At 36.2% G+C, this 133,528-nt stretch overlaps 7 protein-coding genes and 2 pseudogenes across 15 annotated transcripts in view; 7 read left to right on the top strand and 2 right to left on the bottom strand.

The window, feature by feature from the left end:
- Positions 1 to 23,435: 23,435 nt before the first annotated feature.
- LOC108327687 (uncharacterized) lies at positions 23,436 to 24,983 on the bottom strand. The gene is made up of 3 exons (XM_052873487.1): positions 24,370 to 24,983; positions 24,089 to 24,212; positions 23,436 to 23,748 (listed from the first exon to the last, which is right to left on the bottom strand). Exons 1-3 carry the CDS (start codon positions 24,488 to 24,490, stop codon positions 23,580 to 23,582), a joined length of 414 nt encoding a protein of 137 aa, XP_052729447.1. The 5' UTR covers positions 24,491 to 24,983; the 3' UTR covers positions 23,436 to 23,579.
- A 6,759-nt stretch (positions 24,984 to 31,742) lies between these two features.
- Positions 31,743 to 41,116, top strand: LOC108327240 (uncharacterized). 3 transcript variants are annotated; one of them, XR_008247195.1, is made up of 5 exons: positions 31,743 to 32,235; positions 32,638 to 33,422; positions 33,929 to 34,083; positions 37,051 to 37,222; positions 40,750 to 41,116. XR_008247195.1 is itself a non-coding variant. In XM_052873485.1 (5 exons), the coding sequence occupies exons 2-5, from the start codon at positions 33,140 to 33,142 to the stop codon at positions 40,785 to 40,787; spliced, it is 540 nt and encodes a 179-aa protein (XP_052729445.1). In that variant the 5' UTR covers positions 31,743 to 32,235; positions 32,638 to 33,139; the 3' UTR covers positions 40,788 to 41,116. The 3 variants fall into 3 exon arrangements, 2 of the variants coding, with proteins under 2 accessions (XP_052729445.1, XP_052729446.1); XM_052873485.1 differs by having other exon boundaries at positions 37,159 to 37,222; XM_052873486.1 differs by lacking the exon at positions 31,743 to 32,235 and adding an exon at positions 32,266 to 32,443 and having other exon boundaries at positions 37,159 to 37,222.
- Positions 41,117 to 42,343: 1,227 nt separating this feature from the next.
- Positions 42,344 to 44,264, top strand: LOC108327239 (FT-interacting protein 3-like; annotated as a pseudogene).
- Positions 44,265 to 53,004: 8,740 nt separating this feature from the next.
- LOC128195244 (uncharacterized) lies at positions 53,005 to 60,167 on the top strand (annotated as a pseudogene).
- Positions 60,168 to 75,249: 15,082 nt separating this feature from the next.
- Positions 75,250 to 91,649, top strand: LOC108327689 (uncharacterized). 2 transcript variants are annotated; one of them, XM_052873483.1, is made up of 15 exons: positions 75,250 to 75,469; positions 75,578 to 75,679; positions 76,952 to 77,001; positions 77,974 to 78,072; positions 79,526 to 82,580; positions 82,732 to 82,965; positions 83,077 to 83,793; positions 83,937 to 84,746; positions 85,337 to 86,050; positions 86,138 to 86,965; positions 87,272 to 88,012; positions 88,117 to 88,947; positions 89,615 to 90,364; positions 90,468 to 90,539; positions 90,636 to 91,649. In XM_052873483.1, the coding sequence occupies exons 5-15, from the start codon at positions 79,593 to 79,595 to the stop codon at positions 91,410 to 91,412; spliced, it is 9,462 nt and encodes a 3,153-aa protein (XP_052729443.1). In that variant the 5' UTR covers positions 75,250 to 75,469; positions 75,578 to 75,679; positions 76,952 to 77,001; positions 77,974 to 78,072; positions 79,526 to 79,592; the 3' UTR covers positions 91,413 to 91,649. The 2 variants fall into 2 exon arrangements, with proteins under 2 accessions (XP_052729443.1, XP_052729444.1); XM_052873484.1 differs by lacking the exon at positions 77,974 to 78,072 and having other exon boundaries at positions 75,251 to 75,469.
- A 4,489-nt stretch (positions 91,650 to 96,138) lies between these two features.
- On the top strand, positions 96,139 to 103,439 carry LOC108329315 (rubber cis-polyprenyltransferase HRT2). 2 transcript variants are annotated; one of them, XM_017563481.2, is made up of 5 exons: positions 96,139 to 96,537; positions 98,133 to 98,261; positions 98,754 to 98,829; positions 101,502 to 102,663; positions 103,146 to 103,439. In XM_017563481.2, the coding sequence occupies exon 4, from the start codon at positions 101,543 to 101,545 to the stop codon at positions 102,620 to 102,622; it is 1,080 nt and encodes a 359-aa protein (XP_017418970.1). In that variant the 5' UTR covers positions 96,139 to 96,537; positions 98,133 to 98,261; positions 98,754 to 98,829; positions 101,502 to 101,542; the 3' UTR covers positions 102,623 to 102,663; positions 103,146 to 103,439. The 2 variants fall into 2 exon arrangements, with proteins under 2 accessions (XP_017418970.1, XP_052728874.1); XM_052872914.1 differs by having other exon boundaries at positions 98,133 to 98,304.
- A 10,742-nt stretch (positions 103,440 to 114,181) lies between these two features.
- LOC108329617 (F-box protein At4g00755) lies at positions 114,182 to 118,498 on the top strand. 4 transcript variants are annotated; one of them, XR_001832247.2, is made up of 7 exons: positions 114,182 to 114,337; positions 114,877 to 115,074; positions 115,211 to 115,630; positions 115,717 to 115,856; positions 117,727 to 117,845; positions 118,007 to 118,305; positions 118,430 to 118,498. XR_001832247.2 is itself a non-coding variant. In XM_017563919.2 (6 exons), exons 2-6 carry the CDS (start codon positions 114,948 to 114,950, stop codon positions 118,239 to 118,241), a joined length of 1,041 nt encoding a protein of 346 aa, XP_017419408.1. In that variant the 5' UTR covers positions 114,182 to 114,337; positions 114,877 to 114,947; the 3' UTR covers positions 118,242 to 118,498. The 4 variants fall into 4 exon arrangements, 3 of the variants coding, with proteins under 3 accessions (XP_017419408.1, XP_017419410.1, XP_017419409.1); XM_017563919.2 differs by having other exon boundaries at positions 118,007 to 118,498; XM_017563921.2 differs by having other exon boundaries at positions 114,185 to 114,337; positions 114,890 to 115,074; positions 118,007 to 118,498.
- Positions 118,499 to 122,127: 3,629 nt separating this feature from the next.
- On the top strand, positions 122,128 to 129,200 carry LOC128195243 (uncharacterized). Its single transcript, XM_052872480.1, has 4 exons — positions 122,128 to 124,863; positions 125,032 to 125,316; positions 126,139 to 126,694; positions 129,112 to 129,200. The coding sequence occupies exons 1-4, from the start codon at positions 122,128 to 122,130 to the stop codon at positions 129,198 to 129,200; spliced, it is 3,666 nt and encodes a 1,221-aa protein (XP_052728440.1).
- A 762-nt stretch (positions 129,201 to 129,962) lies between these two features.
- LOC108329404 (peroxisomal membrane protein 11C) overlaps positions 129,963 to 133,528 on the bottom strand; it is a 5,007-nt gene continuing 1,441 nt past the window's right edge. For both annotated transcript variants that reach the window (XM_017563584.2, XM_017563585.2), the window contains exons 2-8: positions 131,867 to 132,073; positions 131,413 to 131,487; positions 131,158 to 131,232; positions 130,971 to 131,051; positions 130,799 to 130,873; positions 130,518 to 130,691; positions 129,963 to 130,205 (exon numbers count right to left, since the gene is read on the bottom strand). In XM_017563584.2, coding sequence (XP_017419073.1) covers positions 130,170 to 130,205; positions 130,518 to 130,691; positions 130,799 to 130,873; positions 130,971 to 131,051; positions 131,158 to 131,232; positions 131,413 to 131,487; positions 131,867 to 132,058 — 708 coding nt within the window. In that variant the 5' untranslated portion in view covers positions 132,059 to 132,073 and the 3' untranslated portion in view covers positions 129,963 to 130,169. The remainder of the gene's footprint in view (positions 130,206 to 130,517; positions 130,692 to 130,798; positions 130,874 to 130,970; positions 131,052 to 131,157; positions 131,233 to 131,412; positions 131,488 to 131,866; positions 132,074 to 133,528) is intronic.

Below are 133,528 nucleotides of genomic sequence, written 5' to 3'. Positions count from 1 at the left end.
GAATATGATCACAAACAAATTGAAGGTCGATTTCAAAATGCTTGAACTTGGAATACATCAATGGATTTGAAGTTATGAGAACAATAACTAAATTATCATAATAAACCTTTGGTATTCCTCCGTTGATGTGAAGTTCAGCAAGAAGAGACTATATTCAGAGTATCTCAGTAAAAACAATAGTCGCACTTCTGCATTCAGCCTTGGTGCTGCCACAGAGACTACCTTTTGTTTTTGGGAGTGCCAGATGAGGTTAGTTCCAAGATAAATGCAGAAACATATTGTGGATTTTATATCTTCTATGTTAGTGGCCCAATATACTTCGCTGAAACCGATGATGGATCAGAGGATGGCTATTAGAGCAAACCATGTTTCTTTGTGTCAAAGAGATATCTCATAATACGCTTGACAACAATCCAATGATGTTGCTGAGGGGAATGCGTGAACTAACATACTTTATCAACATAGAAATATATTTCTGGTCTTGTGATTGTTAAGTGTTGTAAAGTACCTACAATGGAGCGATAAAGAGTGACATCTTCAACAGTAGGATCCATCAAGAGTAAGATGAAGAGAGGAGATCATAGGACTTGGCTGAGCTTTTGAACTTAACATATTCGCTTTTTGTAGATTATCATCGACATATTTGGTTTGGGATTGTAGACAACAACTCTCCATTGTAAAAAAACTTGATTCACCTATGTTGTTGTCGTCTTATTCATACAATCAACAATACAATCTATAAACCTACAATTTTCTAACAGTTGTACTCAAAACAGACAAAAACAACTATAAACAGCTAACTCATTAACTACCCAGACTCCAACGGCTAGTACATTAGGTACCCATAACCACTAATTACCCACAACGGCTAATACATTAAAATTTATAACAAACCAACAAAATTCTCCCATAAACTTAAATGTCTCTTTTGTTTTTCATCTCCGTTCTTCTATTCTTTATTCAAGTTTCCCATGTGTAGTAACTCTTCTCAGACCATGCTTGCTTCTTTCATTAATAGTCGATTTCTTCTCTTTCTTCATGATTGACTACACTCTTACTTTGTCTGTGGCTGACTTATATTTAGCTTTCACTATGGCCAACTTGTTCTTTGTTCTATCAGTAGCTGACTTGTTCTTTGCATTCTCGATGGCAGACTTGTTCTTCTCTTTGGCTAACTTGTTACTCGCCGGGTTCTTGTCAACAGACAGAGTTCTTTTTGAGAGATTGAACCACTCCCATGTATTATTGCACTCAATTGCACCAATCTCTTCATTCATTTCATTTCTCCACTTCTTATCTTGCACCTCAAGTGCAACTCTCATATCCTTCTCAGCTTGCAATTGTTCTTACAATCTTAAAACTTCTTGTTCAAGTTCCAATTATCTCTTATGCAAATCCTGCTTTCTTCTTTCTAAGCTTGCTTGTAACTCTACATTGCCTTTAACCTCATTTCCAGTTCTTTGTTGCAAATCAACTTTTGCAAGTGTTAACCTTCGAGCAACAAGCTTGTCTCCACACATGTCCAAGCTATCCAAGTTGTACAAATGCACCCATGAGGTTTCCAAACACCTCATTGAGATATACGAGCTCTCCACTTGATCATCGACTTATTTGAGCTACTTAGGCTCCCCACCGAGCTTTTCAAGATGTTCACTTATTCCATCGAGATATCTAGCTTTCTTACCGAGCTATCCAAATTTCTCATCGAGCTATTTGAGTTATTCACTTGCTCCACCATCTTGCTTGGGCTATTACATATTTTTTGACCTCTCTATCTTACTCGATTGCCTTGTCGAGTTCTCCACTCGCTCAATTCCCAAGCTACGTCTCACCATCAACAATGACGTTTCTTCTTTAACCTTTTTGTGAGGTTGATCGTGTCTTCTTTTCCATTAAATGGACAATTTTAAATTTTTAGCAAAATATTCGACCTTACCGTAATTGAAACACTTATATCAGTAACGCTCCTTTGCATAATGACCACACATGTCATACTTTGAGTTTCTCAATCGACCTCCTCTCCATGGACCACCTCCTCTTTCGCACCAATTTTTTCCAGATTGTTCTTTCTCTTCTTCTTGTCCTCGACTTCTATTACCAAGACCACTTCCTCCACCTCTTCAATCTCGTCCTCTCCCATGAGTGTTCTGAGTCTCTCCCTTCATTTGGAGTAGTTAATCAAGTGGCTTCGCCCTCTTCTTCTTCTTCTTCCACATAAGTCTAAAGGGACCCAACAAGCTTTTCAACCATGAACAATGATAAGTCTTTAGATTCCTCAATTGCACAAACCACATTTTCGAAATCGTTAGTTAACGACCTCAAAATCTTCTCCACAACTTAGCTAATGGGTACCATCTCTCCGTTTCTACCAAGTTGGTTCGCCACGATTTCAACCTGAGTTATGTACTTGGCTTCTCCTTCGGCCTCCTTCATCTTCATGGTCTTCAATTCACCCTTGAGTTTTTGAAGTTAGACTTTCTTCACTCAGTCATTCCCTTTATACGCCTTCTTTAGTATATCTCACTCTTCTTTTGAAGATTTGGCACTTGCAATCTTCTCAAAGTTGGACTCGTCAACAACTCAGTACAATATGTACAAGGTTGCCTTGTCCTTCACACATACTACTTTCAATGCATTCAATTGGGCATTCAACCAATTTGTGGTGTTTGTTGGCTCTTTGTGACTATTTTCCACCACCTCCCAATTGTCTTGGGACCAAGAAGGGCCTTCATTTGGAGACTCCAATTGTCATAGTTGACCGTCTTTATCAACTTGGGTAGGGACACACTTTTTGTAAGATTGACCATCTCACTCTCTATTTTTCAAACACTCAAACATTGAAGCACTCAAGCTCTTTACCTCTCCTTTTTCTTTCCACTAGCTAATTGGCACATCATCCACTTTGTAGACAACAACTCTTTACTATGAAAAAAACTTGATTCCCTTATGTTTTATTGTTATTCATACAATCAATAATACAATTTATAGACTTACAAATTTTTGATAATTGTACTTTGAACAAACAAAAATGGCTATAAACAACTAACTCATTAACTACCCAGACTCCAATAGTTATATGTTTCCACATCAATGTTTGGCCCACGAGCTAGCCTTAATAGAGTTTCAGAAATATTTGGAGTCACATAAACCTTTTTCTTAAATTATGCTAAGAAAGTTTTGTTATGTTTATTAAGTGACCATTTTTCACTCATTCGTGGGTGCACAAACTTGATTTCATCAATGTGTTGCAAAATGTAAGGAATCACATCGATGATGTTGTTTAAGACGTACAAATGAGCTTGATCAACTTTTTTTCTACTAACACTTTCAATCTTCACTCCTCGAACACCCTTACCTTCACATTTAGCTTCATGTCTACTCTCAAGAACTCCTACTGGTTCACAACTTGGCATATAACTTTAGAAGAATTCAATGATTTCTTTTGTAATGTACCACTCTATAATTGAAGCTTTCGATCAATAGTGATTCTTGACATATCCCTTTAAAATCTTCATGTATCTCTCAACTATGTACATCTACCTCAAGAATCTGGCCCACATAATTGAATTTCCCTCATTAGATAAACTATCAAATGAACCATGATATTGAAAAATAAGGATAACAAATACATTTTCAATTGATACAATAGTCTAATGGCCTCATTTTCCAAATCATCTCACCCTTGAGTGTTAAAAACTTTCTTGCAAATTGCATTAAAAAACATGCTAAAATGTGTTAGAATACCTTTAACAGAAATAGGTAAGATGACACGAACAACCACTGGTAAAAGTTGTTGCATGAACACATGACAATCATGGGACTTTAAGCCAACTAACTTTAAATCTTGTATAGAAGAAACAAGGCTATTAATATTTGAAGAGTAACCTTATGGAACCTTCACACTACTTAAATACTTATAAAAAATTTGTTTTTCTCTTTTAGAAAGAGTGTGATAGACTAGGGGCAAGTAAAGGCATCTTCCAATTGATTGTGGATGTAACTCATATTAAAGGCTCATGTCAGCCAAATCTTGTCGTACTTTTACTCCATCTTTTGTCTTTCCTTTTATGTGTAGTAAAGTCCCGATGACACTATCACATACATATTTTTCAACGTGCATCATGTCTATACAATGTCGTACATCAAGTTTACACCAATAGAAAAGATTAAAGAATATTGATCATTTCTTCCAAATATTTTTCTCAAGTGTCTTCTTTTTATGTTTTTCGAACATAGTGTCAATGTTTATCACCTGGTTGTATACTTGCTCACAATTGTGGGGTCTCAACACCACTTCATCCTTAGAACGTCCATTAAATGCTTTTTGCATTCTACAATAAGACTGATTTTGAGGAAGGAATTTTCAATGTTTTATATACACATTTTTCTGACCATGCTTCAATTGAATATAACTCAGGTTTTCTTCAAAAATGAGACATGCAAAATGACCTGTAGCCACTCAGGTTTCCATATGCTAGGAAATCATTTATGGTGCAAAATAACATTGCATGCAAACAAAATGTTTCTTGAGAATATGAATCAAAGACCTTGATGCCTTCTTCCTACAACATTTTCAAATCATCTATTCATATCTTTAGGTATACATCAATGTCATTTCCAGGTTGTCTAGGATCCGATATCATCACAGACAACATCATATATTTTCTCTTCATGCACAATAAAGGAGATAGATTGCAAATCATCAACAAAATTGGCCATGAACTATGGTTGCTACTTAAGTTCCCATAAAGATTCATACCATCTGTAGCAAGTCCAAGTATTAAGTTTCTTGGCTCTACACCAAATTTTGGAAATGTTTACCAATCTTCTTCCATTATGGGGAATCAGCTGGGTGTCGAAGAAGATTATCACACTTTTTTCATCGATGTGCCATTTCAGGTTCTTCGCATCTTTTTAATGGAAAACAATCGTTTCAACCTAGGTATTATAGGATAGTCTTCCAAAGACATGAAATGAAAGTGATCACTCAAGGCCACAATCAAGTTTTCATTTGGAGAGCAACACAAAATGATCTCAACCGAAAGTTTATCAAATTTATGCATAAACTTTAATGTACACATTTATGAGAAATAACTTTTTCTAACTATTCGATCGAAAAATTCAAGATTTAAAACAAGTGATTAAAAGTTAAATCATTCGTACTAAATCTCAAATGTGAACTAAAGTTCACTCAATGTTTAACTATCATTATAATAAATCTTAATACAATTAAAATTATTTAAACATACAAATCTAATAATAAATATAAATTTCATTCTACAAATATTTTAAAAATTTAATCAAAAATAAAATATCAAAACATACACTAAAAATTTGTCTAATATAAAAACAATAATGATAAAGACAAAATATAACCAATACCACATATAAGGAACAAGAGACAAAGTGCAATTAGAATTAAATACAATTTAATCAAATCAAATTCCTACAAAAATTTGGCTAACTATATGCAAAATGTGGTATCCAAAAATTTGGAAAAGGAAAACACCAAAATCACATCAGTGCGATGATATCGAAAACCAAAATCTAAAAACTAACAGTGAATATTTGAGGGTGGTGTCACAATCGAAGTGAAGGAGTTGACGCCAGTGAGGAAGAAAAGAGAACTTGTCAAGAGAACTCGTCACTGTTCAAAAATAATGTTCATGTAGAAAAACAATCTATCAAAATGAAAGAAAATCATACCCAAAGCATCCAAGCAACATTCATTTGCGTTAAATGAAGCAAAAATTACTTTTGGTGGTGGTCGCACTTGTCGCTAGAATAGTTTAAAGGGCTGAGAAGAGAGAGCGCTAAGAAAGAGTGGAAGGGAAATGTTCTCTTGTGTTGTTTTTTAATTCATAAAATATCGTCGAATACTCTAGGGGACCGACGTCATATCACATTAGACGTCGGACAAGTAGGGGGACCAACGTCTAATGGGTGTAAAATATTACTTTTGCACTGCATTTTTTCATGATTTAAACAGAATTAGGCGCCATTCCTTGGGACCATCTGACGTCCAATGTGATATGACATCAGCCAATTGACTCTTCGACATCATAAGCACTAGTGTAGTCAAGAAAAACGACAGCGGTTATTTTCACACATAGCCAATGGTTCCAAAACTTAGGCATATACAAGCGAGGCAAAAAGTCTACCCCTTTTTGCCTCGTTTGTAGACCAAGGCAAAAAAGATAAACTTTTTTGTCTCGGTTCTAAGATGACCGAAGTAGTAGGATTTTCCTTTTTTCTTTATTTTTTTTAAAAGGACTTTTCGCCTCGGTTTTCCTTGAACCGAGGCAGTATCTTGGACTTTTCCAGATTTGTATCCTCGTATCTTTTTCTGCAAAAAATGAAATAATTTTAATTTTCTTTTAAATTAAGTGATATTTTTCACTCAATTTTATCTCTCTTCTGTTTTCCTCGTTTCCCTCACTTTCTGTGATTTTCTTGTCTTATTGTCTTATAATCCAACAAGATTATGTCTCCCAAATTATAGTTATCAAGGAATAAAAATAAAAATAAATGACAACTTTTACAACTTAATCATTTTATTGAATAAAATAATATATAACATATTAAAGAAATTAAATAATTTAAAGGTTCATGAACATGTGATATAATTATAATAATGGTTTTCTAATATAATAAATAGTAATTTGTTTATAAAAATAATGTGAAGCACAAACACACCAATTAATTTAATTCTATGAAAAATATAAACTAACCATTATATTAAAACTTGGCTTAATACTCCTTATGGTCCCTATTTTTGTCAAGTACGTTCGATTTGGTCCCATTTTTTTTTTTCTGTTCAATGTTGTCCTAAAGAATGTAATTTTTGTTAAATTTAGTCCTTTTTGCAAACGGCGTTTAAATTGTTAACGACCATTGTTACAGCTGTGCAATGTTCTTCTGAGATGGCATTTAACTTCTACCACGTCACCATTCATTTTCAGGCAGTTTTTCCTGATGTGGTGACACATCCATCGATGAACCGTGTAGTTGGTCTTGGGAAACACTTTCCTTCAAAACAAAACCCTTTCCATGCCATCGCTGGGTTGTGCTGTAATGTTTCAGATTTTCTCTGCTTCTACTCATCCTTATTTTGCTACTCTTTTGCTTAAGTTTTCCCTCTTTGCCAACTTTTGGTTCAGGTGTTTCAAACTCAACAAAAGACAAGCCCAAACTATCTTGCTTACTAGTAAACACAAATCCCTCCTTCTCCTTAACTAGGTTTAACTTCTCAAATTTCTCTAACAAATTCGCTCCCATTTCACATTTTCCAAATGTAGTCACAATCTCCAAACTAGGTTTAGCATCAACTTTACTCTTGTGAATATTACTACCAACAGAGTCATTCACATTCAGATTCTTCAACTGACATAAAACTTCATGAGTTGAGTTCTCAGTAGCAGCATTATTACATCTTCCTTTTCTTAATGTTCAATTTCTTCCTCAGGTCATTCCGTAGGTTCGATTCGCTAAAACATGTTCCACCTTCATTTACAATCTTCAACTTGTTCATCTGTTCAGAGACCGAGTTTTTGTCAACATGCGAAGAAGTATTAGTAGCGAACACAAACTCACCATGGCATGCGGCGTCTAAACCTTCGCGGATTTTGAGATTCTGAAATCGATTGACGATTGGCGACATTGGCGGCAGCACCGTTGCGAAATGGATTGAAAGCGGGGGCGTTGTTGGGCTTCCAAACCTTGACGAATCTGGGCTAGGACAGGCCCGAAACGGAAGAGGTGCTACTGAACGTGAAACATGAGGTTGAGGTCGTCGCGTTCGCTTTTGGATTCGAAAACCTATTATCGTTGTCGCAACCAGAATCGCGACGGGACGATGATCCGAAAAATAAAAACTGTTTTTGAAAAAAAAAGATTTTGGAGTCGCCACCATAGTTTATTCTGGAAAACTACGGAAAAACCATAAAATGATAAGACCTGGTCTGCGAAAATGAGATTCTAAGTTCGGGAGTCGGTTACGTGTAGGGAAGGTATTAGCACCCTACAACGCCTGCCCTAAGGCAGTACCTTTAACTAAATATGCGAATATGATGTGGTTTTCAAAATGTTTAACTATCCCCTAAAATAAGATTCTAAAGAAACAACATGTATTTTTTAGTTTTTTGAGCCCGACAAGGATTGACCTTACTCCTACGTATTCTCATTAAGAATGAGAAATCAGGGTTCCGTAGTTCTTTTAGAAAATTGCTTGAAAATTTATTTGAAAATTGTTTGAGAATTTTGTTTGGAAATGATTTTGATTTTTTTTGGAAAATGAACCTGACAAGGACTGGCCTTGCTCCTACGTATCTCCACTTTTGATGGAGAATCAAGGATCACGTAGTTCTGGCTAGCCATATTGTATGTTGTTTGAAAATGTGGATGTTTTTGGGTTTTGAAAGATTTTGTATTTTTTTGGTATTTTTATAAAATAAACAAAAAATGTTTTCAGCACAAAGACGATGCGTGCGATCACACATGTGCTTAACCTTTAAAATATTTTTGGTACTTTTATAAAATATTTAGATTTTTGCATGATGAGCACTAGGCTGATGCGTACGATCGCACGAGTACTCACACGGCTTTTTTTTCTTATTGTTTGCGTAATGAGCACTAGGCTGATGCGTACGATCGCACGAGCACTCACACGGCTTTTTTTGTTTATTTTAGATTTTGGGTAATGAGTACTAGGTTGATGCGTACGATCGCACGAGTACTCATACCGATATTTATATTATTACATGTTTTTAAAGTTTTATATTTTTTTATTAAGAAGGATAGATGGGTTGAAATGTGAAAAGCATAAAGAAAAATTGTAATAGAAAACACGATGAATTTATAAACTAAAAAAATGATCAAAATGCATATATAAATAGAATGAAGAGAAAATGTATACCTTGTTGAAGATTTGTGTGATGAAATAAAACTCTACTTGTAATAAGTTGTGAGAAAGATAGATGGAAGATGAAGAAGATAACTTTATGGTAGAAATGGGGTATGAGATTTATTATGTATAGAGAGATAGTAAAATGTGAGGGAGAAATGAAGTAGAGTTTCGGGATGGAATGAAGAGATTTTGAGAGAGAAGATATGGATATTATGTAAATTGTGTGTGTGAAGTGAAGAGAATGTAGGTATTTATAGAGTTAAGGATGAAGAAAGTTGATGAACAAAAATAATATAATAAGTTGGTGGAAAATTTAGATGAAATAAAAATTAATCACAAAAATGCAATAAAATAAATAAGTAAAGAAATAAAACGTTTGGGGAAACAAGAAGTTGAATCTGGCAGAGCCGGTTAGACAACTTCTAATCCTTCCAAAATGCAATAAAATAAATAAGTAAAGAAATAAAACGTTTGGGGAAACAAGAAGTTGAATCTGGCGGAGCCGGTTAGACAACTTCTAATCCTTCCAAAATGCAATAAAATAAATAAGTAAAGAAATAAAACGTTTGGGGAAACAAGAAGTTGAATCTGGCAGAGCCGGTTAGACAACTTCTAATCCTTCCAAAATGCAATAAAATAAATAAGTAAAGAAATAAAACGTTTGGGGAAACAAGAAGTTGAATCTGGCAGAGCCGGTTAGACAACTTCTAATCCTTCCAAAATGCAATAAAATAAATAAGTAAAGAAATAAAACGTTTGGGGAAACAAGAAGTTGAATCTGGCAGAGCCGGTTAGACAACTTCTAATCCTTCCAAAATGCAATAAAATAAATAAATAAAGAAATAAAGCGTTTGGGGAAACAAGAAGTTGAATCTGGCAGAGCCGGTTAGACAACTTCTAATCCTTCCAAAATGCAATAAAATAAATAACTAATAACATACAAATGGCATAACATAATCAATATCACGTTTTACAACTATCACACTTGGATATCAACACAAAAGCATACTCTCATTTAAATTCAAAATCATACAGAAACAAAATACTCCATAATCAAGATTTAAGATCAGACAAAAGCAAAATATAGCATATTCAAGGCTCAAGATAATACAAAAGGAGATACTCAAGGTTAGCTTCCCTTACCTCTATTACAGACTTAATCTCCTCGCTCTCTGAAAACTTCCAGAATATCCCCTTTGAAATTAGAAATTCTTCCAACTCTCTTCTCTCCAAAATTTTCTCAATTCTTTTGTGTAAATTTTCAGCCTCCCCCCTTGGCTATTTATAGTAAAAAAAAATTTACAATTCATTTGTACTATTCATTTTTACTATTCATTTTTTTATTCATTTTACTATTACAAAATTAATTTTTTATTTGCAAATTGGTGAATTCTGATCTCAAAGCTACGTGGAACACTTATCCTTTCCAAAAATAATTTTTTTTTTTTACTTTTCACTTTTTACTATTCACAATTCACTATTCACTATTTACTATTCACTATTCACTTTGTTTTTATTTATTTATTTATTTATTATTAATTTTATTTACCCGGACGAAATTGGGTATTGACAGCTGCCCCTCTTTACTTAGATTTTACTAGATAATATGACAAACAACGTTTGTATATTATCAGAGTAAAAGATAAGTAAAGATAGAAATACTAATTTCGTCTGGGTTTCAAAGAGAAAGGGGGAGAATAACAATCGATTCAAGTACATAAGATGAATAGAATCACGATGCAACAAAAATTGAACTTAAGGGCAAGGCAAAAATTAAACTTAAGGGCCAGCGTGAAAACTGGGCTTGGGGGCCAGCGTGGAAGCTGGGCTTGAGGCCAGTGTGAAAACTGGGCTTGGGGCCAGCGTGGAAACTGGGCTTGGGGGCCAGCGTGAAAACTGGGCTTGGGGCCAGTGTGAAAACTGGGCTTGGGGCCAGCGTGGAAACTGGGCTTGGGGGCCAGCGTGAAAACTGGGCTTGGAGGCCAGCGTAAAAACTGGGCTTGGGGCCAGTGTGAAAACTGGGCTTGGGGGCCAGCGTGGAAACTGGGCTTTGGGGGCCAGTGTGAAAACTGGGCTTGGGGCCAGTGTGAAAACTGGGCTTGGGGGCCAGCGTGGAAACTGGGCTTTGGGGGCCAGTGTGAAAACTGGGCTTGGGGCCAGTGTGAAAACGGGGCTTGGGGGCCAGTGTGAAAACTGGGCTTGGGGGCCAGTGTGAAAACTGGGCTTTGGGAGCCAATGTAAAAATTGGGTTTTGTGGGCCAGTATGGAAACTAGGCTTTCAAATTTTGAAATTCTTGAAACTTGTAATTTGAGAAATGTTGGCCAGTGTGGAAACTGGGCTTAGGGGCCAGTATGGAAACTGGGCTTGGGGCCAATGTGAAAATTGGGCTTTGTGGGCCAGTATGGAAACTGGGCTTTGGGGGCCAGTATGGAAACTGGGCTTTTGAAATTCTTGAAACTTGTAATTTGTGAAATGTTGGCCAGTGTGGAAACTGGGCTTAGGGGCCAGTATGGAAACTGGGCTTGGGGCCAATGTGAAAATTGGGCTTTGTGGGCCAGTATGGAAACTGGGCTTTGGGGGCCAGTATGGAAACTGGGCTTTCAAATTTTGAAATTCTTGAAACTTGTAATTTGTGAAATGTTTTGTAACTTTGACACAAATTTGAAAGCTCGATCGACATGAAACAATATGGCTTGATAGAGAAAATCTGAATGTTGTTCTTTTTGTGTTTTCTTTGTTTTTTTTTTTTGTTTTTTTTTTTGTTTTTTTTTTTGAAGAAGGAAATTGATAACCATTCATGTGAATGAAGAGGATTTCGATGAGAAATACTTTCTTTTTGATAGATACATGAAAACGTTTGCTTTGTTTTGTTATTTTTTTGTTATTTTTTTTATGAAATGAGGAACAAGGTTTTAGAACTTTTGCTCAAGGTTGAAAATATGATTAAACAAGGTGTTGCATCTTTGTACAAGGATTAGGATTTTGAAACCTCGATATGCAAGAGAAACATAACTAATGTAAATTTTGAAATTGGAGGAGAAAACTTTGATGCACGTTGATTTTTTTTATCTTTTTGAAAAAAGAAGATTTGGTGAAAATATGTAATTTTGAAATTGGAGGAGAAAACTTTGAGGCATTTTGATTTTTTTTTCTTTTTGAAGGAAGAAGATTTGATAAACATTCATGAAAATATGTACATGATGTTGACTTTTGATCCGTGATAGAAGATTATAAAACTATGACGCTTTTTTTTTAGTGAGTCAATTTGTTTTCTTTGAAATCATTAATTTTATGAAGATTTAGACTTTCATTTTCTTTTTTACAATGGATGTCCAATTCTAAAGTCAAATGTTCAAAATGAAGCTTCTGTGCTAGAAATTTCTTGACGAAATATTAGTGCGTACATGCTTGATATCAAGGGTTGGGACAAATATGTGGAAGGATTTGGAAGGGTTTTGGCAGGTATAGGGATCACAATGTGGGACTGTCATTTCTCAAACTAGTTATAAATGCCAATGTGAGATCAGAGATACTCTTCAAGTTGCCCCAGTTTGAGGTCTGGGAGAAACATTTGTATGGACAAATGGATCCATGAAATACCAGGGTGTCAAATCCATATATCTCACAAAATTGCCCCTAGTTTTGGATACTAATCAGTGAAGGTCAAGGCAGATTGACATCATGCAAGGCCCAAAAGGTTGCCCCCCGTTTCTGGTTCGCAAATGTTAAGATGAATAGAAATCATGGAAGGCCAAAATGGCTGCCCCTGTTTTGAGGGTGACTTTATAAATTCTGGGACCAATTAGAGTCATGCAAAATTGAGATAACTGCCCCGTTTCCATAGGATGGATAAATCAAGCTCATGAGAGGCCCACAAAGGTTGCCCAGCTGGGTGAATGGATTGATGAACGTCAGGATGAATGAGGCCCAACAGGGCTGCCCCTCGTCTGAGGATGGGTTTGGAAGGTTTTTGGCAAAAAGGATGCCCTTAAATGACCTTTCTTTTTAGCCAGTTAGCAAGAAAATCCCCTCTTCCTAAGACATTTCATTTTTATTCTTTCTTTTTCTCTATTTTTTTTACAACTTCATTGCAAGTCATTTTAGTTTATCACACAATTAAGCTTTATGAAAATTGAAGAAACCATTGTTCAATCAGTGTGGGCTTTTATTCGGCTTGTAATGAGGCTATGGGTTCAAGGGTTTCCAAAGAAAGGATAAGGCCCAAATAAATGTTTTCGGGTTTATTTTTTTTTGAAACAAGGGTTACCATTCTGGTCTTGAATTTGCTATTTGTCAACCTTCTCAGTGCTTTAGTCTTTCTCAAATCATCACTTAGTGTTTTTCTATTTCTATTTGCTCTCCATGATGAACTTTCTTTCTTTGATCACTAAGTGTCTTTGTTTACATCCTGAGTTGACTTTTATTGTAATGGTAACCCTTGTTTGGGTAAATTTGAAAAAGAAGATTTTATTGGCTCAAATGGGGTATCAATGGATATATTTTTTCTTCTTTTTGGTTAAGAAAAATGGCCACACATCATCTTAAACTCTGATCATTTTATCTTCAAAAGATTAATTTTGTGGCAAATAAGTTGCTTTTTTTCTTTTTATTATTTTTTTTTTTTCAGGGATCACCTAACTGACAAAAATTTTGGTCAGGCCCAATTGCCCCAAAATATAATTTTGTTCATCTTGGGCAATGATCGGGGTCAATCCTTTTGTACAATGAAGGCCGGAGGATGGATGTTTTCAAACAAAAGCTCAACTAAGGCTAACAGGTAGATGTTTACAAACAAAGGTTCAATTAAGGCTGAGTATGTGGGATATTACTAAGGAATGAGTATTCTCAAGCAATGCACACACTGAGGTTCAAATGGCAAATGTGACCCAATTATCTGACCCAACAAAGAATGACATCCATTTTCTTTTTATACTTAGAATAACATAAACTTGATGACTTACCTCGAAAACAATTGACTCAATTATCTTTTTGAATTTTTCAAATTTGTGTTCTCTTTTTTTTTTATGAATACAGAAATGTAATGATGAAACTAACTGAAATAAATCTTTTTGAATTTTCAAAATTGTTCATCATTCTTTTATGAAGAAATCATGCGAATCATTCAAACATATTTTTTTTTTGTATTTTTTCACTTGGGCTATCCTTTTTTTTTGAATGGAAATATGCATCATGAAACGAAACTGATGCACTTATTGAAAGAAATATTTTTGTATTTTTCACACTTATATTCCTCTTTATTTAATGAATGAAAGATATGCTAATGCGGGAAAATTATGCAATTCACTGAAAAGAATCTTTTTGTATTTTCAAACTTATGCTGCATTTTATTTTATGAATGAAAAATGTGTTAATGAGGAAAAATTATGAAGTTTATTGAAGGAAATATTTTTGTATATTTTTTTTATAGAGAACGAGAAATGGACTTAATGAGCTTAGAATTGGACCTTTCTTTTTGACACGGGAAAAATCCAAATCGGATTGGGCCTAAAGAGAATTGACATAGAAGGAAGTTGGACTTACCAGGCATATTGACCCTGAGCCGTGAAAGCTTGACATAAAGAAGATGACAAAGAAAACATTTTTTTCATTTTTCATATTTTATGGAACAAGATAAAGAAATTCGATTTTTTTTATTTTTTTTATCAGAGGATTTCACACGATTGAACTAAAGAAAATTTTGCAACACTACTAGACTCAATGGGCCCAACACTATTCTTTTTACAACCATGACAAAATCTTCATCCAAGGGTTTGAATTCCTCTATTTTTATTTTTTGCACAAATACTTGTTCACACAAATGGAAAGGGAAATTATGAATTGAAAACACAAAATCTATATAAACATGTATTTTTTTTCAGAAATTCAGATGCACTGGTTCAAGAGAAACCACATATGACAACGAGGCCTAATGGGCTCAAAAACTGTTCATCTTTCATTCTCAGTTTTTGACAAAAAAAATCAGAGAAAATCACACAGGATAATTTGGATAATTGTATTGGAAAGATACTGTTGAAAATTTGTATTTTGAGATTTTTTGAGATTTTTGGATTGATTTTTATTTTTAAATGAAATATGACATATATGAAAATTATGCAAGGGAAATATTCTTTATATATTCTTTTTTGAGAAAACAAGCTAAGGGAAAATTAATATTCAAAATGGGCCCAAATGGGTTTGAAAACTACTATTCACGCTCTTGCACTAAAAAATCTAACTTGAATTCTTTTTCTTTTTTTTTGTTTTTTTTTTTGACAAATCTCAGAAGGATACATTATTCAACAGCAAAAATGTGAAAACAAAATATTTTTGACATATTTTCAAAAGAAGTAGACTCGAGAGAAAAAACAGAGGCCATTGGGCCTAATGGGCTCGAGCAGTGTTCCATTTTTTCAATATTTGTATTCTTAGATTTTTTTCAAAATGTAGAAGAATAAGGAATAAAAATCAAACAAAATGGTGTGATGTGAAATTACAAACATGCCAAAATAATTCTTCACTCAAATTTATATTTCAGAAGAATTGAGTCCAAAGAGGGCTAACATGACAATGAGGCCCAATGAACCTGAAAAATATCCTTTATCGTGCAAATGAAAAACAATTTTGAACACTTCAAATTTTACATCACTCCATTTATTATTTTTGAAAATTTTCTATTTATCACATTTTTTATATTTTGTTTTATTATTTTTTTTGGTGAAATTGGATCATCTATGGTGTCCTGAATTGGGCTGGATCGACCTAACAAAACCCTACCCGTTTTCAGATTTTCAAAATTTTTTTATTTTTTTTATTTTTTTATTTTTTTTATTTTTTTATTTTTGAATTCAGAAAGACCGGGACTGTGGATGTCCCCGGTAGCAATGACCGGAATTGTGGACACAGTGGCAGAATCCTTGGCTATAAATAGGCTACCCTTCAGCGTTGGCCGACGTTTCATTCTGCTCTCCCTCTCTCTCGTTCTCCCTTTCTCTCTCTATCTTCCTCCTTCTCTCTCCCTCTTGAGCGTCTCTGGACTTCTGTGAGGAACCTCTGCCCAGTGTGCCTTCGGAGCGTCTAAGATCAGCGAGGAGCCTCTGCAAGCCCTACTGCTTCCGGGTAAGTCCTCTTTCCTCTAGATCTTCCATTCTTTCCTTTAAGCTTTCTGTTTTTGCTTTTCCTTTTACTCTTTAGCTTTCTGTTTTTTCAATTAAGCTTTCTCTTCCCTTTCCTTTTCTGTTATTCCTTTCCTTTATGCTTTACTTTCCGTTTGTTGCTCTTTCTGCTTTCTGATCTTGTTATTCCTTACTGCTTTCCGTTCATCTTTTGTGTTTTTTTTTTTTTTGTTATGCTTTTTGCGTTATTTACTTTTGCTCCTTTATTTGCTTTCTTGTTCCTCTTTTATTTTTCTCTCTAAAAAAAAACTCTAAGAACACACTGTCTTAACAAAGATAAGGGGTATATAGGCTGGAAACCAGACGCTAATCTCCCTTCGTTTGAAGGTATGACAGAGACAATCGGGTAGAACAACGCCACGTACCCCATTAAAAACAGAAAACTTAAAAAGAATATTACTCGTATGAACACAAGGACATGGACATGGACAATCTGGACGTAGATCCGTTTAGGAACCTTTGCGAGGACCATGAAACAGATCATAAACTGGACAACGAGACTCGAAAGACCCAATACAAAGAACAAAATTAGCTTAAAAGAAACATAATGGAAGAAAACATTAGACTATGAACATAGTATTTTTGTTATTTATGGTTTGTTTTTTTTAATTTATTATTTATTTAGACAAATTAGGGAAATGGATGAGAAGGAAATGGAAATGGAGAGACCGACCTGCCCAAAGTGGCGTCCGACAGAAGACCAAATCAGGATAATGACCAACATTTATAATTACGGAGTCACTCACCCAAGTCGAGCTCAGATTTTTGAGATCACTACTCGAATCAGGGCATTCGGAGAAGCGGGGGAGTACAATGTCCAGTGCTGGTTTAGCAATCATGGGAATAGAGTAAGACGTTGGCAAGCGGAATTGGATCCCACCGGCACCCTCTTTTCTCTACTACCCCTGTACATGTATGGTAAAACCCTAACTTCATCCCTGTCTTTTTTAATTTTCTCCCTCTCTTCCTTCTTTTTGACACAATTATTTCTTTTTATCATTTTATTTTTATTATTTTTGGAGAAACCGGTTGGGTAGTCATGAAGGCTCCGAAGCTTCTGGACCTCTTCCCCATTCCCATCATAATCGATGGAGAAACAGAGATTCCTCCGCCTCCACCCGTGACTTTTCGTGCCAGAGCTCCCTCAACGGAGCTCTCCCTTAGACCACCACAACCAGCTCGAGAGTTTTTTTTCCATTAAATTTTTTTTGTTTTGTTTGTTTTTGTTGGCCGAGTGTGGCCAGAATTTGAATAAGGACATGTAATATGGACACTTAATATTTTTTTTTTGTTTTATCTTTTCCCCGGACTGTAATCCTAACGATCACCAGTGGTCGAACTCTGCACATCTTTATTTTTATGTTTGTTATGTTTTTTTTTATGTTGTTTTTTTTTGGACCCTTGGTACGGTCAGGTAACTTTGTATCCTATCCGTTAGATCTACCTGTTTTTTTTTTAATTTTTGTTTATTCTGATGTCAAGATCGTTTCAATATATTCAAATTGGTATCCTTGTTCAAAACCTTCCCTCTGTCCTTACTGTAATTTCCTCTCTGATGATGAAATAAATTAGATTTATTTATTTTTTTTCATTGAGTCTAAACAAAATTCGAATCAAATAAACCTTTGAAACAATGAAGAAGAGGACTTAAAATATATTTACGATGAAGGAAAATAAGGAAAAATAACTTCGAAAGATGAGACCTGAAGTAAAACTCAAAATTATTTGTATGACACAATGAGTAAATGGGTTCAAAAGAAAATAAATTATTTACAAAGAAAATACGAAAAATGACTTCGAATAAAATGAGATCCAAACAAAACCATTATGCGTACGAGACAACGAAGAAATAGGAAGTAAGGACCAACGAACTCGTAAAACAATTTTGGACAAATTGAAACTTCGATGACTCCCTAATTTTTTTTGAAAATTGTTTTTGGTGTAATGGAATCGGACTCAAGCAAAAGCTTTAGAAATGCAATTTTGGTTTTTTTTTATTAGATGAAACAAAATAAGGAAAGAGAAAGAAAATGAAAAGAAAAGGAAAAGACAATGTAGTTCAAATACTCTAGTAAGAAATTATAAAGTTGTGAAAATATTGCCCCGGTATAATTTGGAAATTAACACGAAACATAGTCAATAAGAAGTTCCCAAGACATAGGAAAACATCTCAAGCTTTAGTCATCACGTTTTTCATTTCTCCGATCAGTTTCTTGCAGCAATTGGAGAATATTTCGACCTTCTTAGGCAAATTAAAGATTGGCATTACAGATTCAGCATCAGCTAATAGCTTAGGAACATCTTCAATGACTTCATTGATGAGGGAAGCTAAATTGTGAGAGATTCCTCTTTCAACTCCTTTGTAACTCGTTCTTCTCCAATGACATATTCCTTCATCTGACTCATCAATCTTTTATGTCTCCTTTTAGTTGAATGGCAACATTCCTTCTCTAGTTTTGTCATTGCTGCTTCTATCCACTGCTCATCATTTTGAAATTTCTTTTCGCAATTTGGGTAAGGGAAATTAATTACAACTTGATTGACTTAACCCTTTCTGCGATTAAGGGAAACTTTCATTAACAGTTCATGATTTTGGGCCTTTCTTTGAAGCGAACAACATTGCCTCAAGTGTCTTTAACTTGATGAAACATTTCAGCAAAAGTTAGGCCTGGCGTCCCTTCTGTCTCGCGCCTGGGCGCGAGACTCTCTGGAAAAGTCAAAAGTGGACGAGGGTCCACTAAAATCGGGACGAGCGTCCTCTTCTCTAGACCGGACGAGCGTCCCAAATCTTGGACGAGCGCCCTCTTATTACACTGGACGAGCGTCCTCTTCTACTTGCTGGCCGAGCGTCCATTTCTGCCTGGACGATCGTCCTCTAAGCGTCCTGGACGAACGTCCTCTACTCACGTAATCTAGACGAACGTCCTCTTCAGAGAACTAGACGAACGTTTACTTGGCGTCACTCCGGCGACGAGCGTTTATGCATGCCTTATGGTTGGTTCATCTCTATAATTTGTTGGAGATTCTTCCAAGCTCAATTTTAGCTCCCGCAATGATATATAATTTGCGATCTATGCTGCCAAGGGACACACCATTTAACTTGTTCTTCGTTTAAACTTGCACAAAGTTGCATCCATTCATATGTTCCTTTCAGATTTGGTTTATACTGCAATAGCCCGTCCATGGGGTACGGGGAATTTAAGTCATCTTCAGTCTCATGGGAAATGACCCACATATACAACACTGGTAGACAACATAACATTTTTCCCCCTTTAATTTCGTAACAACGATTAAGGGTCCCATAAACTTCAGCCAGGACGGGACATGGGTATATTGTCCGATTTAGTTGTATAGAGCTTTGGCCTTAAGACGTGCATTTAAGATTTGCCCAAATCCTTCCCTTCTGACAAACTCAACAAATTCTTATACCCCTCGACTCAAATTTCATGTTAATTTCCATTTTTATCATAAGGATTTAATCACAAATTTATAATGTGACAAGACCATAAAGAAAAACATGAGCTAAGAAAGAAGGAAAAAACGGAAAAGAAAAAAAAGATAAAGAGATATGATGATATGTACAAGGTGCGTGATTTTATTAAGCGAACATGAGGGTTATAAGAATACACGTTTCTCCCTTTTGTGCCTTATCAAAGGTTGAATGACAAAAGTTCTAAGGCCAAATATGTGCACTCACAAGGATAGCTTCCTAATGCTTAAATCAAGGCCACCAGAGTTATGGCTCTTTTCACTGTCTCTCCACAACAGTCAGAGTAATCAACTAGATGCGGAGACACAAATGAAGAGAACAGACTCTAGCTGGGGTTCTTACGATAGCCAAACAGGAAGTACATCCCAGAGTGACACCGCTACACAACCCCTCTAATTCTAAGTTGCGCTCAGACCCGGGTATAGGGCCTCACTCATGATATGCATAAAGTGTGTGAAGGGAGATTATAATGCAAAATAACACTCGCAACATAAACACAAATAAGTAGATATATCAGACATAGATAAGGAACAATTATTTCAAAGATAAAGAACAACTAAAAAAACTCACATACGACTATTTCAAATATCAATCATAGATAAGGAAAAGGGGGAAAAAACACAAAGAAAAACCACATCGAATTCGCATATCTAATTAAATGGCCTGACTCTCTAGACTCCCCAGTGGAGTCGCCATCTGTCGCAACCGGAATCGCGACGGGACGATGATCCGAAAAATAAAAACTGTTTTTGAAAAAAAAAAGATTTTGGAGTCGCCACCATAGTTTATTCTGGAAAACTACGGAAAAACCATAAAATGATAAGACCTGGTCTGCGAAAATGAGATTCTAAGTTCGGGAGTCGGTTACGTGTAGGGAAGGTATTAGCACCCTACAACGCCTGCCCTAAGGCAGTACCTTTAACTAAATATGCGAATATGATGTGGTTTTCAAAATGTTTAACTATCCCCTAAAATAAGATTCTAAAGAAACAACATGTATTTTTTAGTTTTTTGAGCCCGACAAGGATTGACCTTACTCCTACGTATTCTCATTAAGAATGAGAAATCAGGGTTCCGTAGTTCTTTTAGAAAATTGCTTGAAAATTTATTTGAAAATTGTTTGAGAATTTTGTTTGGAAATGATTTTGATTTTTTTTGGAAAATGAACCTGACAAGGACTGACCTTGCTCCTACGTATCTCCACTTTTGATGGAGAATCAAGGATCACGTAGTTCTGGCTAGCCATATTGTATGTTGTTTGAAAATGTGGATGTTTTTGGGTTTTGAAAGATTTTGTATTTTTTTGGTATTTTTATAAAATAAACAAAAAATGTTTTCAGCACAAAGACGATGCGTGCGATCACACATGTGCTTAACCTTTAAAATATTTTTGGTATTTTTATAAAATATTTAGATTTTTGCATGATGAGCACTAGGCTGATGCGTACGATCGCACGAGTACTCACACGGCTTTTTTTTCTTATTGTTTGCGTAATGAGCACTAGGCTGATGCGTACGATCACACGAGCACTCACACGGCTTTTTTTGTTTATTTTAGATTTTGGGTAATGAGTACTAGGTTGATGCGTACGATCGCACGAGTACTCATACCGATATTTATATTATTACATGTTTTTAAAGTTTTATATTTTTTTATTAAGAAGGATAGATGGGTTGAAATGTGAAAAGCATAAAGAAAAATTGTAATAGAAAACACGATGAATTTATAAACTAAAAAAATGATCAAAATGCATATATAAATAGAATGAAGAGAAAATGTATACCTTGTTGAAGATTTGTGTGATGAAATAAAACTCTACTTGTAATAAGTTGTGAGAAAGATATATGGAAGATGAAGAAGATAACTTTATGGTAGAAATGGGGTATGAGATTTATTATGTATAGAGAGATAGTAAAATGTGAGGGAGAAATGAAGTAGAATTTCGGGATGGAATGAAGAGATTTTGAGAGAGAAGATATGGATATTATGTAAATTGTGTGTGTGAAGTGAAGAGAATGTAGGTATTTATAGAGTTAAGGATGAAGAAAGTTGATGAACAAAAATAATATAATAAGTTGGTGGAAAATTTAGATGAAATAAAAATTAATCACAAAAATGCAATAAAATAAATAAGTAAAGAAATAAAACGTTTGGGGAAACAAGAAGTTGAATCTGGCAGAGCCGGTTAGACAACTTCTAATCCTTCCAAAATGCAATAAAATAAATAAGTAAAGAAATAAAACGTTTGGGGAAACAAGAAGTTGAATCTGGCGGAGCCGGTTAGACAACTTCTAATCCTTCCAAAATGCAATAAAATAAATAAGTAAAGAAATAAAACGTTTGGGGAAACAAGAAGTTGAATCTGGCAGAGCCGGTTAGACAACTTCTAATCCTTCCAAAATGCAATAAAATAAATAAGTAAAGAAATAAAACGTTTGGGGAAACAAGAAGTTGAATCTGGCAGAGCCGGTTAGACAACTTCTAATCCTTCCAAAATGCAATAAAATAAATAAGTAAAGAAATAAAACGTTTGGGGAAACAAGAAGTTGAATCTGGCAGAGCCGGTTAGACAACTTCTAATCCTTCCAAAATGCAATAAAATAAATAAATAAAGAAATAAAGCGTTTGGGGAAACAAGAAGTTGAATCTGGCAGAGCCGGTTAGACAACTTCTAATCCTTCCAAAATGCAATAAAATAAATAACTAATAACATACAAATGGCATAACATAATCAATATCACGTTTTACAACTATCACACTTGGATATCAACACAAAAGCATACTCTCATTTAAATTCAAAATCATACAGAAACAAAATACTCCATAATCAAGATTTAAGATCAGACAAAAGCAAAATATAGCATATTCAAGGCTCAAGATAATACAAAAGGAGATACTCAAGGTTAGCTTCCCTTACCTCTATTACAGACTTAATCTCCTCGCTCTCTGAAAACTTCCAGAATATCCCCTTTGAAATTAGAAATTCTTCCAACTCTCTTCTCTCCAAAATTTTCTCAATTCTTTTGTGTAAATTTTCAGCCTCCCCCCTTGGCTATTTATAGTAAAAAAAAATTTACTATTCATTTGTACTATTCATTTTTACTATTCATTTTTTTATTCATTTTACTATTACAAAATTAATTTTTTATTTGCAAATTGGTGAATTCTGATCTCAAAGCTACGTGGAACACTTATCCTTTCCAAAAATAATTTTTTTTTTTTTACTTTTCACTTTTTACTATTCACAATTCACTATTCACTATTTACTATTCACTATTCACTTTTTTTTTATTTATTTATTTATTTATTATTAATTTTATTTACCCGGACGAAATTGGGTATTGACAATCGTCACTAGCGTTGGGCAATTCCATTGGTTGGCTCGGTCGTTTTGGATTTTTGATAATCCAAATCAAGGACAAAGGAGGTGGCGTTGCCCTAGTGAGACGGAGCAAGTCGCTGGAGACGCGTCGGAATCATCGGAGTAGTGATTGAATCGACAATTCTTTTTCGTCGGGTTTCAGCAATCATTGGAACGCAAAGCAACAAAATATGTCTACTCTAAATTCAAAATTAAAAGCAGCTAATAATTAATTTCTACGTTGGCGGTGGCGGTGGCGTTAGGGTTCGGTGGCGGCGCTAAGGTTAGAGAGAAAGTAGGGTTTCTGTTTCTGTTTGGGCTGAAGGTTGAAGAAGATGGTGATGTGGCAGAAGTTAAATACCATCTCAGAAGAAGATTCAACAGCTTGACCAATGACTGTTAACGATTTAAATGTCGTTTGCAAAAAGGACTAAATTGAACAAAAAATACATTCTTTAGGATAACATTGAACAGGAAAAAAAACTGGGACTAAATCGAACGCACTTGACAAAAATAGGGACCATCAAGGGTATTAAGCCTTAAAACTTTCATCCAAGTTAGATTGGTAAAATTTAATTTTCATAAAATGCTGATAATAGTGTATGTTTGTCGAGAGACCAACACTTCTTGTCAACTAATCCCATCCTAATTACAACTCCAAAAACATACTCGGCAATATGAGTAATGGTAGCCCTGCTTCACCAGCACCCCCCAAACAGCCAGCACATTCAGTTGCCATGGTTCCACAACTCCCAAAGCAAGTGGTGCAATCAGTCCACATACAAAGAGTGTCAGGCAAATGACAGTCTGCACAAACTCTGCAACAACATCATTCAACACAAAAAGTTAAACTTCTGAATCATAGACTCGCTTCTTCATACACAACATTGCAAGTTCCTCCTTTTCAGCTTAGCATAAGCAACCATGAATAATTAGAAACTTAATTTTATATATCTTTGAGTAAAAGTTCTTAAAAGAAGGATCTGAAATATAGCCTAAATTAAATCTTATATATTGCACTCCTAGCAAAATTTTTGGCATCCTAAAATGAAACAAGAAAACAAGCATTATAATGAAGCCTTATGAAGATGCTAAGAGTTCCATTATGTGTTCTAACAATGACAGAGGCTTTGGAATATGTAAAATCAAGATTACTACCCAGGTTGACAGCAACAAAGACATAACTCTCTACAAGGTTGAGCTAAATCATTGCGAACTCTTCGTTCATAACAAGTAATGAAGCACCCAGATAAGCCAAGTAGTGTGAAAAATAATAGAGCTCCTGCATTAGAAATTACCAACAAAAAATTAACCAAAACCAATATCTTTTTTACTTTGGAACAACGAAACATTAAACTCAAGGCAATGGACTCAATAATTCACAAAAGAAATATTGCATTAGCATGTTGATGACACAATTAAAGTTAATCGCAATTTACCACATATGTAGTAAAAGCGCATTTCACTATCAAAACCCCAGAGAAGACGAAGCCAATATTGTAGATAATCATCAATTAAATAAACCAAATATGTTAGTGATGCAATGACCTGCATAAGCATTGAAGGGGTTGAATCAGATTAGCTATACGCACTCACAAAGTACAAATGGACAAGTATATACATAGCTAGACAAATAGAAACAAATCACCTACAAGTTGAACAGACAGAAAAATAAACAGAATGTCTTTGGTGACAAAAAACTGAAATTTCAGGGTACGCCATTTCCTATCAGCAGCAACATGAACACGCAAATGGTAAGGAGCCTTGCCTGTTGTATAGTGAGCAAAGGCAAACCCTTCCTGAGGTGGCGGATGACCGTGGAAGAACGACATTGGATCTAGCGGGGGAGATTCTGAAGGCGACGCCGAAGGGGAATGTTGCAGTTCGGGCTCAAGATTGGGCTTTAGAGTGGTTAGGGTTTTGGAAGGGGCTCCGTTCGAGTACGCCAAGTTTGAGTGGGTGAAGGAGCTTGTAAGAGACTACGAGGTGGCAGAGGTTTCTGACTCGTTTCCTCGTAGAACTGAGGCAATATAGTGGGTCAACAGCGTTTTGTGCCTCGGTCTCCTGAATAACCGAGGCAATATATTCCCTTACGAGGTATATAATGTCTCAAATATTACAGTTTTCCCACCGCATTTTTTATGCTTCAGTTTTTCAAAAACCAAAGCACAATGGACGATTTAAAATACAAATTTTGCACTAGTGAAGGATACAGGAAAGGTCTGTTCAGGAAGATTTTATTTAATTATTTAAAAATTATTAGACGATCAGTTGACTATTCGACGTCTGATGCATTATGACGTTAGCTCCTTGATTGTCCGACGTCAAACTCTTCGAAAACATTCTTTTCCAGCTAGTTTTTTAAAATTTTAATAAGATTTAGACTTGAGTTCCCCTTGAACAAACGTTTGAAGTACATATGATGTCGGCTCTATGAAAGGTCTGATGTTTAATTGGTCATTTTATTTACAAAAAATATCACTAATCATTTTTTAAGGTAACTTTTTTTTAGTTGACGTTGAATATTAGACGTTAAAAACCCATTTAACACTAGTGGAGTCACTTAGCTATCCAAGAACTTCATCAATTTGAATCGCGGAATGGTGGCAAGAACTTATTGGTGTCAAAGAAGAAAATTGTCATCATCAAGTTTTAGAGAAATTGGGATATGAAAAGTATGAGGAAACAAATTGGAAGAGGAAGGAAATGAATCAGAGTTGATAGTGGCGGAAGATGACGAACTCATGGAGAAAAAATTTCGCTCTAAATACCATATAATTAAGGAGAAAGAGGCAAAAGGGTGCAAAAGGAAGAAAATGTTTATTTTATTATTAGTGATTAAAAACAGAGAGAAGAAGAGTTATATAAAGAAGAATATAACTGATAAAACAATTATCAATTATACAGACAGGTTAACCTATGTAACAATGCTCATAAACCAACAGGGTTTTTATAATAACTAGTTTAAAATAAGCAAAAGATAAGTATGATGAATTTCGTTACATGAAAAGTAAAGTATGGAGACCGTGTTTATTCATTTAATTGTCTCTCTTATTTAATAAGTGGAGACACATTAAAAGATAAGATCGGACATTAAATCTCAAAACAATAAAAAGAATTCTTTTTAAAATACTTAGGATTTCATTTGAATAAATTAGGTTGCCAACTACACATGGATCACTGTAAATATAAGAAATACAGTAAGAGTATGCTGTTTTACCAGATACCTTTTCATAACTATTTACAAGGGATTGTATGCCCCATCAGAATGGTTGAATATAATTCTCATTTCTTGTCATTGCATGAATTTGATTACTTATTTGAAACAAATTAGTTAAGCTTCTGTACATATAATTGTGCTTTTATTTATAATTGTTTTGTTAGGTTAGCTGTGATTTCCGCATTGCATTCTCAGAGGCGGAGGGAACAATGATGATACAAGTATCATGAACAAAAGTTTATTCTAAGTCTCTTTTTTGTTGTTTGAAATGCTTGAAATACAAATATACATGGCCATCTATTGTATGGGATTAAGTTAGTTATATTCTGTATGCATGTTAGTCCTGAACTTAAAATACTTAGAAGATTGAACTTCGTAACAATGTCATCTCTGCCATCCCTTAAGAAAAATGTGTTTGAATTGAGACTTTAAGATCATCCATTATTTACTGCTTTTAGGAATTTAGTCCTTTATTTTTAATTTGCTACCCCTGTTATTTTTAAGTTTTATATTCTTTGTATATTTTTGGGGCATGGCTTTGGAAGGGGTGGGCAGGGATATAATTGTATTTCATCACAGGGAGACATATCTCTATCAGGTTACAAATAGACCTGCGTAAGGGTGAGGGTGAGGGTGACTGCGACTAAGTAACTTCAGGCAATGTACTTTAGTTATAAAGTGGTGAGAACGACCAAAGGTTTGATGATTTGAGGCTGTGAATAGAATTAGGTGTTAATGTAGTTATCTCATATCCTTGTGAAGACTAAGTAAGAATCTAAAAGGAAAGGGGAGGAAGATCATACCCATTGAATGGGTTGGTTTGGTGAGGTATCAATCAGACCTGTGTAATGCATGGTAATTGAATTTGTTCAATAACTACAAATGCTATCAATTTTTGAATCTTTATTCAGCCAGAGCTAGAAATGCTTGTTAGAATAAGACTTGTAAGGCTGGAGGAAATAAAAAATGCATGAGCAGAGTGTATGTTCTATGATATCTATCAAATGGGTTCTGTCAGAGCGTATGTTCTGTGATATCTCTGTCATGTATTCTGGTGATGCCTCTTTCTGCGGAAATGGGACGAAGACGAAGTTCTTGCGTGTCAAAAGTTCGTCTTGTTTCTTGTTCAAGCCAAAATCTTTCTCTTTATGTCTTTAGTAATTCAATAACTAGTGAAAAGTGAGTTTTATTTCGAAATTAAACTCTTATTTATAGAGTTTAGATGAATTTGACCAATTAATTTACTTTTTAATGGTCATTAATGCAAACCTTAATCACTCATCAGTAACTATTAATTCTGTTTAACTATTGTCGAAACCGAGTGGCCTTGTGACGCTTTCTCACACGTCACCCACTTGGTTCTCATCATTCACCTCGTCATCGTATCTTATCGGTCGGCTATAAACTTATAGTAAGAATGCCTTTTGTTTTTGTTTAAGAGAGTAGAATGGACTACCGAAAATACAATAGTTTTTGAATATGTAAGGTTGGTTATTCCATCTTATAAACAATATCGGAATGCTAACGGGAGAATTAGTGTAGGTTGGGCAATTTTACATAAGCTACATACAGGTTTCCAATACCACGAAAACATGAGAAAATTGTGGCATTCACACCTTTTCTCTTAATAAATCTACAATTTGGCACGGTTTTTGTGATTTGTTTAGATTCTTTTGATGCCAAAAACCGTATGATAAAAAATAAAACTAAAAAGGTTAAATATATGTGTGATTCTAAATTTAGATATTATTAATTGTCCATTAATAGCCTTTATTATACTTATTAATCACCAATCAATGACGTCGATCCACCTCTTTTGTTAACCAACTGAATGGTCATACAATACATATATGAAATTGAAATTCAAGTTTTAAACTTTGATTTAATTTGACATGAAAACTTTAAAAATTAATAGATATATCGTTTCTAACTTGACTATATTCATGTTTTAAACTTTGATTTAATTTGATATGAAAACTTTAAAAATTAATAGATATATCGTTTCTAACTTGACTATATTCATGTTTTAAACTTTGATTTAATTTGGTATGAAAACTTTAAAAATTAATAGATACAGTGTTTCTAACTTGACTACGTTAAATATTTTTTGTGAATCAAATGATGCTTCAAGCTAAAGTTTGAATTGTTTACACGTAAAAAACTAAAAAATAACATGCTTGGGTGATTTTTAAGTTTGTAATCAAAATACATCAAATAAGTTTGTAACCAAAATACATTAAAGTTTGGAACATAGACAAATTTTAATTTTATATTAAAGTTTAAAAAGGAAAAACATATTTAATTTAAAAAATTAACCTAATCTAATATAATTTTTTATTGGATTGAATGATTTGATTAGTAAGATGAGTTATTGTTAGGGTTCAGGTTTCTTTAAAGACATGTAAACAAATTATCTCACTAAAGATGATATTTGTTTTATTAAAAATCACCCCAACTTTATCCAAATAATTAAAGGTGTCAATTTGATCTATGAATCATGAGTCAAATTTAATATAATCCTAAATAAGTCTCCTTTCTATGATTTACCATTAAAAAAAACCAGTTCCTAAAGCTCACACTTAAAATGAGTTAGAATCAAGATAAAAGTGAGCTTGATCTCATTATAAGACTTTAACTAACCTCTAAATATTGTTCATAGAGTCTTTAACATATTTTAAATCACAAATTGATCCATCATATTTTATATTTATTATAAATTGATTCTTTTTTCATTTTTACTATTTGAAACTTAACATGAAAGTTAAAGTCCAAACCAACTTGTTCAACTAGACTGACCTAATCTAACATGGCTTCAGCCCGACGTTGTTTGACTTTGGTCCAAATTTAGTCCACCTTGTCTCAACTTGTATTTGCATAAGATGATTTGAACATGACTTGAAATTAGCTCTCGATGTAAGTCTGACTTAACTCGTCCTCACGTCGACTTAACTAATTCAATGTAGACCTAATTTGAGTTGGTTTGACATGGATCTAAGGAGGGCTTAAAATGATTCTTTCTAATGTGTGTCCAACTCTACTTTATTTAGGTGTGAACCCAACTTGACTAAGTTTACATTGGACCAAACTTAATTATATCCAACATGTGTCTAATTTGACTTGACTTAATTAGTCTCCAATAAGCAATCACCTTGATTCAAGGTGTGTAAAACTCTCTCAATTTAATACTTGTATAAGGGTGTAAGAACTAATTCTCTCAATTTAATTTATTTGATTTTGTTGATAAAAAGAATAAGTAAATATTTGCAAGAGTGTACTTTTTTGTTGGAAAGAATCTTTTAGTATTAAATGTTCGTCGTGAATAAGGTAGAAAAAAAAGGGCATGGATAAAGTTCATTATAATGAATCGGTAACCACAAGGATTGAGGTAGAGGGACACGTCATATTACTCAATCATAAGTATTTGTACCCATTAAAAATAAAATTATATTAAATTTAGTTTTATGTATCTTAAACTATGTATTTTTATTTGTTTATTTATTAAAGTTGTTTTAAAACATTAATTTACACATATATTCTGATTATTATTTATTTTGGACTCATGTTTTTAAGTACTATTAAGTTGAACTAATATGTTAGAGCATAATTTTATTTGGATGTATACTACGAGAATACAATTTACTTGATTTTATATTTTAGATCATTTGTTTAAAGAACAATCATTGTAAAATTGTTCTTGATGCTCGCAACTATAAAAGTATTCATGAGTACTTTTAAAACCAATACCAGCATAATCTGTAAGTCTTCTTCCGTTGAAAGTATACACTAGAAAAGAACATTGTTTAGCTTGTTTGATTCTGAGTTTTGAAATCTCTCTTCGTTCCTTTTTCACTATCGACTTTTCTTCATTAGAATGACTTGGGAATTAATTGACCACAGTCTGCACCTTTAGGCTTTGGTTCAGAATTATAGTGCCTTATTACATGCATTCTCAAGGTAGAACTTTTTAACAATTTACCAAAACCTAAACTACATTCTCATTTCACACTTCTCTACCACTATACCACCTCTGTTTCTCCCGATTTATAAACATACACCTTTTCCATGTTTCTTATGTATTGTCCAGGGACCGAGATCTTTTCGTGCCAATTTATCTTCATCCAATATTCACTTCTGTTGCTTTCCTATTGATCTTAAACTGATGTAATATAAAAATACAATTTAGGGTATGAAAAAATCTGCTTTATTGAATTTGTCTTAACTAGGCCTATACTTTATGTTTCTACTGAATGGGATAAGGGAAAATTCCTACTGCCTCCGTCTGGGAACATTTCATATCAATCAATGATGTTCAATGCTGAAGTTAACTACTTGACAATGACCGTTACCTCATTAATCACGCATTCATGAGCATTTAAATGCTATCTCCAATAAACAACTGGAAAGGCCGGATCAGACATACTAGACTTGTTTCCATCTGCTCGGTATTATCTAAACACTTCTAGTAGGTAACACTTTAATTTTCAGCAGAGAGAATATTTCTTCTACATCTAGCATTTTAAAACATATTATTAGTATTCTATCTTATATTCATTTTTTAAGAATATAATTTTTTCAGAAAACTTGAAGACAATAAATATTGAATCTTAGAACTAACTCAGCATAACAATTTAAATCAAACAAAACAAAATCATTATTTTTAAACATATAATTAATCATATATTTAACGTACAAAAAATAAAATTTTTCATTACAAAAAATAATTACAGACTCATATTTAAAATAAATTTTAAAGGTAATAATAGAAATTTGAGAGCGTGAAATGCGACAACAAGGAATGAGATACAATTCTAAACACGTTTTGAAAAGTGCAACAATATTTGGTCAACAATGCAACAATACCTGGATAACAATGGCAGCTAGAAAACCCAAACATTATCTACAAAGAACTCAAGCAAGAAACAAACTCAAACAAAAATGCAAAATAAAATAAAAAAATCACTCACCAATTCAAAGATGAGTGATGGCAAAAATGGAGGACTCGTGAAGTGAGCTTCAGCAATGACGAGAAGCGGTCCTTCAAAGAAAGGCATTAAAAGAAAGGCAATAAGAAAGGCAAAGAAGGTGGCAGCAAAAAGTGGAGAGCTCTATGTAGTGACAACGGAGAATGAATGGAGGAGGAAGCAAAACAATGTATGGTTTCAGTTCTCAAGAAACCGAAACCTATAATTCTGCACCACGGTGAAATAATTAAAAAAATAACAGCAAATTTGAAAAATTTTAAAATTTCACATATTTATAGATCTCAGTTGTAAGAAAATCGAAACAAAATATATGGATGATTTCAGTTTCTTTGCCACCACAACTTATAAATTCGCAAAATTTTCAAAATTATCATCGTATCTTTATTGGTAATATAAATACAATCAACTTTTACTATTATCACCTTCTCTATCACTACCGAGAAGCATCTCATTCGTACTATGAACATTATAAATGATGAAAAATTTGGAGTGCCTTAAGGAGTACTATTTTTTAAATGATTATACTATGTTTTATACCATGCAAATGACCTATACTATATAAAATGATGATCAAATCAAACCAATTAGTCCAATTCCTCAATCACACGTTAAACTAAATTTGACAGCAACAACACCAAACTGGCTTTTACAATAAAATGAATTATGCAGTTGGGTTAAGTTGAGATGTTATGCATGAATGCATGATTCCATCACTCTTTTCATCTCTCTCCGTCGCAACTGCCTCTCCTCCCTCTCTCTAGTAACTGCCTCCCCTCACTCTCCCTCAGTCTCACTCTCCAACTACAACATGGTTTCAATTTTCTTTTTCCTTCCCGTTGCCATGGTATTCAATCGGAGCTCCATGGTTTCAGTGTTCTTCTTCATTATAGTGCCCTAACCTGCAATGGGTGTTCAATCCGAGCTCCAGGTTTCTGTTTTCATCTTCCTTATAGTGCCATAACCTGCAATGGGTGTTTGGACCAGAGAGAATCAAGGCGTACGTTTGCCTCAGCGTCCCTTTCAAGCCCAAAAACCCAAAAGGCAGGCCCGTTGATGCCATGCGGGCCCTCTATGAGGATGACTACTACATCTTCATATTCCAGGTGCTTCCTCTGCCTAGTTCATCTTTCCATTCTTGGCTGTTTCCTCGTAAACGGTTTCTTTTGTTGTTTTTCCTCTTCATCTCTGCCATTGGAATTGGATGTTTTCCAAGTTCACAAAACCCCGTGAATATTTTCATTCCCCTTTTCTTATTCTTCGTGTTTATTATCTTTTTCTTGTTGGATTCTCCGTCCACCAACTTATGGAACAGTGAGTAACAGATTTCTTAATTGATAATAAGATTTCGGAGAAAAATGTCTTTGGTCAGTGAATCAGGGAAATTTTTTTTATTTTTCTGGAAATGGTGTCCCCAATTTCTCTAAATTTATCGAAAGTCTCTTCCTTTCCTGTTTGTTTTCGATGATATGCACAAAGAGGATTATATGTTTCGTGGGTTGTTGCAGCCATCGCTGGAGCTGGGTGTTTGACTAGATATTTGAACAAGCTTTCAAAGAATGTCGATGGTTCATCTCCTTTGTCATTAGAGGATTCCTATTTTGAGAATGATGTGTCCCCAATCCAACCCTTCTGCACACAACCAGGGAGAGATTCTTTATATAGAAGGGCCTCAGATGTGGATTCAGAGGATTGTCTTTTGGCTTCTGACGAAGGGCTTCAAAGTGACATTCGAAGGCTCTTCAGGAATTGCAGTGAGAGTGATGTCCTTTCTCTATCTAACTTTAATGATTATGGAAATGAGCAAGGCTCCAATGTTGTTGGCAATTGTGGTTTCCTACCCTATGATTTGTCTGCAGGAACATTCGGCCATAGTCCTCATGGAAATAGAATCTCTCACAGGACTAAGCATCTGTATGGGCATATTAGTAGACCTTCAAACTCCTTAACAAGTTGCCTAATGGCTCAGAAGAGCAAGTCAAATTGGAAGAATCTGTCTTTTTGCCATCCATGGCAACAAGGTCATTTCTTGTTGGTGATGGGAACCAAGTGATCAGAAGAGAAAATTATGTTGATTCTTTCAGTGGAATAACCGGAAGTGAAGAATATAGGTTGTATAGAGAAGGCAATAAGGTGAAGGATAAAAGTGTATTATTCGGAGTTCCTTCCTTTTCCAAGATTGGATCTTCTAATGATGCCAAGAAGATGAAGGCTAATGCTGGCAATGGACGAAGTATGAAATTGTGCCCTACTAGCAATGTGTTAAGTGGAAGGCACATCCATACTCAACGTGGTATGGTTCTTCAATCTTGACTTGCAAATACTTTTACAGTCTCTGTTGTGTTGAAAAAAATATTGCATACTTTCATTTTGGGCCAACATTTGGATTCAAAACTCCTTTTTACTTATTCTTCCCTTTGGAACTAGATCAGTCTGGCACACACTAGCTTTGATCGGATTTAATTTTTGTGAAACCATTCTTTTAACATATAATTCAGCAACGTGCATGCTAAAATTCAAGTGGATTGGGGATAGTCTTGTGATTTTGCAACTTGTCATGTTTAAGCTATAATGTCAATGAATTATATAAATGATATTAAATTATGTGAGTAGATATTTTATTTTAATGGCTGATTTCTTCAAGTTATGTAAAAGAATATTTAACATCTGAACATAATAAAGGTTATATAAACCCAATACTTTTATTGCACCTGGCTAATTACTTTAATTGTGACAGTTGTTCTATAAGTTGACCACATCTTTACACCACCCTTTTTTATTTGCTTTGCAAATCTGAAGAGAGCATTGGAAGTGTCTCCCAATTGCCCGGCAGCTGTGATCAAAGGGGTTTCTTTCCATTCAACTGTTTAAGCTTTATCAAGGGACGAGTGGAACGACCGTGGGACGCTTCAAAACTCGAAACTGGGGAATGCTCATCTTCTAAACGTCATAAGGTACCACATTTTAGTGTTTATGATTTGTAGTTGGATCAAATTATTAAAAAAAAAAACTTATACTGTTTTAACATTATTTTAGAGTTTATAACTTCTATGTAATTATAGTGTGAACTGTAAATCAATTAAAAACATATCATATACAAGTAAACTTTGATATTTTAAAGTTTTTCTAGATTTAAACCAAAAGAAAATAGGAAATTTGAAATGATTCTCTCAAATACTAGTTACAGATTAATGACCGATCTTGTTAATTGTTTAATGCTTATGTGCTTCAGTATGAAACACATAAAACAATATTAAGTTCCGAGTCTTTATATATTGTTTGGTAGCAAGAAGGCATATTTTCACATGTAACTCTTCAATTTTCAAACACTACATTTTGTTAGCCACCATCAAGAAGTACTTTTAATGCCCTTTATGTTAATTTAAAACTAACTCCATCCCATCCTTTCTAACACTATTTTTATGTTCATTTTTTTTTCTGCAACTATATGACTAATATTTCAACTTTGTTGATAATTAGTTTATGTCAAAGATCACGGTTAGATATATTATATCTTTTATCTTTTAGTTAGTTTGTTATTATTTCTCATTTGTATTTTTGGACTTAGCCCATATTTCTTCTATTATAAATAGAGAACCCTATGTGTGTATTTTACATAAGGGAGATTAATCTAAATATAGTTTTTCACTATATTCAACATGGTATCAGAGCAAGTTCTCTGATCCTCTTCTGGTGGTCTCTGCTGTCTGCCGGCGGCCGACCGTCATGGCCGCCGGCAGCCCCTAAAATATCAGTGGGCAGTCCATTTTTTCTTCTTAAATCTCTACCACAGTCAGCACCAATCCAGACCCAGTGTGCCACTGCTGTCGCCGCCATTTTCCGCTGTCGCCGCCATTTTCTGCTGCCGCCGCTGCTAACTCCAGCCACCGTCGCCGCCGTCGCCACCGCCGGCCACCGTCACAGTTTCGACGGGTGACCTGCGGATCTGGACCGTCTCTTCGAGCGACGGCCAACCACGCCGGTTTCGAGAGCCAGTTCTCAGTCACGCGTCGCCACGCAACGCTTCTTTCCGGTCAGTCCCTCGCCGACCGTTGGTCGCCATCACAGTTGCGACCGGTGACCAGTAGATCTGAAGCTTCTCCTCGAGCGACGGCCAACCCCGCCAGAGACAAGACAAGACTCCGCTCAACGCGCCTCCACGCGCCGCCTTCTTCTCTTCAGATCTCGGGCGCGTGTTCTACACGCGCCGCCTTCCCGGTGTCGGAGTTTCACCGTGACACCTCCATAGCTCTCACCAGACCTCCCTCTCTCTGTTCAGACCTTCCAGAGCAGCCATTGTTGCCATCTTCATCTGTCTTCGTCTCCGTCGTTGATTGTCACCGTTTTCCGCTGTACAGGCAGTGTTTGCTGCTGTTCAGCCATTGTTTTGCCGTTGTCCGCACCGTCTGCTGCTGTCCGGCACCGTCTGCCGCTGTCCGGCGCCGTCTGCCGCTGTCCGGCGCCGTCTGCCGCTGTCCGGCGCCGTCTTGCCGCTGTCCGGCGCCGTCTTGCCGCTGTCCGGCGCCGTCTTGCCGCTGTCCGGCGCCGTTTGCCGCTGTCCGGCGCCGTTTGCCGCTGTCCGACGCCGTTTTGCCGTTGTCCCGCGCCGTTTGCCGTTGTCCAGGCACCGTATGCTTCCAACCACTGTAGGCCCCCATCACCTCGTCAGTTAGTGATGGCAGTCCCTGTAGTTTTGTCGCTTCCAGCCACTACAGGCCCCATCAGTCAGTGATGGCAATTTAGTCCCTACAGTTTTATAGCAGTCAACCGCCGCTGCAGTCGCTACCACCTCAAACAGACGCAACCGCATTAGTTCTTCTTGGGCTAGAGTTTAGCCGGATCTTCTTGTGATACATGGCTAAGTATCACCACTTGGGAGTTGTCCAGCAAAGAATTTTGGACCTCCAACATGTCTTTAGATCTTTGATGCCTTTGTTTCAGCATTGCAGCTTAATATTTTGTTTTGTTTTAGTGGTCCAGCAACTGTGATATTCCACATTTCTGCCCTTCACACTAAGGGGGAGTACGTTTCCAAGACACTGCAAGTCACATATATATGGGTGTAGTCCCTGCAGTTTTGTAGATTTCAGCTACTACTGTTGATCCCGTCACCCAGCCATCATTGATGAGGATTTGGTGTAGTCCCTGCAGTTTTGATCGAAGAATGGTAATGATACTTTGCTCTTTGAGGTGAATTTATCAAGCATTGTGCTCTTTTTCTTTAAGATTATTCTCATTCCCTTAGACAAAATTTTGATGCAAATTTGTAGATGTTTGGTGGGAGGTGATATCGGTGGGGAGGTTGGGTGGAAGATGGAAGGAAGAGACGAGGGAGAGAGAGGGAGAAAAGGTGAGAAACACTGACTCAGTGCAAGAAAAAAAAATCGTGTCAGTCTACCGTTAGCCACATCAGCTGGTTTTTAACGGTGTTAATTTTGGAGGACTAAAATCAAAGTTTCCTTAAGGAGGAGGACTACAATGTACCTTGCTTTGAAAGAGGGACTAAAACCAAAACCGCTTGATAGTATAGGGACTAAAAACATATTTAACCCTACTTTTTTAAAGAGAATTATTATTTTTCTTTCAAAATTTTGAATAAAAGACCGACCACAAATTTAAAAAGTGATAAATGGGTTTCTTAAAATATAAGAGTAATACAAAAGAAAAGTCTGAAATTTATACCAAGACTAGTTTGATTTGGTTTAATTTGAAAAAATATAAATTACTTTGATAATACTTTGGTTTAAGTTGTTGGATGTAATAAACGAACCTTATCTCCTTGTCTACATTTATGCTAGCTGTCTGTACACATCGGCGTTAGGGAAACATTTTGAAGTTTGAAGGGGACGACATTATTGAATGTATTATGCATTCTCATTGTGATGACTTCCTGAAATCTTGGTGATTTTGTTTTCCCGCAGGGTTTGTTCTAAATGCACATGATGAGGCAGCATTTTGTATTCTATCTTATATTCCACTTCTTGTCTTGTTCCGGGCTCTAATGAGCCTGGTTATTACATGTCATCCAGGGGACAAGCTGCTTATTCCAAAGCTTCAAGTGTTGTAGAGCAGAAAATTGGCTCAATCTGGACAGTAGGCACACAGGCTAAAACAAACTCTTCATTTTTCCTTTTTGTTATTGCTGATATATAAATCACCTTTATTAAAGTGTAATGCAAATTCAAGAAGAATGTAGAAGCTCCTTAGATAGAAGAATTGAAATGTAATACAAGTTCTAGAATATTCTAGAAAAACCTAAGATAGGAAGAAAAATCAAGAATATTCTACATAAGTAAAAATCTAGAACATTCCACATAAGGTGTGACTAGTATGTTCTAGAATAATCTATGGGTCTATAAATACCCATGAACTCTACCATTTGATGTAAGAAGCCAACATCTACCATTTGTATGAACCAACATCTACTACAACTAAAGACAACTACAACACTTCTTTCAACTACTACTTCTACATTCAACTATCTCTACATTTTCTCTATCCCATCAACTACTCCTTTCACAACCTTCAAATACTAACAGTGGTACCAGAGCTACGTTCGGTCATCTATTGGGCGTAGATAAAATTTTCAAGTACCTCAAACAAAACTATAACTCATTCTACTACTCCCAAATATATTCTCAACAATGGCTACTACTAATCAAACATCATCAATTCCAGTACCTATTTTCAAAGGAGAAAATTATGATTTTTGGAGTGTCAAAATGAAGACATTCTTCCGCTCTCAAGATTTATGGGATATCATAGAAGAGGGATTCACTATTCCAGAAGACACCTCTACTCTTACTGCAGCTCAAAAGAAGGAGTTGAAAGAAAACAAACAGAAGGATTCAAGGGCTTTATTTGTTCTTCAACAAGCAGTTGATGACACAATTTTTCCAAGGATAATTGGTGCCACAAGTGCAAAACAAGCTTGGAAAACAATACAAGAAGAGTTTCAAGGAAGTGACGAGGTACGCAATATTAAACTTCATTCTTTAAGACGAGAGTTTGAATTATTAAGAATGAAAGAATCTGAGACCATTAAAGACTACTATTCTAGAATAAAAGAAATAGTTAGTCAGATGAGAGCCTATGGGGAAAATATTCTTGACAAAAAGATCGTTGAGAAAATTTTAATTTCTATTCCCCAAAAGTATGATGCAATCGCAACCGCGATTGAACAAACAAAAGATTTGGGTACATTGTCAGTCACACAACTACTGGGCTCTCTTGAAGCTTATGAACAAAGATTGAAAAGGCATGAAGAAGACTCGGTTGAAAATGCCTTTCAATCAAAACTAAAATTACGGTCTCAGAATAAAGAATATGAAGGAAATAAAAGTAGAGAAGAAATTTCTAGAAATAAAGAAAATCCTAGAAGCTTCTCTATGACTCGTCAAGAAAAATATCCTCCATGTGGCATATGTAAAAAGACAAGTCACTTGGAAAAAGATTGTTGGCATCATGGAAAACCTCAATGCAAGTATTGTAAGAAGTTTGGTCACATAGAGAAGTATTGTCGTAGTAAAAATAGACGTCAAGCAAACTTTGCTGAAGAAGATAATCAGGAGAAACTCTTATTCTATACCAATCAAGAATCTCCTAGTAGAGAAGGAAGTTGGTACTTGGATAGTGGATGCAGCAATCACATGGCGAAAGATCAAAGCATCTTCAAAGACATTGATAAATCTGTCAATGTCAAAGTTCAGCTAGGAAATGGCACCACAGTGGAGTCTCGAGGCAAAGGAACTGTCATGGTGGAGACAAAGAAAGGTAATAAATTCATCAAAGACGTTTTACTAGTTCCAAATCTTAAAGAAAATCTTTTAAGTATTGGCCAAATGATGGAGAATGGATATTCTCTTCATTTTGAGAAAGATACATGCAAACTTTATGACAATAAAATGATAGAAATTGGCCAAGTAAAAATGGAGAAGAGAAATAGAAGCTTTCTTATAAGCTTCAAACCTGGAACTAATATTGCCATGAAGGTAGAAGTTGATGACTCATGGCTTTGGCATAGGAGATTTGGCCACTTCAACACACATGCCTTAAAGCTTCTATATACGAAAAACATGATGACAGATCTTCCATGCTTGAAGGAGAATAATGAATCATGTGAAGGATGTCTCCTCGGAAAACAACATCGATTACCATTCTCGACAGACAAAGCATGGAGAACAAAAGACTTATTGGAGTTGATTCATACCGATGTTTGCGGACCGATGAGAACACCTTCACATCATAACAACAGGTATTTCATCCTCTTCATTGATGACTTCTCTAGAATGACATGGGTCTATTTCTTAAAGGCAAAGTCAGAAGTTTTTGGAGTATTCAAGAAATTCAAGGCCCTTGTTGAGAAGCAAAGTGGAAAACAGCTAAAAGTACTTAGAAGTGATCGTGGCAAGGAGTACACATCTCACGAGTTTGACAAATTCTGTGAAGATGAAGGCATAGAGCGACAACTTACAGTCGCATATACTCCACAACAAAATGGCGTGTCAGAGAGAAAGAATCGCACAGTTATGGAGATGGCAAGATCAATGCTGAAAGAGAAACGTATGCCTAACACTTTTTGGGCTGAAGCAGTCTACACTGCAGTTTATATTCTAAACAGATGTCCAACTAAAGCAGTCCAAGACGAGACTCCTATTGAAGCTTGGAGTGGGAGAAAGCCATCAGCTAAACACCTACGAGTATTTGGGTCTATTTGCTACATACATGTTCCTGATCAAAGGAGGCACAAGCTTGAAGACAAAACTATACGAGGAATATTCTTGGGATATAGCACACAATCAAAAGGCTATCGAGTCTACAACCTACAAACGAAAAAGCTCATCATCAGTCGAGATGTTGAAGTTGATGAAAATGCTTCTTGGAATTGGGAAGAAGAAAAAGTTGTTAAAAGCAACATTCTACTTCCAGTGCAACAATCTCAAGAAGAAACTCAAGAAGAGGAAGAAAATTCAGGTACGTTTTCTCCACAACAACAAGATTCTTCACCTGAATCTAGTCCAAGAAGAGTAAGATCTTTGGTAGACATATATGAAACTTGCAATATGGCCATGATTGAGCCTAACTGTTATGAAGAAGCATCAAAGCAAGAACTATGGTCAAGGAAATGGAGGAAGAAGATCAAATTGAAGATATGTTACCAAGACCAAGATTTGAACTACTGCGCACAATGCTTGGAGTTACCGAATTTGCATTAAGGAGGAGTATTAAAGTGTAATGCAAATTCAAGAAGAATTTAGAAGCTCCTTAGATAGAAGAATTGAAATGTAATACAAGTTCTAGAATATTCTAGAAAAACCTAAGATAGGAAGAAAAATCAAGAATATTCTACATAGGTAAAAATCTAGAACATTCCACATAAGGTGTGACTAGTATGTTCTAGAATAATCTATGGGTCTATAAATACCCATGAACTCTACCATTTGATGTAAGAAGCCAACATCTACCATTTGTATGAACCAACATCTACTACAACTAAAGACAACTACAACACTTCTTTCAACTACTACTTCTACATTCAACTATCTCTACATTTTCTCTATCCCATCAACTACTCCTTTCACAACCTTCAAATACTAACAACCTTTATCTCTCTAATGCAGGTTGCGTCATTAACTGTGGAGAGGCTAGCAATAACTAAATACAATCAGTCCTTAATCAAGGCTTACATCAATGGAGTGCAGGAGGCAGGAGCTTCTGGTTTGGGTTTTGCTATGTTATACTTTGTCTTTATCTGCAGCTATGCTTTGGGCATTTGGTTTAGTGCGAAAATGATAATCGAGAAAGGATATACAGGAGGAGAGGTTGTGACTGTTATATTTGTTGTATTGTATTGACTGGCTCTATGTAAGTTGTGTGTTTCTTTTGGTTTCTAATAATCTATAATTTCAAATACTTGATTCTCTCCTCCTGTCTCTATCGAAGGACTCCAAGGATTAGACTTATAATATGTATTTCTGGCTAACTATATTTTGATTCACATGTTTTTTTTTAACAGTAATACTTTTATCTTCATAGTGTACATGACAAAATATGTTTTTTTTTACTTCTATCTTTATTAGAAAGGGTCCTTTCACCTCTATAATTTTATATGATTTATGAATTTTAGAGCTAGATACAATGGTTGGTAAGCATGGAACTCGGCTCTCTAGGGGTCAAAAGCAGAGAGTGGCGATAGCAAGAGTGATTTTGAAAGACCCAAGAATCCTATTTCTGGATGAAGCTACAAGTGCCCTTGATACTGAATCTGAGAGAATTGTACAATAGGCATTGGACAGAATAATGATAAACAGAACAACTGTCATTTTTGTTAGGAATATAAGAAGAGAGAGTAAGGGTGGAACGGTAAGAGGAGAGAAGTAAGGGCCGAACGGTAAGATGAGAGAAGTAAGGGCCGAACGGTAAGAGGAGAGAAGTAAGAGCCAAACAGTATATTAATACCGAACTGAGGCTGGACGACCGAACTGTATTAGGGAAGTGAGTAGCCGAATGGTATTGGGAGGTTGCTGGAGGTTGGTGGCTGAACGGTATTAGGGAAAGTAGAAACCGAACTATAGAATTTGAGGAGTGAGAAGAAACTGAACGGTAGAGACGGGAAAAGATGTTAGGTTGTTAGAAGAGAGAGATAGTATAAATAATAAACAGAATGAGGGGAAAGGGCATCATCAGATATTTTGTTTTGGTATTAGACTGCACCTCTTGGCCAGTGGAGGAAGGAAGGCTTCCTTGAGAACATTTACTTGTATTTTCTTCTTTCTTTACACTACAGATTGAATAAAATACAGATACATACAGTATAACTTCTGTTGTTGAGTGTGTGAGTGAGAAGAGAGTTTACGATTTTGGTTTCCTGAGTAAAGAAGCCTAACAAATTAGTCCGACCTACTGGATCTCTTTCGGAGGGAAGAAGAGCTAGCGAGAAGGAACGGTAGCGAAGAATGGAGGGAAAATTAAACGCACTAGAAGGAAGACTGGAGGGACGAATGGAAGACGTGATTCCGTCAAGGCTGGACGACGACCGCCGGAAAACTCGGAGGAGAAATCAAGAGAAAACAGAGGAGAAGTTCGACGCAGTTGGAAGCGCGTTGAACTACCTACATTTGAAGGTGTGGATCCCATAGGCTGGATCGCACAGGCAGAGAAACTCTTCGATCTCCAGAGCGTGACGGAGAAGGAGAAGATGAAGCTTGTCTATAGATGCATGGATGGAGGTTTGGCAAGCTATTGGTTCCGCTTCTGGCGAAGAAAACCACGAATCCGACTTGGAAGATGTTCACTAATGCTCTGACGCGAAGGTTTGGCAGACTAAATCGGGGCACCGATTGTGAGGAGTTGACAGCAGAGCGACAGGAGGGAAGCATCGACGAGGACATCCAGGAGTTGGAAATTTTGGTGCTACAAGCATCGAAAAAACCAGATCACTCTTCACTTTCTGTCTCTGTCAATCTTGGAGTTAGCATTATTACTGGTGGTGTGGATCCTTATGTGGAAGTGAAGCTTGGAAACTGCAAGGGCCTCACCAAGCACTTTGAGAAAAAGTCCAATCCTCAGTGGAATCATGTTTTTGCCTTCTCCAAAGAAAGGATTCAAGCTTCTCCTCTGGAGGGGGTAGTGAAAGACAAAGATGTTGCTGTGGATGACTCTGTAGGGAGAGTGATGTTTGATCTGAATGAAATCCCAAAAAGTGTGCCACCAGATAGTCCTTTGGCTCCACAGTGGTACAGACTAGAAGACAGGAGACGTGAGAAAGCCAAGGGAGAGTTAATGTTGGCAGTTTGGATGGGAACTCAAGCAGATGAGGCATTTCCTGATGCATGGCATTTTGATGCAGCAACTGTTGGTCCTGAGGCTGTTACAAACATAGGATCAAAGGTTTACCTTTCACCTAAGCTTTGGTATGTCAGGGTCAATGTTATTGAGGCTCAGGACTTGGTACCAAGTGACAAAACCCGGTATCCTGAAGTTTTTGTGAAGACCAATATGGGAAATCAGTTTTCAAGAACTAGAGCATCTTAGAGTAAAACCATAAATCCCATGTGGAATGAGGGCTTGATGTTTGTTGCGGCTGAGCCATTTAAGGAACCTTTGGTTCTGATTGCAGAAGATAGGGTTGGTCCAAACAAAGATGAAATCTTGGGAAGATATGTCAGTCCTTTACACAATGTGCAGAGGAGGTTTGACCATAAGTCTGTGAACACAAGGTGGTTTAACCTTGAAAAACATGTGGTTGTTGAAGAGGAAAAGAAGGAAGAGACCAAGTTCTCAAGTAGGATACACTTGAGGGTTTACTTGGAAGGTGGCTACCATGTGCTCGATGAATCAACTCACTATAGTAGTGATCTTAGGCCAACAACAAAGCAGCTATCGAAGGCCAACATTGGAATTCTAGAGTTGGGGATTATAAGTGCACAAGGGCTGATGCCAATAAAGACTAGAGATGGTAGAGGAGCCACAAATGCATATTGTGTAACTAAATATGGGCAGAAGTGGATCCGTACTAGGACAATTGTGGATAGTCTTGCTCCAAGGTGGAATGAGTAATACATTTGGGAGGTTTTTGATCCTTGTATTATTATCACAGTAGGGGTCCATGATAATGGTGTTTTACATGTTGGAGAGAAATTAGGTGCATCAAAGGATTCAAGAATAGGGAAGGTGAGAATTAGGCTGCCCACTCTTGAAGCTGATAGGGTGTACACACACTCTTATCCTCTTTTAGTATTGCATAATTCTGGTGTGAAGAAAATGGGCGAGGTGCAATTGGTTGTAAGGTTCACAAGCTTATTTGTGATACACATGTTGTTTATGTATACACAGCCTTTGTTGCCAAAGATGCACTACATTCATCCTCTGTTTGTGATTCAACTAGACAGTCTTAGGGATTTGGCTATCCAGATTGTGTCAATGAGGTTGAGCAAGGCAGAGCCACCACTGAGGAAGGAGGTGGTGGAATACATCCTAGATGTGAATTTAGGAGCTACCTGTTTGGCAACCCGGGGAGAAATTAAAGTAGATTGGTGGCAACTGAGCATGAAGATGGAGTAGGATTTTGGGAAAGAGGTGACCAGAATGTTGGAAGTTAATAGGATCCAGGAAGAATGGAAGATAGTGGAAGAGGATTTGCCACCACCCAAGCCTCCAGACGTGAATTAGAGGGCGCCACCTAGGAAGAAGAACATTACGTCAAGTAACAGTTCCATGATTTCAACCTTGTGGACAAGGTTGATTTTGAGGGGTGGAGTAATGTTAGGAATATAAGAGGTGAGAAGTAAGGGCCGAACGGTAAGAGGAGAGAAGTAAGGGTTGAACGGTAAGAGGAGAGAAGTAAGGGCCGAACGGTAAGAGGAAAGAAGTAAGGGCCGAACGGTAAGAGGAGAGAAGTAAGAGCCGAACGGTAAGATGAGAGAAATAAGGGCCGAAGGGTAAGAGGAGAGAAGTAAGGGCCGAAGGGTAAGAGGAGAGAAGTAAGAGCTAAACGGTATATTAATACCGAACGGAGGCTGGAAGAGAGGAGGAGAGCGAATGACCAAACTGTATTAGGGAAGTGAGTAGTCGAATGGTATTGGGAGGTTGGTGACCGAACGGTATTAGGGAAAGTAGAAACCGAACGGTAGAATTTGAGTGAGAAGAATCTGAATGGTAGAGGCGAGAAAAGATGTTAGGTTGTTAGAAGAGAGAGATAGTATAAATAGTAAACAGAATGAGGGGAAAGGGCATCATGAGATATTTTGTTTTGGCATTAGACTGGACCTCTTGGCCAGTGGAGGAAGGAAGGCTTCCTTGAGAACATTTACTTGTATTTTCTTCTTTCTTTACACTATAGATTGAATAAAATACATATACATATAGTATAATTTCCGCTATTGAGTGTGTGAGTGAGAAGAGAGATTACGATTTAGGTTTCCTGAGTAAAGAAACTTAACAAGTGATACCATTGTTGTTTTCCATCAAGGAAAAATAGTTTAAAGAGGTAAACATATAATATAGTAATAGTATCTTTTCCATGACTTACATTTTCTAGGAGGGTCATAAAAATTTAAAACATGTTTATATTCCTCGTTGCATGACTATAAGGAAAATTTTATCAGGTTCACACAATGAGCTCACCAAGGATCCCGAAGGAGCCTATAGCCAGCTCATCAGACTACAAGAAATTAAGAAATTAAGAAATTAAGAAATCAGAACAGAACGCAGAAGACAAAGAAAACAAGAGAGTATATCGCAGTCTAGAAGTCAAGTAAAAGGTCTTCTTTTTTACGATCTATAAGCTTAGAGTCACCAGGAGTTGGAAACAGAGGTTGTCGTTCACTCAGCATTATTTGATGTGCCCACATTTGTTGGCTTTATAGAACCCGTCGGTGAAGGTACCAAAGATCATCCTACAACATCTCGTTTACTACCAGAAATGCCTCTTCATCGCCTGGGTAACCTAAACAAGCCAGGTCAAACAACTTCCAACTTGGGCCATCTAAACAAGCCATCTATCCAAGTGAGTGTTCCTTTATTTCATTCCAAAAGTATAGATGTTGTTGTTTTTTCCTTTTTTCCGTTACTTATTGTTTTTGCAATTTACTTTTCAAACTCTGATCCATGGATTGTGTTAGATGTTAAGATGTGTGTTTCTGTTATTTAGGCTTAGTCTATTCTGTATTAAGGGCATTGGCCCATATCTTACAATATAAATAAACTACCCTATGTGTATGCAAAACACACAAGGGATATTTTCTCCCAATCTTCTCTATTTCTCATATGGTATCTAGAGCACAGGAATAGTTCCAGTCAACTCCACGGTCTCCGGCGCTTATCACTGCCGCTGTTGTCTCAGTTGTCGTCGCCGCCGTCACTGTCGCCGTCGCCGGAGTTCCAGAATCGACCGGCGACCACACCATCGGGATCGTCTCGGCCGAGCGACCACCGTCGTACGAGGATCGCGGCGATCGAACCACCCACGCGCCTCCACGCGCCGCCGCAAGAGTCGTCGCTGCCGCCGCGTGTACGAGGATCTGTGGTCGTTGCGTCAATCGGAGTGTCAATACCGAATTTCGTTCGGATTTTTTTTTTTTTTTTGGCTTTATTGCCTCCTATGTTTTGTTTTTTATTTACTTTTAGTTTTTATTTTTTATTAGTTTTATTTTATTTTATTTTTTTTAATTTTCTTTTATTTTCGTTTTTTATTATTTATTTATTTATTTTTATTATCTATTATTATTCTATCTTTATTTATATAAATTATCATATTTTATTTTATTCTCCGTTTTATTTAGTATTTCCTTTTTTTTGTTTTACCTTTTTATATTATATTTTAATATAATTAATATAATATAATTTTTTTAAAAAAAAATAAAAATAAAAATAAAAAATGGTGCGGAGCGTGAGGGGACAGAAACCGTTTCTGCAGAAAGTTGAGGTGGTGGCAGAGACGTTTTGGAGGAGAGCAGGGTGGCAGACGCGATTCGGGTGCGTACGAAGGCAGTACAAGCATTTTTGGCGCAGAGGAGGGCACAAAAAGAAGCACAGAGAGAGAGCAAGGGGGGATTATTCTGGTTTTTGGGGAGAGAAAAGAGGAGGGGATTTGGACACTGTCTCTGAGACCTTCATCTTGGACACCATTGGTGAGGGCTTCTAGGGGGCATTCACCACGTTTGGCACCTGCAAAAAAAGACGCGGAAGCCAATTTGGAAGAAGAGGACGAGGCACCGGATTCACATAGTTAACGGCGGCCAGTGGAGCTCCTAGAGGTAAGCACGCCTTATTCCCCCGTTCACTTGCGTAGTCATACTGCATTATACTGTGATGTTGCTCTGTTTAAGTGTGTTTGGATGTATGAATATTCCCGTCCGTCGTCATCCTTCCACGCACAATCACCCTCCCATATTCACCATGTGACTTCACATGTACGACTTTGCCACTAATATCTTCAGTTTCATCCTTCTGATTACCTTGTTCCTGATCCTCCTTGTACTAAAAAAAAAAAATAATAAGCAAACAAAAGAGACCAAATCAATATCCAACCAAACCCCTCGGCCTTCCCCAATGATTTCAACACCATCCCCAATTTCTTTCACCCGCAAAACGCTAATCCACCATTGAACCTTTGCATTGTCATCCCCTTTCATATCCGCTCAAGCATTCTAACCATTGCCAAATCACCAGCAAAGCAAAGGATTTGAATAGGCATATACAGAAAATAAAAAACACCCAAAAGCATAAGCACATTACAATATCAGATTAAAATCTCAACCCCCCAAGCACGGTCTCGGTAAGCTTCCATGGTTGCCTTCACTGATAACTCATCTTCATCTGCAAACACCCGCATAAAGTCGAGCCTTTAAACCGTTTTCTTCTCACCAGCTCCACGCCTTCATCTTCTTCCTCACCAAATAGCACACACGCACATAATCTGTTACACGAGTTAAGGAGATAACGATGGAAAACAAGAGAGGGAAAAGTGGTGTGGCCGGGACGATTAGCAGTCGAGAGAATCCTCGAACGGAGAGGGAGGAAAGCGAGGCTGGTAGCGCCGGTGAAGAAGCGCGCTCCAGTTAGAGGCGACTGTGGCCGGCTCTGGCAGAGGCGGCGGCAGGAGGTGCCCAAGGTGGGAAAGCCTCAACCCTAGGCTAGTGTGAGAGAAGCGAGGGAGAGAAAGCAGTGGCGCCGCAGTCGGCAGTAGGGCTGGTGGCGCGAGTTGTTGCCGGCGAGGCCAAGGCGTGTGCTGGTTGAGGCGAAGGTGGCCGGCACTGGCGTAGGTGGCGGCGCGCCCGCGAAGAGAGTAAGAGACCTTGGGTCTCTGGGGAGTGTGTGAGTTGAGGGGGTGAGCTTACGGGAGAGTGTTGGATCTGCGTGGAGGAGGAATGGAAAGGAAATGCCAAACCCCTAGAGGATTCTAGGTCAGAAACCACACGGGTGGGCCAAGCCCAGAACGAACGTACGTTATTTGGCCTTTTTCGAGCGTTCGTCATTTCCCACGTCTTCCAAAACGAACGCTCGTCCATGACGAGCGTTCGTCATCAGCCTCATCTTCCCAACGAACGCTTGTCCATGACGAGCATTCGTCATTTCCCACATCTTCCCAACGAATGCCTGTCCATAACGAGAGTTCGTCATTTCCCACATCTTCCCAACGAACGCCTGTCCATAACGAGCGTTCATCATTTCCCACACCTTCCCAACGAACTCTCGTCAGTGACGAGCGTTCGTCATTCAGCCCCTCTCCAAACGAACGCTCGTCCATGACGAGCGTTCGTCATTAGCCTCATCTTCCCAACGAACGCTTGTTCATGACGAGCGTTCGTCATTTCCCACATCTCCGCAACCAACGCTCATCCCCAACGACGCTCGTCATTCATTTCTCAGTGTCCGTTCTTCAATTTCCAACGAACGCTCGTCCGCAAACGAACGCTCATCACAACGAGCGCTCGTCATTCAGCCCCTCTACCAACGAACGCCCGTCCCAACAAACGCACGGCCCAAAACGAACGTTCATCACAACAAGCGCTCGTGATTCAGCCCTACCACAACGAACGCTCGTCCCAGCAAACGCTCGTCCACAACGCCTCTCGTCATTCATTTCACAGCGTCCGTTCTTCAATTCCCCAACGAACGCTCGTCATCCAACGTCCGCTCGTCATTCTGCCTCCGTTTCTCAGCGTCCGTTCGTCATATCATCCAATGAGCGCTCGTCATCTGCCCTCCCGTACTCAACGTACGTTCGTCGTATCACCCAACGAACGCTCGCCATCCAGGCTATTCTTCTCAACGTACGTTCGTCAACTTTCCCCAACGAGCGCTCGTGATTCTGAATTCTTTCCCAACGTTCGGCCTCTACCACAGACCGCTCGACTGACCGTTCAACCTCTTTTTTTTATTCTTTTATTTTATTTTTATTTTGGCACCCCCATTTCGTTGTTTTTATTATTATTTATTTATTTGTTTGTTTGTTTATTTATTTGCCTTTTTATTTATTTTATTTCATTTTATTTTATTTTATTTTATTACTTTATTTTATTTATTTCTTTTAATATCCACTTATTTCAAAATATATAATAATTTTACTTATAAAAAACAAAATTACAAAAAAAAATATGTTTTAAAGGTTTAGGCACATGTGTGATCGCACGCATCGTCCTTGTGCTAAAAACCTTTTCTCTTTGTTAAATATACAAAACTACAAAAGTATGTTTTAAAGGTTTAGGCACATGTGTGATCGCACGCATCGTCCTTGTGCTAAAAACCTTTTCCCTTTCTTAATTTCCCTTTCTTAATTAAAATTACAAAAATATGTTTTAAAGGTTTAGGCACATGTGTGATCGCACGCATCGTCCTTGTGCTAAAAACCTTTTCTTTTCCTTAAGTAAAATTATAAAAATATATGTTTTAAAGGTTTAGGCACATGTGTGATCGCACGCATCGTCCTTGTGCTAAAAACCTTTTCTCTCTCTTAAATAAAATTACGAAAAAATATGTTTTAAAAGGTTTAGGCACATGTGTGATCGCACGCATCGTCCTTGTGCTAAAAACCTTTCCTCTTTCTTAAATAAAATTACAAAAAATATGAAATCTACAAAAACTAAAAGTATCTACAGTTTCAAACAACAAACTATATTCCTGTCCCAGAACTACGTGATCCTTGATTCTCCATCAAGAGTGGAGATACGTAGGAGCAAGGCTTGCCCTTGTCAGGTTCACTTCCCTAAAAATCCAAATTTATCAATAATCGTTTTCTTAACAAATTTTCAAACAATTTCCAAACGAATTTCTCGAACAGTTTCAAAAGAACTACGTAACCCTGATTTCTCATTTTGAATGAGAATACGTAGGAGCAAGGTCAATCCTTGTCGGGCCCAAAAAACTAAAATATATATATTTTGTTTATTTATGATTTTATTTTAAGGGAAAGCTAAACGTTTTTTAAAACCACATCCTATTCGTGCATTTAGTTAAAGGTACTGCCTTAGGGCAGGCGTTGTAGGGTGCTAACACCTTCCCTACACGTAACCGACTCCCGAACCCAATCTTCTGGTTGTTTTGCAGGTGAGGGTTTGGGTATGCATTGCATTCTCCCTTCACACACACACTTTGTGCATGTCATGAGTGGGGCCCTATACCCGGGTCTGAGCGTAACTTAGAATTAGAGGAGTTGTGTAGCCGTGTCATTCTGGGATGTACTTCCTGTCTGGCTATCGTGAGAACTCCAGCTAGAGTTTGTTCTCTTCACTTGTATCTCCTCATCTAGTTGATTACTCGACTGTTGTGGGGATGCTATGAAGGGGGCCATAGCTCTAGTGACCATTGACCTCTAGGTTCAGGAGACCATCCCTGTGAGATTGCATATACTTGACCTTGGATCCAAGCCATTGAACCTTTATTAGGGCACAAAGGGAGAAACGTGTATTCTTGTAATCCTCACGTTGTTCATTCTCTTTTGAAAATTATGTTTATTGCATTTTCATGCCATGCATGCATTTGATTCATAGTGTTGTTTTATTATCAGGCATCATATTCATGCATCATTTAGTAACATGTTGGTTTTAGGGGAAATCACAGGTATACTCTTGACTTCACACGAGATGGATGCTGGCACCAGATTTGGTGCTACACTGCATACCAACCCCGCCATTTTAAGAAAGAAGTCTAGCCTAAGGACACATGTTGGAAATTTGACCGGGTTGATAAATTTAGGCCGAAGACTCAAGACCATACAGAGAGAAGCCTTCATGAAGAAATATGGGAATTTGTTGAGTTTAATGGAGGTGAAAGTACAGTTGCCCGCTATTACAGCTCTAGCTCAGTATTATGATCCTCCCCTGAGATGTTTTACCTTCCAGGACTTCCAGCTGGCGCCAACCGTAGAAGAATTTGAGCATATTCTGGGCCTGCATTAGAGGGTACCAAGCCATATCAGCACTTGGAGCATCATGCCTCTGTTTCTACCCTTGCTGCTATAATGAAAATACAGCCCAATGAATTGGAGAATCGGTTAATAACGAGACATCAAATACGGGGGCTGACACAAGGATACCTTGAACAGTATTTGCACGACCTGGGCAATAGGGAAGAATGGGAGACCTTCATGGATGTACTAGCCCTCACTGTGTTTGGCATTGTCCTGTTTCCCAAACTGGAAGACTTTGTAGATTACACTGCTATTGATGTCTTTGTGGCAAAAAAGACGAGATCAGAAAACCCCGTAACAGCAGTCCTCGCAGATGTGTATGGGACTATGAGTTTTTGCCATGAGAGAAAAGGGAAGAGGATTCTTTGTTGTTTGCCGGTGTTATATGCATGGATGACGGCACGAGTATTTAAGGGGGTAATCGATATTAGGAGTTCACCTGAGAATCTGTTGCATCAAGGAGGTAATGAGTGGGCTCTTTTCTTTGCTGGTTTGAGGGAAGGAAACGTAAAGTGGCGCCTTCCTTGGCTTGAGACTAAACCATCTATCCAACATTGTGGCAACTTCCCTAACATACCTCTCATAGGCGCTAGGTATTGTATTAACTACAACCCTGTTTTGGTCCAGAGACAGTTCGGATACCCTATGAAGGGAGCACCTTCACCAGATTATCTCACAGCCTTCTTCATCTACTATGAGGATGGACATTGTACTGAAATGTTGAGGAGGGTCAGAAGTGCCTGGGAAAATGTGGTTCGAGCAGAGAAGGACCTGAGGAGTAGAGTGATGGATAGCAGGGTTAGTTATCATACCTGGATTCTAGAGAGGGTAAAAGAAGTCAAGTTGCCTTTCAAGCCCATCAATGATCAATCGGCGAGTGAAGGAACATCCCAAGCCCGAGAAAGTGAAGAGGTGAAACAGCTGAAGGCTGAGGTGGAGAAATTGAGGGTGAAGAATGTAAGGTTAGAAAATGAATTACAGAAGGCTCGCAATGATTTTGTGGATATGAGGAATGATAACGAAGAAAAGTCACGGGCTTATGAAAACATTGTCAAGAGCCAGAAGGCAGAGAGAGATTATACATTCCGAGTAAAACAGGATCTCGAGGCCGCAAGTAAGGAGTTATCCATGAGGGTGAATGAGAAGAATGTGGCTTTAGAAGAGGGCAGACAGTGGAAACAACTCTATGAAGAAGCCAAGAGGGATAAAAGGGAAGCTCTAAAAAGACTAAGGGAAGCGCAAGTCCAAGTACAAGAATCGGGGCATCAAATGAAGGAAATGGCTACATCATTTGAAGCGGATTTGAATCAGGAGCGCTGGAAGCTGGCAGAGGCTGAAGGGGAATATCGAGCCATGTTAAAGCAGATGGAGGATTACATCGAGGAGCAGGAGGAGCGATGGAGGTCGATGGAATTTGAAGAAAGGCATCAGGCCTTGATAAAGCGAATGAAAGAGCACATCGCAGAGCAAGAAACGACCGTAAAGCATTGGAAAGAAAGCTTCTCTCAGCTGGCTGCTTTGGCAAATGGGGTAATTGAAGACATCCCCAGAATGGTGTCGGAAGCTGAAGCGAGTACCCACTTTTATAGCCCACCAGTAGAAATAGAGCTTTTTATTAATCACTGTAAAAGGCTGATAGACGAGATGAAATCCCTCATCACTCGGGCTAGGAATTGATGTATTTAGAGATCTTTATGATTTGTTTCCTTTAAGAAATGTAATGAACTTGTTTCCTTTTAAATGAAAGGTGTGGGATGTTGTTTAGCATCTGCTTGTGTTAATTTCCATCAATGATGTCATTACAATCTTGTGATTTCCCCCTATTACTAGCATGCATCATCCTTTCTTTTGTTCAGCATGTTTCATTTCCATCTAATTAATTAAAATAATAAAACAGTACGCGTGAGAAAAAACGACAACCAAATTTCCACGACACCCCTACCGGACCCGGGCAAATTCAAAAGCCATGGCAAGCTGGGAGGAGTCACAAGAGTCTCTCAAAGCGGATGTTGGCCAGTTGAAGGACCAGATCGGCCAGATCTTGGCGGCGCTTGAATCCATGAAGACTACTGGAGAGTCTTCATCTGCGCATGTTGAAGGGAATGCTCACCCTTATCCCCCAATGTTCAACGCTGCGAGCCAATCTGTTCCTTTCCCACTGTATGGTTTACCTGCGGGTTACACTCCTCCTGTAGGAGAGTACTCAGAAGCTGAGCACGCTTCATTCTCATTCCCCGCGACTGTCAATATACCACCAATCGGCACTCAGGGACCTGTCTTAGTGTCGGCTCCCATGGTGGCCATGGAAATGAATGAGACCAACACCACTGATGGAATTCGGGTGACCCCAGTACCGCCTGTGGTTGCTAGGGAGGATTTTTCAACCGAAGCTGCACCACACGCCACGGTGGTTGGGGGATTCGGTAGCCTCGTTGGAGCTACGGGTAGGTTGGAAAGTCTGGAGGCGAGGTTGAGAGCTGTTGAGGGAGTTGAGAGCTACGGGTTTGGAGATGCGGCCCGATTGAGTTTGGTTCCGGGCTTGAAAATCCCGCCTAAGTTCAAGGCGCCGGAGTTTGAAAAATATAGGGCTAACACTTGCCCTAAAAGCCATGTGACCATGTACTGCAGAAAGATGGCTGCGTATGCTCATGATGAGCAACTACTCATCCACGTTTTCCAGGAAAGTTTGGCTGGGGTGGCATTGAACTGGTACACCCACCTGGAGCCACACCGAATTCGTTGTTGGGCGGATCTAGCTGACGCCTTCGTGAAACAATATGTATACAATACTCATGTTGCTCCGGACCGTCTGCAGCGGCAGAATATGACAAAAAAGGACAACGAAACTTTCAAAGAGTACGCCCAGCGATGGAGAGAGTTGGCTGCGCAAGTTGAGCCGCCGTTGTTTGATAAGGAGATGGTGTCGATGTTCGTAAACACACTCCAGCCGCCGTTTTATGAGCATATGGTTGGGAATGTATCTGTCAATTTTGCCGACACCATCATCATTGGTGAGAGGATAGAAATTGGATTGAAAAACGGGAAGATAGCATATGGCCCACCTGCAACCACAAACTACAAAAAGCCCAGCTTCAATCAGGGGAAGAAAAAAGAGGGAGAGGTACATGTTGCGTCGGTAATGCCTGTGTGGAGAGGACGAGCTCCCGATCCTAATTATCGACCATACTTAAACCCACCTCCTTATGCTGCTAACACTACGTTTGCTCACCAAGCTAGGCCTCAACAACAACAAGCGTATTATCCACCACAGCGTATCCCAATCGAAGCTTCAAGACCTGCCGCAAACATGGGCCCAAATCCGAATGTGGGTCACAACAACAACCCAAGGGGAAATCAATTTGTTAGGTTCACCCCAATCCCTATGACCTACACTGAATTGTTACCTAACCTAGTCAAAAAGGGTCTGGTCGCCATTTGCCCGATGAAGCCTGTACAGGCGCCGTACCCTAGGGGTTATGACGCAAATGCCAGGTGTAGTTATCATGCAGGAGGCGTTGGCCACTCGACCGAAGGATGTATGGCTCTCAAATACAAAGTTCAGGCTCTGATAGATTCGGGTTGGTTAAAGTTTCAAGAGGACCAGCCCAGCGTCGATGCTAATCCGTTGTCCGGGCACGGGAGTTCCTCGACGAACGCCGTCGAGGTTGGAAACCATGATCTGATAAGAGATGTGGGCGAAATCCGAAGTTCTAGGAGGTTTATCTTTGAAGCTTTGTTGAAGAAGGGCCTAGTGAAGGGCGATTATGATCTGGGTATGGCGTGCGCACTCCATCCGGAGGCCGGGCACTCTATTGAGGAATGTATGGAATTCGAGATTTTGCTACAAGACTTACTTGATAGAAATCTGATGCAAGTGTGCCGCAAGGTCAGAGAGGAAGAAGTATTTGCACAAATTGGTGGAGAATCTGATGTGACTCTACCCGAACCTTTGGTGATCCATTTTACTAGGACCACCCCTGCACTGGTAACTGAAGGAAATCCGTCTGTTGTCATCCGGGTGCCAACTCCTTTCCCTTATAAGGACGAGAAAGCCGTCCCCTGGAGATATGGGGCAACTGTATTAGATAAGGGAGAATATGCAAATCCGACTGTGGAAAACATATCAGGCATTGGTGGAATGACCAGAAGTGGTCGAATCTTTACACCACCAGAATTGGCGAGAGAAAGAACCAATGACGGGGAAGCAACAATGGCTGCAAAAGCAAAGGAGTACTTGAGGGGGAAGAACGTGGAGGCCGAGGAGACCCCCGACAAAGGGGAGAAGAGGGAAATATCTGAAGAAGAAGTTGGGGAATTCCTAAAGTTCATACAGCAGAGTGAGTACAAAGTGGTGGAACAGTTGAACCGCATGCCTGCCCGGATCTCCTTGCTAGAATTACTCATGCACTCTGCCTCCCACCGAAAGTTGTTGATGAAGATACTCAGTGAGGCTCATGTGGAGCAGGATATTTCTCTGAACAAGTTCGAGGGCATTGTTGGCAACATCGTTGCTAATAATTACCTCACCTTCACTGATGAAGAGATACCTGTTTAGGGGAGAGGTCATAACAAAGCCCTTCATGTCTCTGTGAAATGCCTGGATCATGTGGTGGCACGTGTCCTAGTGGATAATGGATCCTCCCTGAACGTCATGCCAAAAGCAACCTTGGAGAAGCTACCCAGTGACGGAACACATATGAAACCAAGTTCTATGATTGTGAGAGCCTTTGATGGTAGTAAGAGGGAAGTGATGGGAGAGGTAGAACTACCAATCCAAGTCGGTCCGTGTGTCTTTCAAGTGACATTCCAAGTCATGGACATCCTCCCGGCCTATAGTTGTCTGTTGGGTCGCCCATGGATCCATTCTGCAGGGGTTGTGCCTTCTACACTACATCAAAAGTTGAAGTATGTAATGGGAGACAAGTTGGTGATAGTGGCAGGAGAGGAGGATTTCCTGGTGAGTGGGCCATCATCCTCCCGTTATATTGAAGTAGCCGAGGAAGCTCTCGAGACAACTCTCCAATCTCTGGAGATCGTGGGAAACACCTATGTGGAGTCATTCGCGGTCAACCCGCATCTGTCGCGTGCTTCTATCATGATGGCCAAAGTCATGCTAAAAGAAGGTTATATGCATGGGAAAGGTTTAGGCAAGTGGGGACAGGGGCGAGCATTCCCTCTGGAGGTCGTCGAGAACAAGAATAGGTATGGCCTGGGATACAAGCCCACCAAGGAGGATAGGAGAAGGCTGATAGAAGAAAGGAGAGAGCGCAGTCTGGCTCGGATGGAGAGACGGGAGCCCAAAGTGGGAAGAATTCGTATCTGTGACCTCAAGGAGAGCTTTCGCAGCGCTGGTTGGGTTAACGTCGGTCACATAGCAGCTGTGGGAGATGAAGATGGATCGGAAGGTTCCAGTTTCGTGTGGGCCTGCTCCCCGGATGCACGACTCGACAACTGGAAGATGCTGGATTTGCCCGTGATGCTTAATTTGAATAAGATGTAATAACTTTAATTAATCCTATAGCTTTACCCGGGGCTTTAGGATTCATGACTTACGGGTTGACGCTTTAGTTTGTTATGCTCAGCGCGATAATCAAAGGGTGTTTGTTTGTGTTTTATCATCATTTTGCATTCCTCGTCGTTTTTTCCGTTTATTTATTTCCTTTTCACAAACTCAAATAATGCAGATATGACAATGAATGTTTTGAAAGTAATTATGTCGATATTCCTGATTTTGGGCGCCCTGTCAATAATACGGAAGATGATTGTGATGATGACCCGGAACCCCCTCCTGAACTGTTGAGACTAGTGGAACAAGAGTGTAAGGAGATGAAACCTCACCAGGAAGATGTTGAAGTACTCAATTTAGGGAATGAGGATAAGGTAAAGGAGGTGAAGATCGGTACAGCCATGAAAGCAGAAGTGAAAGGAAAATTGCGTGTCTTATTGAGGAAGTTCAGGGATGTGTTTGCTTGGTCTTACAATGACATGCCAGGCCTCGATACAAATATTGTACAACACAAGCTCCCATTCAAGCCGGAATGCCCACCGGTAAAGCAAAAGCTAAGAAGAATGAAACCGGAAATGTCCTTGAAGATCAAGGAAGAGGTACAGAAGCAATTCGATGCAGGGTTTCTAGCTGTGGCGAGATACCCAGAATGGGTAGCAAACATTGTACCGGTGCCTAAGAAGGATGGTAAAGTTCAGATGTGTGTCGATTATCGAGATTTGAATCGCGCAAGCCCAAAGGACAATTTCCCATTACCACACATCGACACCCTAGTTGATAATACAGCCAAGTATTCACTGTTTTCGTTCATGGATGGTTTTTCGGGGTATAACCAAATCAAGATGGCGCCAGAAGATATGGAAAAGACAACTTTTATTACATTGTGGGGCACATTTTGTTATAAGGTGATGTCTTTTGGACTCAAGAACGTTGGGGCAACATATCAAAGGGCGATGGTGGCACTTTTCCATGATATGATGCACAAGGAGATTGAAGTTTATGTGGACGACATGATCGCGAAGTCCGAATCAGAAGAAGAACACGTCCTCAACTTGAGAAAGTTATTCGAGAGATTGAGGAAGTATAAGCTTAGGCTGAATCCCGCCAAATGTACATTTGGAGTGAAATCCGGGAAATTGTTGGGCTTTGTTGTCAGCCAGAGGGGGATAGAGGTGGATCCAGACAAAGTGCGAGCGATAATGGAAATGCCTGCGCCGAAAACGGAAAAAGAAGTTCGAGGGTTTTTGGGTAGATTAAATTACATTGCTAGATTCATCTCCCAATTAACTGCTACTTGTGAACCACTGTTCAAGTTGTTACGAAAGAACCAGGCTGTGGTGTGGAATGAGGATTGTCAGACCGCTTTTGAGAGAGTCAAACAATACTTACAGGACCCTCCTGTATTACGTCCACCAGAACCAGGAAGGCCACTCATTTTGTATTTGACTGTATTGGACGAGTCAATGGGTTGTGTATTGGGTCAGCATGATGAGGATGGCAAAAGAGAGCACGCTATATATTACTTGAGCAAGAGGTTCACAGACTGCGAACAACGATATTCATCGTTAGAGCGGACTTGTTGCGCATTGGCATGGGCCGCTCATCGTTTAAGGCAATACATGTTGAGTCATTCCACATGGTTGATATCCAAGATGGATCCTATCAAGTATATCTTTGAAAAGCCTGCTCTTACTGGAAGGATAGCTCGATGGCAGATGCTATTGTCAGAGTACGACATCGTATATGTCACTCAAAAATCTGTCAAGGGTAGCGCACTAGCAGAATACCTGGCTCATCAACCCCTTTGTGATTATCAACCAATGCAACCTGAGTTTCCCGATGAGGATATCATGGCTTTATTCGAAGAGAACAAAGAAGACCGAAACGAAAAAGCATGGACAGTGTTATTCGACGGAGCTTCGAATGTGATGGGACATGGAATAGGGGCAGTGCTTATCTCTCCAGAGCGTCAATATATACCAATGACGACAAGGTTGTGTTTTAGCTGCACAAATAACATCGCTGAATATGAAGCCTGTGCCATGGGTATTCGAGCAGCAATTGAGTCTAAGGCAAAAATTCTGGATGTGTATGGAGATTCAGCTTTGGTCATCCATCAATTGAAAGGAGAATGGGAAACTAGAGATACAAAATTAATTCCCTACCAAGCTTATATCAGGGGATTAATGGAGTATTTGGATTCCATCACATTTAACCATATACCGCGAGAAGATAATCAATTAGCAAACTCCTTGGCTACCTTGTCGTCAATGTTTGAGGTTGATCAAGATGCAGAATTACCAAAAATCAAAATGAAAAGCCATGCAGAGCCAGCATATTGCCACTTCATTGAGGAGGAGTTAGACGGTAAACCTTGGTACTTTGATATCAAGCGTTATCTTAAAACCCGAGAATACCCTGAGGATGCGTCTGAAAACGATAAAAGAGCATTAAGAAGGTTGGCCGGCAGTTTCATCTTAAGCGGGGATGTTTTATACAAGAGAAACCATGACATGGTTCTCCTCAAATGTGTGGATGCAAAGGAAGCCGAGTCGATATTGAAAAAAGTGCACGAAGGTACATTTGGTACACACATGAATGGACATTCGATGGCTAGGAAGATCTTAAGAGCTGGTTACTTCTGGTTGACCATGGAAAACGATTGTTGCATACACGTGAGAAAGTGTGAGAAATGTCAAATATATGCAGATAATATCAATGTGCCACCCACTGCTCTGAACGTGTTGTCTGCACCTTGGCCATTTTCGATGTGGGGAATAGATGTCATCGGAGCTATAGAACCAAAAGCGTCAAATGGACATCGCTTCATACTAGTCGCAATCGACTATTTCACCAAGTGGGTTGAGGCTGCTTCTTACGCCAACGTGACTAGAAAGGTGGTGACCAGATTCATAAAAAGGGAGTTGATATGTAAGTATGGGCTACCTAACAAGATCATTACGGATAACGCTACCAACCTGAACAATCAGATGATGGCGGAGTTATGTGAGGAATTCAAAATTCACCACCATAATTCCTCTCCTTATCGTCCAAAGATGAATGGGGCAGTAGAGGCTGCTAACAAGAACATCAAGAAGATTGTGCAGAAGATGGTAGCCACCTACAAGGATTGGCACGAAATGCTTCCTTTCGCTTTGCATGGATACCGCACATCAGTACGAACATCAACTGGGGCCACGCCGTTCTCGCTAGTGTATGGTATGGAAGCGGTACTCCCATTTGAGGTCGAAATTCCCTCCTTACGCGTGTTAATGGAAACTAAGTTAGAGGAAGCTGAGTGGGTTCAAACCCGATTCGACCAACTCAACCTTATCGAAGAGAAAAGGTTAACAGCAGTGTGTCATGGACAGTTGTATCAAAGGAGAATGAAAAAGGCGTTTGACAAAAGGGTGCACCCAAGAGAGTTTCATGAAGGCGAACTGGTGTTGAAGAGGATTTTGCCCATCCAAAAAGATCATAGAGGCAAGTGGACCCCAAACTATGAAGGGTCGTTTATGGTGAAGAAATCATTCTCTGGTGGGGCACTAATTCTCACAAGGATGGATGGGGAGGAATTACCGTTACCGGTTAATTCTGATGCGGTCAAAAAGTTCTATGTATGATGATTCTGTGATAAGGGCTGCCTTTAGCGAATATTAACCTTGCTTTTTGATTGTTGTAATCTGTGTTATTTCATTCAATAAATATCGCATATTAATTTTTGTTCATACTTTTTGAAATTATTGCATGTCGCGCTGAGCTGTTTAGGTAAATAAAGAGGATTGAAAACGAAAATAATTGAACGAATGTCAATAAAAGCATCACGGGTATTCAGTCGGCTTAGCTCGGTCCTGGTGGGTGTCGTAAAAAAAAAAAAAAAAAGAGCAAAAGAAAAAACACACGTTGAATTCGTTGTCAATGAGGTTGTCAAGGGCATAGTGTTTTCGAAAAGCAAAAGCAAAATAAATTTTGAAAATACCAAAGTTGGGTCTTCTCCTGATGCAAGGTTTCGGGGGTAACCATCGTTCTTTTCCGGCTAGAGCATCTGCATTCATACTACTTGAACCCTCACCCTTTTCGTTTCCCATTAAAACGAAGGATTGTCTTGAATACAATACTGGGGCAATGTTCATCATGGTACACATCCCCAACGATCTGTTGATTGGGAGATTAAAAAATAAAAAAAAAAGGAAGGAAGAGAAAGAAAAAAATAATGAAGTCGATGTGTCAACCACTACCGAGTTTCTATTCCAGGGTTAAAGTCGCGAGAAAGTAAGGTAAGCAAGGATTCAGAGTGACGTGTGGCCATTTTTTCCTTTATCCAAACGTTAAAAGAAGTTTATCCAATTGCACCCCTTTTGAGCCATAAAATTATAATTGTTTGCATCACCCCCGACAAGAATCATTAGCACATTGATGCCAACCTAAAGGGTACATCAAGGGCATCCAAAATCAAGGAGGGGATTTCTAAAAAAAAAAAAAGAGAAAAGAGAAAAAGAAATAAAAAATATATATATAAAGTCTCAAAGAAGTACACAGCAGAGACAACGAAGCAAGTGACCCAAAAGGGGAAGAAAAGAAGAAAAAAACAGCAATGAAAATAAAGGATGCCCGAAGTTCCAAATCTCTAGGGATGGTTGACTCGACACCCTGCAAATGATTCTTGTTGAAACAATTTAACCGCTAAACACTTATTTGAGCTTTCATTATCCATTTCTTTCAAAACCCTTTGACCTTTAGCCACGGTACAAGCCAATAAAAGTCCACGCTGACTGAAGACTGTTTGTCCTAATCTTTCTCACGAATTTAACCCTGAAACGAAATGATGTGGTGAATGACACAATCACTCAAAAGAAAAAAAAAAGGGAAGAAAATAAAAACATCGAAAAAAGAGAAAAGTCAAAAAAGGTGAAGTCTCCCCGTCAATTAAGAATCGCCAAATTGGGGCAATCCTTCCTACCCGAACCTTTCCACCTCTCCAAATCAAATTTCCTATACACAACAAAGTTGGGGCAGCCCTTGCGGGTCATGCATGTGTAGATACTAACAACACCTCCCAAAGTAAGGAAATTTCAAATGCTAACGTTACCCACAGGTAGTCATTCAACCATCTACCTTTCATACCCATCTCCCGCACCTTTTCAGGTTCAAGCTAGTGCTAGAGGGAACTTGAACCCCTAGTTACGTTCTCTTCCTTGCATCAAAGAACTCACTGCTTCTTGCCATTATTTTTATTGAATGCATTTCGAACGTACATCGCGTTTGACGTCAACATTGACAATGGATTCCCAGCGTAAAACAAAAAAGTGCAAGAAAGAGAAAGCGAGAGCAAAAGAAGGGAACGAAACCAATGGCATATGCATTCATGCACCATCATAACATAACATCATTTCATAGAAAAAAAAAATTTCAAAAATCCGTAAGGGGAAAATGAAGTGGTGAAAAAGGTTGGCAGACCTTTATATATAAATCTCTCCAATGTTTTGCTCAGCATTTACCGATGTTTCTTCAAAAAAATCTAAATCCAAGAGTTTCTTCTAAGAGGTTGGTACACCTCACATCATTCATCCATAGGGTTTGTACACCCTCTAAGAGGTTGGTACACCTCACATCATTCATCCATAGGGTTTGCACACCCTCCACGAGGTTAGTACACCTCATATCATTCATCCATCACAGGGTTTGTACACCCTCCACGAGGTTAGTACACCTCACATCATTCATCCATCACAGGGTTTGTACACCCTCCACGAGGTTAGTACACCTCACATCATTCATCCACAGGGTTTGTACACCCTCCACGAGGTTAGTACACCTCACATCATTCATTCATCCCCAGGGTTTGTACACCCTCCACGAGGTTAGTACACCTCACATCATTCATTCATCCCTAGGGTTGGTACACCCTCTACAATGTCTACACACCCCAATTCTCTTAGCCTTGTTCATTTTGTTTAGACTTCCCTGTTTATTTCTCCCTCATTCTGTTTGAAATCCAGACGAAATTAGTATTTCTATTTTTACTTATCTTTTACTCTGATAATATAAAAACGTCGTTTGTCATATTATCTAGTAAAATCTAAGTAAAGAGGGGCAGCTGTCAATACCGAATTTCGTCCGGATTGTTTTTTTTTTTTTTGGCTTTATTGCCTCCTATGTTTTGTTTTTTATTTACTTTTAGTTTTTATTTTTTATTAGTTTTATTTTATTTATTTTTTTTTAATTTTCTTTTATTTTCGTTTTTTATTATTTATTTATTTATTTTTATTATCTATTATTATTCTATCTTTATTTATATAAATTATCATATTTTATTTTATTCTCCGTTTTATTTAGTATTTCCTTTTTTTTGTTTTACCTTTTTATATTATATTTTAATATAATTAATATAATTTAATATAATATAATTTTTTTTTAAAATAAATAAAAATAAAAATAAAAAATGGTGCGGAGCGTGAGGGGACAGAAACCGTTTCTGCAGAAAGTTGAGGTGGTGGCAGAGACGTTTTGGAGGAGAGCAGGGTGGCAGACGCGATTCGGGTGCGTACGAAGGCAGTACAAGCATTTTTGGCGCAGAGGAGGGCACAAAAAGAAGCACAGAGAGAGAGCAAGGGGGGATTATTCTGGTTTTTGGGGAGAGAAAAGAGGAGGGGATTTGGACACTGTCTCTGAGACCTTCATCTTGGACACCATTGGTGAGGGCTTCTAGGGGGCATTCACCACGTTTGGCACCTGCAAAAAAAGACGCGGAAGCCAGTTTGGAAGAAGAGGAGGAGGCACCGGATTCACATAGTTAACGGCGGCCAGTGGAGCTCCTAGAGGTAAGCACGCCTTATTCCCCCGTTCACTTGCGTAGTCATACTGCATTATACTGTGATGTTGCTCTGTTTAAGTGTGTTTGGATGTATGAATATTCCCGCCCGTCGTCATCCTTCCACACACAATCACCCTCCCATATTCACCATGTGACTTCACATGTACGACTTTGCCACTAATATCTTCAGTTTCATCCTCCTGATTACCTTGTTCCTGATCCTCCTTGTACTAAAAAAAAATAATAAGCAAACAAAAGAGACCAAATCAATATCTAGCCAAACCCCTCGGCCTTCCCCAATGATTTCAACACCATCCCCAATTTCTTTCACCCGCAAAACGCTAATCCACCATTGAACCTTTGCATTGTCATCCCCTTTCATATCCGCTCAAGCATTCTAACCATTGCCAAATCACCAGCAAAGCAAAGGATTTGAATAGGCATATACAGAAAATAAAAAACACCCAAAAGCATAAGCACATTACAATATCAGATTAAAATCTCAACCCCCCAAGCACGGTCTCGGTAAGCTTCCATGGTTGCCTTCACTGATAACTCATCTTCATCTGCAAACACCCGCATAAAGTCGAGCCTTTAAACCGTTTTCTTCTCACCAGCTCCACGCCTTCATCTTCTTCCTCACCAAATAGCACACACGCACATAATCTGTTACACGAGTTAAGGAGATAACGATGGAAAACAAGAGAGGGAAAAGTGGTGTGGCCGGGACGATTAGCAGTTGAGAGAATCCTCCAACGGAGAGGGAGGAAAGCGAGGCTGGTAGCGCCGGTGAGGAAGCGCGCTCCAGTTAGAGGCGACGGTGGCCGGCTCTGGCAGAGGCGGCGGCAGGAGGTGCCCAAGGTGGGAAAGCCTCAACCATAGGCTAGTGTGAGAGAAGCGAGGGAGAGAAAGCAGTGGCGCCGCAGTCGGCAGTAGGGCTGGTGGCGCGAGTTGTCGCCGGCGAGGCCAAGGCGTGTGCTGGTTGAGGCGAAGGTGGCCGGCGCTGGCGTAGGTGGCGGCGAGCCCGCGAAGAGAGTAAGAGACCTTGGGTCTCTGGGGAGTGTGTGAGTTGAGGGGGTGAGCTTACGGGAGAGTGTTGGATCTGCGTGGAGGAGGAATGGAAAGGAAGTGCCAAACCCCTAGAGGATTCTAGGTCAGAAACCACACGGGTGGGCCAAGCCCAGAACGAACGCACGTTATTTGGCCTTTTTCGAGCGTTCGTCATTTCCCACGTCTTCCAAAACGAACGCTCGTCCATGACGAGCGTTCGTCATCAGCCTCATCTTCCCAACGAACGCTTGTCCATGACGAGCGTTCGTCATTTCCCACATCTTCCCAACGAACGCCTGTCCATAACGAGAGTTCGTCATTTCCCACATCTTCCCAACGAACACCTGTCCATAACGAGCGTTCGTCAGTTCCCACACCTTCCCAACGAACGCTCGTCCATGACGAGCGTTCGTCATTCAGCCCCTCTCCAAACGAACGCTCGTCCATGACGAGCGTTCGTCATCAGCCTCATCTTCCCAACGAACGCTTGTCCATGACGAGCGTTCGTCATTTCCCACATCTCCGCAACCAACGCTCGTCCCCAACGACGCTCGTCATTCATTTCTCAGTGTCCGTTCTTCAATTTCCAACGAACGCTCGTCCGCAAACGAACGCTCATCACAACGAGCGCTCGTCATTCAGCCCCTCTACCAACGAACGCCCGTCCCAACAAACGCACGGCCCAAAACGAACGTTCATCACAACGAGCGCTCGTCATTCAGCCCTACCACAACGAACGCTCGTCCCAGCAAACGTTCGTCCACAACGCCGCTCGTCATTCATTTCACAGCGTCCGTTCTTCAATTCCCCAACGAACGCTCGTCATCCAACGTCCGCTCGTCATTCTGCCTCCGTTTTCAGCGTCCGTTCGTCATATCATCCAATGAGCGCTCGTCATCTGCCCTCCCGTACTCAACGTACGTTCGTCGTATCACCCAACGAACGCTCGCCATCCAGGCTATTCTTCTCAACGTACGTTCGTCAACTTTCCCCAACGAGCGCTCGTGATTCTGAATTCTTTCCCAACGTTCGGCCTCTACCACAGACCGCTCGACTGACCGTTCAACCTCTTTTTTTTATTCTTTTATTTTATTTTTATTTTTGCACCCCCATTTCGTTGTTTTTATTATTATTTATTTATTTGTTTGTTTGTTTATTTATTTGCCTTTTTATTTATTTTATTTCATTTTATTTTATTTTATTTTATTACTTTATTTTATTTATTTCTTTTAATATCCACTTATTTCAAAATATATAATAATTTTACTTATAAAAAACAAAATTACAAAAAAAATATGTTTTAAAGGTTTAGGCACATGTGTGATCGCACGCATCGTCCTTGTGCTAAAAACCTTTTCTCTTTGTTAAATATACAAAACTACAAAAGTATGTTTTAAAGGTTTAGGCACATGTGTGATCGCACGCATCGTCCTTGTGCTAAAAACCTTTTCCCTTTCTTAATTTCCCTTTCTTAATTAAAATTACAAAAATATGTTTTAAAGGTTTAGGCACATGTGTGATCGCACGCATCGTCCTTGTGCTAAAAACCTTTTCTCTCTCTTAAATAAAATTACGAAAAAATATGTTTTAAAAGGTTTAGGCACATGTGTGATCGCACGCATCGTCCTTGTGCTAAAAACCTTTCCTCTTTCTTAAATAAAATTACAAAAAATATGAAATCTACAAAAACTAAAAGTATCTACAGTTTCAAACAACAAACTATATTCCTGTCCCAGAACTACGTGATCCTTGATTCTCCATCAAGAGTGGAGATACGTAGGAGCAAGGCTTGCCCTTGTCAGGTTCACTTCCCTAAAAATCCAAATTTATCAATAATCGTTTTCTTAACAAATTTTCAAACAATTTCCAAACGAATTTCTCGAACAGTTTCAAAAGAACTACGTAACCCTGATTTCTCATTTTGAATGAGAATACGTAGGAGCAAGGTCAATCCTTGTCGGGCCCAAAAAACTAAAATATATATATTTTGTTTATTTATGATTTTATTTTAAGGGAAAGTTAAACGTTTTTTAAAACCACATCCTATTCGTGCATTTAGTTAAAGGTACTGCCTTAGGGCAGGCGTTGTAGGGTGCTAACACCTTCCCTACACGTAACCGACTCCGGAACCCAATCTGGTTTTTGTGGACCGTGCTTTATCGTTTTTGTGGTTTTTTTCATAGTTTTCCATAATAAACTATGGTGGCGACTCCAAATCTCTTTTCGAAACCCGTTTCTTTTTGGATCGTCGTCCCGTCGCGATTCCGGTTGCGACACGGAGCACTTTGAATTTTTAGGGTTTCTCCCTCTCTATGGCGTCTTCCTCGTCTACAAACACCTCTGTTGGTGGCTCATCTTCTGATCCCTCAATATATACCAATTATGTGAATGTACACTTGTCCATTGACAAGCCAGGGGTACTTAGATCATCTTACTCAAAATGTGACTACTGCTCCCATAGATGACACTTCCCGCTGGATGAAAATTGATGCTCAGTTATGCATTGTTATAAAGTCCACCATTCACTCCTCACTGAAACAAATGTTTCGATCCTATGAAACATGTTCAGAAGTATGGGCACAAGCGAAGTTGTTATACACCAATGACACTCAGCGTCTTTATGGTGTTTGTCAGGACCTATTAACTGTTATTGGTCCGCGCAATCCTGGTCCCATGGCAGATTATTTGGGTAAAATTCATGCCCTTCTTCATGACTTTAATGATATATTACCTCCTGCTTCCACTCCTGCTGAAGAATTGGAACAACGATCAAAGTTCTTCATGTTGTTGGCATTATACGGACTCTCTGATGATGTTTCTCATGTCCGTGATCAGATTTTGGGTTCTCCTGTCATACCCAACTTTACTTCTACTTGTTCTGCTCTTTTGCGTATACCGAGCAAACCCGTCACTGAGACATCCCCTCATACTGATGATTCCTCTGTTATGGCTGCTCAACGTGATGATCGAAGTCGGTCTCGCAAGCCAAGTAAAGGACGTCCAAAATGTGACCATTGTGGCAAGTTAGGCCACAAGATTGATAAATGTTATGCTCTTCATGGACGTCCTCCTCGACCTGTAGCAATGGCAAATTCTGATCCACCTCCCCGATCACCGTCTGCAGACCATCCTACTTCATCTAATACCATAGACAAACCTGCACTCTTCAACGAATTTCTCAGATGGTATGAGGATCATCAACACTCTGGTTCCACTACATCTGCATTTGTTGCACGTACAGGTACACCTTTTGTTGGTCTAACTCACTCCCTCGGACCTTGGGTCCTTGACTCAGGCGCCACCGATCACATCACCGGTAACAAGTCTTTGTTTTCTTCCTTGTCATGTCCTGATAATTTACCCTCGGTAACAATGGCTGATGGGTCTAGAGTCTCATCTCATGGTATTGGTACTGTTAATATTTTTCCATCCATATCCATTGATCATGTACTTTATGTCCCTGGGTCTCCCTTCAACTTATTGTCCATTAGTCGTTTAACTCGTACTCTTAATTGTGTTATTTCATTTACTAAAGATTCTGTTTGGTTGCAGGACCGGAGTTCGAAACACATGATTGGCACAGGATGTGAGTCTCATGGCCTTTATCATCTCCGTCCTTCTCCACATGTTGGCGTAGTCATGGAGTCACCATCTTTTCTTCATGCTCAGTTCGGTCATCCTAGTCTTGCCAAACTACAACAACTTGTCCCGAGGTTGTCCACATTATCAAGTTTGTCGTGCGAGTCTTGTCAGTTAGGGAAGCATACTCGTAGTTCCTTTCCTCGTAGTGTCTCACAACGGGCGTCGTCTCCCTTTTCATTGGATCATTCTGACATTTGGGGACCTAGTCGTGTTAAGTCCATTTTAGGTTTTCAGTATTTTGTTACTTTTATTGATGACTATTCCAGATGTACTTGGTTGTTTTTAATGAAGAATCATTCTGAGTTGTTTTCTATTTTCCAATCTTTTTTCAATGAAATAAAAACACAGTTTGGGGTTTCTATTCGAAATTTACGTAGTGATAATGGTCGTGAATACCTTTCTCAACAGTTTAAACAATTTATGGCTTCTCATGGCATTCTTCACCAAACCTCATGTGCTTATACCCCTCAACAAAATGGGGTGGCTGAGCGCAAGAATAGACACCTTATTGAAAAAACTCGTACACTTCTGATACATGGTCAAGTACCCTCACGTTTTTGGGGTGATGCAGTTCTCACAGCATGTTATCTTATCAACCGCATGCCATCTTCCGTCCTAGATAACAAAATCCCTCATTCTATCTTATTTCCTCATGACCCTCTGCATCCATTACCTTTTCGAGTTTTTGGGTCTCCATGTTTTGTTCATGATTTTAGTCCTGGTCTTGATAAGTTATCTCCTAGGTCTCACAAATGTGTCTTCTTAGGATTTCCACGGTCACAAAAGGGCTATAAGTATTTTTCCCCTTCTCTCAATCGTCATTTTATCTCTGCTGATGTCACTTTTGATGAGTCTTCTTTTTACTTTTCACATCTATCTTCTAGTTATGTACCTCTCCCTGTTACTGTTGATATTCCTCTTATCTGTGATCCTCCTGGTGATACTCCACCCCTTTTGTCTTCTCCTTCTTTAGACTCTCATTCACCACAGGCTCATCCTTCACCTCCACCACTTCAGGTTTATAGTCGCCGTAATTGTCTCCCTCATGACTCACTTCCGGTGCTGCCTCATGTGTCTCCTCCGGCTCCAGCAACTGAGTCTGACTTGCCTATTGCCCTCCGTAAAGGTATACGCTCTACCCGTAACCCTTCCCCACATTATACTGTTCTTAATTACAACAAATTATCTCCATCTTTTTATACTTGTCTCTCATCCATTTCTTCTGTGTCAATTCCCAAATCTATGGGTGATGCCTTAACTCATCCTGGTTGGCGTCAAGCTATGATGGATGAATTAAGTGCCTTACAGGAAAGTGGAACTCGGGAGCTTGTCCAATTACCATCTGGAAAGTCTGTTGTTGGTTGCAGGTGGGTGTATGCTATCAAGGTTGGTCCTGATGGTACAATTAATCGTCTGAAAGCTCGACTGGTTGCCAAAGGCTACACACAGATTTTTGGTTTGGATTATGGTGATACTTTTTCTCCAGTGGCAAAAATGACCTCTGTTCGCCTATTCATTGCCATGGCCGCTCTTCGACAATGGCCTCTTTACCAACTTGATGTCAAAAATGCTTTCCTCAATGGTGATTTGCATGAAGAAATTTATATGGAGCAACCGCCTGGCTTTGTTACTCAGGGGGAGTCATCTGGATTGGTATGTCGTCTTCGCAAATCCTTATATGGCCTAAAACAGTCTCCTCGGGCCTGGTTTGGTAAATTCAGTTGTGTTGTTCAACAATTTGGTATGTCTCGCAGTGAAGCGCATCATTCAGTGTTCTATCGCCACTCGAGTGTTGAATGTATCTACTTAATAGTGTATGTCGATGATATTGTTCTCACAAGAAGCAACTATCTTGGCATCTCTCAGATGAAACAACACCTTTGTCATCATTTTCAAACCAAAGATCTTGGCAAACTTCGGTACTTTTTGGGTATTGAAGTAGCACAATCCAGTGATGGTATTGTCATATCTCAGAGGAAGTATGCGTTAGACATCTTGGAGGAAACAGGGTTAATGAACTGTAAATCTGTTGAGACACCTATGGACCCTAACATCAAACTCCTACCAAATCAGGGGGAGCCTTTCTCAGATCCTGAACGGTACAGAAGACTAGTTGGTAAATTAAACTATCTTACTGTTACGCGTCCTGACATTTCCTTCGCAGTTAGTGTGGTGAGTCAATTTCTAAACTCCCCATGTGAAGACCATTGGGATGCAGTTGTTCGCATACTGAAGTATATTAAAAGATCACCTGGAAAAGGTTTGCTATATGGCCCTAACAACGATACAAAAATCGTTTGTTATTCAGATGCTGATTGGGCTGGTTCCCCTTCTGATAGGAGGTCTACTTCTGGATATTGTGTCTCTATTGGTAGCAACCTGATATCTTGGAAAAGTAAGAAGCAAAGTGTTGTGGCAAGGTCCAGTGCAGAAGCAGAATATAGAGCTATGACATCAGCTACTTGCGAGCTTGTGTGGCTTAAACAATTGTTGAGTGAATTGAAATTTGGAGATGTCACTCACATGATACTTATATGTGATAATCAAGCTGCTCTCCATATTAGCTCTAACCCTGTCTTCCATGAGAGAACCAAACACATTGAAGTTGATTGCCATTTCATTCGAGAAAAAATCATATTCGGAGATATCAAGACTGAGTTTGTTAATTCAAGCAACCAGTTGGCAGACATATTCACTAAGTCCTTACGAGGACCTAAAATTGATTATCTTTGTAACAAGCTTGGAACATATGATTTATATGCTCCAGCTTGAGGGGGAGTGTTAGATGTTAAGATGTGTGTTTCTGTTATTTGGGCTTAGTCTATTCCGTATTAAGGGCATTGGCCCATATCTTACAATATAAATAAACTACCCTATGTGTATGCAAAACACACAAGGGATATTTTCTCCCAATCTTCTCTATTTCTCATAGATTGAATAGACATTATTACTCCATAGCAATCAGTTACAGTAAGAATGAACTCGAAGAGAAGATGCTGTTTCTTTATGTCTCTGTGATGTTGGCTTAGTTGGTGCTCTTGTTTTTGTTTGCTACTGATTTTCTGGATACTTACTTTTAAAGAAAGCTACCATGATTTGCTGTGTTGTGAATGATGATTTGTCCTATGGCTTAGTTCTGAACCAGTCTTCCTCTCCCCTTGCTTTCTAGTCAGTCATGGTGTGTTTTGTATTTGATCTTCCAATCATGGTTGTGGTCTTTAATTATTGAAGTGGTTGAACATTGAGAGCATGTAAATATTGTGAATTTTCATATAGATTAATATATTGTGTTGAATGCTCAAGGAAATATTTTAAAAATTAAAATCTATTGTTATCTTTTAATTTAAAGGAAACAACTGTCTGTTAAGAGATTGAAAAGTTTCATTGTTGGAGTTGGCTGTCTGTATTTTGAGAGAATTTACATGAATCTTAACTTGCAAGAACTCGTAAAAGAAATCTATAAAATTGCAAGCAACATAAATGGCAATGAAAAGTAAAATGGAAAACAATAAATCAATGAAACAATAGTGAAAAAAAATGTAAATCTGCATTGAATTAAGAGTTGAATACAAGAGAAAGAGGTTAAGACCCCATTTACCATGTGATAGTTGGAAAAACTCTGCTCAAATTGTAGTCTGGTTCTCTAACTTCCTTCCAGCGTAAACTCTCCAAAACTCCTGATAAAAATGGTCAAAGCTACTCTACGTAAAACTGAAATTGTTGGAATGTAAAGGTATAGGTGATCTGGGCTTTTCTTCTTTCTACTCTAACCTATTTAAAGAAAAAGAATACACAGAATGAAGAACTAAAAACTCTTTCTTTATACAATGTATTTCCTTAACCAACCCAGCTCCATTACGACAATTCAAAGGCTTCTACAATGAAACTACCCTCCAGAAAAGGTGAGTGGTGACCTTATGTTTACACGTTGGTAAGCACTCAACAACTCACGAAGGATGTTCAAGCACCTCCAACCCCAACAAAAACATTTGTGGCTCGGCGCCTTCCAAACCTGTTCAAACCTCCACGTGACAGCCATTCTGCAGCCCCGTCTGATCACCATTGCGATTGGCTGGCAGATGTAGAAGTGCCACACGACTTGTTCATGAAGGGGTTTGGTTGGGTAGAGGAGTTTGTTCAACAGTGCACACAAAATTGGATTCATGCATCGTGCTTTCCATGCATATGAACAATTTTGAGGTCCTCTTAGCAATGCCAGGAAGGGAGTACTTATGTCCATGGGTTTTGATGAGCTTAGAAGCTCGAGGGACTCTTTTTATAGACCTTGGAATGGAGACATATGATGGAATGATTGTTGGAGAGCATTCACAGGATACACAGATCTTGATGTGAATCCAGTAAGGGTCAAAGAACTTACAAATGTCTAAACTATTTTATGACCTACTTAGAAAACGTCTAAAGTACCTTATAATCTACTTGGAAAACACCCCAAATACCTTACGATGTACTTAGAAAACAACCTAAGTATTAGCTGACCTACTCAAAAAACAACCCGAGTACTTTACAAATGTCTTATCATGAACTTACTTGAGAAACACTCTAAATACCTTACGAGTGTCAGACCATGAACTTACATGGGAAACTCCAAGAACTTTATTAGTGTCCGATTATAGACTTAGTCAAGAGTATAAATTAAGCGTACAAAAGCGTGACAATATAAGTGTTCGAGTACAACTCAATCAAGAGCTAAAAACAACATATATAAATTCATTCATTTAAACAACATAGTTCATCTACAAAAGTACAACTCAATCAAGAGTTAAAAGTAACATATATAAATTCGTTCATTTAAACAACATGGTTCATCTACAAAAATTAACTTTCATGCTCGGAGGACTTATATGCTACCTGGCATATATTTACAATATTATTATTATTATTTGACAGACCCTAAAAGGGCCCTATAAGCAAAGGATCCAAATGTGAGATCCATGTGATATCCTAACTTCCTTAAAATAAGGGAGAGAGAATATTTATATAATATATGATATAATTTGTGATATAAATAGAATCTATTAACAACTTGAGATAAAAATATGTTCTTGAGGGCTTAAAAGACACCTCTCATGTTCTATTATTTATATAGATAAAGAGTTGATATAATAGAGAGATAGAAGGTCAAGTCAGTGTCCTAGACTGCTAGGTACAATGATTAGAGATAACCCAACACACTACCCCCTATTTTAGTCTTACTGACTACACTAACAAGTAGACTTAGTAATTATTCTAACAAATAACATAACCTATTAACATGTTATTCATAGGTTTAAAAAGACTATAAATACATGCTATTACATAGAGTACATACAATCTTATAATCATTTTTACTCACATACTCATTCTAAAATCTTTTACTGATTTGAGGGTCAGAATTTTTCTAAATGAACTTTCTTGTGTAACTGTTTCGGGTGTAGAGTCGAGTATCTTCAAAAAAACATTCTTTCACGCTTTTGTTCAAATTAGCTTAGGTATTTCTATATATTCTAATGCAACGTTTTTCCTTGTATGTTTTCCAAATCGTTGAGGTGTACTTGTTAAAGGCACTCCGACGCTTAGGTCAGTAATTAATCTGATCGGGAGTCACAGTAAAATCTTAAATTCACAGTAAATGCAGTTACCTACCTTCTTACATTTGGTCTCTATTTATGCGTTTCAAGATGAGTATGAGATTAGTGAAACTCTAATCACGGTCCAACTGTGATCCATTACATGATAAGTAACGCTTACCAATAATATTTATTTGAGGTGATGTTTAGAGGTGTTTAGGGAATCTTAATGAAGTATGATTATATGTATCAGTGAATACTTACCCGGTGAAGTTATGTAAAATAAGGGTGATAGGTGACACTTAATCTTATTTTGCATGTGAGTATTTCATCGATGATTATATATAGATTGAGATTATGTGATATTCTCATGTGTCAATGATTTGGATATAAGTTATTGAATGAATGATGAATTAGATCCTTCTTATGTGTCAATGATTTAGATATAAGTTATTGAATGACCGATGAATTGGAATTAAATAACTTGAGTTTTGTTTGTTTGTATTTGGGAGGTGTCCGCTCGGTCTTTCATCTTACTTGATCGAGCAGTCAATATGTTGCTTGGCTGGATCCATGGTGCGTGTTGATGGGCTTCTAACCTGTTTGGCCGGTCTCCCCCTCTTTATGACCTTTTTCATTCGGTCTTATGTGTAAGGACGTTTGACTATATAGTATAGTAACGATTCAAAGTTTCATTACACGTGTGTGGATGTGTGTGCGTGGGAGTGTTCATGTGTGTGGAAGTCTCTGCGTGTGTGCATGTGTGTGATTCGGTGTGTCCGTATGTGATTTAAGAATTACATAACCATGTGACTTTGAGTTTCCATTGATGATACAAATGGACCAATAGAGTGGACCTAAACTTTTGAAGAGTGAAATGACATTTTACTTAATTAATGAGAACACTTATGCTGGGTTAACTTTTCTAACTTTACGTCATAAAAAATCAAAACAATGTGAAAATTTATATTTAAAATGTTCAAATTTTACACTAATTTATTTATAAAGAAAGTTTTTATATTAATTTGATTTGTTATCACGTCTCTATATTTTTTAGTTTAAATTTATAACATATAAAACATATGTTTCTAATAGATACATATTATATATAGTGATTTTATTATCGGTGTGACAAATAAAAATTTATCTACTTGTGGATACATAATACATATAGATACCAACCATCCATTTATTAGAATTAAATTATTAAAATAAATTTATTTAAAAAATATTAATAATAGAAGAATTATTGGGAGTTGAATGATGTTATAATTTTATATTTTTAATTATACTTATAAAATTATTTATTAAAAAAATTAATTTTATTTACATTTATATTTTTATTTTTATGGTACAACTTATTTAAGTTCACTTTTTCAAATTAATTTTACTTATATTGATATTTATTACATAATTTATTTAGATTATGTTTTTAAGATAAAAAAAATTATTTCAGTTTATATTTTAAAATAATGTACAAATACTTTATTTAAAAAAGTTTGATAAATATCCACATCTATAAACAATTTGGGGATATGTTTCAAGTGTGAACCAGATGACCATTTTGTAATAAATGAGAGGACCTACACACAACACAACTAACCAAACAATATATTCATCTTTATTTATTTCTCGTAAAACAACAGCAACACTCTCTTTCTTCTCCTAAAATCTTGTTCACATCTTCAACTCTTTGTTAGAAAGAACCCTACTCTTCAAATCACTCATCCTCTGCAGAAACTCATTTACATCTTCAACTCTGTGTTAGAAAGAACCCCCTACTCTTCAAACTACCAACTTTCATCCTCTGCAGAAACTCGTTTTCTTATATAAGCTCAGTGCAACACAATCTGTAAGTCTTCTTCTATTCACAGTATTTACTCAGCACACTTTTTAGTTTGCACATCTCTCTTCCTTCCTTTTTCATTATTTAACTTCTTCAACTTTTCTTAATTACAAGGCTTTAAGAATTATTTCACCAAACTCTACAACATCTTCTTTCTCCAAAGAACCCTCTAAAAGACTCAGATGCATTAAGTCAGAACTGTCAAATTCATACAAGGTAAAACATTATCATATAAACCTCTCTCTCTATATATCTAAAGTCATGTATCTACAGCTACAGTGACTGACTTGCAGTACAGTTTTTTCTTTCATTTTTCTATTTTTTTTATTATTTATGTTCATTATTCTTTCTTGTTTAAGAATAAATATTTGGAAGAATAGGAACAAGAAAGGCATGGAATTTGTTTAAAATTGTTATATTTGTGTGTTCTTTTTATTTGTTTGTGATGCATCCTTTGATACTCTCAAATATGAATACGTTGTTGAAATCATAAATAAATTATTTAAATTTTATATGTAGAAAAGCACATTATGATAAAAAAAAATTTAAACAGACAACTATTAATAAAAAAAAAAAGTAAGTAGAAAGACTTCATGAATTCATTGACTTTAGACAGTCACCAACCCAACCCCACAAGCCACCATTATTTCAATTATTATTTTCTTTGCGCTAAGAGACATTGGCCCAACACTCCCACAATTCATCAACACTTATTGAGTGTTTTTATTTTTATTTTTATTTTTATAAAGGATTAGAATTTTTTAAAATTTTCTTTCGGGATAATACATTTCTGGGTATATGATCTAATATGAAATCTTACATTTCTGGTATATGATCTAATATGAAATCAAGCACCAGAGAAAACCCAATTAAGGTTATGACAAGGTAACAAGTACTTTTAATTTTTTATTAATATTAATATTTTTATTTATTATAATAAAATAAATAATTAATATAATACTATAAAAATTAAAAATTAAATTTTCAATCTTAGATGCAACAAATTGTTTACTTCGATTTATTCATATGGTTTACAAATCATAATTCATAAAGTTATTAATCTTTGTTTGTAACGATCATTTAGCACATGTAACTAAAATCATTGTTTTATAACTTAAAATAATATTTTTTTAATTATATTTACTGAATTTTCAATTAAAATAATAATATATATTATTGTATCATTAAAAAATTTATAAAAAGAATGTAATTATTTTTAAAGGATATAAGTTTTAATATTTGGCATGATATTAATAAAAGAAAGATGCCAATGCTGACAAGCACTGTACAGATTTAATAATTGTGTCTGACAGCTGTTTCCACATAATAGTGGTTGGGAAAATAAAATATTAGCATTTAAGTATTATTTATGGATTTTAAAATACCATAAAGAGGAAAGATAATAATTAAGAATTTACATAAACAAAGTTTGAACATTTTCCTTTTTATGTTTACTTTTGTAAAATGTTTACTTTGTGTATGCCTCAGACAGCTTCATGAAACCCTGTGAACTACAGAGCACGTGCAGCAGTTAACAAGTGAGTTAAAATGTCTTACTCTTTTATATTGTTTTTCTTTATCTTATCTCTTCTACACCAATCTCACTCCTTTTGCTATTATATCGTCAACTACTTTTTTTTTTTATAACGTGTCTAATAATAGATGTATATCTTGTGTTCTCCATTCAATTGTTGGTACAATTATAAACCTCCGTGCTACTTTCCCTATAATAAAATATTAAATTAGTTTTTACATAATATTATAAAAAGTTAAAATAACTATAATACTGTGACATATTAAAATCTTAAATAAATATGACACGTAAGATCATTAATTCATAGTATGTTTACCACGAAACCACTCCGTGTGTATTTTATAATTTAAGGCAAAAGGAAATAAATGATGAATTAATTAGTATTTAAATTTAAAATTAAGAAATATATTATTAATGTTATGGAGTGAGTGTGGATTTAAGTAATATACATATGAGACGGTGTGATAACCTTTTATAAGATTTTATAAAATTTTGAAAATGAATTGTTTAATGTTGTGAAATAAAAATGGTGGTTAGAGTCAAAATGTTAGTCATAATCTACTATTTTGTATGAGTGAGTGACTAAGTAGAACTATGGCAAGAATCATAATTTACTTTGATGTGTGATTTATTATGAATGGATTATGGGAATGTAACTAACCTTACGGAAGGAGTAATTCGTTGAAAGTGATGTTAGGTAGTGTATTAAGAGACTTCAAAGAGCCTAATATGATTTTGTTAGTCATTAGAAGAAGATATCTAGTTGTGATAGTCGAATAAGGTTGTTATCTAGAGTCATGAGGGTTGAATCATAAGAGTTGTGTTATGTGATAAACATTTGATTTTGATAAGAATTGTTAATTTTAAATTTAGATATGAATTGTTACATGCAAGTATTTTAAACCTTCACTAACTTATCCTTTGTTTATGTGGTGTTGTGAAACCCACCAATCTTATATGTATTATGCACAACTAGAGGATCAAGTTGATGATCCTAGTGGGGATTCTACAGGTGATCATGATGAGCAGCAATGAGGCTATAGCTCTATGAGATGATATAGGGGATTCTTTATATGTACCTATTCTAGTATCCCTTTATCTTTCTATAAATATATTGTTTATATCTTTTGATAAATAAATTGGATCACAGTCTTGAACTTTATAAATAAATTGGACATGTGTATATAATTGCACATTCTTTATTGTCAATAACTAATTATACAATGATGTAATTAGTAGTATAATATTTGTTAATTAGGATCATTAATTATAGTCTCATAATTTCATTACATAATTACATATTTCATTATCATGTATTATGAATTCACCTATTCATCAAAGGTTCATATTTAAACATGGCAAAAGTGTTATTTCATGTTAGCTTGATTGGATTAACCAGTTAGAAAACACAACGTTTTTTTATATATATAATTTTTTTCGCATTCATTACATTCATCAAGACTTATATCCTTCATTCACATTGGTCTTTTTCATGAGTAATCTCCTTCATCTACATTTATCTCTTTCATTTACCATATAACAATTTTTATCTTACACAACTATTTTTTTCTTATGCACAACAAATATAATTAGGATAACCTAACTCTGATACCATGTTAAGAAATGAACTTTAAACCTAACTCAACTCACAAAATCGGTTTGTAAGGTGAGATTTACACCCATTTATATATTATATATTGGCTTTATCTGTAGTCGATGTGAGACTTCCAAAACTTTATTAACATCCATTTGGTTGACACTATTTAAAGTTTGACTTTGAAAAGTTAATATTAATAAATTAGTGTAATGATTTTAAAATCCACTGCATTTGGCCGAATGTCTAAATTTTTTTAGTGTTCCCATTACTTATATTCTGAAATATAGTTGTCTTATAAATCACAAATAACTATTTAGATGTTGATGATCGCTTTCATTTCTTGATTATGTAAAATTACCAAGCCTTTATTTACAGAACTGGAAATAATAAAAAGTATAAAATGTTGAACTAGTGCAGTTTGACGGTGACCAAAGTTGCAGTAAATATTACAGTATGTATCCTCCATCTAGACTTTGAAGCATCCATTGAAAAAATAGCCGCGGACTCTTTCATCCTATTATTTTCCACCCCATCCTCGTGTGGGAACAATTCAAAATAGCCACAAACTCTTTCATCACATTGTTTTCCACCATAACCGTCCCACTTTACCTCTGAAGATATATTTCAAAACCATTCAACACCTTTTTATATGCATTAAAAAAGACTTAATACGAGTTTTTTTCATAATCAAATATGTGAGTGGTCGCGGATAGTTGCTATCAATGATAGAAAATATAGTGTTGATTCCATACATGATACAATTTCATGATGTAAAACATCACTCCACTTACTACAAATGTCATATGCAGTTATAAAATTTTATATGAACTTCCTGAATGTTTGCATCAGCTTTTATCAATTCTATTTACTTAATGTTTATATATCGGTTCCCTTATAAGTCACAAACTTTTAAATTTTGAATATGTATCAGGAAAAAAAAAAGTAGCCCTGGTAGAAACCATTAAAGCAAAGGAGAAGGTCTCAATTATCAAGGGAGCATGGAAGCAGTTGTCTCTACGACGACTGAAAGTGCACTGCAAATTGCAGGACGTGCAGTGAAACGACAGTTGAGCTACTTTTTTAATTACAATGACAAATTTGAAGAGGTTAAACGTTACACTGAGATGTTGGATAATACTAGGAAGAGGATACAACATCAAGTTAATAATGCAGAAATGAATGCAGAAGAAATTGAAGATGATGTTCAACATTGCTTAAAACAGTTGGATGAGAAGATTGAAAAGTATGAAAAATTTATTCACGATGAATGTCATTCGAAGACAAGATGTTCCATTGGTTTCTTTCCAAGGAACTTGTCGTTGAGGTATCGATTGGGCAGAAATGCTACAAAGATGGTAGAGGAAATGAAAGTAGAAGAACTTTGGAATAAAATGTTTGATGAAGTTTCCTATCGAGTACTCCCATCCATTAATGTTTCTTTGACGAACATTAGCTATGAAAGCTTTGCATCAAGAACAAAAACCATCGATATGTTTATGCAAGCATTGGAAGATTCTACAGTTAATATGATTGGTCTTTATGGTGTTGGTGGTGTGGGTAAGACCACTTTAGTCAAAGAAGTTGCTAAGAAAGCTCAAGAAAAGAAGTTGTTCACTGTGGTGGTTATGGCAAATATAACGAGAAATCCTAACATCATAACAATTCAAGGACAAATTGCTGAGATATTAGGAATGAGATTGGAAGAGGAAAGTGAGATCGTGAGAGCAGATCGCATTCGAAAGAGATTAAAGAAAGAAAAGGAGAACACCCTTATAATCCTAGATGATCTATGGGATAGGTTGGACTTGAATAGACTGGGGATTCCAAATAGTGATGAAGATGATGGAAGCCAACGTGATGTCAATGATATATCTAATTCTGGTTACCATAAGATGGAAAAAGAAGAGTTATCTTCGGATTTCAATAACATGACAGAAGAGAAGTTATCTGGCAATCACAAAAGATGCAAAATTCTTCTAACATCTAGAAGAAAACAAGTATTGTGTAATCAAATGGATGTGAAGGAGAGATCAACTTTCTCTATTGGAGTCCTTGATGAAAATGAGGCAAAGACTTTGCTTAAGAAAGTGGCTGGAATACAGATCCAAAATTTTGTGTATGATGACAAAGCCATTGAAATTGCAAGAATGTGTGATGGTTTGCCTATTGCATTAGTTTCCATAGGAAGGACGTTAAAGAATAAAAGCTCCTTTGTATGGGAGGATGTTTATCAACAAATGAAAAAGCAAAGTTACATAGAAGGGAAAGAACCTATTGAGTTCTCTATAAAGTTGAGCTATGATCATCTAGAAAATGAACTACTTAAGTCTGTTTTTTTACAATGTGCAAGAATGGGAAACGATGCTTTGGTTATGGACTTGGTGAAGTTTTGTATTGGTTTAGGTTTATTACAAGGAGTCCACACAATTAGAGAAGCGAGAAACAAAGTAAATATGTTGATAGAAGAGCTAAAAGAATCAAGTTTGCTGTTGGAAAGTTACTCTAGCAATCGCTTTAACATGCACGACATTGTGCGTGATGTTGCTCTTTCAATATCATCAAAAGAAAAGCAGGTATTTTTTATGAAAAATAGCATACTCGATGAGTGGCCTCACAAAAATCAACTTGAGAGTTACACGGCTATTTTTGTACACTCTTGTTATATCGTTGATGACCTTCCTGGGAGTATATATTGTCCCAGACTTGAAGTCTTACATATTGAAAGTAAAGATCAGTTTTTGAAAATACCAGATGACTTTTTCAAAGACATGATTGAACTCAGAGTCTTGATATTGACTGGTTTGAATTTGCCATGTTTACCTTCTTCACTTATATGCTTAACAAAACTAAGAATGCTCAGTCTAGAGAAGTGCACTCTGGGGCAGAACTTATCAATCATTGGAGAGTTAAAGAAACTACGAATTCTTACTCTTTCAGGATCCAACATTGAATGTTTTCCCTTTGAATTTGGGCAGCTTGATAAATTGCAACTTCTTGACTTAAGTAGTTGCTCAAAACTAAGACTAATACCTTCCAATGTCATATCAAGGATGAACATTTTGGAAGAATTTTATATGAGAGACAGCTTGATTCGGTGGGAGACCGAAGAGAATATCCAAAGTCAAAATGGTAGTCTTTGTGAATTGAGTCGCTTAAATCAATTACGAAACCTGGACATACACATTCAAAATGTTGTCTGTGTTCCACAGAACTTGTTTTTTGATGAATTAGATAGCTACAAGATTATCATTGGTGAATTCAACATGCTCACGGAGGGAGAATTCAAAATCCCTGACAAGTATGAAGTGGTGAAACTTTTGGTATTGAACCTAAAAGAAGGTATTGACATCCATTCTGAAATATGGATTAAAATGTTGTTAAAAAATGTTGAATATTTGTGGTTGGGAGAACTCATTAATGTTCATGATGTTTTCTATGAGTTAAATGTTGAAGGATTTCTGAAATTGAAACATCTATCCATTGTAAACAATTTTGGCATTCAATATATGATTAACTCAATGGAACAGTTGCACCCTTTATTGGCTTTTCCTAAATTGGAGTCGTTGTATCTTTACAAACTTGAAAATTTGGAGAAAATATGTAACAATCAACTTCTTGAGGCATCTTTCTCCAGATTGAAAATCATCAAGATCAAATCATGTGGAAAATTGGAAAACATTTTCCCATTTTCCATGGTTGGACACCTCACCAAGCTTGAAACAATTGAAGTGTGTGATTGCGATTCTTTGGAGGATATAATTTCAGTTGAAAGCCAAACCCATATTAACAATGGTGACAGTATCGAATTCCCTGAGTTACGACTTTTAACATTAAAATCTTTACATGCATTTACTTCTTTGTATACCAATGATAAGATGCCTTGTGCACAATCATTTGAAGACAAAGGGCGAAACATGAACAAAGATATCATCACTGAAGTTGAGCAAGATGGCACCAGTTCTTGTCATTCCCTCTTCAACGAAAAGGTAATGTAAACCATTATCCAAAAATATGAAAGTATGCATCCTCTTCAATCCTTTATAATCTCTAATTTTGTATAAGTTTTGTCATTTGTCTAGGACAAATCAATTTGTGAAAATAAAAATTATACTGCTAAGACATTACATGTTCTTACAGGTTTTGATTCCAAAATTAGAGTGGTTGGAGTTATCCTCGATTAACATCCAAAAGATATGGAGTGACCAATCTCAACATTGTTTCAAAAATTTGCTTACATTAAATGTGAGAGATTGTGGTAATTTGAAATATTTACTGTCATTCTCCATGGCTAAACATTTGGAGAATCTCCAAAGCCTTTTCGTCGGTGAATGTGAAATGATGGAGGATATATTTTGTCCAGAAGATGTTGAGGTGTGTGGATTCATTTAGTATCAAGTTTGATTCTTACTATTATTTGTTGTTTAATTACATTAATTCATAAGGTCTTCTAATTGCTTATTTAACTACCAATTTCTATTGTAGGGGAATATTGATTGTGTTTTTCCTAAGTTGAAGAAAATGGAGATCATGTGTATGGAGAAACTCAATACCATTTGGCAATCTCATATTGGTCTTCATTCCTTTCGTAACTTAGACTATTTGATAATAAGAGAGTGCCACAAACTTGAAACAATTTTCCCTAGTTTTATGAGGCAAAGATTTCAAAATCTTCAAAGCTTGACCATTACTAATTGCAAGTTAGTGGAAAACATATTTGACTTTGCGAATATTTCACAAACTTGTGATAAAAATGAAACAAACTTGCATAACATTATTCTACAAGGGCTACCAAATTTAGTGAGCATATGGAAGGATGACACCGGGGAAATACTTAAACATAATAATCTGAAAAGCATAAAAATTGTTGGGAGTCCAAATTTGAAATATGTTTTCCCACTTTCTGTTACATACGACCTAGAAAATTTGGAATCGCTTGAGGTATTTAACTGCAGGACAATGAAGGAGATTGTTGCTTCGGACAAAGGTTCAAATGAAAATGTTATCACCTTTAAGTTTCCTCATCTAAAAACTGTATCATTACGTTCATTATTGGAACTTGTGAGTTTCTATGGGGGAACTCATACTTTGGAGTGGCCATCATTAAAGGATTTGTCTATACTACGATGTGGTAAGCTTGAAGGGATCACCACAAAAATCTCAAACTCACAGGCCAAACCAATTGTTTTGGCAACAGAAAAGGTAGATAATTCAAAACCTCACACTACAAGATCAAAGAATACTAAGTCCTTTATTTATTCTATAAAGATATTAAATATTTTGATAAAAATATTGTTCCAAGTACACTTAGATATTGATAACATTTTTATTTATATATTTTTTAGGTGATATACAACTTGGAATATATGGCGATGAGCTTGGGAGAAGTAGAGTGGTTGCAGAAGTACATTATTAATGTTCACAAAATGCACAACCTGCAATCAGTTGTGTTGCACGGATTGAAAAATGTTGAAGTTCTCTTTTGGTTTCTTCATAGACTTCCAAATTTGAAAAGGTTAATAATGAGATTTTGTCAAATGAGAAGGATTTGGGCTCCATTAACTGATATTTCACGTGAAAAAATAGGAGTAGTTATGCAACTTAAAGAGTTGGAATTAAGAGACATGTGGTCTCTAGAGGAGATTGGCTTTGAGCATGACATGCTTCTTCAAAGGGTACAACACTTAATCATTGAAAGATGTACAAAATTGAAAACTTTGGCATCATCCTCGGTATCTTTTCGTCGCTTGACATATTTAGAAGTGGTGAATTGTATGATGAAAAATTTAATGACATACTCAACTGCTAAAACCTTGGATCAGCTCACAACTATGAAGGTAAGTTCTTGTCCAATGATTGTGGCCATTGTTGAAAATGAAGAGGAAAATGTGCAAGAGATTGAGTTTAAACAATTAAGATCATTAGAATTGTTTGCTCTACCAAATCTTACAAGTTTTTTGACTACTGATAAGTGTGTCTTAAAATTTTCACTATTGGAAAATTTAGTAGTGAGTGAATGTCCTCAAATGACAAAATTCTCTGAATTCCTAAGTGCTCCACACCTACAAAAAGTACATGCTGTGGCTGGGGAAAAAGACAAATGGTATTGGGAAGGTGATTTAAATGCAACTCTGCAAAAATATTTTCCATATCAGGTACGAATCATAGTATTTATTCATTATTGTTAATTTGGTCAAATGTATACCTTCACTTATTACCATTTTTCATTTCATTTCAAACTTTAATAAAATATTGTACAATCTGATAACTGTCATAGTGACAAACATTCAGAAATGATATGTTGTGGCATTTATGGGTAAAATTATATGAAGCATGTGCATTTCTACATATTTAGTAAGATATATTCCTTCTGTAAGTCGATTGGTTAACATTTTCTTATTCGTAGTAATCAAGTTTTATGAAATTGTAGACTTATTTTATGATATTCAAGCGAGAAAGTAATATTCACTTTTGTATTATACTTAATTTAATAATTAATAGTATAACATAGGAATTCAAACATTTTCGTGTAGAGAGAAAACATATTTAATCCTTTAAAAACTAGGGAGAAAACTAACAAAAGAAAACAAAAACAAAAAATGTATTTATGTAAAAAATATATGCCTAGCTGAAACTTGCTTTCCTTTTTGGAGACCTAAATACTTTTCAAGCAAATTTCATTAGTTTTTCTTGCATATAATTTTCTTGCATACACATCTAATAACGAGTTTCTTCCCTTTTTAAGGTATTTTTTGAGCATTCAAAGGATATGAAGCTAGTGGATTATCCTGAAATGAAGGAAGTTCGTTATGGCAAACCTGTTTTTTCAGACAACTTCTTTGGTAGTTTGAAGAAATTGGAATTTGATGCAGTAAGTAAAAGAGAGATTGTACTTCCATCCCATGTACTACCTTACTTGAAGAACTTGGAAGAATTGAATGTGCATAGTTGCAAACTAGCACGGGTAATATTTGACCTAGATGAGAGTGAGACTCGGACTAAGGGAATAGTTTTTCGTTTGAAAAAACTTACTTTAAAAAACTTGTCAAATTTGAAATGTGTGTGGAACAAACACTCCCAAGGAATAGTCAATTTTTCCAATTTGCAAGAAGTGTTGGTTTATGATTGTGGAACCTTGGTAACATTATTCCCTTTAACTCTTGCCAAAAATCTTGGGAATCTTAAGACACTTACAATACAAGTGTGCTTCAAGTTGATAGCAATTGTTGAAGAGAAAGCGGAAACTATACATGGAACAACTGAAAAGTTTGAATTCCCTTGTTTGTCGAAATTGTTTCTTTGGAAGATGCCACAACTTATTTGCTTCTATTCTGGACAACACCATCTCAAATGTCTAATGTTAGAAAGTTTACATGTGTCCTATTGTCGTAAGCTGAAGCTATTCAAGTCAGGATTTCATGATAGTCCATTACGACACCCTATGTTCTCGATTGAAGAGGTGACAAAACCATTAGCAATCAATGTTTTGATTTCTTTTTCTTTTTACTATTTTCCTCCTAATTGAACTTTTTTTTTATCTTCCTAGGTTGTTCCAAAATTAAAGGAATTGACGCTCAGTGAGAAAAAGATTATCTTGTTGGATGATGGACATTCACCACAAGACCTCCTTCACAAACTAAATTACCTTCAAATATCATTTGAAGATTACGATGATAAGAAGGATACTTTTCCTTTTGATTTCCTTCACAAGGTACCCAATTTAGAAAGTCTTGTTGTGAGACGATGTTTTGGTTTGAAGGAGTTATTTCCCTCTCAAAACCTGGATGGTCACGATGGGATTCTAACTAAATTGAATACATTAAGCCTACTGAATCTTTCTGAGTTGGAGTCTATAGGTTTACATCACCCTTGGGTAAAGCCATACATTGAAAAGCTAGAAGTATTAGCAGTTCTTTGGTGTTCTCGGTTAGACAGATTAGTATGTTGTGCTACATCTTTCATTAATCTGAAGCGATTGCTTGTGAGGAATTGTAGAAAAATAAAGTGTCTATTCACATCTTCTACGGCCAAAAGTCTGTTGAATCTTGAGGCTCTAATTATCGAGAATTGTGAGTCAATACAAGAAATAACAGAAAAAGAAGAAGATGTTAATGGTGAGATCGTATTTGGACGACTCGTAATTTTAAGCATGTGTTCCTTACCAAGACTGGTAAGTTTTTATTCAGGAAATGCCACTCTACATTTCTCATCTTTACAACAAGTGACTCTGTCTAAATGTCCCAATATGGAAACTTTCTCTCAAGCAAATATAAATGCGCCAATGCTATATGGGATCAAATCTTCAATCAATGATTCTAGTTTAACCTTCTTTTATGATCTCAACACAACAATTCAGAGTTTGTTCTACCACAAGGTGAGAAATTCATTATCACTTGTTCTTTATTCAAATATAACCAAGATATGATTCTAAATTTTATTAATCTTCCTTTTTCTTCATATATATGTATTCTTTTTTATCCTAAACTTAAACACCTGTTTTAGCCCTTTTTTCTATTATTCTTGTGCTTTTTAATTTTATTCTACTTTTTTACACAATGGGATATATATATATATATATATATATATATATATATATATATATATATATATATATATATATATATATATATATATATATATATATATAGATATTCTAACATTGAGTTTTCTGATTTTTAAGGATTTTTTCGAATATTCAAAGCATACAATTCTACTGGATTATTTTGAGACGAGGGGAATTGGATTTGTAAAACAAGCTTTTCAGGGGAAATCTTTTGGCAATATAAAGAAATTGGAATTTGATGGAAAAAGTAAAGGAGATACTGTGATCCCATCTAATGTACTTTCTCATTTGAAGAGTTTGGAAGAATTGAATGTCCATAACTCTGATGAGGTGCAGGTAATATTTGGTATGAATGACAGTCACACCGAGACCAAAGAAACAGTCTTTCATCTGAAAAAACTTATTTTGAAAGACTTGTCAAATTTGAAATGTATATTGAACAAAAATCCTCAAGAAAGTGTCAGTTTTCCTAATTTGCATGAGTTGTTTGTTGATGGTTGTGGAAGCTTGGTAACACTGTTTGCCAGAAATCTTGGGAAACTAAAGACACATGAAAAGCAGAGGTATGACAAGTTGGTAGAAATTGCTGGAAAGGAAGATGCAATTGAAAACGGAACAACTGAAGTATTAATGTTTGAATTCCCTTGTTTGTCATTGCTAACTCTCTATAACCTAACAAATCTGAACTGCTTTTGTCCTGAAAAACACCATCTGGAATGTCCCAAATTAGAAATCATGCATGTGGCGTACTGTCCCAAGTTGAAGCTATTCACATCAAAAATTCATGACAGTCACAAAGAAGCAATTGCAGAGGCTCCAATAAGTTGCCTACAACAACCTCTGTTCATTGTTGAAAAGGTGACAATATTAAGTAGATTGTTCCTTTTCATTGTATATTTTCCGACTTTCTTCCTTCTAACTTCCACCGTGTTTTCTTTTGAATCGATTTGAATTGAATGTAGGTTGTTCCCAAACTTAAGGGATTGACGCTAAATGAGAAAAACATGATGTTGATGAGCGATGCCCATGTGCCAGAAGCCTATCTCAGCAAATTAAATCTTCTCCGATTGTGCTTTGAGGATGATAAAAATGAGAAAGGTACTTTGCCTTTTGATTTCCTACACAAGGTACCTAATTTAGAACATTTTCAAGTGCAGAGATGCTTTGGTATCAAGGAGATATTTTCATCTCAGAAATTGCAAGTTCATGATGGAATTCCTGCGACATTGAATGCATTAACCCTATTTGAACTAAATGAGCTTGAGTCAATAGGATTCGAACACCCATGGGTAAAGCCATTCTCTGAAAAGCTTCAAACATTAACGGTCACCAGTTGTCCTCGATTGGAAAAATTAGGGCGTGGCGCAATGTCTTTCATCAATCTGAAAGAGTTGTATGTGAAGGACTGTGGTCGAATAGAGTATTTATTCACATTTTCAACTGCAAAAAGTTTAGTGCAACTTGAGACCCTAATTGTAAAGAATTGTGAATCAATAAAAGAAATAGCAATGAAGGAAGATGAAGATGATTGTGATGAGATCATATTTGAAAGATTAACAACATTAACTTTGAATTGCTTACCTCGACTACAAAGCTTCTTATCAGGGAATGCCACTGTGCACTTTTCATGTTTGAAAAACGCATATGCAATTAATTGCCCCAATATGAAAACTTTCTCCGAAGGAGTCCTAACTGCGCCAAGGTTTTTGGGGATTAAAACGTCATATGAGGATTCAGATTTATTCTTCCATGATGATCTAAACACATCATTTCAGAGATTGTTTCAAAGACAGGTAAGGAATTCTTCATCTAATAAATTCAATTGTTATATTTTCTATGCTAAATTGTACTTTTATTCTCTTTAATTTTTTTCTTCTTATTTTATTCACAAGTTTAGTTTTAGTAGTTTAAAAGTTTGTGTTGATTCTTCAATTCTACATAGATTCATCTATTTATTTACATTTAAAGTAATTAAATTAATTTTTGGTGATATTTTAAATACTGCAATAGTATTAATTAGTTATAGTTTCAGTTATGTGATACACTCAAATAGAGATAGTTTAACAGTTGGAGTAAAAGATTAAACAGAATTAATTATATTAAAGTTCAAAAGGCTAAATTAAATTAATTTTAAAATTTATATTTATTTAAATATGAGTGGGTTATATAGGTCTTTTGAGAGAGATTTAACAACAAATGAAACTTAAGTCAAAGTTACATGAGAGACTTATACTATCATTAACCCAAATATAAGTTTAAGTCTTGTCACCATGCACTTAGACTTACGTTTATATTCCCAACAAAATATTAATATAATTTATTTTTAATATTATCTATCATAATATCCAAAACACGTTGGCATACTAAACATGCATAAGCATTCATTTTATCATTATCTGAAATAAGTGAAAATTTTGTCTTGCATAAGAATATTACAATCAATTATTGTTTGACATACAGGTGGAAAAGTCTGCATGCGATATAGAGCATTTAAAATTTGGTGATCATTCACACATACAAGAGATTTGGCTTGGTGTAGCTCCAATCCCAACAAACAATTCTTTCAACAATTTGAAATCTTTAACTGTGGTGGAATGTGAATCTTTTCCCAATGTCATTCCTTTTTACTTACTTCCATTTCTATGTAACTTGAAAGAGATTGAGGTAAGCAACTGTCAATCTGTGAAGGCAATATTTGATGTGAATGGTGCAGCAGCAGATATGAAACCGATTTCTCTTCCTCTGAAGAAACTCATTCTAAATCAGTTGCCAAATCTGGAGCACATCTGGAATCTGAATCCTGATGAAATTCTGAGCCTTCAAGACTTGCAACAAGTGTCAATTTCTAACTGTCAAACCCTTAAAAGTTTGTTTCCAACATCAGTGGCCAATCATCTTGTTAAGCTTCATGTGAGAGCTTGTGCAACATTGGTAGAAATTTTTGCAGTGGCTGATGCAGCCATCAATGGAGAAACTAAGCAGTTCAATTTCCATTGTCTGACCTCATTAACACTATGGGAATTGCCAGAGCTCAAATACTTGTACCCTGGAAAACACACTCTGGAATGGCCAATGCTAACACATCTAGATATATATCATTGTGATCAGTTGAAATTGTTTAAAACTGAGCATCATAGTGATGAATTTGCAGATACAGAGGATCAACTCGGTATTTCAATACATCAGCAAGCTGCTTTCTCGGTTGAAAAGGTACCAAAATATCTTTCCTCTATGCAGTTTTCATGTTGTGTTTGCGTGTCTCCATATGAATAAATTAGTGCGAAATTTATCAAATGTTTTGAACAATTGCTAGGTTTTTCCAAAGTTGGTGCAATTATCACTCAAAAAGGAAGACGCCATGGCAATTTCGCAAGGACAGCTCCAGGCAAGGACAGTTTCTAAAATTTTACTGGTTTGATAACTCTCCCTGAATGACACCTTTTGGTATTCATATACCTTTTTTTGTTCCGAAATTTCTTAGGTTATGCCAAGCATTGAACGCCAAGAAATCACTTGGAAGGACACTATGATTGGACAAGGACAATTTGGTGCAAATGTTGCACACCTCCTGCAAAATTTAAAACTTCTCAAATTAATGTGCTATCATGAAGATGATAAGTCAAATATATTCTCCGGAGGATTACTTGAAGAGATACCCAACATTGAAAATCTTGAAGTGGTTTGCAGTTCCTTCACTGAAATATTCTGCTCTCAAGGACCTACCACTGATTGTAGCAAAGTACTTTCAAAGCTGAAAAGATTACATCTGAAGAATCTCCCACAGCTTAATGCCATCGGATTAGAGCACTCATGGGTAGAACCCTTACTTAAAACACTAGAAACATTGGAAGTGTTTTCATGCCCTACCATGAAAATTTTGGTGTCATCCACCTTGTCTTTTTCAAATCTTACCTCTTTGAATGTTGGTGAATGCCATGGATTGATATATGTGTTCACATCCTCAACAGCAAAAAGACTAGGTCAACTGAAGCACATATCCATACGGGATTGTCAAGCAATACAGGAAATAGTGTCCAAAGAGGAAGATCGTGAATCAGAAGATGAAGATGAAGATATAACATTTGACCAGCTCAGCCTTTTGTCTCTTGAATCTTTACCAAACATCGTAGGAATTTACTCAGGGACTTCCAAGTTAAAGTTCCCATGCTTGGATCAAGTGACTTTAAAGGAATGCCCTCAAATGAAATACTCCTATGTACCTGATTTGCATGAATTCAAGCCTCAGGAGCAAACTTAATTGGAAGAGCTGACTTTGTTGACAGGTATAAACTAGCAAAGTCAATACATTTTGTTAGAAAATTCACATGAATGTATTTGGTCAACCAATCGGGAATACCTATCAAAGGTGTTTTAATACTAAAGTGGATCCGCATTTATAGTTTTCCTAATTGGTTTTTGTGTAAGGTTGATTTAATTACAATCCAAACATTTTTAAACTTGATTAATGACTTAATCGACATGTTTTGTATCGAAAGTCTCTTGGCTTCGCTTCTACAGGCACCTTACCATCCTGATCACATATTGGCATTAGGCATGGTGGGTGGATTTTGACGAAGTCTGGTGCGATAAGGGATGATTGACCATCAGTCGGTCAACATGTTGCCTAGATGTTTGACCAGTCGGCCTAGACAGTAGAGAAGTGTAACTTTTATCTAAATGTGTAGCTTTTTTTTATAAACCAACTTTTGTTTTGTCAAGGAATATGCGGTAGTCATACAGTGACGAGAATTCAAAATTCTTCTCTATGTATAGGCAAGATAATCTAAAATCCTCTCCCAATGAATTCGAAGTTGATTTTTAAGATAATAGTTATCATGAACTCTATACATATCATTAGATTAGACATTTGTCTTGCCCTTACAACCAAAATTCAAAGCACAACTTCTCTGTCTTGATGTAGTGTCCACAAATCAGTTTCAACATCAAATCTTTATTGTGCTTGGAGATTATTAAGCGTCTTAAGTAAATCCACACAGTTATTATCACTTGCATCCTCCATCATTTCATTTTCTATCTACTGACTTCCATACCACTTCTGCTTAATATTTATCCACTGTTGATTAGCAAGCAACTTCGATAGCTAAGGCAATAGGCACATGATTAGGTAATACTCTAATTTTTCATTAGTAGGTGAGATGATTTCCTTCACTTCTGAATCCCAAACAATTCTATTGGGGTTAATACACAAAGATTCATCCATGGCATTTAGCTCTCTTCTTATTCCAAGCATTAATTTCATATTGTCCATAAGGGATGACCATTGGTTGTTGCAACTTGTGTTGTGCATGTTATTGATGTTGAGAACCAAGTGTAACATATGATTATTCTCGTGGATAAATTCATACTCCAAAAAAGATGATCCCATAGATCATTAAGTTCACATATATTTAGTCTCCTTCTAGTAGGTGCAATAGTTTTGACAAGTTGTTGTTGTTGAAAACCATATGTTGTAAATAGTAATTATAATTCATGTGAAAAATACATTGTTGATTATTTTCAACAAAAAAAAAACATTTTTGAAAGAGGTTTTTTGAAAAAATAAATTAAATGGTCATTGAATAGACTTATAGAAAAGATATGAGCGCTCAATGAATAATTTAAGTACTTTATCTTTTCTTAATCAAAGTGTACCCAACTAGTTTCACAATTTTTTTCACAAAACTCATCAAACAAAAATTATGATTAAAAATAATAAACTTAAAAAATTAAAATAACAAAAGGAAATAAGTAAAAAATGTTAGGAGGAATAGAAAAATAAAAAGCAAGTTAGTAATAAACTAAAATAAAATTAAAATAACAAATATCAAATAAAAACTAAAATGTTTAAATTTTTAACTATGTTCTCAATGACTCCCAATTTGACAACATTATCATTGGAACAGTTAAATAAATATTAATTATCTATAATAACTTCAACATTATCAAGAAAGTAGAAAAAATATTAATATTGCTATAGATAATTCAAACTTGCCTCTCAATAATAAACTCGAAATTGATCTTTACCAAAATAGTACTTATGAAATCTATACTGAAAAGGTTAATCAAATAAAATAATAATAATAATAATAATAATAAATAATAATAATAATAATAATAAAGAAAAATTAAGATAAAAAATGTATATAAAATAAAATAAAATAAAATAAAAATTTTAAAAATATAAAAATATAAAAATGACTTAAACAATAAAATTAAAATAGGTTGATTCCACTGTTTTTTTTAAATAAGATTTATCATTAATCTTCTAAAGACTACTATTCAATTGATTTTTGTCTTAAATCTTAAATATATCTAACTTCTTAATTAATTTGTAAAAACGTTATTATTAACAAAAATAACTTATTAATCAAAGTCAATAACTTTTTAAATTAATCATAACAAATTTAAGCAAAGTAATTCCTCAATTAAATATTAATACGAATAATCATGTCTAATCTTTTACCTCTTTTATCAAGTAAAAAGCTAATTAGTCAAAGTGATTTTTTTTAATTCTTTTTAGAGATTTTACCTTTAACCAAAATACATTCTCAATTGTTGAATCCGTCCAATTTGGTTCGAACCAAATTTTAGTCAAATTCAATTGAGTCGCTCCAACCAAAATTTGTCCGAGTTTGATCGAGTTGTCCTTAACTTAAATTTCACAAGTTGGACTTGGCTAAATTCGATCAAGTCAAGCCCAACTCAAATTTGGCCGAATTCAGTAGAGTCGCCCTTGACCAAATTTATGTTGAGTCGGTCCCAATCAAATTTAGGTCAAGTAAGCTCTGACCGAGTTTAGGCCGAGTCGGCCTTGGCAAAATTTGCTCGAGTTGGCCCTGGTCAAAATTGGGCTGAATTTTACAAAGTCGAGCTCGATCAAAATTTGGTCGAATTCAATTTGGCCACATTCGATTGAGTCAACCTTGACCAAAATTTGGTTGAATTTGATTGAGTAAATCTGGCTAAAATGTTGAGATGGGACGAATCGGGTTGATGATTAAGATGGACCACTCGTATTGAAGGTCTAGACGATTGACCCATGTTGAAGGTCAAAATTAGTGTGAGCCAAGTTGACCAATCTAGGCTAAAGATGAATCCTAATCAATTTTGATAAAGGTCATGATAGATCGTCCTAAATCAAATATTTAATAATATATTTAAAAAAAATTCATGTTTAAAAAGAAAATCATAGACTAGACCCAGACCACCGAGTTTTTATGAAGTTTTTTATCTTGTGAATTTTTTTAATGAAGAATTTTTATCTTGTAATTTTTTTAGCTCGAATCCATGTGTACCAATGTTGAATGGAACCAAATTCCCAATTCCCAATTGTGTTTTGTTTTACCCTAATCCACAAAATATGGTTCAAATCAATAAATCTAGATAAAATATTTAGTTTTATATATTAACTTGAACATATTTTGTCATACTAATGTTTATACATGTTTCTCTAATTAAACATAGAAAAGGGAAATAACTCAACAATTTATTTGAATTAAAAAGGATACTTAAAGTTTTGAAAATTTGAGAGAATAATTTTATCATTCGATTCAAAATAATAAATAAATATGTCTGTTTATCAATATTTAGTAAGAAAAATATATCAAAATTATTAAAATGAATGTACGAGTGTGCCTTTAGATTTTACTTTCAGTAATCATAACTTTTTGTGTAATATTTTAATTATATGTCAAAATTTGTTTTGGGTAAGGTGTTGAGATCTCTTAGAACATTCTAAGATGTTCTGAAGACTGGATGAACTTCTTGATGGTCCTCCATCATCCTAGCTATGGTGTTCGCTTTCTCATGATTTACTCAATAATATTGTGATGAGTAATAAGAGTTAATTACTTGACCTCCCACTTCAGACATATATTATAAATATTATATTGAGCTTACTCTGATCCATTTATTATCAATAAATGACATTATTCCTATTAATTGTCAATCAATGACTATTATTCTCATTAACTGCTCATTAATAGTTGTTATTGCTCAAATTAATTATCAATTAATGATCGTTCCATATCGGTCCATCATTTCCTTGTTGGATGGTCAACCGGTTCTTGGTTGACCGAGTGGTCATATAGTACACAAGCCCTCCAAGTCCAAGCTTGTTCTTTATTAAAAGAGATGCACAAGGATTATTGTGAACTTGAGAAAGGTCTTTCGTGTTGTATAAAAAGTCTGTTTTCGATGCGCTTTAAGTCTCCGTCCCTCTTTGTTTTGTCTCAATGAGCTTTAGGAGTTCTCTAAGAATTTTCCCTAAGCCGTATAAATGACAACGCAATGAGAGTTCACTTTGGAATGTTCCAGGAGTCTTGGAACATTCCTAGACTAAAGAAATTATCAGATGGCTCTTCAGCGGCCTTGTTCTTTTGAGTGGATTTGAGGGAATGGATTTGAGAGGATTTGAAGATAATTTTTTTTGTCGTTTTTTTTAGCGAATTTGGAGGTAAATGAGATTGAATTTGAAAATAATTTTTTTTAATTTGTCACGTCAATACAATTCTATACTAATTCTCACAAATTTTATTTTCAAATTCACTCTCATTTATCTCCAAATTCGCTTAAAAAAACGACAAAAAAAATTATCTTCAAATCCATTCCTTCAAATCCACTCAAGAGTAGGAATTTCCTAAAGGAATGATTTGATAAGAGTTCTTTCCTCACCCACAAGTTTTAAGTTGACCAAATGATTTATATGCAAGTCCTATAAAAATCATTAAAATATTATACATATATTTATTTTAAAAAAATTATACTATGATAAGATAAATAGTAATTTAATTTATATCATTATAACAATTTCGAATAAAATAAAATTAAGTGTTTAAAAATGTTTTTTTTCTAATCCATTAATTTAAGAATGTTAAGTAAAATTTAATTACATTATAAAAATGTAAACAAAATAAAAGAAATTTTAAAATATAATTAGTTAGCTTTCATGTTAAATACTTTTAGAGATGTGGACTTAACTAATTAATTGCTTCTGGAAAATGGTAGTGAAGAAAACAATAAACAAACCTAACAGCAGAGCCAGCACGAAGAGCCGAGCACAAACTTCCGAAAGGAAGAAGAGAACCACGGTGCCGGTAGGAACGGCAGCGATGTGGTGACCTGAGAAGAGAACCACCACACGCCACCACGCCGATGACCGGACGACAACGACGTCACAAACTGCGGCAACAACGACGGCGTGGAGAACAAAGAGAATCACAGCGCCTCGCGAACTAAGAGTGCCTTCCGTGGGGATAGGAAAAGAGAGCCCCGAAAGCATCCGCGAGTAGAGGCAGCTGTGTCGGTCTTCCGCAAGCAGTAGACGACAGAAGAAGGAACCCTACCCCGCGAGCAGTAGAGGAGATAAACGGACCCTAATCGCGGTAAGTTTCGTTTATTTTCGCACGCGAAACGACAATGAATGTCGTCGTTTTTGTTTAAAATAATACCGTCTGAACTCACCAACACGACTGCAAGCTCGCGAGTTTGGCGGAGCTTACTGAGTTCTCGGCGAGCCCACCGATCCCGCTCCAAAACCGAGTTTGCTTACAATTCAACTTGGGCAATGTTTGAGGTATCGTATAGTCGTCGTACGTTTTTACGAGTTAACACTCTATTTTAATAAGCACGACTGTTTTCTTGGGTGAATTGATTTTTTTTAATAAATGAAATTCCATTTATAATTTACATTTTCTAATCATAGAACGAAGCTCAAATATTTTATTCTCATATTTTTGTTTTCAGAAATCTCTTCAGAGGTATTTGATTGTGGTGAAGGTTGAGTGATGCAATGCGTTGGTTGGCTTCATTTGATGAGAGAAAATTGTGGGGATGCTTGTTTCTGTCAATTGGTTCTGTTTTCTTTGTTGGGTTTTTCTTTGTTGCTGTGATTTCCAAGCTTTTGCCACCTTCTCATGTTCCCCTCATTTCTGCATTGCAAAATGACTGGTAATTAACTATTTGATTGCTCCTAATATTGACATTAATTGCTGTTTTGTTTTATATGCTGATTATAGCGAGTGTGTTATATTGTGCGTCTCACGAACACATTCATGATACACAGTAAATGGTTACTGTATGTCCCTTTCATGACACGAATCTGATTTGTTTAGTTTGAAATTTGTGTTTGGTGATGACTCGAATGTGGTAAGAAATTAGACAAGGTTGTGTTCTTGACTTTCTTGTCACTTTGTGTATCGGGTAAGTGAAACCTTGAGGGTTGTAACACGTTTGAGTCTGCTTGTTTCATACATCTCCGAGGGGCAAAATGAGTTTGTCTTTTAGATCTATATTAGAATAAGAAAAGTATCTATGGCTAATGGAAAGTTGTTCGAATACACCCCACAGTTGCCCGTCACTTAAGAGTCAAGATTAGGGGTAGTTTATGTATACCGTTTCATGAAACATTTCATACTCTATTGCAGCCTAAATCAAACATCTTGGATACTCAAGGCAGTGAAATTGGTAGCATAATAGCCTCACTGATGATGCTTTGAAAAAAAATTGTTAGGGAAATGATCAAATCAGAAGAACCAACAAATTGTTGGACTTGAGGAGAGAGGTTTTTTGTGATGAAGTAGTTAATGAAGTACCATTTTACTCTTGGTCCAGCATGATGTTTGTCTTAGTTTCCTAAGTGATTCTTTCTTTCTTTCATAAGGGCTTGGATCCTCCAAATTTGGGTATATGCTTCATATGCATTAACTCCTTAGGTTAGGAGTTCTACCTTTTACCACTGTCTGTCTACCACAACCAAATTTCCATCCTCTTTTGAACTCTTGGACTAAAATAAGAAAAATAAATTTGACTTGTTTGATAATCATGGACAATTAGATATATCGTTGGAATGAATTATGTGTTGTTGCTATCATTTTTTGTATAAGCAATTTCTGTTATCTTTGTAACTAATATTGTCTCTCTCTGAGGAAGAAAGAGAAACTAATTGTTTTTCTGATTTTGTTTTTGACAAATATAACAGGTACTACTGCTTCTTGGTGCCATTGACTCTCCCTATAATTGTTGTTGCTGTGTACTTTCATTGGCTCAGCATGAAGTTGTTCAAGCATGCTTAGCATAACCTTTTCAGATTTTGAAGGCAGAAAAAAATGTATGATCTTGGAGCAACAATCACCTACATCAATTGCTGCCTTGTTAGATTCTCTGCAACTTGCACTCCTCTCATCACCTAAAAAGAGCATAAGGATTAAGATGTTAAATGTGATTACATGTGTGAATTAACATGCAAAATTGTTCCCATTTAATCAAAGGCCTCGGTTTTAAATCCTGAATATGGTGCTAAATATTTGCACCAGTTTTTCTAGAGTGATCTATGTAAACAAATATATAAAGGGTGCTTATGTAGTGTCTACTACAAAACAAGTTTATGGGCGAGTTAACTAGGTTCATGGGTGTGGGAACATAAACATGTTTTAGAGTTGACTCATATTTACAGAATTTTAGGAAGTGAGAAAGTCCCAACTCCTCTGACTTATAGGTTGAACTGTAACTTGGAATTACACAAGTTATGAACATTTTGCACATTCTAGTTTTTTGTGCACTTTGTGCTTTTGAACTGACCATATTTGTGATTTTGTTTCAGAACTAAGGACGTTCAAGAAACCAACGAAGCACGTTTAGTTGATGAAATCATAGGGTTTCAAGAAGGCTGTTATCAGGTACTACTGCCATCATAGGTTGGCCTTTTTTCTTCTATGTGTATTTGATTTATATGTATTTATCTAGTTAAAAGTGAATTTTATATCATGCAAATTTTGCATCTTTTTTGTTTGGATTGATATTGTAGAATTGAAGCATTAAATTGGAGTAAAATGTCAAAATTCCGTATTTAAGTTTCTAAATATTGTAGTCCTGTCATAGCAGAGTTTCATGCATTTTATTTCAAGTTTAACAACTTACATTGGAAGCTGGTTTTCCCCCATTAAATATGATGGTTGTATGTCTATTTGATTCAGGCTTTAAATGTGATTTTTGGCATGAATTTCAGCCCCATTTTAGTGGTGCTTAATTGCCTTCAACTCAAAAGGAAAAAAATGAAACCAAAGTAGGATAAACACCTGATTTCTGTGAGCGTTGTAATTCAAATGTTAATCACGCTGGACCATGATACCTTCAACTTTATTAAACTGAATGAGAAGCAAAAACAAACCACAACTTTATCATCCTCCAGAATGAAAAACTTGATTTTTTATTGCACCTGGGAGGGAGAATGGGATTTACTCGTATCAGATTATTGTATTGTACAAGCCTTTGGAAATTTTATCGTATCACTCTCTAACCTTGTACCCATGGTTCTGAATTGCGATTGAGATTGTTCTTGTAGTTGAAGCTGTTGTATTTATTGTGATGTGGGTTGTGGTCATTATAATTGTTATGTTTAATCTGATCATAAATTATTCAATTATTTTAACTATTGATATATCTTTTACAATTATTCATCAGTACATCATGCAACCTTCCAGTACACAACCGTGGACAGCCTCTTGCACTTCCCTAACATCCCATCCATTTAACCATTGAAACTTAAGGAGTTACGTTAGAAGATTGAAATTTGAAACTTTGTTTCCTTTTCCTTTTGACAAAAATGTGAAATTGAATGGTGCTGAGGTTCCATTGCGGTCCATTGTAGTTATGTTATGAATGCATTATATATCATTTTGTGGACTGTTGACTTTGTAGGATGCTCCACAACTGTAATGTTGTGCTCACAATTGCGGTCGCAGACTGCAATTTAAAAACATGCATATATCCTTTAAATCAGAAACGCTTTCACACTCCTATATCTGCCAACTAAAGTGCCTCTTGCACTTCCCCAACATCCCATCCATTTAACCATTGAAACTTAAGGAGTTACATTAGAAGATTGAAATTTGAATCGTTGTTTCCTTTTTCTTTTGACAAAAATGTGAAATTGAATGGTGCTGAGGTTCCATTGTAGTTATGTTATGAATGCATTATTTTGTGGACTGTTGCCTTTGTAAAATGCTCCACAACAGTAATGTTGTGCTCACAATTGCGGTTGCAGACTGCAATTTAAAATCATGCTTATATCCTTTAGAAAAGAAACACTTTCACACTCCTTTATCTGCCAACTAAACTATTAGTTACACAGGGCATAACCTTCAATTTTCTGTCTTGGTCATGACCTCCTACATTGTGACCCATCATATGTCTTCTTATCTACCCAAGCTACTTTAGGTATCCTATCATCGATGCTCTTCCCCTCGAGACACACAATGTCATTGGATGTCATGTAACTGGTTGTCAAGGGTGTAAACATAATCTCTAAGGAAACTGATCCTTAACTTTTCCACCAAAGTTTTTCTTACTTTATCTTTTGGTCTCTCAAATGTTTATTGTCAAGGGGCATTTTATTTTTCTGTTGACTTAAATTTTTGAATTTTGGAGATGATCTAAACCTTGAACATGTTTCATATTTGATGATCGTTCTCTGTCTTCCATTCCATCTGTTGCTGCATTTCAGGTAAAGCATAGTAGGAGATTGGGTACTGATTTTAATCTTATTTTTGCAAAGGGTGTGCCTTTTTCCTATGTTATTATGATTATTGTTTGGGAAAATGGCTATGATAGGAAAGTTATATCCTAAATTGATTATATCTAGAATGAATGAGAGTCGATTATTTATGCGCTATTAAGTGAGCTTTAGGTAGTTGTAGTTCAGAAATTGTGCATTGAACTTTGCATTCCACACTAATTTTAGATTTGCTTTTCATTTAGACTCAGCCTTATCAGCTTTCGACAAAACTGCCACTTGTTCCCCATAATTGATTTGTGATCAGATACAACTGTTTCAACATTTCAGAGTTTTTGAATATTGATTGTTTACAAATATATATATATATATATATATATATATATATATATATATATATATATATATATATATATATATTTTGTTGATATAGTTTAAATTGTATTTTCGTTTTGATATTATTGATGGTAAAATTTTATCCTTTTAAACATTGTTTAAAATCCTAGATTTTGTTCTAGCTTCCTTGCTGCAACAAATTTACAGGAGTCCCAGCTCTTATTTTTCCATCAACTTTTAGAGTAGTGATACTCAAATCGTAAACTGAATATGATATCATTTGTTGTCCGGAAAGTTGGGTTTAATACATAAGCAGTTGTGGTGAGGCACCCATTTTATTTGGTGTCAAAACTATCCCATTTATATTTATAACATTGAGTCTGTTTTTACAATTCACAATGTAGTTATACTTTCTTCTTACTAGTAGACCTGTACATTGATGTTTGACTGTTGTTGCTTTAATTCTTATCTCTACCTTATAATTAAATTCTTTTCAAACAGGTTTATCTTGGACTATTCAAGTTTCACAACTGAACGGTTCAATGCGGAAAACTACTGGAAATATTGTAGGCCAATTCTTCGGTGGTTTACATTGTTATCTAAGAAGATGCATATTTGCCATTTTATCTGTGGGTCCTGTACCAAGTCATATTGCTTTCATCATGGATGGGAATCGAAGGTATGCAAAGAAGAAAAACATGGAAGAAGGTGATGGCCACAAGGCAGGATTTGAGGTTCTCACGTCCATCCTTAGATACTGTTATGAATTAGGAGTGAAGTATGTAACTGTCTATGCATTCAGCATTGATAACTTTAAAAGGAAGTCCAAAGAAGTTAAATCCTTGATGGAATTGATGCGGAAAAAGATTGAGGAGTTGCTTGAACAAGAAAGTCTCATTAATGAATATGGTGTTAGATTACATTTCATTGGAGACATGCAACTATTGACAGAGCCTGTAAGAGCTGCTGCGGAAAGGGCAACGAGAGTTACTGCCCACAACAACCAGAGAGTTCTTTTGATTTGTGTAGCGTATACTTCTCGTCACGAGATTGTGCATGCTGTTCAAGAATGTAGCAAGGAAAAATTTAATGAAATTCAAACGTTAAAAGAAGAGAAAGTTACAAATGGTGCGTTTTCAAGAATTGATCAGGGCCTGAAAGGAAATGATTTTGGTTTGCTTTCTCAAGATTCATGTAAAGAATATCGAAATGCAATAAAAGCTTGTAGTACTGAAGTAGAAAGTGCTGCAAGGAATGATGGTTTGTATGAGAATAATATCGAGAATCATATAGATAACGACACTGAAGCTGAAACGACATTATACAATGGGCTGGTTGAATTGACTAAGGAGAGAAAGGATATACAGGATGAGGTTCCTTTTATAAAACTGGCGGATATTGAGAAGAACATGTACATGGCAGTTGCTCCTGACCCAGACATCTTGATCCGATCTTCTGGAGAAGCTCGCCTCAGTAATTTTCTACTTTGGCAGACTACTACATGCCCTTTATATGCACCAACTGCACTTTGGCCTGAAATTGGTCTCAGACACTTGATCTGGGCAGTATTGAACTTTCAGAGACACTACTTTTATTTGGAAAAGAAAAAGAAACAGTCGTAAGTGTATTCTTACCGGCCAAAATACATAATATGTGGCAACAGGTAAATTATATCTGCACACAATTAGCAATTAGAGCAGCTTTAAATGTATGGTTTTTTACTGCACAGAATATCAACGTAGATTATTTACATGCTTTTGCTATGTAATAAGAAAATGGAAGCAAAATATTGTAAAAAATTAACAATTTCGTATTATTTTCAGATTTTTTTTTCGTTTATATCTCCTACTTTAACATGTAATTTCTAAAATATCACTTCATTTCTTGGATTCAGAGATTTATAAAAAAAAAAAACAAAAACAGAAGAAAGCAGGAATAGTGTTGTCTTCAGTATTTCTGAGATGAACAAACATTTTTTTTGTAATTTTTGAACAAAACAAGAAATCAAAACTAGGTCTCCTTAAACAGTTATGCACTGTGGAAGTTAAACTTGTGGCAGGAAGTCTAAAAGTAGAAATCTAGTATGTATAATTCTTTGACCTGCCACAAACTAATTTCCTCTGAACTGTATATATATTTGAACAGGCCACATGTATGTGAAGAGCGATGTGTACGAGTTTGGTGTAGTGCTTCTTGAAATGCTGATAGGCGTGAGGGCACTTGACACAATGTCCAGAGAGAAGAAGAACCTTGAAGATTGGACTAAGCCTTGTCATTCTTTTAAAGAAACATAATGGATGGTAGGATAAAGGGTCAATATTCGCGAAAGAAAGCATTCAATCACCACAACTTACTCTAAAATGCCTATTACATGACCCTAAACAATGTCCTTCAATTTAATTTCACTAGATTTTTAATGTTATTATAATTTGTTTAAAAGGGGGTTATCGTTTTTTGTGAAGATATTAATTAACTTGTGTTATTTTGTAGATACCCTATATGCTATACCACACTCCATATGCATAAATCGTAAGAAACTTAAAAAGGGAGAAAATAGGTTTCGTTTGTTGCATTGGATGACGGGGTTGTCACATAGATGTGACTATCCCTTGTGTGGAACCAGAAGATTCGTTTAGATGAAAACTATCAAATAAAAGTATGATCTCATCCCATATGCTTTTTATCTCCACAAACTAGGACTTGTTTTCGGGGGTATGGATGTTCCACCGCCCGAGGTGTGCATTGTAGTTGATTGACTGTAAGTTTCGGATGGACCAAAAGTTCATCATAGAAAAGCTAGGCTGCTCATAACCAAGGGATGACAACACGAACCAAGCTAGTTTGTTGGTTTACACAGGCTTGTTTTGCATAACTGGCAATCTTTGTTGACCAATGGTGGAGTGATCCACATTTGATTCTCATAACCCATATTGATTTAAATTCATTGTAGTTCAACATTATGTTGTGTGTTTCTTTTAAGTAACCTGCTCATTTATGTTTTTTGTCTAGTTTATATAAAAGTAATTTGTTTATTCGCTTAGTCCATTCAAGAGTAATTTCTTCATTTGTTTTTTTTTTCAGTATAGTTCAACATTATTTCTATTTTCATTAAGTTTATATTTAAAAATTAAAAATTATAAAATTGTGAATATTATCTATTTTAAGAAATAGACTTATAGAATTTATTATTTCTATTGCTTTAATTATATAAAAATAAAGTTATTAAAATCCTACATTCTAATATTTTAAAGAAGAAAAACATTACAGAACAAATTATTTCTTATGCGATATCTACTGACCAAATGTTATGCAAGGGTCAGTAAAAAAGTGATACGTCTAGCTTGTGCAAGCTAAGAGTGGGATGGGTCAAAATAGTGAGTGAATCCGTATTACCGTCTTAATGACGAGAATAAAGGAGAAAATCATATAAGAAACCTTTGATATTTGTTTCTAATTAAATTTGACACTAAAAAATTGTTATTTCAATAGAAAAAAAAAACTAGATTTTACTTTTTGTTCTTTGTGTTTGAATTTATAATTTAGTCCAATTTACAATTTAAATATATTAATTTTATATATCTAGGAAAATAGGTTTCTTGTAACATCCCAAAATTATACAGTCATCAACTATATAATAGAATATTCACATGTATTAATATAACAAAACAGTCTTACAAAATAACGAGATAAACCTCGCAGGTGGCCGAACGGCCTTACATAGATACATAAAACTTTACGAGCGTTCACTAAATGATAAGAACGAACGGTTTACAAAATAAATACCGAACGTTCATGTCTTTAACATATAGCAAAAAGGGGCGCTCGCTCAGAAACGACCCGCTATCCTAACTAAACTAACCAATAACCGAATGTCCTACTGTTCGGCCTTCACTTTAACCTATACAAGATTCTCTTCAAGCGTTTCTTCCAGAGACGCCTCTCCCTCTGCTCACATCCACACGGATGATCATTGCAAGGACAAGACGGACATACATATACAGACAACACAATGGAAAACGAAGGGTAAGCTTATTGAATTTAATTCAAGTAAAACATACATTACTTAATCATATCAAGCACTTCAAATAATTCACAACATATACTTCAATTCATTCATTAACTCAATCAATTTCCTGATACTAGACTGACTGTCCGGACTGTATGAATTTTGTGTAGCTACGACGTTCGTGCACCCAGGTGGGATAGCTGGAATTCTCATCAGCGGCCACCTGAGGTTAGTCCGTTCTGTCCAAGTTACAGTTATGGACTAAGACCTCCTGCCATTCCCACACATGACATACTCCTCTCTACTTGAGAACGAGCACTCACGAAATATCAGGATGAACCGCCAGCTAAGCTTACCACATTCATACTTTACAATTCCAACTTTCATTACTTATGAGTCGTTCCTCCCTGGAACGCTCGTTCAAAATCCACAATCATAATTTCAGCTCTTATACTGTTCGCACATTATAATTTTTCCTCTTAACAACATTTTCATTCTTAGTTCCACTTTCATAAAAAGACGAGCGTTCAATCCTCTTCATAACGAGGACGAACGTTAAAAGCGAGACCGAAAGGTCTTCTTTTCCGAAAGGATAAAGTTGACACATTTTACATGACGAACATCATTACAATTTGAATCAGTTATATGAACTGACTCTAGAACGATTCGATTTATACTTAGAATAAATTAAGTACCAAGATTCAGAGTCAAATCCAACTGGATGGAGATACAAAAGACGAGTATTAAATGTACCAAGGACAATTTAGTTAGAGTAAACCGACTGCCAGTAAATGACCGAACGCAGTACGTGAATTCACTGAAATTTAGGACGAACGCTATGAAAGTTCAGGACGAACGTTATTTCTAATCATTTGGTAATTACGGAACGAACTAGCGTTCGGTATAAGACCGAGCGCTACTTATAACATACGCTTTGGGACGAGCGTCGCAGAATGACTAAGTTCCAAAGTTACTTTTATATGTTTCTCAATTCTCACAAAATACTCAGGATATCTACGTTCGACCGATCGCTCAAACGTAGCTCTAATACAAGAGGGCGTTCGTCCTCAAATAGAATTCTTTCCAAATGAAAGAATTCCTTTTCAATTGAATTTGGTAACAACACCGAACGGTCAAAGACCGTTCGATGACGAACGTTCAATATCATAAGAAAATTCATAATCACAGTTTCATTTACATTATACATTTCTCAGCATATACTTTCAAATACTCATCTTATCATATATTTCATATTTCGGTTTAATCATACAATAGTACATTTCCTACTTATCATGCATCATCTCATCATCATAATCATATACCAAAATCAAATACCATAGATCATACTTAATATAATTCATAGAACATTCATCCAACACAGTATAATTCACAGAACATTCATACAACACAGTATAACAAAAAAATTAAATTTAATAAGCTTCCCTTACTCGGATCAGTAGTGATCGTTCTAAGAGTGAGTGGTCTTGACTCGTCCAAATGTGGCTTTCTATTCTCAACTTTTCTCTTAAACTCTTCAACTAAAATTAACCAAAAGAAAACGAAGGAACTTAGTTTACACCCTTGCATGCAGCTGAATCTGGGTTTGCAGGAAATCCAGAAACGAGCGTCTAGGTTGGGAAACTTACCGGTTACAGAATTGGAAGTTGTTCGGTCCAAGATGGAGCTCACGGTGCAGTAAATGTTTCTACGGTTTCTGAAACGTGATCGGAGAAGAGAATGGTAAGTTGCAGAAGAGAGAAGGAGGAGGGTTTTAGAGAGAAGGAGGAGGGTTTTAGAGAGAAGGAGGAGGGTTTTAGAGAGAAGGAGGAGGAAAGGAAAATCTGAGTTTTGGAAGGGGAGAAGGTGCGCGCAGGAGAGTGGGAGGTTTTTCAGAAAAAATCACTTTTGTTCAAATCACACTTTCAAACGAACGAACGTCTCCCCTGTCGACACCTGCACCCCACTACTGACTTCAAAAGTTTCCAATTTGACAAGTGGCGTGCATGCATGGATCGGTAGTGGATTTTTAATGCATTGAACGTGTGACGTGGGTGCATTTATGGAAGCAACTTGGTGACTCAGCACTGTATTAAATGAGACATGACATTTCTCCAAATACATTTTTTTGTAAATAAGTATGATAGTTGAAATACATAACAATGTTAATTTTATCCCTTCATTTAATTGTCAAGAGTTGGAAAAAAGAAGATTCAGTTATACAAAAAGAAGTAAAAAAGATGATAAAAAGAATACAATAAAGCTTAAATAAATGAAATCTTAATAAATGTATTGAAGGTTATTGATGGAATTTATCACATGCCATAAATCTTTTTTAAGCATCCTTAAAATATAATTATATATAATTGTTATTCTTAAAGTTTATTGGAGTTGAAGGAGTTTGTAATCATATTATGCTCATGCAGGATATTGTAGTCTGGTTGATACCAAGACAAGTTTTCATATTTGAATTTTTTTTACATTTAGTGTATCTTGTCTCATCAATATGCTTTTTTATTTTTTTATAGTGAATTATTGATAATGTGTGTCTAAGAAAATATCATTAATTGACGAAAGAAAACGAAAGAAAGAAGGTTAATTTGATTGTTTCTCTTAAAAATAATAAGAGTTATGTTAACCACACAAAAAAAATGATTCTTAATCAACCAATAGAGAAAGAGTCAAAATATTTCTTTTACATATGAAGAAAGACTAAAAGCAATGGATTGCTTTGGTTCTACTATTCATATTTCCAATACCTTATAGGGTATACGAAACCTAAGTAGGCTAGTGGAATGAATTACACATCTATTTAGGAAGAACATTGAGTTTACATGAGGAGGCTATTAGAATATGTAATTTAGTTTTTAAGTAGTTTTTTATTCTATATTTAGAAAAGATTTTTTATGATCCTTGTTTTTTTTTAAGAATTTGATTTCTATTTTAAGATTAACCTCTTTGATATATAGTACAAAATCATGACTAATTCAAGCATGATTTGTTATACAAATAGTGGCTGGACAAGATCGATAAACGACATAAAAAGTATATTAAGATATGTTTTCTCACTAGGATTAGGTATTTTATCTTGGACATCAAAGAAACAACCAACCATGACACAATCAACAACAGAAGCAAAGTATGTAACAATTTTGAAAACCACGAGTCAAACATTATGGCTACAACTGTTATCTATTACGACAACAAATCAATAATAACAATAGCAAAAGATTCAGTTCATCATCAAAGAACAAGACACATAATCATTAAATATCACTTTATTAAAGATGAAAAGACAACTAAACAAACTCGACTCGAGTACTATCCAACAGAAGACCAAATTGCAAAAATTTTTACGAATGCGTTACCAAGACCAAGATTTGAACTACTACACATCGTGCTTACCGAATTTGAATCAAGAAAGAGTATTATAGTGTAACGCAAATTCTACAAGAATATAGAAAATTCTAAAATAGAAGTATTAAAATATAATTGAAATTCTATAATATTGTAGAAAAGTCTAAAATAGGAAGACAAAAAAATCAAGAACATTCTATACACATAAATATTTAAAATATTTCACATAAGTTGTGGCTAGCATTTTTTAAAATAAAATCTATGGATCTATAAATATCCATGTACTCTACCATTAACACAACTATAAAATATATTTCTTCCAACTATTTTCACAATTTTCTTTATCATATCAACTTTCCTTTCACAATCTCAAAATGCTAACAAAGTGCTACAAAGATGGTAGAGGAAATGAAAGTAGAAGAACTTTGGAATAAAAGGTTTGATGAAGTTTGATACGGAGTACTCCCATTGATGTTGATTTGAAAAACACTAGCTGTGAAATAAGAAAAAGAAGTATGGATGTGCTTATGCAAGCATTGGAAGAGTCTACAATTAATATGATTGGCGTTTTTGGGGTGGTGGTGTGGGTAAGACCAATAGTGCAAGAAGTAACGAAGAAAGCTCAAGAAAAGAAGTTGTTGAATATGGTGGTTCCAGAAAATATAACAAGAATTCCTTACATCATAAAAATTCAAAGACAAATTGCTGAGATGTTAGGAATGAGATTGGAAGATGAAAGTGAGATCGTAAAAGCATATAGCATTCAAAAGAGGTTAAAGGAAGAAAGAAGAATACCCTTTATGCAGTGATGAAAATGATGGAAGCAAACATGATGTAAATGATACATCTGATGAACGGCCAACATTTTCTTATTTGATGTCCAAAATTCTAGAATAATTTTATGATATAATCCAAATGAGAAAGTAGCATTCATCAGTTTTATTATAATTTTAAAAAGGTAGCATATAATATAGGAATTTAATTTTTTTTTCGTGTCATCCAATTAATCTCTGATTGCCATGTTATGTTAAGATTATTAATATTTTAATTATTACTTTAAACATTTAATTAAATGTGTTACGTACATATAAAAGACTTTTTTATATTATTATTTTAAAATAGATGTATCAAAATTATTTTCTTAATTTAAAATTTACACGAAAAAATATTTTTTTCATTAAAAATTTATTTCTATTTGGCTGGTAATAAAATTCTTTGTTTTTTTAAGATAGCAAAATTAAACTCTTAGAAACTAGGAAAGAAAATTGAATTTTAATGATAGCCTGAGATAACCAAAGAGATGAGGAACATATACAGTTTTCTACAGACAAGTATATCTAAGTGGTATAAATTTTCGCATTTTCACACTGCAATTACCTTTCAAAATTAAAAAAAAAATTAGTAAATTCTGAAAACATATATGTTTCGATAATTGGTCAAAACACACAACTTCATCATAAAAAACGTTATAAACATATATAATTGCATCATTTGTTTTTGTTTTTTCATATAAATCATCACTTGTCATACACAACGTTTATTTAATTTTATTTTTATGGTGAAAGTTGCCATACTACACCCAATTTCTATTCTTTATTTTTTAATCTGGATTTGTAAAAGTCGTCACATGTCTTGATATTTTTGTTAATGTTTTTTAATAAATTGAAATCGTTTAAGAAAATACAATTACTTTATAAAAAAAATTGTAGTTAATGATACTACTTCATTTTTGTTTGTCATATATTAAAAACTTACATATATATTAATCTAAATTGTGTTGAGTTTGGAAGTAAAGCAAGCAATAAACCTTTAATCAAAAGATGACATAAGCATTTCCTCTATGGTTTAAAAAACTCAATGAATTTAGTATTCAGTGTGAGACTGTGTAGCTCATGTCTAAATTCTTTTGGTTTTATAGTGATTGTTGCAATATTTTTTTTAAACAAAATTAAGTTCCCCTCTTAAAATATAGCAATGAGGCTAACCTAGCTCAAATTTTTAAAACACATTAAAGTAAAGTTCATTAATGATATTCTTTCTTGTAGAAATTGGAATTAGGGAATAAATGAAAAAACAGTAAAATACAAAAATGAATAAAATTTAGAAACAGAAACTATTAAAGAAAATCTAAGAATGATCCAAAATAAGAGTGCAAATCAACAAACATAAATGGAAACATAAGACGCAAAGATTGAATTGAAATACAACATAGACGATTATGTGAATCAGTTCATACAAATTCTGATAAATTATGTGAATTGTAGAATCTGAATTCAGTAAATTGCTGGAATAAAAGCTAAGATTTGAATTCGCATATGGGAAACATCATCAATTGAAAACAAAAAATGCAATTAAAATTGTAACAAAAGTAACAAGAAACTGTAAAAACTGAATAAATTGAAAACTATAAAAATTATGAAAATGAAAAAATAGAAACGATAATTGGAATATGAAATTGAAATTGAAATTGCAATGAAGAAATAATATTAAAATTAAATTGCATTAATCAAGAAATGCAAAAATGTCACAATAACCGTAGTGATATTTCCTTCATTTCTTAAAACAATGAACTCAAATCTAAATTCATTGGTTAACAAAGAAATTACAAAATTAATTTATTTGTATTTTCAAGAAGACAATTCTCGATCAAGAATTAAAAACTTTATGAATTCAAGAAAGTGAAATAAACTTGACAACATATCGGTTAACATGTTTTATTGTTTGATGTTTATTATTACAAGAATTTGAATTTCACGAACAGAGAATTAAAACTCATAATTAAAATTGAAATCAGAAAAACCCATTCTAGAAAACACAAAAACTAAAATTGAAAATAAAAAACTATTCAATAAACTATTGGAAACGGTGAAATTGAATTGAATCCGTATTGAAATTGAATTAAAATGACCATAAGCAAAACATTAAAAACATATTACAAGAAAGAAAATAATCGATAAAAATAGAACATCAAAATAAAATGGAATGAGAAATTAAAACTAAAAACAAAATCAAAATATAAATACAAAAGATTAAAACAGTATAACAATGAATTGTAAGAATCTGTAATTAAAAACCCAAGCAAAATTGAATTCAAGACAAATTCTTTGCATTCAACTGAAAACGAAAAACCGCAACAGAAAAACTGAATTGTACTAGCTTGTTTTTGTCCGATTCATGGGCCTTAAATAAACTGATTTGGCCCACACAGATTCTGTATTGACTGATAATACGAAACTACCCTTAAGTATATTTTTTAACTGAAAATTACTGTGTCGTGACTTTTTAAGATTTATTACAATCGCCTCAAGAAGACTCTAGAACATCATGTTCAAATATCCAAATTAAACTACTCTATAAGTCAAGAATCCTCTGTAATAAAATTTAGCTCAATTTGAACATTTAAAAAAAATTCATAAATTCAACAATCAGCAAAGCTCAATATTGTAGAATGTAGTTAAAAAGAAAAGGAAGATACAATATTTATACTAAAGTCATTACAACTCCTAAATTTTATGAAAAATGTAAATCTATGCTAAAATTAGAAGTAAGAAAAATAAATATATTTAATAAATTTAATATCAAAAATATACTGGTTACTTTATAAAAATAAAAACAAATATAGAATTATCACACAACCAATATTTGTTTTACAGTATCTTCATAATACGACGTAGATCTAATCATATTTTCTTTCGGAGATTATGTTTTTTGAGACTAATTAAAACTAGTTTGGGCATTGGAATTTATCATGTAAATGTGCGATTATTTGAAAGTTTTGACTTATTTTATTTGGTTAGTACGAAAATATAAAATTGACTTTATTTTATTGTAGATAACATTGAAGATTATGACATTAGTTAAAATAAAATTTATTTTTATTTAAACAATTTATATATACATTTCACAAAATTATATTCATAGTTCAACTTGTTAGTTCAACTTATGCTGTAAGTATTTAGAAAAAAAATAATCATTGTTCATAAAGTGAATTGATGATTTTGAGATTAGATGAGCAACAAAATTCAACGAGGTTATGAAAAATGTAACATCCTAATTTTTCTAATATTTTAAAAGTATATTGTTTAACGAAAATGAGTTTTTAATATAAGATTAGAAAAAGTTTGATCAAAAAACTTTTCAAAACTGGTATGGTTAAATAATTGAAATAAGTCTAATAATGTCTAATGAATAATATTTCACATATTTTAATAAAAAAAATAAGATTTAATATCTTTCAAGAAAATTGATTAACATTTAAATATGTTTAGAAAAATATTACACATCTAAAAGACGCACATCCTTATTCTTAAACAGTTAAAAAACCTATAAAATATGAATATTTAGTTTGTCTTTAGTTTATATTCAACTCCTTATCAACTTTATCAATACTTATAACTATGGGACTTGCCAAAATTGTGGCAGTCATATGAACTTGTTCAAACCGTTGCAGTCGTGAGGACTTTTCTAAACCATGACAATAATGGAAACTTGTTCAAACCATAGCATTTGAGTTGTTTACACCGTTTGACACATTTTTGCTTCAATATTCACTGAGAAATGCATTTAAAACATCAAATAAAGTTAACAAAATTTTGTTAAAAAGACTAAATTCACACATTTCTAAAGTTTGGGGACTTAATTAGTCCAAAGCTTTGAAGAGAAACTAATTTCAATTTTCGCTGAAAGATAAGGGACTAAAAACATATTTAACCCTAAATAATAATTACTTTTAAAAAACGGTTCAATAGAAACTCTGATAAATTTAAAAAACGGCCACTTGAAGAGTAGAAGGAAAAAATCACATGAACAAATGAATCATCTTTATATAATACTAAAATATAGATAATGTTGGAAAAAAAGAATTATTCATGGAATTAAATTTGGCTTAGTGAAAACAAGATGCTACACGAATTTATATTCATTTTTTTATGATATAAAAAATTATAAAATTATAATTATATAAATAATATAAATAATTTTTACAATTTAATTATAGATAATTATTATTAATTATTTTATATATGTTTTTAATTTTTTTAATTTAAAATTTAAATTAAAAAATATTAAATGTTAAAAAATATTAAATAGAAAAACAGTTAAATTAAAAAAAAAACACTTGAAAGGATAAAATGAAAAAAACAAATGTAAAAAAAAAGAATTTTAGTAAAGATATAGACAATGTCAAAAGAAAAGAGTTATTCAAGGACCTTAAATGAACTAAATTGGGTCATACAAAAACTGTAATAAGTATCTTGTAACTTTATAGATTTTAATTACACTTATAATGTGTAATTAAATTCCGAGGTAACGTCTATTCATATTTTTATCATATTATTTTATTTATTCTCTCATGAGTAATTTTATTATAAAATAGAAAAATAGATTAATATATATGTATATATATATACGTATATAATTTAGTAAAAGTAGTATTAAAGACTATTATATAACTGTTATTAAAAAAATAAATATTTTTACTCAATAAAAAATAAAATTAATTAATCAAAAAAGATATTAAAATAAAAGAATTTATATATTAACTTCAGTATATTTACAAAAAAAGACACATATGCATGTTTAAAACTTAATTAACTGTAGCAGTTACAAATTAAACGGATGTTCATTAGTATATGAAAATCAGTAAAAACAATCATTGTATTAGTAATAGAATTATATTGTAATTATTGTATAAAACAGATTTTATCCAAAATGGATATTCGTAGTAGAATTTTGTTTATTTTTTAATATACAAAACAAAACATAAACCAAACAGTTCTGAACGGTTTTTTTTTTTTTTTTCTATAAACCAATAGAGCAATAATGAAACTTTGTGTTTGGTAAGGTTATTTGCCATTTCTCTCAGTAGGTTCCAACATCAAACTTACCTTTCTCTCATTGTCTCTTCAATTTTCTTGCCCATCCATTTCTAGGGTTTCGCTTCTAAAGCAACGGGTGTGCCTTCTTACGCACATCAAAGGTGATTTTTTTTTTAAATTTCCCTTCAACACACCCACCCTTTTGCCCTCTACTCTAAATTTCCACTGTATCTTCTGAAATTTCCATTCTTTGTTTCCTTTCTTTTTATTTCATATTCAATTTTATTGTCGAAATTTCCCCCCTTGTTGTGTTGATTGCGAAAGATTTAATTCAAATGGTCTGAATTTCATAGCTCATTACTCAATCGGGTTTCATTTTTTTTATTATCCTTTGGTTTTGTGCTGGTTTGGTAACGTTTTTCACCCTTCACGTGCAATCTATTCAATCATTTCCTGATTGTGTCATTGTTTGATTAGCCTGTGAAGTGGAGGAGTTCTGTATCCCCATTGTTATGCTATAGCTATGAGAAAATAAAGGGGTTGGACATTTCCGAATATTTGAGATATGGGTATATTTATTTCAAATTTGGTTTCAAGCATTCATGAAAAGGAAGCAATTTGTCTATAGAAAGGTTGTAAAACAAGACCATAGTTTTTATTTTGAGTATATTTGTTTTTCACTTTAAAGTTGGTGTTACAGCTGACTTTATTAGGCAATTCAATCCGTCTTGAGAAGATTCGTAGTTTTGTTTGTTCATCACCGTGTCCACAATGGAATGTCATGAAGATTTTATCAGCTATCTTGATTCTGATACGTCTCTTAAGATACTCGAGTGCCTGGATGATCCTGCTGATCTTGTTCGTGTCACCTGTGTCTCACGATCTTTGAGACAATCTGGTAAGTTATTCTAGTTCAAATTATGCTTTTGTTTCTCAACTGGTGCATCAGTTTCATGAAAATTCAGTTCTAGTTCCTTGTTGCCTTCAATTTTACATTACGTTTAAAATTTGATCAACACTACTTTGGCTTGCAGTGATTGCAAATGGTCTTTGCAAGCAGCTTTGCTTGAGAATGTTTCCTCAATTATCTAGAGTTGCTTTTGTTGTTGAACTGAATGAACAAGGAGGAAAGCAACATGCAGAGGTTGGATCTAGTAATTCCATGGAGTGGCTAGTGCTACAAAGAGAACATAGAGTTTTTTCTTATTTAAGCAAAGCTCTCATGTCATCTGTAGCAATGAATTGCATTGCTAAGACAATTGGTGCTTCTAGCACTGATAACTTTCCTCAGGAGAGCATTGATCATACACTTGAGCCAAGAGATGTCATTGGTGGTAGATATTCCTACTGGTCAAGTAACGGACAAAGTAATCCCAATGTGCCTGAGACGTTAACATACGAGTTGGTCTCTCAAATTTGTCTTATTACAGAAATCAATATCCGGCCTTTTGAAGGTGCTCTTTGAAATATTCATAGATGATGGCTTGACCCATATATGCTAACTTTCGTCTTTTTGCTAACAATATCATGCCTTTTCTAGCTTACTTTCAGCTGGGGTCACCAATATACTCAGCAAGCTCTGTTCGGTTTAAAATGGGTCATCCTAAAGCCTCTTTAGATGCTGTAGATGATGAATTGTTTGTGTGGACCTATACTTCACCGGAGTTTCCAATGTCTCAGGTATTTAACTTACGTCTTATCTAGTTTGTCAACTTATTTTTTCCAATGAATAATATCTGTTTCATTGATTGCCCAATGGTTGATGTGAAAAAATAGATCCTTTCCTGTTAAAGGATGCCTTACCCTTCTACAGGTTTGTAACCTGAAGTTTGTCCCAAATTGTAATAACCCCCTTCTATAACCAGTGAACTCCCTAGTGTTATAATTGTGATGCTTTTGATTGAACTAAACAAAATATTGAAAAAAGTCATAATGCAACTTAGGCTTCTTTTTTAGCATTGGATAAGCAAGACCTGGTTTTATGAATAAATCGCCATCTTCATTATTGTTTGTTGTCTGATGTCATCATCATCTGGTTTATTAGGTGTTTAGTACCAGCCATAATTATATTGTCAAATTTATTCAAGCTCCGTTGTGTTTATACAACATATACTCTCTGCGTGATATGTATTAATAAGAAATCACTGCATGAGGAAATGATTTCTTTGGTTACTTAATTTACATTCCACTGTTAAAAATGATGTGAATTATCCTACATCTATTGGACAAACCAGGTCCATATTGCAGATCTACATTTAATTCAAACCACTTTAAGTTCTGTTGAAGAGTGTTACTTGTGTCGTCGTCAGAAGGCTTCATAACTCTTCCTCTTCTTTACCATATGATATTATGTAATAAGAAGTCACGCCATTAGTAAACTTTGCTTGTCTCCCAGTTTCCTTTGTACTGTTAAAAATAACGTGAATCACCCTTGGTCTATTGGACCAAACCATGCCCTTGTGGCACATATCCGCATTGGATTTAAATATGAGTATGAGGATCATTTGCTCCTTCGAAGGTTTTCAATTTTTATAATCATTTGATAGGTTGATGTCATGCTGGAAAAACAATCAGATGGCCCGACCTGAAATTTCTCTTATCCTCTAGTTGGCTAAAATGTTTGAAGTAAATAAATAATTAGGCATGCCACTTTAATTTTCAATCAAGAGTACATTAAATCTTACTCTTGGCAACAGATGGTAAATTGGTGGTTATTTTTTATCAAATTAAAAACATAGCATATCAAATTTAACATACATTGGGAGGTCGATATGCTAGTAAGGGAATCTTCTGATTGGGCCTTTTAACTAATGGTTACTTCACTTCTCATGTCATTAGACTCTTATGTTTCAGAAAGGGCCTATTATTCTAATTCCTGCATGACCTGTCCTTTGATATTCTCCTATTATTCAAATGGTTACTTCCCTATTCTGCCATTATCTTCCGTAGTGACACTGTGCTAGGTATAATATTGAAAATCATATTTATCCATCATGTTGACATATATGAAGGAGTCAATTCCCCAACTGCTATAGTGGGATAGCATATAGCACGGTGATGGCTATGGTTTAAACTTAGAAGTTAAATAATTTATGACATATATATAAATACCAACTAAAAAAGTTTCACATTTAATAAATCGTAATGAATATCAGAAGTCACATTCTTAGGCAATAAGAAAGAATATTTGGCTGACATAAAGTGGGAAACTACATCAATTCTATATTGAAATACTTTAGTTGGGGAGATCCTATGTCCCTTCAGGTGTTTGTCGGTGTTCATAATATGTTATGCATGCGATGAGGAGAATGAATTATATCAAGTTTGATTTATTTATTAGATTGTTGACTCACTAAAATGAGTTTGATTCTGGGTCTATGCATTATTCAATGCAAATATTACAAATTTGAAAATAAAAGTTGTTGGAGAATGGGATCATCTATTTCCCTAAAAAATAGAATAAACAAGATTGTTGTTGCATGACTAAAATTATTAGCATCGTGAAGTTTCCCTTTACATAAATTTTAGAGAGAAAAATCCTTGTGAACAGGAAAACAAACTACAGACGTTCAAGCTTCCAGAACCTGTGCTTTGTATTGGGGGGATCTTGCAGATTGAGCTTTTGGGCAGAGTACAGAGACAAGAAATGGATGGTTTGTTATACATTTGGTGCGTTCTGTTCTTCCATTTTGTCTCTACTTGTCAAACTTGTTTTGTTGTTGAGGTTTTATGAAACTTAATTAGTGGCAGAGCAGATTCAGTATCTTAAACAATGTCTAATAAGCCTTACGCAGTGCTAGGTTTTAATGTCTTTAAAATTGTGATTGCAGTGTTTCCCATGTTCAAGTTCTGGGAGGCTCATTGTCACCACCGTTCAATGTGGAAATTCTTCAGCCCTCTGGAATATTTGTGTTGAAGAGGGACCAGCTGGCTTCCGAGGAGCCAAAAATAGTGAGAGATATCCGACGGCTTGTGACTATATTGCAAGCACGAGGAGCAGGAGTCTTGGAATGGGATCAGGATGATGATGATATTTATGATTCTGATCCAGAATATGCTCTCTGATCTTTGCTTGCTTTTATAATCTCCTCCCAAATAAAGGAAAGGGGAAAAATTATAATCTCCCCAGGCAAGGAGTGATCACATTCCAACTAGTTTTCCTGTTTTCTTTTTTATGCGTTTACCCTTCAAAAAGTTCTGGTCTTTCTCTGTTTTGCTACTGATCTGATTCTGAGAATTTATTTCTCTTGTAGATATGGTGTTGGACAAATATTGCGCCTTTTTTGTCGCCGGTTTAACATGATGCTTGAAACTTGAGCTCTCTCACAACTCGTAAACTTACATCATCTATCCAATTATGGGGTTTTAGCATTTGATGCTACTTGCTGACCACTTCATTTGTCCCAAACTAATTATGATAAGTTAATCGAAAAACATGTTCTATAAAACCTCAAGAATGATCTTATGTATATCTTTATTGTTTTATACGAACACCTGAAAATTAAATATATTCAAAACAAATTAAGAACAGTTGTGTGTGTTAAAAATTCTTATTTTATTAGATGTATTGTGTGAATTCTGTAGAAAATTTCCAAATATTTTTAGAGAATATTAATGATGAAATTTGAGTAAGAAATTTTAGTTTGTGTTGCGGAATGATAATGTGATGAATGAAGGAAAAATAAAGAGGTTTCATCCCAGCAGAATTAAGACGGTCTATTCTATGCCTAAGATATACTAAGTCAATAGAATTGAAATGGGGTATTTATATATTTGTTTTTTCTTCTTCTAAATTGTACGAAGATTCTGCGTGTATTCCTAGACTAGTAATTTTGTAACTAATTGATGATTGGATTTAAAAAAAAAAAACTTCAAACAAATAATTAATGAATATTTAATTTTATAATTTATTTCCATAACTTTTCGTATTACCTTTTAAATGCTTTTGAAAGTAATTAACTTATTTTGTTTTCCTTGTCAACAAATATTCCCTTTAAGGAATTTTAAACAAAATTGACGAAGTATAGTTGAAGCTTTTCGTATCTTAATCAAATTTAATAATTATTCTTGCCTTATAATTTTGGTAGTTATTAAATCAAACAACATCTGTGAAACCCTTAATAATTAGCCTCAATTAATCCTGACACCTCACCATTAATGCACGCCACGTCATTCCCAGCCATTAAAACCCACTCTCTAATCTGATCCCATTCCTCTCTGACGTGCACGAAGAACCACGCCCATCATTTCTATGCAACATTAAAAACGCACCACTCTTTGCATGCAAGCACGCCACGTGTTGCGGTAGAGGCTTCTAAATCAGAGATGGGTGTGCAAGTGTCAGCCTGGGACACGTTCGTTCAAACGAACGGGAGTTTAACAAAACCAGATTTTTCTGAAAACTCTCTCACCTGCATCACTCATCTTCTTCCTCACGAAACACACCCATTCATCTTCTCCAACTTCTCTCTAAAACCAGTAAACTTCTCTCTATTGTAACCTCTCATTTTCCTCTCCAAAATCCCATTTCAGAACCATAGGAACGTTTCCAGAGACGCGGACGTTAGTTTGGACCGAACATAATTTGATCTAAGCTGGTGAGTCCCCTTTCTGTAGTTCATCCTTAGGTTTCTGGAAAAATAGGGTTTTTAGTTGCATGCAAGTTTGTATTCTAAGTGTTCTGTATTCCGTGGTTAGATTTTGTTTTGGAAGAGTCAAGAACCTAAGAAAAGCTTGTTGAACGAAGCCACTTTTACATCTAGGACAAGTTTGGTTGCCAATCCGGGTAAGGGAAGCTTAAATGTTTAATTTATACTGTATGTTGTGTAATCTGGATTGTATGTATTAAAAGTATGATGTTTGAGTTGTATGGACGACCACTGTTATGGAATATGATTTCTGGTTTGGATTTGTCTGTCATGAACGAGCACTGCTTTCATGTATTATATATGTTGTGGTGGTTTGAATTGCATGTTGATTTGATTATGTATGAACGGAGTATGGTTATTGTATAGTTGGAATGATTAAAAGATTGAGATCTGTATGATGATGATGTTGAAGGTGAATTAAATCTGGAATGAAAGTTATAAAGTTTATAAATTGGAAATGTGGAAAATTCTGTTAAGGTTGAAAAATCTGAAATTTAAATCATCCCCTTTGATAAATGACGCTCGTCACTGTACGGTCTTAGACCGTTCGGTTTTCATTAAAATAACTTAGATTGGAATTCTTTCATTTGGAAAGAATTCTGCTCGAGAACGAGCGTCCCCATTATTAGTGAATGAGCGTTCGGTTCAGCTCAGTGTATATAAATATTTGAAACTTTATGAATACGTAACGCTCGGTCTTTAACCGAAGCGTTCGTCTTTGATAGCGTTCGTCCTTATGTCGAGCGTTCGTCCTTAATATCGTTCGGCCTTATGTCGAACGTTCGTTCTACAGGGCGTTTGGCCTTATACCGAACGTTCGTCCCAAATTGGCGTTCGGTCTTATACCGAAGCGTTCGTCCTAAATAGCGCTCGGGTTTTACCAAGCGTTCGTTCTGATTTGTGCTCGGTCATTTACCTAGCGTTCGTCCAAAGCAGGGTTCGGTTTTATAACTGAACGCTCGTCCTTATCATTGAATTCTGAGCGAACGTAACTGGCGTTCGTCCAAAGTTAATTATTGAACGTTCGGTCATTGACGGGCGGTTTGTTCCCTGAATTAAATTGTGTTTATGTTTATTTTACTCAACCAAGTTGTGAGGTAGCTATCCATTGGATTCTTTCCAGAGTCATTGAACTTAAATTATTCTTAGTACTTTCCGATCGTAATAGAGTTAGTCCATTTAACTAATTCAAAGAAGTCTTTCTCGGTTTTGCCTCGACGTTCGTCCTCGTTATGAAGAGGAGTGAACGTTCGTCTTTTTAAGAGAGTGGAACATAGAATGAAAATGTATTTAAGAGGATGAATTAAGATGTGAGAACACCATTAGAACTGAAATTGTGATTTTGGAATTTAAACGAGCGTTCCAAGGAGGAACGACTCAGATGTATTAAGTGTGAAATTTGGTAAGGTATGAACATGGATAAGTTAAGCCTCGCTGTCCATCCTGAAATTCCGTGATACTTCTCTTCAAATAGAAGGGGGTAGTCATGTGTGGGAATGGCAGGAGACCCTAGTCCTATTGAGTACTTTGGGCAGATAGGGTTAACCTCGAGTGGCAGCTGTTTGGTGTATCCCAGTTACTACATCACTCGGGTGCAAGGACGCTTGTAACTACATGGTTCATACAGTCCGGACGGTCTGTCTTATATACGTATTTCTATGATTATTATTTGATAAGTTACATGTTGTATGTGTGAATCGGAATGTAAATGTATGTGTTAATTGTATAAATTAAATATTATAAGCTTACCCTTGCATTTCCATTGTGTTGTCCACTGTCCATGTACGTTCGTCTTGTCTTGCAATGATCATCCGTGTGGATGTGAGCAGATGGTAGAGCACCTCTTGAAGAAATGCTGGAAGAAGAAAATTTGGAAGATGCAAATCTGGTTGAGGTAGAAGTCAAGGCCGAGCCTTAGAGCGCTCGTTAGAGTAGTGATGTAAATGGTAGAATAGTTGGACGTGCGGTTAAATGTTTTGTAAAACCGTTCGTCCTGTTTATCACTGAATTATAGTTTGAGCGTACGTTCTTCTGTACTGACGCCGTTCGGCTTCTTTTTAACCTGTGTTAATGCAAAGACTGTTTATGTTATTGTTAACTGTAATTAATCCTGATTTATAGTAATTACGGTATTTTGGGATGTTACATTAGTGGTATCAGAGCCGTTTTGTTCTCTTAAGGACACTGTAGGGTTATGAGTGCACTGTGTTTTTGCTGTGTGCTTATTGGATGTTTAATGAGTTATTATTGCTTTAACTCTTAGACATAACTAACGCTCGTTTTTCTCTGTATCCAGAGAACCAATGGCACCTAGATTGCCTCCCCCTCCTCAACCGAATGAACCTGATGCTTCCAACAACTCTAGATTGTTGGAGAACGTCATTGAGAGACTCCAACAACAAAATACCACCCTCATGGAACAAAACGCCACGCTGATGCAGCAAAACCAAGCTGCTATGCAGAGTCTGGAGGCATCTCGTGCAAATTCTGAGACCACGCAGAGACAGTTAATGGAGATACTTGCAGCAACTAGAGGTGCGTCTGGAGCATCCTCTTCAAACGCTGCCCAACCAAATGCTGAATGGAGTTTGGAGAGTTTTCTCCAACATCATCCGGTCAAGTTCAGTGGGAAAGGTTTTCCGGATGAAGCGGATCAGTGGCTGAGAGATATGGAGAGAATTTTTAACGCCAAGAGATGTCCGGATGAAAACCGCTTGGCGTATACGGAGTACTTGCTGACTGGGGAAGCAAGCCACTGGTGGGCGAGCGCCAGAGCTATTGTAACGGACGCTCACCAGCAGATTACTTGGGAAGTGTTCAGAAACAAGTTCTATGAAGAGTACTTCCCTGACAGCGTCCGTTTTGCAAAGGAGGTTGAGTTTTTACAGCTGGTTCAAGGGGGAATGTCAGTTTCTGAATATACCAACAAGTTCAAGCACCTTATTCGGTTTAATACACTGGCCACCAGTGGAGAGTGGCAGTGTAGGAAGTTTGAGAACGGTTTAAGGAGTGATTTGAAGGTGATGATTTCAAGCCTGTGCATAAGAACGTTTCCTGCCATGGTTGAGAGGGCCAAGGTGTTGGAGAAGAACATGGCGGAAGCGGAACGGCACAAGAAACAGCAAACAGCAAGGGGGCCGATTGTCTCAAGGGGAAATGTGAATCAGAGAGGATCCCCTTATGCTCGTCCAGCAGTTAACGCGAGTGGATCTCAAGCCTTGGTCCCTGCTGGACAGTCTGGGCAGCAAGGTAGCGTTGTATGTTTCAAGTGTGGAGGGCCACATTATCGATCGTCATGTCCTCAGCTAGTTGGAGTGAAATATTGCACTCGGTGTAGGCGAAATGGCCATCTGGAGAACGAGTGCAACATGGGCGGACGCGCAGTAATGAGGCCGCCGAACGCTGGGAGAAATCAGCAGGGAAGAGGTGGTCGAGCCCAAGCTACTGGACGGGTGTATGCAATCACTGGAGCGGAGGCAGCGAGCTCAGGTACGCTCGTCACTGGTACCTGCCTAGTTCATGGAATACCTTGCTGTGTGTTATTTGATTTTGGGGCGACGCACTCCTTCATATCGAAGGCATGTGTTGAAAAGCTGGGGATTGTGGAGAGAGATATGCAGTTCGACTTGGTGGTATCAACACCAGCGGCTGGAGAGCTTAGGACATCTACCGTATGCATTAGATGTCCTATTGTGGTTGAGGGGCATAGTTATAAGGTGAATTTAATCTGTTTACCTTTGAAGGACTTGGAAATCATTCTAGGGATGGATTGGTTGGCTGTCAACCACATTCTCATAGATTGTGGCAATAAGGAGTTAGTATTAACGGACGAAGATGAAGAATGCGTAGGTGTGACGCTCGGTCAATTGAAAGAAGATATTATGGAGGGCGCGTCTTGCTTCTTGATCATGACGCATGAAGACCAAGAGCTGGGAGAATTGAGGCAAGAACGAGCATCCGTTGTTGACAGTAAAGAACGAACGTCCATTTTGGAGGAATTCCAGGACGTTTTTCCAGAAGAAATACCAGGGTTACTTCCTGTGCGTGAGATTGAATTCACCATTGACCTGGTGACCACAGCAGCCCCTATATCTGTTCAACCGTACCGTATGGCGCCTGCAGAGTTGGTTGAACTCAAAAAGCAGATTGAAGAGCTAATGGAGAAGCAATTCATAAGACCGAGCGTATCGCCCTGGGGAGCGCCTGTACTCTTAGTGAAGAAGAAGGATGGCAGCTCTCGGTTATGTATAGACTACAGGCAATTGAACAAGCTGACCATCAAGAACAAATACCCGTTGCCAAGGATTGATGACTTGTTGGATCAACTGCATGGGGCAACGGTGTTCTCTAAGATTGATTTGCGTTCGGGATATCACCAAATCAGGGTGAAGGAGGACGACATCCAGAAGACTGCTTTTAGGTCGCGTTATGGACACTACGAGTATGTAGTGATGCCATTTGGAGTAACAAACGCTCCTGCAGTGTTCATGGATTATATGAACCGCATCTTCCGGCCATACTTGGACAAGTTTGTGGTCGTTTTTATAGATGATATTCTCATCTACTCTAAGACCCAAGCTGAGCATGAAGAACACTTGAGGGCAGTGCTGAGCGTGTTGAGGGAAAATGAGTTGTATGCAAAACTGTCCAAGTGTGAATTCTGGATGAAGGAGGTGCAGTTTCTGGGCCATATTGTGTCCGCTGGAGGGATCTCGGTAGACCCAGCAAAGGTACAAGCGGTTATGGAATGGGAACGCCCGCGTTCAGTCACGGAGGTGAGAAGCTTCGTTGGTCTTGCGGGCTACTATAGGCGTTTCATTGAGGGGTTTTCTAAGATAGTAGCACCGTTGACGCAACTTACAAGGAAGGATCAGCCGTTCGCTTGGACTGATTTGTGTGAGGAGCGTTTTCAAGAGCTGAAAGTGAAGTTGACGAGCGCTCCTGTACTAATCATTCCGGACACGTCCAAGCCTTTTGAAGTGTACTGCGACGCGTCTCATCAAGGGTTGGGTTGTGTGCTGATGCAAGAAAGACGAGCGGTAGCTTACGCGTCTCGTCAATTGAAGATTCATGAACGCAACTATCCAACGCACGACCTGGAATTGGCAGCGGTCGTTTTTGCACTAAAGATTTGGAGGCATTATCTATACGGATCAACATTCCAAGTTTTCAGTGACCACAAGAGTCTCAAGTATTTGTTTGATCAGAAGGAGCTGAATATGAGACAGAGACGTTGGTTAGAGTTCTTAAAAGACTATGAGTTTGAGTTGCTCTATCATCCTGGGAAGGCCAATGTAGTGGCGGACGCTCTAAGCAGGAAGGCAGTGCATGTCTCGGTTATGATGGTGAGAGAGTTAAGTTTAGTGGAGAGTTTCAGAGATCTAAGGTTACAGTTCGAATTAGAACCGAAAAGCATCAAGTGTTGTAACCTTAGCATATCTAGCGATGTGTTTGATCGGATTTGGATGAAGCAACGCGAGGATGAAGAGCTGGTAAAGATCTTAAGCGCGCTCGGTACGGATCAAGCTAAGTGGTTCAATACGGGAACGGACGGCATGTTGCGTTACATGGGCAGAACGTGCGTTCCGAATGATGGCGAACTGAAGAGGATTATTCTGGAGGAAGGTCATCATAGTCGTCTTAGCATACACCCTGGTATGACTAAGATGTATCAAGATCTTAGACGTTCGTTCTGGTGGCCTGGAATGAAGAGTGATGTCGCTCGTTTTGTGGCATCCTGCTTAACGTGCCAACGGGCGAAGGCCGAACACCAGAGACCAAGTGGATTACTTCAACAGTTGGAGATTCCCGAATGGAAGTGGGATAGCATCTCCATGGATTTCGTGACTCATCTGCCACGAACGGTTAGGAATCATGATTCAATTTGGGTGATCGTGGACAGACTAACGAAGAGCGCTCACTTCCTGCCCGTGAATTTGAAGATGTCAATGACAAATTTGGCTAAGTTGTACATCAATGAGATCGTTCGTCTTCATGGAGTGCCTTCAAGTATCATTTCCGACCGAGACACGAGATTCACATCTCGGTTTTGGCAATCGTTACAAGGTGAATTAGGAAGCAGACTGCAGATGAGTTCAGCATATCATCCACAAACGGACGGCCAGTCTGAACGTACCATCCAGACGCTGGAAGATTTACTGAGGACGTGCGTCCTAGATCACTTAGGCGCATGGGATGAAGTCTTGCCACTGGTGGAGTTCACGTACAATAATAGTTTTCAAGCTAGCATTGGAATGGCGCCGTTTGAAGCTCTCTATGGGAGGAAATGTCGAACGCCACTTTGTTGGTTCCAGGAAGGAGAGAACGTGCTAACCGGACCTGAGCTCATCCAACAAACAACCGAGAAAGTTAAATTGATCCAAGATAGATTGAAGACGTCCTTGAGCAGGCAGAAATCCTATGCGGATAGAAGAAGAAGACCATTGGAGTTTGCTGCAGGAGACCACGTGTTCTTAAGACTAAATCCGATCACTGGAGTAGGCAGAGTGGTTCGTCCAAAGAAGCTGTCTCCCAAGTTCATAGGGCCGTACCAGATTTTGAAGAAGATTGGACCAGTAGCTTATGAGCTTGCCTTGCCTCCTCAACTATCAAATATACATCCGGTCTTCCATGTGTCTCAACTTAGGAGGTATATAGCTAATCCCTCTCATGTCTTGGAGCTGGAGAATATTCAACTGCGCCAAGACCGAACGTTGGAGTTACAACCAGTCCGCATTGAAGATGAACGCACCAAGCTACATAAAGGAAAGGACGTTCGTTTGGTGAAGATAGTGTGGGACGCTAAGACTGGTGACTCAACTTGGGAAGTGGAGAGTGCAATGAGGGACTTGTATCCACACTTGTTTACGAGTAAGTTCTAAATTTTCGAGGACGAAAATTTTTTGTAGTTAGGGAGAATGTGAAACCCTTAATAATTAGCCTCAATTAATCCTGACACCTCACCATTAATGCACGCCACGTCATTCCCAGCCATTAAAACCCACTCTCTAATCTGATCCCATTCCTCTCTGACGTGCACGAAGAACCACGCCCATCATTTCTCTGCAACATTAAAAACGCACCACTCTTTGCATGCAAGCACGCCACGTGTTGCGGTAGAGGCTTCTAAATCAGAGATGGGTGTGCAAGTGTCAGCCTGGGACACGTTCGTTCAAACGAACGGGAGTTTAACAAAACCAGATTTTTCTGAAAACTCTCTCACCTGCATCACTCATCTTCTTCCTCACGAAACACATTCATTCATCTTCTCCAACTTCTCTCTAAAACCAGTAAACTTCTCTCTATTGTAACCTCTCATTTTCCTCTCCAAAATCCCATTTCAGAACCATAGAACGTTTCCAGAGACGCAGACGTTAGTTTGGACCGAACAGAATTTGATCTAAGCTGGTGAGTCCCCTTTCCGTAGTTCATCCTTAGGTTTCTGGAAAAATAGGGTTTTTAGTTGCATGCAAGTTTGTATTCTAAGTGTTCTGTATTCCATGGTTAGATTTTGTTTTGGAAGAGTCAAGAACCTAAGAAAAGCTTGTTGAACGAAGCCACTTTTACATCTAGGACAAGTTTGGTTGCCAATCCGGGTAAGGGAAGCTTAAATGTTTAATTTATACTGTATGTTGTGTAATCTGGATTGTATGTATTAAAAGTATGATGTTTGAGTTGTATGGACGACCACTGTTATGGAATATGATTTCTGGTTTGGATTTGTCTGTCATGAACGAGCACTGCTTTCATGTATTATATATGTTGTGGTGGTTTGAATTGCATGTTGATTTGATTATGTATGAACGGAGTATGGTTATTGTATAGTTGGAATGATTAAAAGATTGAGATCTGTATGATGATGATGTTGAAGGTGAATTAAATCTGGAATGAAAGTTATAAAGTTTATAAATTGGAAATGTGGAAAATTCTGTTAAGGTTGAAAAATCTGAAATTTAAATCATCCCCTTTGATAAATGACGCTCGTCACTGTACGGTCTTAGACCGTTCGGTTTTCATTAAAATAACTTAGATTGGAATTCTTTCATTTGGAAAGAATTCTGCTCGAGAACGAGCGTTCCCATTATTAGTGAATGAGCGTTCGGTTCAGCTCAGTGTATATAAATATTTGAAACTTTATGAACACGTAACGCTCGGTCTTTAACCGAAGCGTTCGTCTTTGATAGCGTTCGTCCTTATGTCGAGCGTTCGTCCTTAATATCGTTCGGCCTTATGTCGAACGTTCGTTCTACAGGGCGTTCGGCCTTATACCGAACGTTCGTCCCAAATTGACGTTCGGTCTTATACCGAAGCGTTCGTCCTAAATAGCGCTCGGGTTTTACCAAGCGTTCGTTCTGATTTGTGCTCGGTCATTTACCTAGCGTTCGTCCAAAGCAGGGTTCGGTTTTATAACTGAACGCTCGTCCTTATCATTGAATTCTGAGCGAACGTAACTGGCGTTCGTCCAAAGTTAATTATTGAACGTTCGGTCATTGACGGGCGGTTTGTTCCCTGAATTAAATTGTGTTTATGTTTATTTTACTCAACCAAGTTGTGAGGTAGCTATCCATTGGATTCTTTCCAGAGTCATTGAACTTAAATTATTCTTAGTACTTTCCGATCGTAATAGAGTTAGTCCATTTAACTAATTCAAAGAAGTCTTTCTCGGTTTTGCCTCGACGTTCGTCCTCGTTATGAAGAGGAGTGAACGTTCGTCTTTTTAAGAGAGTGGAACATAGAATGAAAATGTATTTAAGAGGATGAATTAAGATGTGAGAACACCATTAGAACTGAAATTGTGATTTTGGAATTTAAATGAGCGTTCCAAGGAGGAACGACTCAGATGTATTAAGTGTGAAATTTGGTAAGGTATGAACATGGATAAGTTAAGCCTCGCTGTCCATCCTGAAATTCCGTGATACTTCTCTTCAAATAGAAGGGGGTAGTCATGTGTGGGAATGGCAGGAGACCCTAGTCCTATTGAGTACTTTGGGCAGATAGGGTTAACCTCGAGTGGCAGCTGTTTGGTGTATCCCAGTTACTACATCACTCGGGTGCAAGGACGCTTGTAACTACATGGTTCATACAGTCCGGACGGTCTGTCTTATATACGTATTTCTATGATTATTATTTGATAAGTTACATGTTGTATGTGTGAATCGGAATGTAAATGTATGTGTTAATTGTATAAATTAAATATTATAAGCTTACCCTTGCATTTCCATTGTGTTGTCCACTGTCCATGTACGTTCGTCTTGTCTTGCAATGATCATCCGTGTGGATGTGAGCAGATGGTAGAGCACCTCTTGAAGAAATGCTGGAAGAAGAAAATTTGGAAGATGCAAATCTGGTTGAGGTAGAAGTCAAGGCCGAGCCTTAGAGCGCTCGTTAGAGTAGTGATGTAAATGGTAGAATAGTTGGACGTGCGGTTAAATGTTTTGTAAAACCGTTCGTCCTGTTTATCACTGAATTATAGTTTGAGCGTACGTTCTTTTGTACTGACGCCGTTCGGCTTCTTTTTAACCTGTGTTAATGCAAAGACTGTTTATGTTACTGTTAACTGTAATTAATCCTGATTTATAGTAATTACGGTATTTTGGGATGTTACAACATCCCACTAAATTATTTTGGTAATATTTATAAGTTGTGATATTTCACTGAAATTTATTTTTGATGAAATAAAATCCACTGATTTGATCATTAAATAAATTATATTTATATAAAATATTGAGTCCTCGCCCATTTATGACTTCATAAATTCAAAATTAAGTGGTATAAAATTAATCATAGTTAACTTACTGATCATTCAATGAGGTAGATGATTGACAACATTCCTCAAGTTCTTATTAATCAAGATAATTGAGATATTTAACATATAAAATTAATAACTTTGCCTTAATCAGAACTATCTCTTTCGCAGAGTTGAAAAATTTTAAGTTCGTTTCAATCATATTTTCTGGAATACCCTATTGATCTTAATCCAATTCAAAACTGTCAACCCCATTTCATAGTGGAACAGACTATTCACTCGTGTAAAATACACAAATAAGTTGTTTATAGAGAAAATCATCGCATTCATTTTGTCCCTCAAAGACTAATTTGAACCATTTTGACAACACAATAAAGCATTGAGAGGAAGGGGTGAACTAATTTGATGTTGGATGTCTTAAATTTATGTATGTAAATTATGAATATTGTTGCATAGATACCCTACACAGCAGTTTTTGGGAGCAACTGTGACTATGATGAATATTGGTCAATGCTCACACCAACCAACATTTTCTGACCAATTCATATAATTATTTGACACCAGTGAGATCTCATGAGAACCATTCTATTCTTCCACACTTCATGAGGTTTTGGATTTGGGCGGAGCAGGAAGCAGCTGCATTGCACAAACCAGAAATTCTTGTTAGCGAAATCGGCACTCCTAAGAATGTTAAGAAACCATAACCTTAAACGATTAAGAGAGACACAAATATTTACAAAACTTTATTTGAAACACTGCTAATGTGGTTGCTACTTTTCTTGAGAAAAAATTGTCAAGAGCTCATTTTGTCTCCATTTTTCTGTCTCTATGTCAATAGTTGCAAAAAGGTATGTATGTTTGTGCACACAGATAGGTCATGGATACAAAGTTTTAGGGATGGAAAATATATGCAAAAAGGAAGCATACTACAATTATACTAGCATGTACCTGATAGCAAGATATTAGAGATGATACAAATCCGAATGCACCAGTCACACGTGGATTAACTGTCTTAGGTGCCAGTTGAAGCAGTCCAACTGCTACCACTATATCAATTCCTGCTTTGATAAGTGATAGAGTCCTCTCATTTGACTGGTTTTGTTTGCCACGGTATTGCTCATCCTGCAGACATAAGTAATTAAATAAACAGAAAAGTAATGCAATCAGTCCAAAAGTAAAACAAAAAACAGAAAGTTTGAAGAATTTGGACACGTGCATGGACAACATACATCAAATTTATTCTTGTTCTTGAGGTCTTTCTCTAACTTCTTCATTGATGCAGAGAGTCTTCCAAGCTCCCCGAGCTGATCAAAGTAAAATATTGCAAGGGTAAACAGTGAAGGAACTTGAGGGCATAAATGCACACATGTTGGAATCAATGAAGGTAGGTAAGCCACAAACCTCAACCAAGGTGGTGCACACCGAGGAACCCAGCCAACAGAAAAGAGATATCCGGCCAATTAATTCGGTGCGTTCTTTATTCTGTAGTTAGACACAAAAACTCTCAACAAACTGCTAGATGATTTCTATATAATAATTTAGAAACAAACATGATGCTAAACAAAACATATAGTTTATCATTTCCTACCTGGTAGATTCCTGTTCTGCCAAGCCACACAATTTGATCAAGAAACAAGAAAGTGGAGAGAAGTGCATTCTTGGACTGAAATATAAAAACAAAGATGAAAGAAAATGGTTGGGAAGAGAAACCTCATTATAGGTAGCCAACTAAGTTTCCTGATGGAGATTAGTCATCAGCAAAATCAGTGGAAGCATTACACTTAAAATATATATAAACCCAAAAAGGATAAGGAAAGGTTAAATGTTCTTGCAGTGCCCATACCTTTCCCAACAGAATTAGGGGCAAGGGAGTGCCCTGTGGTGTTGGACTTATCAAACCATGTAGGTCATTGACAAACTGCAAATTAAAGAGTATAAGAGTGATGGTCATTGCATGAACTAAATAGTTTGTAACACCTAATTTTTTTGCGAAAATGACTGCTTGAATTTTATAACTGTCTAATACTTTAAAAAATTAACAGTATTTGACTATCTTTGATTTATCCTTTTTTTCCTACTATTATGGTCTTGGAACCCAAAAAAAAGAGAGAAAATTATGCATACTACAGATTTCTAGTCTTTTCTGAGCAAACCAATCAAAGGAAAATGATACAAAGAAAGAAATATTATTATATACAGAAACTCCCTAAGTGACAAAAAGAAAATATGAAGTAACTTCCTATATTGAACTTATGAACAGATGAAAAACAAGGTTTCAAAACTCAGAAAAACCTAACCTTGAAAAGCCGGAAGACCTTTCGTGCCAAACTGGTTGATTTGTCTACATTCTGAGCAGTACCAGGTTCCCCGTTACTTACAAATTTGGAACCATACTGAATTGCCCTGCATATCTTGTCCCTTGTTTCAGCCTTGCTCAAATATAAAACAAGAAGACCAAGTTCAGCCCTTGTTGCATCCAACGTACTCATCTTCTACACTAATTGCTGTTATATAACAAATGACAGCACGGTTCATGTCAACTAAATTAGAAACAGGAGTCGGTAATGTAAAGAGTGATATTCTCATATTAAATAGGGAGGGTGATGACGTTTAGAGCTCTCACTTGATGTAGCAATTTTTTGCGTACAGTTTTTTTTTTTTTTTAAAGAAAGTGTCAGATTAAGTTGTTAAACATGCCAATTCATAAACTAAACGGTAGTAATGTTAAAACAGTAAGAACTAAGTTATTATCAAAATTTTAGAAATGATGAAAATCATTCTGAGAATTACAATTTAGCACCTCCACCAATACTTCATCAAGATCACAAAAGCACGATAATCAAGTAGCAGGAATACTTGGTAGACCTTCCAATTATCTAAGTGACATCATTCATGTGATAATGTCCAGTTTGAGTTTCTATAATGCATGAGCATTTGAAAACTCACTTCTTGCAAACACGAAATCCAACAGTAACACCATTTGTATGTAAAAATTGAAGAACACAAGGCAAACACAATCTCGTCAAATTTCAATTTACTACTAAGATCATTTTTCTTCTCATTTTCATTTATTATCTCAACCTTCCTGCAAGGAACTAAATATAGTATTCTGAGAATGTTACTATATATGTGTATAACCTGTAAAGTTCCAATTCTAACTAATTGGGGCATAAAATCTTCAACTACAATAGCTTCAAAGCTCAAGTGGTAGGTAAAAAATATGGGTATGTAGTGGGTTCTAAATTTTTATTATCCACCTCACCAACACCAAGTCACATCCCTCAATTCTGTAAAAAATTACTCTATCAGATCAAATCAGGATCTGTTAATTCAGTTGGGAAGCTAGAAAATATTCATTTATATAAAATCATCATTACAAAAATCTAAATTGAGAATGAAAATTTACATATACACATTCTGAAACCAAAGTAGCTAAGCTTTATAGTTTTCATAAAGAATACTAACACAAATCTGTTAATCTCCATCATACCAAATTCTCCTCAATTTCTTCAAACCGCAAATCCATTCTCACAAGTACTGTTTAGAGCATAGTTATCAGAATCTTACAATTCACCATTTGAGTCTTATGATTTGATACATTTTGGTTGTCTACCTATTCGTACCAAAAGAATGATCTTAACTGATTTTTTATCTAATGATACATAATGAACCTATGTAATTCGTACCAACACTCGATTCAATGATTTATATGTTTTTACCTTTTTGCCAATTATCCTGAAAAGAAAATGGGCTCAAATGTGTAAATGAAAAGGAATTTGAAAGAACGCTTGTGAACATATCCTATTTGATTATTTCACCTTTCTTTCTCACTCAATCATTCAATTTATGTAGTCCATTCAACTTGTTTTAGTTGTTTTCCAGCCATTCTTCTAAAATAAAGACTACTCAAGCTTAGATATAACTAATAGTTTTGTTTTGTCCGACTTCTGCATAAGTTG

This window comes from Vigna angularis, chromosome 2, assembly GCF_016808095.1.
Source record: "Vigna angularis cultivar LongXiaoDou No.4 chromosome 2, ASM1680809v1, whole genome shotgun sequence".
In the NCBI taxonomy this organism is placed as follows: Eukaryota; Viridiplantae; Streptophyta; class Magnoliopsida; order Fabales; family Fabaceae; genus Vigna; species Vigna angularis.
This window is presented reverse-complemented; position numbering and strand designations above follow the sequence as displayed.

Coding starts and splice junctions, on each gene's coding strand:
- LOC108327687 (XM_052873487.1), bottom strand. CDS start 24,490: ATGCTTATGCAGGTCATTGCATCACTAACATATTTGGTTTATTTAATT. Junction 24,213..24,369: donor GCGCTTTTACTACATATGTG/GTAAATTGCGAT, acceptor TTTCTAATGCAG/GAGCTCTATTATTTTTCACA. Junction 23,749..24,088: donor CTTTGTTGCTGTCAACCTGG/GTAGTAATCTTG, acceptor ATGTTGTTGCAG/AGTTTGTGCAGACTGTCATT.
- LOC108327240 (XM_052873485.1), top strand. CDS start 33,140: ATGGCAACAAGGTCATTTCTTGTTGGTGATGGGAACCAAGTGATCAGA. Junction 34,084..37,158: donor CATCTTCTAAACGTCATAAG/GTACCACATTTT, acceptor CATGTCATCCAG/GGGACAAGCTGCTTATTCCA. Junction 37,223..40,749: donor AAATTGGCTCAATCTGGACA/GTAGGCACACAG, acceptor TCTCTAATGCAG/GTTGCGTCATTAACTGTGGA.
- LOC108327689 (XM_052873483.1), top strand. CDS start 79,593: ATGGAAGCAGTTGTCTCTACGACGACTGAAAGTGCACTGCAAATTGCA. Junction 82,966..83,076: donor TTTGTCCAGAAGATGTTGAG/GTGTGTGGATTC, acceptor TTTCTATTGTAG/GGGAATATTGATTGTGTTTT. Junction 90,540..90,635: donor TTTCGCAAGGACAGCTCCAG/GCAAGGACAGTT, acceptor GAAATTTCTTAG/GTTATGCCAAGCATTGAACG.
- LOC108329315 (XM_017563481.2), top strand. CDS start 101,543: ATGCGGAAAACTACTGGAAATATTGTAGGCCAATTCTTCGGTGGTTTA.
- LOC108329617 (XM_017563919.2), top strand. CDS start 114,948: ATGGAATGTCATGAAGATTTTATCAGCTATCTTGATTCTGATACGTCT. Junction 115,075..115,210: donor ACGATCTTTGAGACAATCTG/GTAAGTTATTCT, acceptor TTTGGCTTGCAG/TGATTGCAAATGGTCTTTGC. Junction 115,857..117,726: donor CGGAGTTTCCAATGTCTCAG/GTATTTAACTTA, acceptor CCTTGTGAACAG/GAAAACAAACTACAGACGTT.
- LOC128195243 (XM_052872480.1), top strand. CDS start 122,128: ATGGCACCTAGATTGCCTCCCCCTCCTCAACCGAATGAACCTGATGCT. Junction 125,317..126,138: donor AACGCGAGGATGAAGAGCTG/GTAAAGATCTTA, acceptor TGTTGGTTCCAG/GAAGGAGAGAACGTGCTAAC. Junction 126,695..129,111: donor GTATCCACACTTGTTTACGA/GTAAGTTCTAAA, acceptor GGATGTGAGCAG/ATGGTAGAGCACCTCTTGAA.